The 108,740-nt window shown below is 29.4% G+C and overlaps 2 protein-coding genes and 1 pseudogene across 4 annotated transcripts; 2 read left to right on the plus strand and 1 right to left on the minus strand.

Annotated features, from left to right (window-relative positions):
• The first annotated feature begins 9,023 nt into the window (after positions 1 to 9,023).
• On the plus strand, positions 9,024 to 66,255 carry LOC107163689 (proton-coupled amino acid transporter-like protein pathetic). Of its 3 annotated transcripts, XM_089229112.1 has the most exons (9): positions 9,024 to 9,280; positions 44,820 to 44,976; positions 50,967 to 51,046; positions 56,507 to 56,608; positions 57,790 to 57,940; positions 59,935 to 60,417; positions 61,552 to 61,730; positions 62,455 to 62,621; positions 65,117 to 66,255. In XM_089229112.1, the coding sequence occupies exons 2-9, from the start codon at positions 44,971 to 44,973 to the stop codon at positions 65,398 to 65,400; spliced, it is 1,452 nt and encodes a 483-aa protein (XP_089085238.1). In that variant the 5' UTR covers positions 9,024 to 9,280; positions 44,820 to 44,970; the 3' UTR covers positions 65,401 to 66,255. The 3 variants fall into 3 exon arrangements, with proteins under 3 accessions (XP_089085238.1, XP_089085239.1, XP_089085240.1); XM_089229113.1 differs by lacking the exons at positions 9,024 to 9,280; positions 44,820 to 44,976 and adding an exon at positions 50,100 to 50,401; XM_089229114.1 differs by lacking the exons at positions 9,024 to 9,280; positions 44,820 to 44,976 and adding an exon at positions 50,867 to 50,889.
• LOC149054816 (uncharacterized) lies at positions 26,556 to 38,926 on the plus strand. Its single transcript, XM_089229115.1, has 3 exons — positions 26,556 to 26,658; positions 28,092 to 28,144; positions 38,205 to 38,926. Exons 1-3 carry the CDS (start codon positions 26,615 to 26,617, stop codon positions 38,507 to 38,509), a joined length of 402 nt encoding a protein of 133 aa, XP_089085241.1. The 5' UTR covers positions 26,556 to 26,614; the 3' UTR covers positions 38,510 to 38,926.
• A 2,207-nt stretch (positions 66,256 to 68,462) lies between the features above and the next one.
• On the minus strand, positions 68,463 to 106,796 carry LOC149054817 (uncharacterized; annotated as a pseudogene).
• Positions 106,797 to 108,740: the final 1,944 nt, after the last annotated feature.

The raw sequence follows: 108,740 nt of genomic DNA on the forward strand, positions 1-108,740 counted from the left end.
ACATATTTTGTATTATTATTATATACAATATACTGCAGCACACATGATTGGGGTGCTACCCTTTGTAGTCGTAACTCGTAATAGTCAAGTAGTACAATAAATCCGTAAAATGTTAAACAAATTTGTTCGTCATAATAACATGTATCTATATATATACTTGTAGTGTAACGTTAAAATAATAACGCATATGTCGTACATGTGTGTATAATAATGTGCATAGATTAAACTACCAAACTGCGTTACTGTACACAATTTCTAACACCAATCGACAGTCGTCGCGGAGAAAAAAGAAACAATTCGTAGTGTACAGTATGCATTCATTTATATTTAATGCAATTATTGCATAACAATAATTATTATTACATATTATGATGTATACATAATGCATGTTATAACATTTGAATTTTGAACTATTGATGCGGGCAAATAGATTTGAAAAATGTCCGATGGCGCGGCGTACTTATTACTATGCATTTCCTAATTGAATATTCAATTGATTAATGGAGAACGATTCCTCTATATAAATAGTAAACACCATTAGAGTGCACACTGACTAATATTTGAAATATATAGTATTATTCTTCCAGAAGCTAATCGACAGAATATGATGAGAGGATGAGACACAATATTGTGACATTCGTACCTATTATACGTATATAAGTATATCACAATAATAAACTGTATTGTAATTTTTATAGGCATACACGATGCAATGGAGGGGGCTTACTGCATGACATTGTTTTATCCTCATCGTTTGTAATACACCCACCAATGGGTAGGCCAGGATTTTATACCTGGCAGCGTCGACTTAAGTCGCGTGTAATTTTACTGAAAGGCCAATGAATAATAATACCTTTAAAAAAAAATCGAATTTCTATGGGTCCCCTCCCACACTGGCATAAGTGGCAACGAACTAGCTGATAAGGCAGCCAACGAAGCAATAACATCACCCAGCTCGGTACTAATAAATAAAATAACATTTCAAGACGCACTCTCAAACATAAATAATCTAACTAAAAGTCACTGGCAAGGCTCGTGGGAGAAGACTCCAAACACAAATAAATTAAAAGAAATTAAACCGTCAGTCGACCCATGGAAAACTCCCCCATCCTCATCCAGGCACGAAGAAGTAGTTACCACAAGAACCCGGATTGGACACTCTCGCCTAACACACCTACACCTCATAACAAAAGAAGACAGCCCGACCTGCGAACTCTGTGACAAAGCGCTGACAATTAAACACATCACGCTAGAATGCCCAAAGTTCACCAACTCCAGACAAATCCTCGGGAACCCATCAACTATGCAACAAGCACTTGGCGAAGATAACTCCAAAAACATATACGTTTTTTTCAAAAACATAGGATTAGAAAAATTAATTTAGAAAAATAATTGAATGTACATATACTCTACAAAATCCCTCTATTGTCAAACATAATGTGTCCCCATAGCTTTAAGATCATACTCTATAACTACTATTTTGTATTTACTGCAGGCTAATAACCTCAGGAGTTGAAGCCTTATTTAAATAAAAAAAAAAAAAAAAAAAAAAATAATACCTTTGATAAGGTGTGAAATCTTTGCTCCACACTTCTACACCAAGTTTATACAATAATAAACTATCCATGTAATAAAACAAAATAATATTGTGAATATTTTCTTCCATAAAATTTCAAGGAGGGCCTGCAGTGGACGGACCAGAGAGGTTAATAGTCTATTTGTGTCCACCCTCGGAAGGGTGTGTATACTTATGTACATATATATATATATATATAATATATATTATTTTACTTAATCAATAGCGATATGTTCAAATGTTTAATATGTGTGTGTGTGGGTCTGTGGCCTTTGGGTGTAATTTGCATTTGAATTTGCACTTGAAGATTTTTTTTTATAGTGTTTTCTTGTTTTTGTCGTTTATAATAATCTCAACTTTTTATCAAACAGTTCATATACCTATAATATATGTATATCATAATACCTATCATGCTTAATGTATTGCACACGGATGTGATGATAATCCTATACCGTCCAAACGATCTAAACAATGGTTCATTTACTTTTAGCAGTTCTTGACGTTGATACCCAGCAATTGACCCGAGTTATAGTTCAATCGAGTTTCATAAATATAATATTAATTATTATTATTCATTGTTATTGAAACTAAACCCATTATTATGTGTTGATCTTATTTTAAAATAAATACATTTTATTTACTCATGCAACTGGCTAGTAACGAATCATTTAGTCAGGTAGACTTAAAATATTTCCGAGATAGAGTTATTAACAATCGATTCTTTACATCGTCGCCCTTTAGTTGGTAGTACGTTTTATATTCTTATCGTTTGACAAATTCAACTAAACATCACCAGCAGGAAAATGTATTAACAATCCAATTACACAGTGACCAATACATTATTGTACCTTTATTTAACATATAATATTTAAATAATTTATTATATTATGTGCAATTCGTATATTTTTAATGTTATGCTTTAATGATTATTATAAACAATATGGCTTTGTGTTTAATTATAATAATAAATGACAGATATCTTACTGTATCTTTTGTTTTTGACGTTTACCGTTTGTTCCGAATCCCAACGTCGATCGATCAAACCGCAATAATCAGCAAATTATTTGTCGAATGTGACTAAACTGAAACCATTGAACAATAAAATTATCATAATATTGCGCACTTTTAGCGTCGCTGCAGAGTCAGGAATCTTGGACGGAAAAGTTGACACGTGCGACGGCCAATGTATAATTCACTATATTATATTATATTATACTACGTAATATATTCTATTGCATCACGACTGCCTTCACAAAACTATAAGCGTTTTATTATGTCTCAGTTAATAAATTAAAAAATAAATCGCCTCGCGAACAACGAAATAATAATATGGCGTAGTAATAGTACCTACTGCACGAGTTTTTAGTCTTTCGATGCATTTTTATTTTTAATCGCGCATCGTTCCCACGTAATTCTAGTTCGGTCTATTATTAATGCAAGCGCAGCGCAACTTGTGGATCAGACGGCGAACGTAGACAGTTTGTATTTTTGTAATACCGGTGATGCACTCACTCGTGTCTATCGGAGTGCATAATAATAATTCTGTGTAAAAATGATACTACCGTCGTAGAGATTTTCGCGCCACTCCATAATAGATAGCTACCAGCGGCTCTCAACCTTTTTATGTATGCGTACCACCCACCGCCTACACAGTTTGAAAATGTTCGTGTACCGCTTATAACGACCAAATAACGTATTTTATTTTTGCTCATTAAAATTTTAAACGTCATCTTCCATGTATATTATATAGGTATATACAGTGCTCGAATTGGGGAATTGAAAGAAAGGAAACTCAAGTAGAAATTTAAAAAACAGCGTTCCAACTGAACATTTATTGAGTACTAACCCGTGGGGGGCATTGCCCCCCACACCCCCTTAATTACTGCCACAATATCACTATATTTTTATTAGTTTATATATTTTATTTCTCTAAATGCCAATATTTAAAAAAAATAATAATGTATTGACTAAAATAAAATTCTCCAACACATACGGGTTTATTTTATTTTTACAATACCTATTTAATATTTTATAAGACTGAATAAATACAAAATAAAAATATTTACCTGTGAGTTCTTATAGGAAAATGTAGTAGATACTAGGGTTGGGAACGCTATTTAAAATCAAAAGGTAGTATAGGAGCTGAGTTCCCATGCGTCCCCCCCCCCCCCAATTCGAGCACTGCCATTATATATGTATATTTATGGAATATTATTATTTCTCTAGGAATTATAAAATTATGAATGTTTAAGTGTTTAATGGATGCACAATTAATGGAAAATGAAATAAGTATTCACAATGATTATTGATATCAAATGAAGCAAGTTGTATTTAATGCGGATAATTATGCGTATGCCACTTATTATGAGCTATCCGCGTACCACTATATAATGGTACGTGTACCGATGTACCATTGATTTAGAAACGCGGTTTTAATAGTGAATCGACGACAATATGTGATACACATAATATAATCACAACTAGGTACCTATTTTTATATTATTCTTATAACTATTATTCGTTTATGATATTATCATTATTATATTATCTACACAGTGTGGGTATACAATATTATATTACATATAGTTCATCACTACCCTACATAACATGTATATTGCAGTATTTGCACTGAAAATAATAATAAAAATAATTGTGCGCGAGATACCCAGTACGAAATATGACTCCGTCACGACTTGTATTAATATTTTTATTCAATTATATTGTATTGTACACCTAACTATATAGTATATATTAGGTGTACATTTTATATGCAATGGTTGCGATATTATGTTGACCGCATCGTCGTCGTCGTCACAATATGTCAAGTCTATCGTCGTCGCAGGACACTAATATAATAATATTATTATGTAGGTATACGCGGTAATGCGGTATTAACCATGTGCGGATCGAATTGCACACAGCAGGTGGTTGGCGACAGACTGTCGTCGGTGTATATATGGATTAGGTGCGTTTGCTGCATTTGCTGCGTTTGTGTAGTGCGTCGTAGAAAATTATATAAATACGAAGTAGCATAAACGTCGCGATTGACCCGCGCGGGCTTGTCTGAATAATATTAAAATATTGTGCCTGAATGTATATAACGTGTATTAATTTGTAGGTACGTGATTTGACGATGGATTTCACGAACATGTTTTTAAGTGACTACGCGTCATACGATATTTGAGCATTTTACCATAGGCAGGTATGCATATTATATATAAATATTAAAAAATTTCGCCTCCTAGCTAAATACCTACTTATTATTATTTTTTCATACACCTAATGCACTACCTAGCTAAAACGTTTACGTATAATGAATGTATTTCACAAATTTGACAATGGACAAATATTACGTACCTACCTATCTAACCTAACCTTTATATATATATAATAATGTTTTGTATTGTAATCATAATAATTTTAATGGATTTCGTGTTTAGCATGATGTTGATCGGTGCTGTATCATACATATATTAATATATTTAATATTATTATAATTTTAATCTATTCGTGAATAATTGTAATTAAGATTCATATTACTTGTTATTGTCAATAATTAATTAATAATTGGAATTACAATAATTTGAAAACATCAGCAGTTATGCCTATCGGATAAAAATCAAAAATCAAAAGTGCATATTATAATTTACTCAAAATATAGTAAATATAAATACAAATATATTGTGTATATTTAATAAAAATGTTGATAAACGTTTACTATAGTTTATTTTTAAAATTGTATTGAATTTACTTTTTATTTTAAAGTTAGTCGATGTGCTATGAAATAAAAATCTAGTCAACAATTTGACGGATAAGGATAACGACATTAAAGAAGACGTCAAACCGAAGTATTTTGTTGTCTCCGTACCTAGTCAGTACAAGTGAGTGATTTTGCGAGTATTACCAATAGGTATGTGAAAAGCTTAATTAAAATAAAAAATATTCTCATAAATTGCTTAAAAATGGAATTATTGTTAAAATAACGATATACGAGCACATTAATGTTCTTGCTATTAATAAGTTTCATATAATAGGTTAATTCATTCTAAGTTAACGAAGCTAAACGTGAATTGCTGGACTAGTTTCGTCGTGTTACTCACTTTTAACTTTTAAGATAGAGATAACAAAATATGTATGTGTTGAGGTGTGGTGTCCTCTTAATGAAATACAAATTAATAAAATTGACATTATTATCATTTTGAATCAATAATTTTTTTTAAAAATTTTATGAAATGATATTTAACTTAGGTAAATTATTTATAGTAGATATAATATAGACATAATATGCTATATAGGAACCTAATTATATCGAAACGATTTGTTATTTATAATTAATTATAAATACCCAATGTGTATAAAACTATCTAAGAATTTAAGATACTCTAATTAAATTTATTTACTGTCACATTGTAAAAATAGGTAACTTTAAATCAGATTCAAAGGTTGGATAAAATATTTTGATTAATGTCAATTATATCATATTTGATGAGAGACCCTCAGTACCATTTGATTAATAGTAAAATGAGGCCAATTTAAATCAATTTGTAAGCATATAAGTTACATTATCTAAATATAAATTAATCTAACCCTCTTAAAAATGTGACCAGATTTATAAGTACCTCCTAGTTATTATAAACTGTAATTTTATAGCGATTAAACAATTTCCTAAATGTATATTTCAAGCTGATTATAATATTATATAGTTAATTGATTAAATTATTCTATAAATAATTGTAATAGTTTAATCTATAAAAATTATAACAACGTAAATCTATATACATTTATTTAAACATTTACTGGGGCTAAAACTACTGTTCAAGTTGAAAATCATTAGATTCATTTTTTAGTCAATACCTAGTTAATAGGATTTTTTTTTCGACAATTTTATTATTATCAATTCGTATATGAAGTACAGTTTCATTATCGTCGCAATCCTCTTGTCTTTTCTTTATAGTAATTGGATAATCAAAAAAATACTTCCACGTCTCACACGTAGGTATTATTTTTGTACAGTACACGAATTGTTTAATATTGTAAATAATTGAATATGTGCAGGTACCCATAAATGAGGAAGGGGACTTAATATAATTACGTAGTTTATGTTCTTATTTGTACCGACTGTTGTGGGAAAAAAATGTATTATTTTAAGAATAAACTAAAAAAAAAAATACAGAAAACGTAAGTGACAAATCGAGATAAGAAAAAAATGAATTGTATCGTACAAAAGCAATAAAATTCCTGATACCTGTGTGCTTCATTTCAGAAATGACAAATTATCTAAATCGAAATATGCAAAGCTTCAGAGTTTTTGTGTTATGACTTTAAAACATTTTGTATTAAGGTATACCATAGTGAAAATTAATTTCACAAATAACGAAAAATAAGAACAAAGGCATAAAGGGTTACGAGTATAGGTATATGTATTATTTGGATTATAGAATACCTATGATTTCGACCTATGATTTCGAATATTTTGAAGTATTCATAGGCGTGCTTAGGGATTTTTCACAAGGTGTGCAGAATTATTTTCGTTGGTGGTTACTTGACCTATTAAAATTCAGTAAGATGAATATTGTCTTTATATATTATTACAAATAGTTTATAATAAATTTAAATTTGTTAGACACTGTTTTATTGATAATGAAAATAAAGAAAATTTCATATTATTATTGACTAATATATAAAATAAAAACAATTATTAATTTACATAATGTTAGATATACTCGTATTTTACTTTATAGACAATAGTATATACTATATAGCACAATGGTATTCTTCTCTGGAGTTGCGTACATTTGGTAGTGCAAGTTATATTTCACTCTACATTTTTATTTTAAAAATTCCATATTTTATTTATTGAACAAATATATCTATAAAGTTATAATTGTCAAACAACGATCTTTTTTTAAAATTTTTTATACTAATAATTATTAATTACTGGCTACTGCAACTAGGGAATTTCCGAATTTGAAGTATTTTGAGGGATCAAATTATAATATTTCTCTGCACCACCAAAAATTGAAGCCAATTAGCCCACCACTTCTCTGTATTGGAGTCAGTGTTTTGACTGTATTGACTCATCAATAATTTCCTCCATATCTAATGAGTAGAGGCCGGATGTATATTCTCTTAAAATCCTTAAAATACAATGTTTTTATGTTGCATAAATTAGGCAATATATTCTCTTAATATTCTTTTAAAATACCAGATATATGATGTTTTATGTCCTTAAATATGCAAAATATTCTTTTAATATTAAAAAAAAATTCAGTTTTAATTTATTTTAGGTAACGAAATAACCTACGTGCTATCGCAATCGATAAGGAATACCTGGAGATTAATTTTTGTTAAAACCCAGGAATTAATTATTTATAAACAGAATTATTTAGTGAACATTATAACTATCAAAGCGCTGATATACGTGAAATATATTCATTATTGCCGATATTACAAAAATTTAAAATATTCTCAAATATTCTCTAACGTGTATTTATTCTCTAACCCATAAAATATGCTTTTTTATGCAAAATACATTTATTCCTATTAATTCTGTGTTTCATGAATCGAAAAGATTTCTCACTCCCATCTAACTGCATAGACTAGAAACAAATATGTAAAATCATAAAAATCCGACCTCTACAAATGAGTAATAATGTAAGTGAGGCGTCTAACCTTATTTGAGCATTGTAGTATTGTACTGTGATATACGATATACTGGATCGTATCATCTCATAAGCGAATTTACTAATTATTCTAAAAACCGCCCCCAATTTGAACCCTGTTCAACATCATGTTCACGAAACGTTCGGCCAGCAAGTCCTAAGCATAAAAAGTGACATCAACGAATTTTATCTCTTCAACAATTTTAAGTAGGCTGTACAAATTTTCCTCGCCCCGTGCGCAGGCCTACGGAAATATTATGCAACATAATAAACGTATTGAATATACGTATCCAATGCGTTCGATGTATTTCTTTTGAATGTATTTGACGCTCGCGTGTTATGTGACAACGGCATCGTAATTACAATATTATTAGACATAGTATGTCCTGTGCGGCTGTGTAGGTAGTGTACCTATTTTAAATTGGCACCCGTGTCCAACAATAATAATTTTGGCGCAAATCATACACACCCATCATTACGTATTTTATGGTTTTATGTCGCACAGCCGAACAAGTGCACGTGCGAAGGTTCGGCGAACACGTGGCCGGCGATTTCCGTGGAAAATCGATGGGGGTTTTCGCGACGGTGGTAGAATTTTTATTTTGTGTCGAAAACGCCCGCGGGGAGCAGCACCGTTGCGCGCGCATCGTACGACGTACCCAACACGGTTACTCTACGGTATACCGATATACGTATACACACAAAACCAGGGTTCCAAAGTGCGTGAAACGGCCGGCGCCGCCGACGTCGCAGTTTCTATTTCCAGCGTTGGTTATGTTATATTATCGTGCGCGCATGTGAATCATTTCACATTCGAACGTGTGCCGGCGTGTCGTCACGGTCGGCCTGCGATCGCGTTCGCCCATGATATATAATAAAATATATATTGTATTATTTTTATTTTGCCATAATATCGATTTTCGTTTTGATATTATAGTCGTGTCATTATTGTGGCGGAGATAATACTATCGTAGTACAATATTGTTATTCAATCGGCTCGTCGATATCGCCCGCCGTTCGGATATCATCATTTCAACCTGCAGTGAGTATTGTTACATTTTATTTTTCGCTTATGATTTTTTCCATTCATTAAGCTCGTCGATTGTAATAATGCACCTACGTCGTATATTATATTATACATTATGATTAAATGTCATATTATACATTATACATAAAAAAAAAGTAGATAATATTTTCTATTGGGATTGAGGAAAAAAAAAACTACGAACAAACGAAAAAACGGCGTTCAGGTATAGATTTATTTTATATTATATATATTATACATATTATGGTTATGATTTTATTTTTTTACTAATCATTAAATCGCGGCAAAATGTTTTATCTGCGGTTGTCTGTACCATATTATTATTGTAATCCGAATGTTCCGGCGAATAGTAGGGTGTGTGTGTGTGTAAAACGTCCACGTGGGTCCCCATTCAACGCGTCAATACTCGGTCCCTACTATATAACACGATGGCATAACGCTGATTCCAATTTATTTTTCTTAATCTGGTGGGAAAACTATGTTTATTAGTGTGAATACGTCATCGTGGAATTCATTTTTATTTAAACTATCAAGTATTCCATGCACCTACTATTGTCGTATAATAAAAATTGTCATGTTTTGTACTTGGGTTGTTATACAATGGCGGTATATTATATATTTTATTTAAATTATTATAAAATCAATAACCTAACCTATTATGCTCATAGGATTTTCGTAATTTCTAAAAAGTAAATACTTTTTCGTGTTTATCATTTTTAAAACACAACATTATACTAGTAACTAGTTATATTTTCATATAAATGCTGTTCAAATTTTTGTTTAATCATCTCGTTTAAAATTTCAATTGTTAACATACATCACAAATGGTAGTACTAAGTACACTTACGTGTTGTAAATTATTTTAATTATTCGTAAGTATGTAAGTGGGCACAATCAAAATTTAGACAAATACATTTGCATCATGTGACAAGTTGAATTTAAATTAAATTAATTTTTGGCGCGTGTCTAATGGATACTTAACACGGAACTTAATACCTATAAATCGATAATACATCAATTTTGTGAAATACAATCGACTCGCCATCCGCCATCGTAAAATTCTTTACATAAATATTTCAAAGAAAATATACGCCTACGTTCCCCTGTCGGTTCCATTCATCAGTCTTTTTTACACCTGCCGATACATACCTATGACGTGTGGTTATGAATGTACAAAGATTGTGATTTTTTGCGTGGTTACTAATTTTCCTTACCTTTTATATATTTAATGTGAAGTTTGGATGTTTACATGTTAAATATATTATCATCATGTATTATTTTTCGTCCTAAAGGTAGATGAACATTTCAACGTACTTGAAACATTTATTTTTTGGTTATTTATGGTTTAGAAATTGAAATAATATATACCTATGAAAAGACTATAGGACAAAAGACTTATTTTATTATGTTATTGTACGATGTTCTATATTATATACAATATACATATTATTATTGTTATAGATATTCGGTATACTATTTCATACACTCACTGTTATTAATCAGTTTACACTAAATTACTTGTGTGATTTAAAAAAAATATGATGTGTATTGTTACGAATTACAGCACACAATCACGTGCTTAATTGTGTGTAGTTTGCGTCATCGATTTAATTATTTTGGTATCTATTAATTATTATATATTATATTTTTAAATAATCGATATTATATTTTAATGAATTAAAATTATTGTTTTTATTTGTACTTCGTTTCTTCTTCTTCTTTGGTTTCGGCCATTCAAGACCATACCTCTAGATAAACATACTGCCACCTATTTATTTATTTCGTTTAACCTATATTTATTAATAATGTAGATAGTATACACCACGGTAGATTATAGTCTATAATCTACCGTGGTATACACTATAAACTTATTTATACCTGTGTTTAGAAGTATCGGTCCACTGTAAAAGTGTGGTTTACGCGTGTACCCACACGAGGAATATTTATTCTCTTACGATATAAATCGCGTAGCAATATAATATTGTTAACTGCAGCTTGTAGAGGTAAAAACTCTTAAAGTGCCTTGCATTGGCAATAAACAGGTTTTATTTTTTATATGTACTTTTTTTCCTGTTGGCACCAAGCGCATAATTCACATGTGTGTAGAGTGTAGACAATAGACATATACTATTGTGCAGTGATAGTACATTGTGGACCGGTATGGCGGTATCCGAGTCGGTCAAATCCTAGGGGTTTAGTATCGTGTACTGAGGTGCATGAGCACAAGCGTACTCTTGTGTTAGGACTGAAAAAAATATAATGATGACGACGGCTGTGAACTCGGCTGCATCCGAGTTCCGTCCCGAGAACCTTTTTTTATACCAATTCCGTCCCTGTTAAAAAAAAGGTATATACCAATTCCGTCCCAGTTAGAAAAAGGTATATACTAATTCCGTCCTTAATAATTTTCATAATTTAGTCGTAATAATTAATATAAAAATTGTTATAAAATGCATACAAAAAATATAAGTATTCATATTATTAATACATTTTCATAATTTATTGGTCATAATGTTATATACATTTATAATAATAATTAAAAATTCAGTAAATACTAAATAGTCAAAGTATATATACGTCATATTTATAGTAAAAAAACATACATTTTTACAAATTTGTAATTGGATTGAATTTATAGGATATTTTTTTTACAAATTCCAATCGTGATATTTGACCTGAACTGTATTCATACATTTTTTCTTTAATAAAATCTTCTTTAGCTAATATGGGTTTTCTTCGTTTTATACTGCTTCTTAATTTGATGTAGGAATCTTGTTGAACATATTTTAAAGCTTCTATAAACTGATAAATATTTGGGTGGGCATGATAAAACATTCCATTGAATTTAGAATGGAATGATTCACAGTTATTTGTGGTACGTAAAGTACTATGTGAAAATTCAGCCCATATACGAGGTGGAAAAGTAGATTCAGGTGAAATATAATTATCAACTAAGTAATCCAAAAATAAATCTATTTTTTCATCAACTGGTTTGATTCCCATTAGATCAGAAGCAAAAAAATCACCTACTTCGTCTGGTGTTAAAAATGGCAATCCAAATATGTACTTTAAAAATCTACCAATCTCAGAATTATCATTTCTAAAAAAAGTGGACAATTTAAGATCTTGAATTTTACGCCACCATGATTGCCCTAAGTGAAATCGACATCCTCTTAAATTTATCTCTGGCCAAACTGCATAAACAGCAGTATGTATAGCACTTTCAAAATCTGCGTAAATGGTTTGTGGTGTAAATTGTAACTGGAGCTTATCACATTCTGCACATAAAAATTTAAACGCATGTTCATACGTGTTTTTTGCTTTGTTTGGCAGTAAAAAAAATACTAGTGGAATAAAACTGTTTGGTTCTTTTAATCCATGAATAGTAAAAAATTGTGTAAATTGTTTTGGGCAACATTTAAAGGTTCCATCAACATAAATAGTACTAATTTTGCTTAAATGAGATAAGTTTGTATTGCAAGTAAACATAATAATGTGTGTAATTGGATCATTCATAATTAAAAATTTTTCGTCATTATTAGTATGTATCGTAATTTGTTTCAATAGTTCATGAACGTCTTCAATGGTTGTGGGTAATTTTGATAATATGGATGACCTAGCACGATGTATATTTTTTCTAATTAAGTCTATATCATTAGAGGTAATAGTATTAATATCATGATTAGAAAGTTCTTTATGAATAAGTTTAGCTGGTTTTTCACAAATATCATCAACAGCTTTTCTTTTTAATTTATTATTAAGTTTTTGACGATTTAAATTAGTTTCTTCGGTTTTATCATGGCTGTGGTCTAAATTTTCAAAGACAATTTCTTTTTTTGAACCTGTTGAATGGTGTTTAACAATTATTAATTGTTTTTATTGAGGTATTTTAGAAAAAAATCATATATCTGCATATTTACAAGTTTAATGAATATTTGGTGAATATTTTAGTGATTTTAAGAAAATATTAGCATTATATTTTAAGCATTAAAGAACCTAAATATCCACTCTTTAATTATTATAAATTTAGTTATCTTACCAATTTTTATATATGCTTTGCATTGTTTTCGAATGCACTTCCATCGTTCAATATCGTTATTCAGCTCTTTGTGAAAACAAAATTTAAATTCATTTTTAATAATTAACATTTTACCTTTTTCACTGTACATATATTGTAGACTATCCATTTTTAATATATATTAACGAAGCACGGACACGCACAAATAACGACTGAAAAGTTTATTTAGTTCAATAACTGAAATCATATTATCTTTATTTCTTAATAATATGATATTATTAAATTCGATTATTTTGTGCGGTAACTGATATCATATTATCTTTATATCTAAATAATGTGATATTGTTAAATTCGATTTGACACGGGACGGAATTGGTATATCCGTCAAAAAAACCCTGGACGGAACTAGTATATCTAAAAATTCAATTTTTATAATTGGGACGGAACTCGGATGCAGCCGTGAACTCTAAATAAATCCTTCGCCAGCAGTCTTTCAACCCTCAGCACAACAACGACCCTAAATTCGGAGCTAACGTAATTTTTTCCTCAACGGCCGACTGCGGTAAAATAATAATAAAGATGACGCAACATCGATTTATATCACGTGATATGGTCTACCAAACTTATATTTTTACGTTTTAATGTTTTATTTTGTATTTTCCTATACACTCCTTGTTTACGGATAGGAATATGAAGTCATAATTCATAATACACGTGCATCACACATAAATATATTATGTGGTTAATATGGTTATCATCGGCATCGAGTGTTCGAACCCAAACATATATATAATATATACAACATATAACGATAATAATAAAAAGTAGGTAGCTATAATAATATTATATTTCCGGAAGTAGCCGGGAAAATAATGAAATATAAACGTTATCTAAGAAAAAGTTGCTATAATTAAAAATTAATTCAATTTATTATGGTATAGTACACACATCATAATATAAAATATAATATTGAATAGTATTATAATTCTTATCGATATGATGTAACGATTTCATCGATATCGGCGTGATTGAATACCGTTTTAACTTAATTTTAATTACTTAGAGTAGGTAATATAATGGTGTTTCATTAGTCATAAACGCATAACCTTAACTCATAGCGTCTGAAATCATCTTTAAGAAAGTTTACAATAGTCAATAAATTATTTGGTACTTCCTTAATAGATCATAGGTTTCGGCATTTCGCACACAGTACAGGACGTGATTATATAGGTACATAATTAATATTACATAATAATATGTATGTTGTAATATTGTATTAATTGCTTTTGCAACCACGTGTTACAATTAATACAAATTCTAAATAAATTTGAAATTTGTCTGGGAAATCAATTTTCATGTTACACATAATCAATTCCAAAAGTCAAGGCTATTAATCATCAGCATTATTTAAATATTAAAAATAATTTTTTCATATACTCGTATTTACTGAAAATAAATTTAAATAGTTTAATATTATCGATGCTAATTTTCATTGTATTACAATCTAAATCATTAAATTATAATAATCTTTAAAAATGCATTAAAAAAATAATTAATTTTTATATTGTTGGTTGTATTAAATAGATGTCATATTATATAACGTTATCAGGATATTATCTTTGCTTTTGCATCCAATTTAGTTATTACTTATTAGTTTTTAGTTATTTTTATTATACTTATCATTTTATTGATGCAGTCTTGTCGCGTCTCGTCTGGATTGACATGCTAGTCATTACTTATTATGTAAGATTGGTAGGTAGTTCTGAAATAATAATTATTATGCTTTTACATAAGTGATAATATAAGTTAAGTTGATCGTAAACTATAGTCATATCGTTTAGTTTATGATTATATTTACTACTTACCTATATATTTTTTCATAATTATTTTAACTGTCACTATAATTATTATGCTATAAATTAATGTAATAGTGTTAACATGTACATTATTTATAACTCAATACCTAACCGTAAAATGTTCTGCTGCAAAGTTTACATGGTAAATCAGTCTTTGTGTAACTGTTCAACATTTTTGCTTATATTATTTAATTGTAATTTTAAAATGTGATACAAACGTTGTAACTTTTAATCCAGATTTAATGTCTGAGAACTAGACAATTTTAATAGATAAATTTTATAAATTTTATAAATTTATATTTCTTGTCTGATTTATTCTTATAGTTTTAATATTATTCACATCATTCTCTATAACTTGGCGACTATGAGAAATTTTAAAACAATTTTTTGTTTAAAATCTTAAAATGTATATCCGCGTATAAATTTATTTAAGATTGCAATGTTGTATAATTATCGTAATTTATGTATTGGTACCTTAATAAAACAAATAATTTTATGATCTTAGTATATGATTAAAATGTAATATTTAGACACTATAAAAGTTGATTAAGAGGACGCTACACCCGCATATGTTGTCTCCGTCTTACAAGTGCGTAACATACCAAATTTTATGCTCAGCAGATCACGTTTAGCTCCGTTAGTTTAAAGTTTAGAGTAAATTGACCTCTTACAAAAATTAAAGGTAACATTATTATCGAGGGCATGACGTAGGCTTTTTATTATATTTTAATTTTAAAGTGAGTTATGTGTATTTTAAGATATACAAACAATTTTAAATTTTAAAATACACATAACTCACTTTAAGATTAAAATATAATAAAAAGCCTAAATTTTGAATTTAAAATTTGATTTTAATATTGACTACCTATTAATAATGTATTGTTTCTTGTTTCTTGTTTCTTGTATTTCATTTTTTTTTATTTATTTATTTTTCATTTATTTTTTTTTTTGGGGGGGGGGGGGGGGAATTGGTGAAATTTCCAACGAAATCGACTAATATTTTATTGTGTATACTAAGTTCTTGCATTCGTCATTGTATTTTTGCCTCAAATATGGATTATATTAATATTATGACGATGTTATGTATAATTTAATATTTCATGGACACATTGCAATTACGTCGTTGTTTGGGCTCTATAGTAAATTAGTAAATATTAATAATATAATGTTGCTTATTAATATAGTTATTACTTATTAGTTAGTACTTATTTAACCTTAAGTCTATATACAAATACGCGTTTCCGCATCTAACACTAAAATCATAAATCAATTAATAGTTTGCTTATACATTTCAGTATTCGGGTCCATGCCTAATGAGTTTACGCTTCGAGTAATTTTCAAAATGGTTCATTATATTCATCAATGATTTATATTATATCTTCATTCTGTACACAAGTCAATAATTCATAATTAGCTCAGTCCTCAAATTAATTATAATTTATGTCAAATAATGTAATATAATTTAAAATGTTATTGTTAGTTTTGAACTTACTGTTAGTAACAGTCTGTTAGCTAAATTAATTATTTAAAGACGATTTTTTCCACTATCATAATATGCTAAAATTATAGCTGGGAATAGAATTAATACTATGGGTAACATGATTATTATTATACCATTGTATAGATTGTAAATTCACTATTTTTAATAATAATAATAAAAAAAAAGGTAACATGAAAAAATTAGTTTCATAAATATATTTTTTTTAATAGTCGTGCAAAGTAAAAATTACAACCAAGTAGTAAAACCGACTACATTAAAAGTATTTTGTCAACATGTAAATGTTTTTATTTAAATATATGTCAATAAATTTATTCAGAGATTCTGAGATTGCCAAAAATACCTAATAATTAATTTTTAATAGTAATCATGATATTACTATATATTATCATGTTTAATTCATTTGATTTGTATTTTTTGTTTATCCATACGATGACATACTATGACATACAACTATATGTACAAGTTAATATGATATGATATGAGCTTTTAATTTAGAAAAGGTCGAAGATCAAAACTAAGGTTCAGATCTAGTTACGACGTTGTTTAAATTATATACATAATTTTAATTCTGTTACAATAAAACGTATAGCTATTAGTGTGAATGAGAACACATTTTATTGGTAAACAAATTGCCTTTTAAGTAGTTGAATGATGACAAATATATGCATAACTAATATATTGTTTTTAATTGTCAGATCCAACATCGAGGTAATATACATTTACGTTAAGATTTAATATAAAATATAAACTTTAGTGAAAGTGGGGTTTTCAAAGATTGATTTCTATGTTGTTTTATTGTTATAGTTGTGCGGATATTCTAGTTTTTATAGTAATGTGCGAAATGTATGTCAAAAGTGGGAACGGTTTTTTTCTTCAAAGTTTAAGTAAACACCATAAGTAGATACTAGAGTACATAAGTATTATGTTTCAATAATGATTGCTATGATTAACGTCGTAATTCGTAGGTATTTAATACTTTAATTCATTGTTTTAGATTCTGAACGAAGTGATGAATGTATTGATTTTACAATGATGTGTGTTGTTTTTTTTTTTTTTTTGTGTCTGTGTACAGCATTGGTGCATTATAGAGGTCAAAAGTAAACATTTTCCAACAGTTTTCAAAAAAATCGAGAAAAACAAAATAAAAATGACAGAAAAACGGAAATTTTACGCAAAACCAGTTTTCGACCAAATAGGTTTTCTTATATGGTTGTAATTCAAAAACTAATCACTGTAAATACTTGAAATTTTCACCAAATGTTTATGTTATCTATAAACAGTTTAATTTTCACAAATTTTTGACTTTTTTTGAGTTATTTATAGACCAGTGAAATTTTAAATTTTTTTGAGATTTTTTTTGAAGTGTCGGTAAAAAAATGTTGGAAGACCAAAAAAACTTGAAAATTTAATACAAGGTTCCTTATGAGTTGTTATTATTGTAGCTAAAAAAAAATTAAAAATCGTAAGTCACAATTTTTTTTAATAAGCGTTTATAGTTCAAAATTTTACGAAATCTGTCGAAAACGCGAAAATTTGCAAGTAATTTTGAAGTTGAAAAATCATAAAATTTTTTGAGTTTATAACTAAGGATTAAAAATACAACACTAAGTTTTCAATAAGTTTTCCTTCAAGTAGCTATAGAGAAAACTCGAAGCATCATTATAGGAAAAATTTTAAGTGCGTTTGAATTTTAAATTTTTACGAAATAGCGTAACGATAACGATTTATCCTGAAACGATTTTAAATATTTGTTATTATTCAAAAAGTATAAGTCGTAGATACTTGAAAATTTTATCAGTTATTTAGATTGGCATTTTCTTTACATGATTTAATTTTCAAAATATTTTGACTTTTTTGAGATATTTATAGACGACTGAAATTTTCAATTTGTCTGAAATTTTTTTTTTGAAGTGTCGATAAAATTTTTTTGGCCCTATCAAAATACTTGAAAATTTGATACAAAGTTCCTCATCAGTTATTCCTATAGTGATTAAAAAAATTATAAGAATACATTGGCACAATTTTTTTTTATTAGCATTTGAAGTTCAAATATTGACAAAAATTCGTCAAAACCATAAATTTTTTTTTGTGTTTGTCATTACGTTTTGGGGCAGTAAAAGTGCTTTGACTTTTAACTTCAGTACCTTGTTAAGTCAGAAAGTGAATCTAGTTGATACTTTGGGGGATCAAAAGTAAAAAATTCTTAATATTTTTCTATATAATCGGGATAAACAAACTAAAAATTAACGGAAAAACAGGAAATTTTACGTACAATCAGTTTTCGATATAATCAATTTTGATTTTTTATGTAACTTTAAAACGATGGACCATTGATACATGACATTTTCACCGAATGTTTATATAAGTATCTATGTTCTATCCACCATGAAATTTTTAAAAAAATATGACTTAAATTGAATATATAATTAGGTATATGTAATTTTCAATCATTATTAGTTTTTTTTTAAATTAAAATCGATAAAAATTTATTTTTTTGGTAGAAAATCTTGAAAATTTAATACAAGGCTCTTAACATATTATTACAATAGCAGTTGAAAAATAAAATAAATTCATTGTTACAATTTTTTTTTATAAGCATTCAAAATTTGAATTTTGACAAAATACGTAAAAATCACAAAAATTCACAAATTATTTTAAGCTAGAAATTAATAAAAAAATTTCTTTTTTAAACGAAGATTTAAAAATTTAATATAAGATTCCTTACAAGATTTTCAATCTTTATCACAAAAAACATGTCCGCCGGAAATGCAAATTAAATTTTTATTAGCATTTGAATTTCAAATATTGACAAAAATTCGTCAAAACCATGAATATTTGCGAATTATTTTGTAGTTCAAAATTCATAATATTATTTGTATTTTTATCTAAGATTATACAATTCAACACTAAGTTTTCCATAAGTTTTGCTTCAAATAGCTATAGAGAAAATTTGAATCGTCATTATATAGGAAAAATGTTTTGAGCGTTTGAGTTTTAAATTTTTATGAAATCGCGTAATGATAACGATTTATCCTCAAACCAGGTATTTGTATATCTATGATAATATAAGGTATTATGAATTATGATAACTACATGTTAACTACACTAATTGATTAATCATGCCTTATACAAAATGCATCTTAATTGAAAAATAAAATATTTGTTTCAAAATAGAATATATGACAATATTTAAATATAATATATCCTAGACTGACAAATTTAATCATCTCCGTTCCGAATCGTTTTTCGTATACAATGATACCTATCATTGCATTCAAATTTAATCCCATCCATTACAGTAACCTACTGTACAGCAGAGCGACATCCACGACTTACCCGCTTTTTTTTTTAATCTACTATTTCAATTATATGCATCAGGTATGAGGTAGGTATCTAAATATTATACAGTTTATGGGATGCAAATATTTAAAAACAAACCTTTATATACAATCACTTATAGGAACAAAATAGTAAATTTATAATGGAGTAGCTATAATTATTACCTATTGAGTAATAAATTAATACAGTGCAATTATACGCATTAAGATATACATACGACGTGTAACTTCCTGTTCTGTAAGTCTGTAAACCAAATATTTGTAAATATCTGCCCAATCGCGGACAAGTATAAAATTATCATTTCTTTTTATATCTTGCGTTCTACGCATGATTTAATCTAAACAAATTGGAATAAAAATAAAATACAACTAATGTACATGATATAATGATGATTATACAAACGAACATATAATATTACACACGACGTATGCACGCGTTATACTTTTACTCTCTTTGCTCCTCTGTAATTGACATTTGGCCAAATTAAGAACCGCCTAGGTTAGGTCCTACCTATTATATAGGTACCTACTGGCCACTATAGATGTTGGCGGACGTCATTTGACCTTACAGCTTTAAACTAGAGTCTCTATTCTCACACGCGGTCACAAATCATGTGCAGATCATTTTAACATACTTTAGGATTTTTTTTTGTGTGTCCTGTTCGTTTCTCAAAACAAACGCCATAAGCTTGGAAATGAATAATTATAACTTACGGAAACTGTCTAATATTATTGAATTATAATAATAGTATAGAGACACGCGGTGTATACTTACAATACCTTCGACTATAATATAGTATGAAGTATGTGGCCGGAGAAAACAAGTGTTGCGCAACATAATATTATACCTACGAATGTCAAGAAACTGATTATATGTATTATAGATTTTAACCAGAATTTTTGGATAGCAAAAGAGAGAAAGAAAGTGATGATTTTGATCCTGCCACTTAGTTTCGTTTTATAATTCATGGATCCTATACCTAACCTACAAGGAGATTTATAGCAACCGTGTATGTCAGTGCAATATTTTTTACGTTTAACCGACTACCGATGACTATATAATAATGCGATTAAGAATATTATTGGATTCGTAGAATATTGTCTCTATTGAATATTTTGAAATTGACTATTTATTTTGAAGAAAAAAATCTCAAGACAAATGATATAATACGCGTTTTTTGTTTTAAGAAAAAATTTAAAGTTATTTTTATTTTTTCATAAAATCTACTATAACTCATTGCTATTGTATATACATATTATTATGTTAAGTGTCGTGCATGTTCGGTTTTGTATCAAGTATACTTTGAGCAATTAGTCAAAATTGTTTCAATATTTTATCGACCCATGCACGTAATCCAGTTGTACTTTGTGTTTTCTAGTCTAGTACTATAAAATATAAAGTAGATATCTGAGTAAATATAACAATATATGTTAATATTATGCAATGAAGCAGGTTTAAAAAAAGTACAGTATACTTGCTATCTGCAGTGTCGACTGTCGAGTACGTTTTTTGTTTGTTTCTAAATTCTGTTCGATATAAATCATAGTTTAACATACAATCATATTTGATTTATATAAGTTAATGATATTTATTTCATTTATATAATTATTAATATGTTATTTGTTCGTAATCCGGGATATTAACGTTAGAAAAAAAACAACCCATTATTGTTGTTGATACGTAAGTATATGGTATTAAAATCATATCAGTATCATAACACTTAAAAAAGCTTACAATTAAATCGATTGAATTAAGAGAAGAAATCACATTAAGAGTTTTTTTTCATTTAATATTTAATATCATGGTTATTATGTGATGAATATTGGTGTATTACTGCACTTGATATTAGATGCCTTTTTTACATATATTTGTGAGTTTTATCTTTTGTTAGCGATGATACACATTATTATCACCTATTTACAAGTGCATCTAAATTGATGTAATAATACCAACTATTATGTATAACAAAATATTGAATAAAAACAAATATTTTTTTTTATCTATTAAGTGTTTTTCGTAAATGAAAATAAATTTACATAATATCATATATTAGTTTAAATGAATGAATACTTCAATATTATCATTGAAATTACCTTATAATAAGTAATAAACTAATAGGTAACTAATTCGTCACTATAATATGACGACTCTAGTCAGTGCGTAGAAGTGTAGTCAGTATTTTATTATTGATATATAGACTTACAAGGCGTGTTCATATACGAAATTAAATTTATTGTTCTTTTTTCAATTTTTGATATTACCTATGTGGAATAATAATTATTTTTAAATAGTTGTGTACACAATATATTATCATAGAGAATATAAAATTTAGTTTTAATATTCTTTCCATGAACTACAGAGTAGCAATGCCCAACCCGCTGCTGTTGATCGAAATATTGAACATGGCCAGCAAAATATTTTTTTTTAATTTTAAGTGTTAGAATTTTTTTAACATACTTAATATGTTGTATACAATTAAAATTTATTCATTTATTTAAATGTTAAGGAGATTTTTTTTTAATAATAAATAATAACATAAAATATAAATAAACCTAGAAAAAAAAAGAAAATATAATAAAAATGATATGACTTTTCAATTAGTAGGTAAATTAAAAATAATATTGTGACGACACAGTTTGATCTTCGGCTTTTTCTTAGCCACAATAGGTGTTACAATATATTTTTAACCTGTTTGTCCTATTTAAATCGCGAACCATCTGCATGTAAAAGTCTAAACTAATTTTTAATGTGTCCAGCCTGCATGTATCGAAAAATAAAGATAGTGCTCATCACAGAATCAGATATTTTTTAAATTCTTTTTTGAAATTAAAATATATGCAAGATTTGTTTTAAATGTTTCAGAATGTATATACTCGTAAAAATGTGTGTGAACCGTATTTTTTTTTTTGCTGATGAAAATGTAACGACTACAAATTTAGGTATTTTATTAAATTATTGTCAAAATTGTTTTGTTTTATAAAGTTGCAGCACAAAAATTTCGATTTGACATCATACGCTATTTATTTGGCGGAGTAAACATTTATTTGGATTTTAGATACAAATACCAATGCGTCAATGTTAAACCATAATTTTAAATGCCTAAAAAAACTTGAAAATATTGAATAATCCATACACCGCTAACTTCGTTTATTCTTATGATAATTTTGCACTAAGACTTATGTAAATTGTTATTGTGACTGTTTCATAACAAATAACTTTCGTTATTATAGACGAGCGCACTATTATGATTTAGGTATGTTTATTTTTAAATTGTTTACTGAAAAATAAATACAATTAAAACTATTTCTAAAATAATGTTCTAACAACTCTAATACGATCAAACGGATTTGTATTATTACTAACCTATATATTTACTGTATAGTAGATAACTACAACCTATTAATGGTACATTATAATTTTTTATTTAATATGTCTATTAAATTATAAACTAAAATGTATAGCTATTAAATTCTGTTTTCATTGATATTTAATTTATTAAAATTTTTTTAGTATTATAATTGAAATCGATGAACTGAAATATTTAAATAACACTTAACATTTTTTGATTTTATTTTTCACAAAATATCCTTTTATTCATTATTTTTTACAAAAAAATTAAATAATATAATGTCTGACTATATAATTTTTAATTATTATTTATGGGCTTTAGTTTTCATTAAGTCTATGAAAATTCTAGTATACCTTGCAACATATTTCTTTTAAACTATGATTATAATTAATAATCATACCTTTTTCATCATCGTAAAATAATGGTCCTTCTAAAACTGTTTTTTTTTTTTTTAAAGTTATTATGTATCGAACTGCAGAAATACAGCACTATTACAATTTTAATTTTGTCTAAACCTACATAACATAAACTAGACTTTAGCTAAAGACTAAAGTATATTGTTAAAAATAAATAAATACAATTTAACTGACCACAAATGGCAATGCTGTTATCTGTCAATTGCAGTTTCCGACATTGAATAATGATTTAGTTAATAAAGTTTATGAGCAAACATTTGCACTTGTTATACCTAAACTGTGTGAACAATAATAGTGTCGTACACATTTTGATTAGAGCATTAAAAAAGTGTAATTTTATTTTAGTGAGTTGTAAATGTGTAGATTATATCGTCATAAACAGTTTGAAATGTTTGGATTTTAGTTAAACTTGTACAGTAGGTAGCTATGAAAGTTTAGAAATGTTATGTGTTGAAATGATGTGAAACGGTAAGACTATATTGACTATAATAATTTAATATAGAGCTATACTTGTTGTGTATCATTAAAATTACAATTTTGGGTCACTAATTTTAATTTTCCTAACTCTTGATACTAATATATAAAATATTTAATTAAAAAAATATCAGCATGATTGAAAAATAATATTGTTTTTGTTTGTCGATATTTTTTAAAACAATTATGTTATTCTTCTTAATTTAGGCCAATATTATTGTACAATTTTTAATATATAAATTCCATGTATTCCTACTCACGCCTATACTCGAATTATCGGCTGCGGAAATTCCTCTCACGTTCAGAATTGCTGCTAAATGGTATAATATGGTTTGGAATTAAAAATAAGTTTGAAAATATGTTTATTGCAACTCAGTTTAATACGGCAAACGCGTAACATAAATAAGTTACCAAGTAACGACCAATTATACACCTTATACCATATCTTACTAGTGTAATTTATTTCTCGGAGGAATTTTTAAATGTATTTAGACGATTGCATTTATATAGGTACATATGTACTATGTAGATATAAAGGAAATCAGTTTTGGAAGCCCTCCAACTCCGTACAATGTCGCTGTTGCGTTTTTTTTTTTTTGATTTTTTTTATTGATTGTGCACCGACGCTATGATGTAGTGTTCAGTGGGAAAACTATGTGCAGGACACGTTTTACATATTATCATATTATTATAATATACCATAAATATATAATAAAATATTACAACCATAGTGTGTATAACCCACTCATCACAAATCGTACACACTATACTGTGTTGTGCAGTTATTATTGTATCGTGTGCGGCGGTTGTTGTGATGGACAAAATTAAAATATTTTTTTGACTTTGTCCATTGTCGTAATATAGGTAAAAGGAAAAAAATAAAATGTGCAGAAATAAATACGAAAATATTATAATATTATGATATTGATGTAATGTATCACAATAATATTATAGAAACAACGGACATGTTTATAATGTTTTAGACAACAACTGGCAACGACCGACTATACAGCGTTTAACAGAAATATACGACAAAATGTCATATCTTTTATGTGTTTCATTTGTCATACATTTCTGTTACACCCTGTATAGACAGTTATGGGCGTATATTAATATGTGTTGGAATATGCATCTACCTATGTTCTATACCTGTGTATAAGACCACGTGGCGTTTATATATGTAAATGAAAAAACAAAATCGCCGCGCACAAAATTCCGCCGTCGTCCCCTAAAGAGCTAGTATACGATTTATATTATTATTATAATATTAATTTATTATTATCATCTCTCGTAAACAGAATAATTCGCGTGGGTATGGGTTAGACGAACGTTTTCGTCTTCGTGATATCATATCGTGTAGTTATGCGTACAAATTAAAGACAAACCGTTAATTTTATAAAAATTTTATATATTCAAGTCTTTTGTTTTCATTGAGTAACTTATGTGTGAAAAATCAAATTTTCAACTAAAGATGAAATAATAGTCATTTTTATTTATAAATTAATGCCGTTCGATTTTCAACAATAGATTAGTGTGTAACATAAAACTTTAAAAATATTTACAAGGCAGAAAGATTATCATTGGTGGATGTTAGTCGGGGGCATCTTTCTTGCGATAGAGGTATTTTTTGCTAAGTCAAACCGACTCGTTATCCATTAGTGAGTTATTGTTTTATATCATGTTTACATTTTTACGTGTCTTACATATTATTTTATGTTACCATATGTTTTTGGGTTGTTTGGTTGAAATTCAAATATAATATAACCAAGTCATTAGTGGCATTTCATTAATTCAATTTTTTTTTTTTATTAAAAGTTAAAAATATTCGTTATGTAATATAACTTTTAAAAATTCGAAAATATTATCTCTTTTATACCATGTGTCATTTATTCACATTTCAATTCGCATGATAATAAAATATAATTATTATGCTGTTTAATTGAAAAATTGTAATATTTTAATTTGCTATTGTCGACACAAAATAATTTACAGCTATGATATATGTCATTGAACTTTTTAACGTACACTATGATGATGCACACCAGTTGTTATTTCATAAACAAATCCGATTAGCTTAGTAGATTTATATTAAACTATTATTTATCGTTCTAACGTGCATATAATAGACTATATTAATTATTAATATAATATAACGACATCACATTACATCGAATAAATTGGTTAAAAAGCGAGGAGAAGTAAATAGATATAAATCATTATTTTTATTTTTTTATGTGCCATACGCGCCTCATACTCCCGTACATAATTTATTATTTTTATTTTTACAAAATGTAATTTACATATTTTTCTACACTTAATGTTAAAACGGATAGGTAATATAACTACAGGTAGCAGTTGCAACATTTACGACAGCCATCATGGAAATATTACAATATCAATTATTACAACGTTTACTACATAGGTACCTATACCTATTTATATATATCATTATGTCTGTCTGTCTGTCTGTGAGTTATTGCCTTCAATTGAATGTTATAATTAATATATTCACGCTTATTATCATTTATTATAACACTACAACTATTACAAATACTATAGATTATACTGCTACTACCAATAATTATCCCGTTGTGGTAACGGTAATAATTGGAGACCACAACTTTTTAGTTTTTACGATGTGTTATATTATGATATTCATTGACGTACCTCCTATTGTTTCCGCACTCTCGCATAATATTGAATTATATACGTACGTACTATATTACGGCGTAAATTTGAATAATTTTATTTTATTATTTTTGCATATTATAATATGACAAATCACGTATTGATGTGAATAATAATTTAAATCATAATAACCCTTGCACGTCAATTGATTGCTATGCATATCCGATGTTATCGTGCGTGTAAATCGCCGGAAGTTCGACAGATTAATCGTCTATAGTTCCGCAGAGATTATCACTTTTTTTCTACATTGTTGTGCGGCTCGCAGCCCGCAGGTCACTAAATTGTATGATTTTCCATTTACACGCGAAATTATAAATGTTGCGTTTTTTTTTTCATTGTAGAGTATACACTTATGTCGTACATTAATTATACATTAATTTTATTATCGTAATACCGATCGACAGATGTGGAGTCTAGTATTATTAAAAATGTAAACCATGCTGCAGATACCCGCATTTTGATCACTTATTAATGTTATTATTATATATTCTGCAGATTAAAGCCAATTCTTGATGTACCTATATATAATATATAGATTATATACATGGTGATTCTTTTAAGTGGGTTCACTAATTATCTCGAAAAGTATTTACTTTTTTCAAAATATTTTTTTACATAGTTTCAAGTTGTTAAAAAACCAACGTAGCAGAATATGAAATTTAAACTCTATGTTGTCATTCGAAAAAGTAAAAAACTTAAAAAATGATAAGTATAAAAAATATTTTTTTAATAAAAACGTTGATTTTTTAACAACTTGAAACCATGCAAAAAAATTTATTTCGAAAAAAGTAAATTCTTTTCGAGATAATTAGTGTACCCACTTAAAAGAATCACCCTGTATAATATACAGTTTTTATATTCAATTAAAATTTCGCCATTTGTACGGAACATTATACATAATATTTTTAAAATGTATCGAATTAACTTTACGATTTTTACCAAAGTCTATAAATGCTCTATTTAAGCTATTATTCATTTAAACAGTTTTCGATACATTTTTATTTTTATCTAGTACACTCCTTTATTACCATATCTAAATCACTAGCTATGTTTCATGGTTATTATTTTGAAATTTATATTTTGATTATCTTTGTTATGTTTTGATAATTGTTGAGCTATCACTATAAGCAGTTAATAATAAAAAAAATCTATTTTTTTAATTTGCAGAGCGAACAAACTGAAAATAATGCTTGTGTTTCAATTTAGTAATAACTACTATAGTAAGTTTCATTCGGTAACGTAATTCGATTTATTTCCTTTTTTTTTATTACGATTCCGTTGCACGTTAACGTCATGTATAATATTATAATATCAATTATCAATACACTTAGGTTTTGAACATTCTCAGATCCTTTCGGTTACAGTGGCTTGTATGTGTCTAAGTTTTACTCTGAAAACAATTGTTTTAACTTAAGTTAAACACGGGTGGGTATTGATAGAAGAAAAATAAGTGTAGAGAAGAAATGAAATCAATAACGATAAAAAGTCGATCTCAATAAGTAAACATGACAAAAAATTTAAAGTCATTTTTAAAACTGTCACATATTCACAGTAGGTGTGTAGAAAGTACATTAACACTTCTAAATTCCTAAGTTGCGCTTGTAAAAAAAAAAATAAATTAAAAAATCCACCGTTTTTTGAATTTCCTTTAGGTACCAAAACCCCTAAATTGCACTATAATATATTTTTTAAATGGATCTGTTACTGTACTATTAAGATGATTAAAAATCCGAAATCGAATTTTCGAAACGATACATATACTGTTGCAGACTGTTTGAATCATACTTAATAAGTATTTACAGGAATTCAATAAAATTATCTATCTCTTGCAGTGAAACTTGTAACTTTTTGCGATACCATTTCCACACTGAAATCTACAATATTGCTATGAATTAATTATCTGGCCCAAGTTTTTTATTTTTTTGTCAAATTAGATAATAATATTTCGTTTAAAGTTTCTCATTAGTTAAAAAGGCTCTCATCAGTATAAGGACGCGTTGCATTTGTGTTCCTTTATATTTAATCCACTTTTATAGCACTTTAAATATACCTAGGTATAATAAACAACGAACCAACAAACCAACCGCATGTGCCTCGTGTCCCGCCCTACACACGTTATTAAAAATCCTAAATTTTATTTTATGAAAATAATAAAAGAGACATCAACGTTTTTCGTCGTGTAAACAAAACGACAATGTTTACAATCAACAGTGCCCGGATTATTAGTTATTACTTCCACGGCTGTAGGGCAGACCATCTGTGGCGATGCAGCAATTATTATGATTTTGGTCCATTCTCGTGCAGTTTCAAGGATTTTTATTCACACTCTCATTAACCGATGACTATATACTATATATATAAAAACATATACGTCGACATTTATGTGCTTTATGATGTTTACATCTGATAATCTATTGTTGCTTGAAATATTTTTGATTTATTATTTCCTTGTGCAGAGATTTGGTGAATTGGTATTCGTTTTCTACAAATTTGAAATCTCAAATCGGTCACAGATAGTTATAAATAATTTATACTGAATACTCGATTATAGGTACCTACAATACTTATGAAACCATAAATGTAAATAGGGGGGGAGGTGATTGGGTGGGCTAAGCTTTTTTTCGAAATCAAAATCGGAACACGTTCTTGTTGTATTATTGCTCGTACTATATATTGTGCATGCGGTACCAATATTATAACACTTTAACGTATTTGTTATGCATTTTTCACCACGCAATTTAAACATTTGTAAAACATTTAAATAACTATTCGCATATTATAATATATCACAATGTGTTAGGGTCTCTGTGTACATTAGGTTAGATGTTTTAGGTTTTGATGTAAGATCACGTGCTCTGTATAGTGTATATTATACACGTCCATTGAATTTTAATTTCTAATGAATTTGTTTAACACACGATGACTATAATAGTATGCAAATATTTATTATATAATTATACTGGCACACGGAGTCGTCACGTAGTTTATCAACTATAATTATAGGTACGTACCTATGTATGGAATAAAAAAAAAAAGACGGAGATATCGATAAATTGATTCAATATTTATGATAGTTGCCGATTGTACTTGCAGTGTACATATTGTATGTGTATTAATGCAGCGTGTAGGTCTCGTTGATCAGGTTAGGTTATTCGTTTAATAATATGCGTATTGTTGACCTCTTCCAGCCATCTTCTTTGCGATAACACACGAGTTAACTGGTTAATGGCAAAACTTAAATTTCTTATAACGGCGTTTGTCGATCTGGCAAACTTAAACGTAGGTGTTCTGCCAAAATTAACATCATTTATTGTCCGTTAGTAGTGGGTGTTGCTTGCAGGTGTGTGGAGCCAGGATTCTTTTTTTTTCTAGGAGGGTGATTTAATTTTATATTTAAATGCAACATGTGGGAGGGGGCTTAGCACACTCTCCATTCACTTTATCACAAATGACAAAACATATTTTTTAGAAATCTAAATCATATTATTATATTTTAATACCCTCTCTAATGTTTTTTGTAATTATTTTTGCTTACATTTTATTTATTAAGGCTTTGAATACATATGGCTGATGGGTGGGGGGGGGGTGTGTTGAAGTGCCTAAAATACCCTCATGAATATATATTATACGCCACTGGACTGCATGTCACCTATTAATCTATAAAACAACTTTACCAAACTTGATAATATCTTTGTAAAGCGGGTAAAACAAACAAAATAGTATGCGAATTAAGTGTCTTACAGTATAATATAATACAGATTACTATTGGTACGATGAAACCGGCCAATTGCTTGTGCTGCAGAGAATATGCAGGTATATAAATCACGGTAACAGGTATACCGATAAACTCTTGCAGTCTGCAGCATATACGAGAAACTGTCCATTGTGTATTGTTAACTGGTTTTTTATGTATATATTGGTAAACCGTTACTTTTGTTTTAACAAAACGTTTAAGACGACACAGGAAAAAAAACTGTGCCGAGCACAAAATCAAATACATTAAACATTAATAGATGATCGACCTGTAGCTAAATACAATATATAAAATGCCATTATTGTAAACGTATTTACGATAACAATGCTTTATTTTAAACTGAAAAATTTACCTAAATATATATATATATATATATATATATATAGGCGTCTGATCTGATAAAAATAAAATACATAATACATCGGTAATCGTCGTGCAAAATGGTTGAATGATCAATTTTAAATTTGTGTAGGTACATCTAAAATTTTTTTCCAAGTTGTCGCGATTTGCCAGACAGCTCAGCGTTGTACCTATTCAAAATGTGTTCAAGCGAAAAATTAAAAAAAAATTAGATTTTTACTAATCTAAAATATTATAAAAATGTTCATTTGACCGCTTTTTTCATCACGACGTGACGGCAACGATAATATTTGAACACACAAAGGGGAAATTTAAAAAAAAATAAATCATAAATTCTCAGTAAAAATAATCAGTTAATTTTTGTGATTTTGAAGAATAATGGTTCATAATAATCAAAAATTATTGGACCAAATATTTTCTTATTTAAGTGTTTATTAAATAAGGAAACGATGGGAGCAATATTTTTAAAAATCTTGTATACACCAGTTGCTTGACTTATAAACAATTTAAATTGGGTTCTTTATTATTATTAACTATTATAATAATGAAATAATTTCCAATTATAAAACATAAATGTGTGGTAAATAATGGTGTATGCATAAAAACTTTTTGTCAAAACTAAAACAAGTATGCCGAAATAAGATAATGTGTGCAGTAAAAAATCATTCTGTTTAAAGTTTATTCTACACGATCGACAGAAAACAATTACTATTCGTCGGATTAAAAAAAAAAAAAAATGTTGAAAATGTGTTACTTGAGTTTAAACATTTACGTTTCACAATATTTTTATTGGCTCAGTTTCTTTTATTTGGAAGCCAAAAATATTTGAGATTTTTTCCATTGCTGCTCTACTGACCGTAAATAATAATCAAAACAAAATAAATTAACAAAACGATTATTTTTAATTTTCCATACACTGCACTATTTTCTTTAGAGTGTATAAAAAAAACTGTTATTTTAATATTGTAAGTATATATTCATTATAATATGCGTTTAAATAAAATAATTTACAACGCTATTGTCGGTATCACATTCACTGATCGTTTTATAAAATATTACATAAATCTTTTAACCTTTGTTAAACTAACTGTCGTATTGATGACTGACAACAGAAGCTATTTTTCAGTAAAACTATTTTTGCTTAATATCTTTTTGAATATTTAGTAGAAAAATAAAAACAAACGTAAATTATTGAAGAAACACGTGTTAAATATTTTTACCTGGTTTTATAATAACGTCTGTATTCAGCAAATTTAAATAAATAGAAAATATACCTCAACAATTTATAATCTTTATGTTTGATTAATAATTAAATGATATTCAAATTTAATATTATTCAAGTACTTGGTATATTATTGTTATATGCTGGGCACAATGAATCTTTTATTAGTTTTTAAAAATAAAGTAGTTAATGTATTAGTCTGTTAAGAACGGCTACTTGAGATTACTATATAATAGAATATGTGTTTGGCTTGAATGGTGGAAATTTGCTCAAATGTTGTGTATACATATTTGTTCATTACATAATATTCTTGCTGCAACTGTAATAAAAATAATTTTGCTCAATTTTATATATTAAATTATGTTACTCGAGTAAATTTGTGTAATAATGAAGTATCGATAAATTTGATTATAATTTTTTTTCTCTATATTAAATTATCTACGGTACGTGCGTTGTCAACCGATTATCGCTATCTAACCAAATTATGTCGTAGCAATAGTGCGTAGTCATAGAGATTGCCAATAGTATATTATGTCACCCATCCAAATCACTCTTTTTTTTTCCCAAATATATAAGTGGAGATGTACATTATTTTTAAAGCTGTAATTAAAAAACTATTTCGTGTGAAATTTCAAAATCAATTGTTGAAATAATAAAATTATGATATTAAAATTTTAAAATGTGATAGTTTGAAATTTAAAATGTTTAGGACGCTTAGGTATTTAAAATTTAAAAAACGCTCTTATTGTAAATAAAAATATATTTCGCCAATTTCACTACCTACAGAAGTTCAGCTCACTCATATTGTGATACTGATTTCCACCATAAATATAATATATCTTATCGTGTACAATTATATTAGATTTTTATTAGAATTTTAGTTTTACATTTTTTAAATTCTTATGGACTTTTATGATATACGGTCGTCTAATTTTTTAGTATTTTTGGTGCATTTTATTCATTTTTCCACTTTTTCACATACTTTCTTTTTTTTGTTGAAAGTTACACATGCAGTTTCCATTAGCTTGTTGATTATCAACGTTCATTGGCCTTTTTTTGTTGTCACGTAAACTAGAAATATGACAAAAAAAAAAAAGAAATTTTACTAAAAGTAGTATTTTTAATATTAATATTAATATTTAGTTAAATAAAAATTTAATAATTTAAATGATAATAATAAATAATAATAATACAATATAATGGTTTTAATAATTTTTGTATCAAAACATTATTTATTAATTTTTACAGTAAAATAAACATTTTTAATTTCATTTTATGCATTTTTAAAATATATTTTTATATCATCGAGTTCTGGGACCTATTTATAATATATAAAAGCTGAACTTTATCAATATTATAGTTAATGATCTACAGAATGAACCCAAGTTTTAGGTATGTTAGGCCTAAAGTGCCCGTTGCATTTGGACGTAAAACGAATGTAGGCACTCATCTACAGGCAAAGCCAAAATGTTTGTAAACACGGTCGAGGTATAAAGGTACATTAGAATCAGAAATCAATATAAGGTTCTCAATATGAATACGATTTTTTTTTTGTGGTTCAATGTCATTCTTTTACTTTCAGAGCCAACGATGAGTAGTTTAGGCATTTTGAACTCTTTTAAAGTAGACATATTGTTGTACAATGACTTTAGTGTAGGTATATCTATTCCACTACAATTTGTATACTCGTTAATAGATTGTATAGGTTACCTGAGTCCTGAAGTACATAATTACAATATATATTTTGCTTAAATATAAATTATATAAATCTATGCGCACATTTTAGTATGATATAATATTTGAATACATTTTGGACTTTATATTATTACCATTGTTATAATAATATACTATTATTAATAAGACGAGTTATAAGGTATTTATATGAGCTATGGCCTAGTTCATGGATTAATAACAAACGCATTCTAGAGGACTCGATTATAAAATTGAACTTTTTTTTAAACGTTAAAATCAGAAACCAATAAGCTCTCGTTTAATAGTTACATAATATTGCGCTTTATATATACTTTTGAAAAATTACGCATCGAGATTATTATAAAAAATAATTTAATACTATTTTTCTTATTGTCTAACGTCATAAATATGGTCTAGAGATCTCCTAAAATAGGGGGAAAAAAATTTCTGAGGTTCCGTTAATGAACGGTCTCCTCTTCACGTTATTCATGTTTGTATATTTTCTATGTTATCCTTGTTACTTAATAAAAAACAATAGGTTACTTACCTATTGTTTTTTATTGTAAACAGATTGAATATATTTAAACAAATATAAAAAAAAACTGGTACCTATATTAAGTTTACTTTTATCCAAGATGATTGTGTTTAGAATATTATATTCATGTCGGATTATGGCTAACCTATATATAATCCGGAAACATGGCTTTGGTTGCTCCGATGGAAACCCTCGAAATGATCTAACCAGTATATTATATATACCTACTTTCTGCATGTCGGGTACTATATAATTATTGTACATATTTGTGTTATATATCAGCTCGGCGATCGATATTCGATATTATATATATTCATATACTTAACGGAGTCTAGAGTGCACATTGAAGCCCCAAAAACCGTATAGGTACGATTTAATATAATATAACGATGAAGGCGTAAAAGACATATACATAATACTATTAAGTCGAAACCTATATTTTACACAAATAATAATATAGTCGTGTAACACATTCCACTGCATATGAAGCTCGTTTTTCATCGAAGAAAATATGAACTTTTTTGTTACAAATATTTTTTACTTTAAGACCCGCAGCCTCAATTGCAGAGCTATAAGTACTTGATTAGAAGATTTACCTGTGTTTTATATCAGTGTAACGTGTACTTTGTTTTGAAAGTGTAGCGAAACAGCGAAATGTCGATTGTTTTCAAAATAAAGTAGTCAGTAGTCACCGCGCGTGTATATACATTTTCAATAATTTGACTTAATTATTATCTATATTATATTAAAATATAGTTATTTTTCATTTATTTTTTAACTCTGTCGATGCTCTAATAACTTGTGATAGTTTATAACGTATATTATTATAATAACCAGCAGAGCCGTATTTATGATTTTGGGCGCCTCTTCTACATTGTTTATTATTAATTGTATAACTACTTAGTAAGTATTATTAATCATAGGGATTTATGGTATCCAATTTAGTTTAAAAAAAAAACCAGCAAATGCAGTGACTGGTAAATAATATTAACATACTCATATTATAATAGGTATAACAAATAACAGAATATAGTTAATATACTAATATATTATGAATACATAAAATATATAGCATAATATGAAATATTTTATATAATTTTTATTCCAGTTTATTTTAATAATAATAATATATAATATATTTGAATTATTAATATGACTTATAATTTTTCAAAAAACTATTTTATAGTTTCCTTAAAAATATTGACAATCAGGGGAGGGGAATAATTGCCGCTCCGAACCACCCTTTAATACGGCCCTGATTACAACGTGAACGTTCGAATAACAATTTATCATTATAATATAAAATATTTTAATCGTCATAATTCAAAAGTGTACTTATCCGTCTTGTGTATGATGCATAATTAATTAATGAGTAAAGACAATAGATTATTCTTTGATAAACCGCAAAGAGGCCTTTTTATACCAACCATTTTTATATATAGAAAAAAACGGAACAAACAGTTTTAGATAGATACTAAATCCAATACTTTTTTAAATTAATATATTAAATTTACTCTAAAATTTAAATAATGTTGAATAAGCTTTATGTTTTTACATCACACGTCTTATTTGGATTGTAGTTTTTGTTGTAACTTTAGAAAAATGGTCAAGTATTCTTACTCTATTTGGATTGATGTTGATTACTCATCATTTTCTAAATTACAATTTATCAGTTCATCACAATTCACTATCAACATTCGTTTCACGAAAACTGCTATATTTAATATCTTTCAAACTTCAAATTTTAAACTGTAGTTCTATATTATATTGTTATTATATTTTATAGAATATGTTAAAATTGCACGCCATTTAATTGTTTGCTCATATAGTTAAAATCATATCTTTGTTTGTTTTAAATTTTAGTTCAATTTACCTCTACTGATCTAGGTTAAAGGTTTTTATTTTTTTAAATTTTGTTGTTGAGTTCGATGGTTATCGTGTATCGTACTTTCTATAATAAAAAAACGTGAACGCCACCGTCGTCGTCGATAAAATTATATTATAATCGTCGTTTTCAGTCTTTTGCAAACAGACTATAATTCGATTCAAGACTGTAGCCCTTAGGTCACCAGTTCACCACTCACCAAATGTCAACATATCATAATATATGCACATTGACACATTGTAGGTATATGTATATTGTATATATACATATGTATATGTATATTAAAATATTATTCATTTCAGACGACGTCGGTTAAACAACAAACGGTATGAATCAGAGTATTCATAATAATATGTGTGAGCTTTTGTATTTACGAGATTAATTAAAACCAAACGATACTAATAGGCGCCTATTATGGTGTGATGTATATAATTCACTAATATAGATAGCGATCGAAATGTATATTTTAATCATCTCTGTTATATTTTGATAATTGTTGAGCTATCATAGTTACACCAGAAGCTAATGATAATTAAAAAAAAGGAAAAAAATACAGACAGCGATCGCTCTCATTGCAGTGGCGAATGCTGATTTCGGTTATGCTCATTTATAATAATGTATTATAGTTATTTTTAATTTATAATTAATAAATGATACTTTAATAATTTTAATTAAGACTTGAATAAAACTCTTAACTAAAATAATTTACCTTCATATTTTTTCTATAATATATAAATGAAATCAATTCTTCTTTCTTTTTCAACACATTTTTTCGTCACTTTATTGTAAAAATCATGGCTCATTTTAAGTCTTTTAATATTTTTTTCTCAATCGATAATATTGCAAGAGAAGATAGTCCATATTGACCTTGTGTAAACCTACAAAATGTTATTATTCTTTTGAGGTAAGATTCGCTCTTGTTTGTGCTATTAATTTTTTTTTTTTTTTTTTATTATTTTTTATTAGCCTTCAGTCAACTACTATTATGGCTCAACAGTTACAATATTTATAATGATACAATAAGTTAAGTTAGCCTAAAAGGAATGATCAAAATGTAATAAAAAGATAAGATAACAAATTAAATATATATATATCTATAAACTAAGAAATATGGATAATTAAATTGTAGATAAGCTTTGATATAAAATGAAAAGATAAAAAGGAGAAAAAGCAAAACCCAATCGCTATGGGCAGAAACGTTTATTAATGATCTCCGTAAGGATATTGATTAGAGGGGTAATTAGAGAATTAAAATTAGAAATAAATTCAGATAAAAACTTTTGAATGGAATCCATGGGAGGAGTTCCCGTTTTGGTCGCTGCAGCATAGGGTGCTATTAATTAATCTCGTAAATTTACAATTTTATTAACATAAAACGTGAAATTAACGACATGTACTCGCACAGTCGAATGGCGTATTGGAAAACGAAACGGTTTATTGTTTTCCTTTGTATTTATGGGACGTGTGGGTAGTACTTGTTTATGTATATGTTACGGTGAATGATGTAAACGTGGTAAAAGACGTCATTCCCCGGTAAATGACATCATTTACCTAAAAATTGGTAAACGTTGTAAATTCAGACATTCTCCGGTTATTGTCGTCAATCACCAGTTTAATTGGAGAATGATGTTTAAAAAAAATTTCAAAGCTTGATGTCGGTACAACTGTTCGTGTCCCAATATTAGATGTTGATAGAGCACGTGGTTCTCCGCGTAATTTACTTGCTGTTATTATTTCATGCGAAGATGACATGTATAAATTATGTAAGGTAATTTTAATTTGATAATGTTTATTTAATTTAAATTAAATAAATACCCGAATGTTTGAACCAGGTACAGAATATGGGGTGTTGAAACACAAATATACACGAGCACAAATTTCTCCGTGTAAAGAAAAATTCCTAGAGCTAGATGAAGCCATGAAAAAAATTAAAGACAGGGAAATAACATTAAGAGAAGCTGCAGCAGGACATGGAATGCTGGTCATCAAGGATTTAATCGATGCAACTGCAAAACTGGTTGTGGTACTTAAAAAATTGATTGCAATGCAGCAGAAATGTTGTGCAATTCAAAATGTCATGTTAACCAAAATTGTACAAATAAAAATTGTATTAATAATAAATCATTATTATAAATAGTACCTACCTATAGTAAAAAATCAGTGTATTATTTGAGATTTATCATCATTTACCACTAGTTTTGGTAAATTACATCAATGACCGGTGAAAGATGTACATTTGAATTTAAAATTTGGTTTTTTACATCATTTACCTACTTAATCGAATCAATTTGGTAAAAGACGTCATTCACCGGAGAATGACGACATTCACCAATATTCATCTTTTACCGTAACATATATATATATATGTTCATAATAATGCGTTGACCTTTGCTGCGCAAACAATAAATATTTACATTCCTGTGTAGACCACGTGGTCGCCGCAAGACGTGTCACGCACGTGAGCCTTTGTCACATAAATAGTATTATTTTAGTCCACACTCGTAATTAATGTGATTGCTCGTGTTGATCAATTTTCAAGCAAACGCGGTTATATAATAACAGCCGTCCGATGAAATCGATAATATAATATAATTACATAATGTGTTCACAATATGGATTGTGACAATAATATACCATACAATTATTCATTATACATCATAAACTTCTATTCTTCGACAAAAATTAATAACATTAATTTATTCGTTGTGGTTCAATGTTATGCTTTATGTTTTATATTATTATTATAATTAATATATTGTTACTGATTTCAACGAAATTCGCACATTTTCGTATCAATATTTTTATTTTTATTTGGGATAGACGACATATGGCCATATGGGTACAAGTACTGCAGATACAAGAAAAGAACATTATAATATTACAATTTTTAATTTAAATATCACAATAAACACTAAATAATAATTAATGTATATACAATTATAGTAGATATGACAATATAAGTGGGTACACATTTTAATGAAAAATTGGTTTACCAGATAAATATTCTTTGAAAAGGGTTGTTTTGGCCGTAATTGGTTGAGTGTGTTCTGATATGAAAAGTGAAGCATGTTCTGATGAAGTTATATTGCGGTATTTGAAATATGCTCTAATGATGTCATAAAGCCATTTATCAACTTTGAGAGAGAAGAAAAATCTGCGTTTTTTCATCGTTAATAAAGTATTAAGATTGTCACTATTTTGTATAATATCGTTTATAGCTTTATTTCCTATGTGTTTGCAGTAGAATTACCTGCAAGACTACACAACTCATAGCGAAACAATTGATCTGTGTCGTAGCGTCGTTTATATCATACGTATTTTGGATAACTTTAATAAATACAATTAAAGTTATCAGTTTGAGAACATGTATTTTAGATTCTGAACGAAGTGATGAATGTATTGATTTTACAATGATGTTTTTTTTTTTTTTTTGTTTGTTTTTGAGTCTGTGTACAGCATAATACTAGTCGAAAGGTCGAAATAACGCTTCAATTTCAAACTTTGGGAGTGGTTCCGATGTAAAAGTGAATATCCTTGGTGTATTATAGAGGTCAAAAGTAAATATTTTCCAACAGTTTTCAAAAAAATCGAGAAAAACAAAAAAAAAAAAATGACAGAAAAACGGGAATTTTTACGCAAAACCCATTTTTGGACCAAATCGATTTTTTTATAAAGGTGTAATTCAAAAACTGTAAATACTTTAAATTTTCACCAAATGTTAATGTTAGTGATATCTATATACAGTTTAATTTTCAAAAAATTTTGACTTTTTTGAGTTATTTATAGACCACTGAAATATTCGATTTTTTTGAGAATTTTTTTTTTTGAGGTGTCTGTAAAAAATGTTGGACAACCAAAACACATGAAAATTTAATACAAGGTTCCTTATGAGTTGTTCTAATTGTAGCTAAAAAAAATTAAAAATCGTAAGTCACCATTTTTTTTAATAAGCGTTTACAGTTAAAATTTTTACGAAATCTGTCGAAAACGTGAAAATTTGCAAGTAATTTTGAAGTTGAAAAATCATAAAATTTGTTGTGTTTATAATTATTTAGGATTAAAAATACAACTCTAAGTTTTCTATTAGCTTTCCTTCAAGTAGCTATATAGAAAACTTGAAACATCATTATAGGAAAAATTTTAGGTGCGTTTGAATTTTAAATTTTTACGAAATAGCATAACGATTTATCCTCAAACGATTTTAAATATTTGTAATTATTCAAAAAATATAAGTCGTAGATACTTGAAAATTTCACAAGTTATTAAGATTGGCATTTTCTTTACATGATTTAATTTTCAAAATATTTTGAATTTTTGCGAGATATTTATAGACAACTGAAATTTTCAATTTTTCTGAAAATTTTCTTTTGAAGTGTCGATAAATTTTTTTGGCCCAATCAAAATACTTGAAAATTTAATACAAAGTTCCTCATAAGTTATTCTTATAGTGATTAAAAAATTATAAAAATACATAGGCACAATTTTTTTTTATTAGCATTTACAGCTAAAATTTTGACTAAATACATAAAAATTACGGCAATATTCAAATTATCTTAGTTAGAAATTCATAAAAGTTTTTCTTTTTAAATCTATGAATTTGAAAATTTAATACAAGGCTCCTATCATATTTTTACAATAGCAGTTGAAAAATAAAAGAAATATATATGCATAATTTTTTTTAAAAAGCGTTCAAAGTTTGAATTTTGACAAAATACGTAAAAATCATGATAATTCACAAATTATTTTTAACTAGAAATTTATAAAGTATTTTCCTTTTATATCTAAGATTTGAAAAAGTAATGCAAGGCTCCTAACATATTTTTACAGTAGCAGTTGAAAAATAAAATAAATATATAGTCACAAAAAGCATTTACAGTTCAAATTTTGACTAAATACATAAAAATTACGGCAATGTTCAAATTATCTTAGATAGAAATTCATAAAAGTTTTTTTTTTTTAATTCTAAGATTTGAGAATTTAATACAAGGTTCATAATATATTTTTACAATAGCAGTTGCAAAATAAAAGAAATACATAGCCACAATTTTTTTGTACAAGCATTTAAATTTAAATTTTGACAACATACTTAAAAATCACGAAAATTCGCAAATTATTTTAAGCCAGAAATTCATAAATTTTTTTTTTTAAATCTAAGATTTGAAAATTTTTAATAATCTATAATGTATCCTAGACAGATAAACCGTCTCCGTTCAGAATCGTTTTTCGTATACAATGGTACCTATCATTGCATTCAAATTTAACCTACCCTAGTCAGAGGTCCACCCCACCCCCTAATGTACAGCAGAGCGACATCCACTTACCCGCTTTTTTTTCATTTAATTGTTAAAAACAATTGGTTATAGTGCTATAAAAAATGTTAAAAGTCGCTACGACACTGGTAAAGTTCTTCGCACTATGATGTCGTGGCGGAATTTCGGTAATTTTGCTGTAAATATACAGAGCGACTAGAGCGAGCAAAGACGGTCCAGTTTTTGCTACATCGTACGCGTTTTTGTGGTGTCCTCTTGTGATGAATTCCGGTCGTTATTATTATTTAATATATTATTATTATTGTGACCAACGTGGCGTGAAAATCTTCTATGCACTCTTTACAGATATTATAATAAATTGTATGCATATCGAACGAAGCAGTCCGAACGATAAAAAAAATATAGTATGGAAAACGATATTTTTTTTCCTAGAAAATAATTTATCGCACCCCGGCGGAATTCGTGTGCACGAAATTGCCACGAATTATGTACTCGTGCGATTACACATTAATATCATAATGATATTCTTTAACAAAAAATTTCTTAACTAGATACCTTACCTATTTATATACATATGAATATATATGTATATGTAAAGTGCCGTATGAAAGTTGATACGATAAAAATTGAATGCAACGTCGTTGCTCGTGCAGATATTGTCCGGATTGAATATTGACGTTATCTCGGCGAGGAAAATGATGATTGCCTGCTGTATAATGTTCGAAATTTAGGCTCGAAAATAGCGTAGGTACGTGTGTTGATGTATCGCGCGCGTGTGGTTTATCGCGTAGAATTCGCCAACATAATTATTATAATATTATTTTATCTTACTGCGTTGTTAAAAAAAAAGAAAAAAGAACTTTAAATATAACCATTATATCACCACACACACACACACACACAAGAGACTCGCTTTGGGATCAGCGCAAAAAGTGTCGATTTGTGTAACGTAATATGAATCTTATATAATATGGGCTAAGTGGAACATAACAAAGCATGAAACCTGCAATACCTAAGAGTCAATGAAAAATGTTTGTTTTCTACCATCTTTAAAAAAAATTTTTTTACGAAATTTGTGTATTAATTGTATTATAACCGAAGTGGTCAGTCTTATAACCGAACTATTTGGAATTTGGATTCGCCCTGAGACCATTCCCTACGATTTTGAGTCATTTGAACGGCGTTCACTGTACATAATATATCAATGTGCGTAATAAATACACGAGACCACAACGACGTTCGTCAACATAACCATGCGAGTGCGGTATACCACCATATAATATATATATATATATATAATATATACCGCTGCATACCATAGTACATGGTGGTTTAGCTCTATACATACACCGTGGTTGTGATTATTATTATAATTATCACATTATATTTTTGTCTGATACACACGATGATATTGCTCGTGAAAACGTCCTTGGCGACGACCCACAATAATAAAACCGCGTACTCCGCGTGTCCTTCAACTTGTGTCCGGACCATCCGAAATAATAATAATAATAATATATTATGCCGCCTACGCCAGAGGAGGTATCTTCAGCTAAGCAGAATAATACGCATTGAAATATATTATACATAATAGCGGTCTTTGTACAGCGTGCGGCTCATTATAATATTATACAGGACGATTCTTTCAACACCGCGCCAACCATAGGTTATTACGCACCAAAGCATAATAATACTATGTATTATTATAATCTATACGGCTGATATTTATTTTTTTAACGCTATACACTGTGATTTTCACAGGACGATTCTTTCGACACCTGTAGCGGCCCATCGTGTTTCGATGTCTAATTTAACGAATTATTCGAATAGAGATAGATTTTTCTATATCGCTTCACAGTGATTTTTATTTTTTTAACACAGCTGCAGTCGTTGGCTGTCAAACATTAGGTAGGTATCACAATATTTTAGCAGCATTTGGTTTCTGTTTTTTAATATCGTGATTTTTCAAGCATATTCATTTCGATGTATCCATCGTGGTTGCACCGCGCTGCACCGCGACGGACGCGAAAATAGCAATAAAATATTTTAAAAATAAATTTAAAAAATTTACAAACTGTGTTCGGTGCACGAAACAACGAAATTTCTGGTCTTTTCTCTTGAACCCAAAACAAATACGATTCGTTGTCCGAATTATGGGCGGCGCCGTTTAACTGTTTATTTTATCGATTAAATTATATTGTAAATGCACAAACGTGGGCATTAACTAGTTAAAAAGTTTAAGTTAAATTAAAAAGTTATTTTTTTTTTTACTTTTTGACTTAATCAGTTAGTTTATTTTCTAATCAACTTATGAACTTGAATGGCTTAATCGACTTTTCTTTTTCTCATTCGGTTTAAAAATAATCCATCTCACATTTTAAACATTTTTCGTCTATACGTAAATATTAATATAAAATTAAAATAATCCAATACTATAATATAATAACCCAAACATGTGCAGTCTTTGTGTGATTTACATACTATATAATTGAAAGAAAATAGATTAAATTTGAATTAAATCAATATTTTTTTCCACATTAAATTTTCACTTGTCGAGTTGACTTTGTAATTTGTTAACTTTTAACTTAACGATCATGTGCGTCCTCATAACTTCACTTGACTAGAGTTAATATTATTTTCATTGACTTGGTGTCCATACCTTTGCAAATACGTAACATAAATAGGTAACACGTATACGCACAACACTGCAGCAGCTGCAGTAGATTTTATATAGCTAAAAGCGTGTAGTGTTTTTCAAGAATAGCGACGATAGGAATTTATTTTTTTCAATCGAAAACAAGATTGTGCGCATTAAATAATTAATTTAAAATGTCGTCGGGCGAGAGTCCCACGTATATATCATATCATCGTATATTATACCTACGTGATGTGTACCAGTGTCGCGTGCGTATTAAAATGTCTTCGCGGATAGCAATAATTGCATTACAGTTATTTTAATAGTAATATCATAACCGTCGTCGTCGTCGTCGTCGTCGTATACACACACATATTATATTGTTATCACGCGTACGACTCGTGTCAAAGGCCGTTTCATAATGCATTCGTAATCGGTGCGACAGCGACGACGGTCATGGGGTGATGTGTGCTCAGTCTCACGCGATTTGCCGATTTGTCGAGTCCGTTTAGATATTTACCGTATGCGTTTTTTTTTCACAGGTCGTGTCTTGAATATCGCCGCAGATACGCTGCACGGCTCCTCCAGATAAGTCGTGGTCGCACCGCGCAACAATAATATAATAATATTATATAACCACACTGAGTCGGATCGACACGTGAAAAGAAGCAGCAAACCGTCCGAACCGCAATCATGATGGTGAGTTATTTTATATTATGTTTATTATAATTTTTTATTAATTATTAATGTTGTCGTGGTCGTCGTCGTCGTAATATTGTACGAGCCGAGTTCTCTATATACATTTAATAATGTAATAATAACACGTTAATAGGTGCACCGTAGACGACATGATAAAATGTATTTGTAACTTCTATATATTATATATATGTATATATTATATATATGTATATATTATATATTGTTTATAAAATTCTTTCAAAGTGAACAAAAATTTAAAAATAAGATAACCCATCAAAGCAAGCTATTTTTCGAAATCCTTATTTTCGTAAAATATCCAACGTATTATTACTTTTTTTCGAAGCACTGCAATCAACTCATTTTTATTCGATGTTCTTGCGATGTGGATCTTTTTCGCGGGCTCTTAGACGTAACCATATCTACAGGTATTGAATATTGGACCAAAAGTGTTTTTAAATCTGTTAGATTATGTAAAACGTAAAAAGAAAATGCGTAAATAGACGGACGGCCCTACACAAATATGATGCATTATATACTCAAATCATATATACAAGGTTGGCAAACTTATCAAATTTTTAATCGGGCAATTGTTTGGATTCTATAGTCGATTGAGTACAATCAGATTATAGATGTATTTATCACTTTTCGAAATCCTAATTTTTGCAAAACGTCCAACGTGTTATTTTATTTTATCGACAACAGACTATCGAATTTACTCGATATTCTTTTGAAGTGACACTTTTTACCGGCCCTTAGACGTACCTGTATAAATAGATATTGAATATTGGACTGATTTTTTTTTTTCAATTCGGTAGATGAATAATTTTTTTAATTAAAATTTATTAGATAATATACAATCTGTAACAACAATATTAAGCATAATACGAGCGTAGAATAAATAAAATAAAATAACCTATGGCATGAGAGCTTGAGGAGCGATGAGTAGCTACCTATTAGTATAGGTATAGCACTCAGACACAATAGAAATAAGATTATTTCATAAAATATAAATAAAAAGTGTGTGAATATAGCTGCGTGTAGGCAATCCTACGCAATTTAGGCGCACTTTATACTCAACTCATCGACAATAAGTGAGGTTGGCACTTTTTAATCGGACAATAAAAATGTTTTTTTTTTATAATTGTACCTCTGTAAGCAACTATATACATAATTTTACGCTCACTACACTTTCGCAGGATATCCAAAACCAATGAACATCACTTCAAATCTCTTTTAATGATTAACTTCAATTACTGCAGATCGATTAAGTAAATGTTGTTCGGTTAGTTTTTGTTGACAAAAAATAAAAACATATTTATATTCAAATATAAAAAAACAGTTCAACAATAGGTATACCTCCGTCACTAATAAACATGCACGTATGTTTAATTAGTGGCCTAACCAAACTACAAACCGTACAGTACACCTGTATATATCAGGTATAATCAGCCTCAGGGATTTTTTTTATTGAATAATATAGTTTTCTAATTTGGACAGATTTTTTTTTTGTGTGAAGGATTAGGACTTCTTGATTAGGTACATCGTAATTATTATTATGAAATCAATTATTTTTTACACATCCTTTCTGAATAGGTTATCGCAAACGTTTTTTTTTTATTATTATTTATTCTTTAAACGATTAATTTTACTTTATAGATAATCAGTTTAATTTAATATAAATAGATTGTTTGTAATTATGTTGCAATTACTTATTTTTTTTTTTTTATCTCATGACCCTTGTTAATGAATTTTTTTCCATATCAAGTTATCATGCGTTTTTTCTAATTCTTAAAACGTAAGCAGTATACCTATACTATAAGAAAGTCTATATAATATATTACGTGCATTCTATTGCTGAATTTTTATTTGCCAAGTTTTTTTGTGACAAAAAAATGTGTAATTAGGAAACCTTAATACAAATTAATAGATTATAAAACGAAATTATTTAAAAATAACTTTTAGATTAGAAAAGAAAAATTCTGGGAAAAAAGAATCAATTTTTCAATTATTCAAATAATATTATCGGTTGTGATAATACAGTATAATATATGTATAATATTATGTGTTGAATTATAATTTTAGAAGTATGTTGATAATTGTATTATTGAGCCTAGTTTAAAGATTTTTTAAATTTTTTGGTTCTACAAGACTTGCAAATTTTTAACAAATTAATGTGTAATCTACAATGCTACTCATAAAGTTTTGGTTAGAGTTAAGGCCTTGAAATAGTTTAGGCCTATTCATTGACATTCACTATCGTGATTGTGATTGTGCACATCCAGAGGTCCTGATACCCAAGTTTTTATTTCACCAAACGTTCCATATCTCAATATCATTGTATAGTACTCCTATTACTATTATTCTTATTCTATAGGATGGAAAAAAGTTTAAATAGATTTCAATGATTATGAAACCAGCAGGTTAAAATAATATATTGGAATATTCCTGACTTCTTGCCACTCTCTTTAGGTTTTAATGTAACTTAGATAAATAAATCCAGGGCCATTGCTAGGGAAAGGTTTAGGGGCTCCCCCCACCCTCCCATTCAACCAAGTAGAAAATGTAAAAATGTCTAGTATATTCTAAAATTTAAAATGTTTATTTTTAAATCATTTTTTAATTTTTTAATTGAATAAATATTTAATATAATATTATAGTAAATTTATAGTATGGTGTCAAAGTTGTATTGATAGTACCGGTAGTGTATATTGTGATAAATGATAACTGATAAGAGTTTAAATTGGTAATAAAACAAAATAGAGATAAATTAATTCCAATCATTGAATGCATTTTACTATGACGTAGTTACCAGGAAATTCTTTTAAGTGACAATATGAAAGAGGTATGGGCCCTCCCCATAAAATATTCCTAGCTACGGCCCTGAATAAATGGGAGATGTTAAACTGCGGCAAAATTAATACCTTGCATGTAAACTGCGGCAAAAAAAAATTAAGATCATACAATTTGCGGCAAAGCCGATAATATACATTATACAAACTGCGACAAATTATTTTATATACCTTCTATGTATATACCTATGAATATACCTATGTATTTACCTACCATATACGTATATCGTTTAATTTGTCTTGCGTATAAATTGGTAAGGTAAATCCAAATGTATTTTTAAGATTTAACGAAACATATTGGTAATATCCTTTACATTTGATAATACTAGTGGTTTAGAAAATTACTAAATTTGGCTCTATCTAAACTTTACATTGAAGGAGACACAGATGAAGAAAAATTTTTAAATTATATTTTTGGTCTCCCGTTCCTTGACTCTGACGAAGTCGAAGATTTGTTTGTTTTTGATTTAATTGCAGATATGCCATCTAATAATAAAATATTACAATTTTGCGATTATTTAACAGAAACTTATATGCAAGACTTATTATCTCCTTCCTTGTGGGAAATGAAAAGAAGAAGTTATAACAAAATAAATAATGTATGTGGATCTTTCCATTCAAAATGTAATGCGTATTTTTATCATCATCATCCATCACTATATAAATGTATAGATGCTCTACAGGATATTCATGTTGACACATATATCTACTTGCGACAACGCAAAAATACAAATTTATTAACGAACAGCGAAAAATGAAAGAAGATGGACGAATTTCAAGATATGAATTTTTGAAAAATGTATGTTTTAAGAACAAACGACAAAATGTTAATTAGGTACCTATTGTATTATTATTTTATTTTTTAAATTTATTTATTTTTTGGTTATAAGAGCCCTATACAATCTTTTAAATATTTTTTAATAATATTAATAATATTTTTCAATTTTTTTTTTTTTGATTATACGATCATTAAGATCTCTTAAAATAATTTTTAATAATAATAATAATATTTTTCAATTTTGAAAATTGGGTTTTCTTTATTTTTACGTCTAATACTCTTAATAGTCTCTAGATAAATAGATGTCATAACTCATATTATACACAATATACACGATATGTATATAATTTAGTACATATAGAAGGTATATAAAATTAATTGTCGCAGCTTATATAATGTATCTTATCGGTTTTGCCGCAGATTGTATAATCTTAATTTTTTTTTTGCTGCAGTTTACATATCGACTTTTAGAAAAAGGTTAATTTTGCCGCAGTTTACATACAGCCGAATAAATCGATCTATTCAAACTGTCAATAACCCGTAAAAATAGGTACATAATATGATTATTTCTTATATTCATAAATCTAAAAAAATAGTATTACTTATGTTAATGAAAATTTATTTCATTTTAATAACCGGCCGTGTCTATATCGCGATAGTCTTCGTTGTTATAAAATTGAACTTAAGACCTGAAGCTCTCTGCAGTTGAAATAAAAATAAATATTATATTTTACAGCGTACGTAATAATATTAAAGCTATAATATGATGAGGTCGCTTAAATATTATATTATTTAAAATTTTATAAATTATCAATGTGGTGATTGTTATTGTTTTTTAGAAGCAAAATTTTAAACTATTAAATATTATAATATTAATTGCTATCTACAAAATAGGTCTTCTAAGGGGGCCAAAAAAAAAGAGAAGATTTTGAAGACTGCTCTGATATAGATGTTATATTGTTATAGACGTTTTTTAACTTTTTATATTTTTAGTAGTTATACATGTCGTCGGCGTGTTCCGCAGATACAGCGCAGGTCATATTTAACGATAGGTACACATAATTCCGATATGTCTACTAATTAGGGTATCTATTTTTAGACTGCGAATACAGTGCTGTAGTCGTTCGTTTGCGTTGGTGTCGCACCACGTACCTAACCGTTTTTTTTTTTATTATTAATCATATCTATATATACATATATATCTATATATTTATATTATAATATACTTACCTATGTTGACTATACATCTTATGATAATACTATATACGCATACCTATCTATATTATATAAATAATAATACGTCAGTTAAAAAAAAATATCTCTCATTATCGGCCTGCGCGCACATTCATCGTTTTTTTTTTTTTTTTGTCTTAAATATTCTGCAATACATACATAGATAAGACACGTCTCGGTAAAATATCTCACGTTGCCTACGAACACACACTTCTTGTCGTGGGGCTTAAAAATTATGACGGACGAAGATCTGCGTACAATGGCAGTCGATTCGCAGACGCCTTCATCGTGGCTAATAAAGCACCGAAAGCGACGTCGCGGAAAAAAATTAAAAAAAAAAACAAAACAAAACATTCGTAAACAATAATTTTTCTGGGCCGCCTTAGACATCACGCGGTCGTGTAGTTCATAATACTCGCGAAACCTGCCACAGTAGAACTCTTTCGACGGGCAAACGGTATAGTAGGTATAGTATAGAGGTACTATTTTTGTGCGTTCTTCTACGAAATCCTCGGTCACCGTGCGACGAGTTGGCCGTCGTTGAATACTCATACACCGTAATCCAGTAAGTATATAATTACACGCAATATATAGGTCAAAATTCCATTTAGGGAATAATAAATGTTATTTTTTTCCGTTCGTTTCTCTCGCATCCGCCCCAAGATCGTCGCCGTCGTCATCTACTATTCATATATATGTATATAAATATAATGCATCTTATAATAACAATATGAAATATATTTTAGTGTCCGTCTGGCCGCGCACAAGTGCAGTGTGATCACTAATATAATATACGCCTATAGAGTTTATTTTTAAAAAAGACGCATATTAATTTCTCGTCGGCCAAATAACTTGTCAACGATCCACCTTTTCTTCCTCGCTCTCTCTCCGTCACTTCCTTAGTCAGGTCCCGTCGTCCTCCGAGCGAATGTCGCGCGGCGCACGGTGTCTGTACGTGTAAAATATATAGGTAATGCAAAACATTATATTGAATAGTAATAATAATAACAAAAAACTGTGCCGAAGACACATAATATCAACATTATACTCAGTGTAAAATATTATTATTATTATGATACCTTCTCGAAGAATAAATAATAAATAATATAAATACCGTGGTCGCATTTCAGGGTTCGCAAAACGCAGAGCCGGAACTCCAGTCGTTCCTGTTGGATGACAAGTCCAAGATGAAAGAAGTACCGCAAACTAAGTAAGTTTTGTCATAATACAAATTTATTTATTTATTCAAAAGTTCTCCTTTTTTTTATCTCATCGAAACATGCGATTCAAAATGTCGCCGATGTTAGTTTACATGGTATATACCACGTATACCTAGAAAATAATGTTATTCGGTGGTCAGTGTAAACGATTTTACGCGATGAGAATAAAATAGTTAAGGTTCCTTATACCAATTTAAGTTTAACTGTATATTTACATCTCAGTAACTCGTCCAATCTACTCTTTCGACGATAATCGATTATATTAGCGACGTTTTAATGTTTAATGTTAATGACCGATTTTTTTTTCAATTTTGACGAACACATTTTATTAATTAAAAAAATTAAGACATTTTTATTAGTTGACATTTTGTTACTGCTGGCGAGTTATAATTATTATAATTATTATCTACATACAGTGTGAACACCAATCATATTCATTAATTTTATTATAAAGATCACATTTCTTAATGCTGTGATTTTTTCGTTTAAGAAATTTAAGAAGAGTTCTGATGTGTTACAATTTTGTCTTTAAAATCCTAATTAATTTTATTTTGTGTACATCGTCAATTTGATGACTTTTTTTTTGAAAACTACTTAAATGTATCAAAGTTTAAATTCGAACGATAAGTTTTCGAGTTATTAAAGTTTATCCATAATGAAAATAATAGTTCATGATTAGAAGGTATGACTATCCCGTATGAGGATCACGATAATTTGGTATAGTTTTTGATATTATTAATTCCTAAACATTTTGTTATAATTAGAAAAATTTACCGAGTTAAATAAGTAACAAAAAATATAAGTCATGTATAGGTATAATAATATGTTTTATTAGATAATTTAATAAATATTACATAATAATTATATATTATATATATTTTATGTAAAACCATTATTAAAGACTATCATCCTAAAGCCTGATAATATATATTATAAAGTCTAATGACTCATAATTTTATATATTGATTGAGTTTTGATTTATATACGTCAACATTAAAAAAAATCATGTGAATATCAGATGTTTGTGTCGCGTCGCCCTGCTTAGCTAAATAAGTCTAATAAGTTTTTCTTAATTGAAAAAAAGATGGTCCTTGAGATTAAACTCAAAAATGTCATAAATCAGAGTCAGAACGATTAAATGATACAAAATTTGGTGAGCGCATGCTTAGTGAATCGTTCTGTATAATATACAGTATATTCCTTTTTTTTTTTTTATCCAGAAATGTGGCGCCCGACTAGAGACTACGCCGTCGTCGTTAATTATTAGTTTTAAAAAGCGTGCGCACCGAACTCTGAACCGATATAAATATATAATAATTATTGCTTATACGATCTCGGCGCCGGCGGTGTGCTGCATAGTTATTGATAATCATCATTTAGGGTCCACCACGTATTGTAAAAAAAAATATATAATATGTAGCAATTCCTAAGTATGATCGTCGATGTCGAAGTGATGTGTAGCCGTGGTATATGGTTCGATTGACGTTTGAAATTTTGCAGTCAGATGTAGTTCAAATGGTATGGTGCAGATAGATTATTACCCTGGTACTGGTCAGCCCAGGCAGGTTAGCAAGTAATGCAACCACACGTGTTCTCGAGGGGGGTGGGTGTATATTACTGCAGGTTTCACTGGGAAGTTTATAAATTTACAACATAAACTATTGATCATAATAATTAATTTCCTTGAACTGGTACAGTGAATAATAAATGAAAATATTTTTAAAAAAATAAAAAATTGGGTGGGTGTCGGGTGGGTGGCTTACTTTTTTTTAAATACATGTGCTCTTATAATATTAACATTATTGCGTACGATTTCGGCGCCGGCGGTGTGCTGCATAGTTATTGATTATCACTTCGGGTCCACCACGATTAAAAAATAAAAAATTGTAATAATATCGATGTCTTTCCTAATTATATATCCGTTGATGTCGATGTGATTGTGATGTGTAGTTGTGATAAATGATTCGATTGACGTCTGCAATTTGCAGTCGGATATGGTTCGCATGGTATCGCGTGGATTACCCTGGTACTGGTTCCTTATATTTTGGCGTACAGGCTGCTGGTTTACTGCCGTCGACTGATTTTGTGACTTTGGCATTCGCGACGTCTGTTGCACACCAAGGCCGCCGCGTACATTCTTTTGCAATGTTATTTCTACGTACCATGGACAGAAGACAGAACAGATTATTTTAGCACCGTTGAGTCTCGATAAGACTCGAACCTCGATAACTCGAATTTCGAACTTCTCACCTATTGAAGTGCGTAACACGAAAAATTCAAAAGTCGAATTTATAGTTGTCCCAATTATTATTATTATTATTTTTTTTTATTAACAAAACAACGTCCGCGGCTTCTATGGACATTGGACGAACATTATGTTATACAGTATAATACATGATTAGATATTTTTACACATAAATACAATAAAGAAAAAAGAGAAAAGGAAAAGACTGTGTGTTAATATAGATTACATTTTGTCGTGTAGTCCTGTGTTGTGGAGAAATTCCAGGGTCGTTGTGAGATTGCTCTGCTCGGGGCTGAGTGATTCAAAGACATGGTCCAGAAGGTTCAGTTCTCCCTTTCTTTTTCGTAGCATCGGAATTCCGTGAGGATGTGTTTGACGGTAAGTGGGGAACCGCAGTAGTTATTACAGTTGAGGGGTTCTTCTCTCTTCATCAGGTGTTGGTGAGGGGTGATATATGTGTGTCCTATCCTAATCCGAGCAATATGGCTGTTTCCTGTTTCCTGGAGATGTTTCCTAGCAGGGAACGACCAAGGGTATGTGGTTCTTTTGATCTCGTGTAATTTGGTCGTCTCTTCTTCCCATTTGTTTTTTCATTGGTCGTGTGTTTCTATAGCAATGATTCTCTCAACGTCCTGGTATGTAAAATCCTGGGACGTAAGAGGGTTATTGGCTAGGTGAGCAAGTTTGGCGGCCTTGTTAGCGAGTTCATTGCCTTCTATATCACAGTGGCCGGGAATCCACATGTAGGATATTTGTTTATCGACAAGGGTAGCGGTAGTATGAGCATTGTGATTTTTCTAGCGAAGTCGGTTGGTTTCCACTGGTTCTGGATGCTCATGAGGGTGGAAAGTGAGTTGCTAAAGATAATGATCTGGTCAGTCTAAACTTTGTGTGTAACAAACTCAATGGGTTTGAAGATGGTTAGTTAAAAATTATTGTTCCCATTCAGGGTCGATGTATACCTCATACAGAACACGTCTTTAAGAAGTGATAAAAAATTCGTTTTCTCGAAGTTTTTGAGTTCTCTAGAATCGACTGTATTCAGCGTAGTTTGGTATCTAATCAAGTTTTGTCGTCGCATGTTCGAATTGGCTGTGAGTGATTGTAATACGTAAGGCCATTCGACGGAAACCGTATCTGTTTGTTATGATGATGATGAACATTATTTTAGACGCTCTATAAACATTTACGCTTTATTAACAACGCCATATTGGTATTATTGTTATCGTTTGTTGTTATTACTTATACTTTCGACCTGACGACATTGTTTGATAATATTAATATGACGTCGGTTCTAAAACACGCCATTATAAGACAACAGACTATACGCTTTATTGTTATTGATTTAATTCATTAAATAAACAACACGGCTGGAAAATGGAAAAACAAAACGGCCCATCTTGTGTGTATTATTTAATATATTTTATGTTCTGCGATTATTTTATAATAATGATAATAATAATATGACATTATCATTATCATCAGGCCTTGAACACAATTGATATCATTATCTTACACTGTATAAGTCCGAACAACCGAGTGTGATGTGGCTTCAACTACCCATTACCACAGATCAAATGAACATGCATTTTAGAGATGTTACGAACTATAATATTTAACGTCAAACCGAACCAGAACCGAACTTATCTTTAAATAAACGAACTCAAACAGATTCGAACCTAAACTATTTAAATTGAACCTGAACCGAATCGAACTCTAATGGAACCTTAAAAAAGTCAAACTTGGATATTGTTTTATTTAAAATTTAATTATTAATTTTTTATTTTTCTGGTTGGATTATTGAATCGAACTATTAAGTATTTGGCTCAGTTCGATTATTTGGAATTTCCAGTTCAATAATCGAACAGTTCGAAACATCTCTAATTAATTTAAATTTAAAATTATTTCATCTGTGGTAGTACTACTGGATGAGTAGCGTGATTTTTTTTTTATAAGCATTTAAAGTTCAAATTTTGGCTAATTACCTAAGAATCACGAAAATTTGCAAATTATTTTAAGTTAGAAATTCATAAAAAAATTTCTTTTTAAATCTAAGATTGGAAAATTTAATACAAGATTCCTTATAAGTTATAAGTTAGTCAATATTTATCACAAAAAAAAAAAAAAATGATCACCAGAAATGCAAACTAAATTTTTATGAGCGTTTGATATTAATTAAACGACAAAAAAAAAATTCCATCGGAAAGTCAAATATTTTAATAAATATTAATAATAACTAATAAGTAATAATAATCTATAATATATCCTTAACGGATAAACCGTCTTCGCTCAGAATCGTTTTTCGTATACAATGATATAATATCATTAGATTCAAATTTAATTCCATCCATTACAGTAACCCACTTGTACCTACAGTACAGCAGAGCGACATCCACGATTTACCCGCTTTTTTATATGTGCTAATTTAAAAAAAAAAAATTACGAATATAAATTGTTAAAATATATTTAAAAGATAGTATAGTTCGCGTCGCAAACGTTCTTTTGAGAAAACAAAATTGTTATTATACCAAAACAACAATTTTGTTTTCTAGGTGATATTTTATGGTAAAATAATACATTTTTTTCTAATCGGCTTAACTCAAACATTTATTTCATATTCCGATGAATAATTTAAGTACCGCAATCGTCTACCGTCATAAAAGTGTTCTTGTTTTCCGTTTTAAAAATAAACGCTCGTCATATATTCGATAGGTATAATATTATGTTTCGGTTCGACTACTTTGAAGATAATATAACAATATAACCACAAAATAATATACATAAATTATAGATAGGTACTCTCATTTTTATTCATTGACTGTTGATTCGTAGGTATAATATTTTATGAATGTTTTACTATACAAAATGTGTTATTGGTAACCTATACCTAGTACCTACAACTACTTTACAAAGAATCACAAGTAATAATATTATCTAATTGAATATTTTGGTTTTGATTCGGCATAACAGTGTTTTACGAAGTTATTCAAGCAAACTTTTTGTTTGATTATTCTAATAATTAATCGTTTTCAATTCGATTATTTTTAAATCAACTTTTTTGCGGTTATAATTCGTAACCAATTAAATCAATAAATGAGAATGATAATGACCACGTGCACGGGCAGTGTTTATAAAAACGACTATTATTTCATTTAAAATCATAACATATTATGTTTATTAATAATACCGTACATGTTCATTTCAGACGAAAATCTAGCAAAAACCAAGAGAAAAGTGAAGTCTTGCACCTCAATGGCAACGACTACTTCGATCCATTCCTCGAGAGAAACTTGGAACATCCGACCACGTGAGTGTAGCACCTATATTTACATACAATATCTGACACTGAAATTGTGTAGTCGAATACAAAATATACAATATCACATTTTTATATAATAATTATAAATATTATCATTGACTTGATTGACTTGACCAATATAATCAGTTTGTACCGATTTGATGCAATCATAACAATAACTCACATAAATAATTATTTGAAATTATATAGGGTGATATTTTATGCAAGTTCATCCAATTTTTATGCTCAAATCACGCATATTTACAAATTTAGATTTTTCGAATTTTTTAATACCTACACTTTTAAATCATATTTTCGAATATTTGAGATTTTTTTTACTACATACTATAAGGATGATCTTGTGACAATACAAACTTTTGTTCTTCAAATATTATAACCTCTTTTTTTCACTTTTAGTTATTATTCAGCAGATATTCTTCTTGAAAATGTCGATTTATCTATAAGACTATATAAATAAAAATTCTAGCAAGTACTTTTTGAGTTATGTAACTTTGTGTTCTAAGGTCAATATGTCTATATGGTAATGGGCTGAGTTAGATACGGAGGCTTAGATAATTTGAAAATGTTGGTAATAACTATTAATTTATATTTATCAATATAAAAAATTTGTAAAAATGGTCTAAGTATAATACATTTTGCGTTTAATATTACATTTAAGTTACATACATTTAAAAGAACAAAAATCATTTTGTAGGATTATTATTCCTTAGTAATAACATTTAATAATTCAGAAACTACTCATTAGAATTTTACAATTTAATACACTCGAATCCAAACTTACAAATTTTCAAGAAAATCATCGGTTATATAATTTTCAGTAAAAAAGAGAGGTTGTCCTCGTTTGAAAAAATAGAAGTTTGTATCGTCACAGGAAAGTCCTCAAGTAATTTTAAAAAATTTGGAAATTTGAAAATGTGGTCTGTGGGTGTAGATAAAAATTCGAAAAATCAGAATTCGAAAACATGTACTATTAGAGGGATGGGGGTAAGTATCATGCTTATAAAATCACCATGTTCACATGTTATACTCTAATTATTTTACTACGAATTGCATAATTGCTATATTTGCAGATTCTTAATCGTTTTTTCGGGCTTGTACCCTGCCATTTATACAAATAGATATACATATGTAAGTAAATAATATCATGAAAATTATTTCGATTTTTACAGCAACGGAGAGACCTTAACTCATTTACTCAAAGCGTCTTTGGGAACCGGAATCTTGGCCATGCCACAAGCTTTCCAGTGCTCGGGACTTATAACCGGAATTTTCGCAACGGTGTTTGTGTCGTTTGTGTGCACATTTTGTTCGTACTCACTGGTTAGTGCACGCACGTGTTAAATATTATATAATATATATACATTATATTGTTATGTACCTTGTAGATTCTTTTTTAAATTGAAATCAGTCTAAGGTAGCAGCTAGGTATCGTTTAAAACAGTGGGTTTCCAAACTATAGCCCCGCCAAGATTTTCGAACCGGCCATGTATTGATAGAATTTTGAGAGGGGGGGGGGTTAAGTGACTTAGCCCCTTTAAAAACGTTGTATTTTAATAATTGAAGTATTAAATTCTATTCATTATAATTACGTAATTAATCTACAAGTTACACTAAACGTTGTTTGAGGAAATTATTTTGTTGAGTTTAAACAACGATTCATTGTTCGTGTGTTGTTATCGTATTACTTGTACATAACATAATATAATATATTAATATCGATAGTTTACACGGTAAAACAACCTTGTAAGTCGATTTTACCCAATTGTACAGAAGCTTAAAACTGTATTAAATCGATATTTATCTTCTATATTTATCAGTTTTTGCTTTTGTGCAGTATATTATCTTACAAATATATCTGGAAAAAAATTGTGATATCAAAATGCACTGTGTATTCAAGAAAAAAAAATTATTTATTTTTTGTTGACAATTTCGATTAATTAGGTTTAGTCGTGTAAGCGAGAGGTCATCTTCAGAAACGAAGAAGAATTTGCTTAGAACTTTTTCGAGTAAAGATAAATTTACCAATTTATCAATAATTTATATTCAACGGGATTCGTCGAACGAACTAATTTTGAATAAATTTCCAATTTCAAATCGTTGGTTACAAATTATAATGTAATAGATTATAAATATGTAAATCCATACCAACATTTTGTTATTTGTTTTAGTCAAATATTTTTCATTTTAGTAAAACATAATATATAGAAAATTACTAGAAAAGTTGGTGACAAAAATATGATATTGGTATTTGCTCGGGGGGTGAGGGGGCAGAGCATCTCCACGGGTCTCTGTTTCATTTAAATATGTAAAGCCCCTCCAAGTTAAAAACTGAAATTGTACTTGTGACTGTTAATAAGCTAATTAATGTTCTAAAATATAATATATTTACCTAGTATAATTTTACTCATTGAAATAATTTTTAAATCTTCAATTTCATTACCTCATCTCTATTCTCTACCACTAGCTAAAAAATGTTTTGCCGTTATGCCGAAGCGTATCACTACTGCAGATTTTGTCTGCCGTAAAAAAAAAAAAATTAGGTTTCATTTTAATCATTTGTAACGTCACAATAAATATAAACCAATCGAAAAACTTTAATTGGACATAAAATACATCCATGCCCTACGAGACTTGAATATGTCTCCATTTTAATGTTCGCGATTATCTAGCTCAGAATATAATATATTAATATTACTACAAGGCACAAAAGCAAACATCGATTTACAAACTTCCGACCTGGTCAGAGATAATATTGTTGCTCTATTTTTATGCGACTACGTAATTCGTTAAAAACTATAAACATTTATACCATGTAGCAGTGCAATGGTGCTTAGAGCTCTAAAATTTCATGAAATTTATTTTCTTGAAATATTTCATTCATGTAGAAAATAAAAAAACAAAATGTATGTAATACAATAGGTATATATATATATATATTATTATGTCTATAGGTTAGTATCAAGTCATACTACTTTGTTTGAGAATTGCTATATTATTTTGTAATGAGTTAATTGAATTGCGACTTGTAAACTAAGTGGGCAAACTGCTTTTTGAGATATATAGTTCGACATCAACGATATACCTATTTATGTGTAGTCATTTAGGAAAGTTAAGTAGTGATTACGATCCACTGTTGCGGCACTGCGCACACATATTTATTTAAAAGTTTTTAAAAATTTTTTTTTTTCTTTACATCGTCGTTCCTATATATAGATTTGTTTAGTTAAAACACATTTTTACTTACGTACCTATATCGCGCGCACTGCAAAAAGCCAAAAACAATAATATTACATTATTCTCCGGTCGTTTCGCAGGTTAAATGTGCCCACACGCTGTACAGGCGTACCAAAGTGACGGCCATGGGCTACGCGGACGTGGCCGAAGTGGCGTTCGCCAACGGACCCGCATGGTCCCAAAAGTTCTCGTCGCTCACCCGGCAGTCGGTGCTCTGGCTGCTGTTCGTCACGTACTTCGGTACGTGCAGCGTGTACACGGTGATCATCGCCTCTAACTTCGAACAGCTGTTCGCCCACCACATGGGTTTCTCGCCGAACATCCGGTACTTCATCGCCGTGTTGCTCTTGCCGCTCGTACTGCTCAGCTACGTGCCCAACCTCAAGTACCTGGCGCCCGTGTCCATGGTCGCCAACCTGCTGATGGCCGTCGGTCTGGGCATCACTTTCTATTACACGCTCAACGGCATACCCAGCATTTCTGAAAGGCCTGTCGTGGGGTCTTTGGAAACGTTTCCGACGTTCTTCTGCCTCACCGTGTTCGCCATGGAAGCCATCGGAGTGGTGCGTAAATGATAATAATTAATGTGGCTTGATGAGTCGCGGTCGTACGCTCAATCTGCGGAAACGCACTGAGCGTACGTGCCGGCCACAGTTGCTAGCTCTCGGATGGGTGACCACCCAAGATTTTTAGCAAAATATCCTTGCCACACATACACAAACACGTGTTACAACCCTATCCACTTAAAAACCTACAAACAAATACTCAAAACTAACCCCTACCGTACCACCCCACACCCAATGGTCTATGTTGCCGAAGGTTCCCCTTAAAAAAAAAAAAATAAACTGCAGTTGAAGTTAGTTGGGTTGCTGTTCAATCATTATATTTCACGTTTTAAATCGATTATTTCAATTGATTGGAAATTAAAATTTAAACTGAAAATCGATTGTTTAACGGATTAATCGATTTTTTGGTGTGTGGTCTAAACATATGAACACAAAACTGGAATAGAATGCAAAATGCTTAAAGTGCTAAAAATAGAATTTAATTCGAACCGTAAAAAACAAAAAACGGTTAATCGCTTTGATTGAAAAATTCAATTACTTGGTTAATCGAATTTTATAAAAACTGTAAAATAATCGATTAATCGAAATAACCAATTACCGATACACACATTTTTTCTTCCGAACATAATTTCGTCGACTGTTATACTTCCGATAATATTACTTATTGTAATCAATAGTCTTATAAGTTAGTGCATATATAGTGTGTTACCTTGAAAGCTCTTTTTGAGTGTTTATTTATTACTTTTGCTGTTTTACTTTACCTATATTATAACTGTGTATAGTTTTACCAAAAAATTTGTTTTTTTTTTTTAAACATAAAATCACCCAAGTCGTTATAAATCGTCTTCGCTGCGTTGAAGTCACTTTTTCATGCGTTCGAGTCGACGAAGTCGCATTAATATCTCTGCGTTTTTACTGCAGATGCCATATATATATAACATTGCGGTCTTGTCGATTTTCCTGTTCGTCTATATTATCGTGTTGTGTTTATTATTTTATATTTTAAAATAACGCCAAGCCGAAGCGGCGGCTTTAGTCTTGTATAATGTATACATATAATTACCTATAGGTAACATGTGTTTTATATTATAACATTTAAAAAAAAGTGTACTTTATATTTTATCGCTGCAGGTGATGCCGTTGGAAAACAACATGAAAACGCCCAGACAATTTTTGGGGGTTTTCGGCGTGCTGAACGTCGGCATGGGCGGCGTGACCGTCGTATACATTTTGTTGGGTTTCCTCGGTTTCTTGAAGTACGGTGATGAAACGAAATCGAGCATAACGCTCAACCTACCCACCGAAGACGTGTGAGTATTAGAGTATAACTGCATATCATTCTATGTAACTTTTCATCCAAATGTCTTAGAATTTTTACCGTATATCGTTCGCGACTACCGCCAAAATCCAAGATGTATCACTCTCATATACTTGCAGCATACCCGTACTTAGTATATTTTATTATAAATATATTATATATATATATATATAGCTTCAATAAGTAACAACGAATATGGCAACGATTCGGAACGATAACGTAGTGTGCTGATGACACTCGCAGACAATGGCGCGGGCGTAGCCAGGAATTTCGTTTGGTTGGGGGAGGGGAGAGGTTAAGTCCCATAAAAAAGTCTCCGCTAAACTGTCCTTATTCATTCGCAAATTTTGTAAAATCATTTATTCATTTGTCCAATACAATATTATGATTTAGAGTAAAATAATAAACTCAGTCAATATTATAGGCGGGCCACTGAATCCAGAATGTGCGAAGAGTATCGCGTTACACGATTATTTATTAAAAAACAAACATTTTTTTATATATTTTTGGTGGCCTCCATTATCAAAACGAGATTTGTCGAGACCTGGAACTCCTCATTGGCTCACACATCATTCAGGTCACCTGATGCATTACTGCAGGATGCACTATCGTTCATATAGTGTGCTTTGCGACGATCGCGTAAAAAATTTAAGCGATTTTCAATTATTGCAATCTATTAATATTTGTTTGTTTATTTTTGTGTTTGTTTGTTGCAGTGCCGCTCAAGTAGCCAAGGTATGCATAAGCTTGGCGGTGTTCTGCACGTACGGTCTACAGTTTTTCGTATGTTTGGAAATCGCGTGGACCAAAATCCAAGAAAATTTTGAAAAAGCTACAATCTACCATAATTACGTATTAAGAACGGTTTTGGTGACCATGTCTGGTAAGTAACGAATAACGATACCTAATTATACCGCGAACGCGCAAATTTCAAATCGGTATTGATCTATTTTTATTTTATTATTATTTTACTGGTTTTCCATCGAAAGAAAAAATGCGATTTTATATATTATTAATAAACTCAAAAAATTAAATTTCTCTGTTTCTCGTCGTTGTTCATTTTTTCAAGACGTTGATACGTAGAAAGTAATTTGTTTTTCAAATACAAATTGGTTCGGTTTTTGTCAAAAAGAGTAGTAGACAACTTTTAAGAACGTTATTTATAATGATGAGTAGGGTTAGAATCACTTTAAATAGAGTCAAATGTCCAATTTTTTTTTTCGTTCAGTTGACCTACTTCATGTATTTAATTTAATTTTTCTTAACGTCTACGTACGCGATGTCTGTGATGTGTACGTTAAAACGTGCACACTATGCGTACAATTTTAGCCTTTAGAACATTTTAGAATACCATAACAGCTGCATACCAAATCCTCCTCTAACGAAGACTTGCGCGAATCAAAAATTAATGATTTAAAAAAAAAAAATTTAGTATTTAAAACTTAATATAATATAATCGTTTGATATCGTTAAATTATTAGGATACGCGTTTAGTTATACGTAACATATACTCGTACATTTAGTATAAATACTGAAATTTGAAATGTTTCACTTAAAATTTTTAATTTTGCTTTCCCTTAAGTTTTGCAATTAATGTTTAAAGAAATAAAATTTTGTTCACTTCAGAATCATTTGTCAGTATAGGTTATCGCATATCGATTTTTTCTGTATGGAAATTAGAAATTGGCTGGGTTATTATTTATTTAAATACCTGCGTGACAAAAACTTTTTTTGGAGAGAGAGAGATGTAAAGGAACTATATGATATTAATATAAAATATTAAAAATTTTAAGGAACATACCAAATTCAAAGATAAATAATACTATCTAATAAGTTTTTATTGATATATATTCTAATTTTAATGTAAATTATTTAAACAGTGTAGAATTATATACAGGGTGATTCTTTTATCAATAAACAACACTCATTATTTAATAAATATTTTTAAATATTTTTTATCCTTATCATTTTTTAAGTTTTTTACTTTTTTGAATAGAGTTTTAATTTCATATTCCAAAGCAGAATATTTTTCTAAGTATTTTGATTCATAAAAATCGAATTTAGGACGAGTAGTTTATGAGTTATAAATATTTTAAGTTTAGACAAGCGGAGTAGTGGACAAACATTTTGCGGGGTAACCCCGTACCACTCCACTCTGCCAATCTAAACTCTTTAAATACTTATAACTCATAAACTACAAGCGCTAAATTCGAAATTTTAACGTAATAATTAATAAAAAAAATAGCTTTATTAATTTATGAAATTTTAAGTCTATATAGGTTACCATTTGAAAATCAAAAGTTGATAGTGGTTTACCTAATAAATATAAGGGTGATAAATATACAATTCAAGAAGAGTGTAAATCTACAATTTTGAAAAAAAAAAAATTTGAAAAAAGTCAATACTTTTTGAAAAAATGAGTGTTGTTTGATAAATCAATCACACCCTATATATTACATTTTTAAAATGTTAATAAATTGCTTGAAATTAAAATATCAATCAATAAAAACACATGAGTAGCTCTGTATAATATAATTGTATCATTATTTGTTTCTTGCTTTTGGATTTTCTATCGGGGACTACTCTAATATGCTAATTAGGGTAGTAGGTATCTGGTATATGATAACATTATTATATCTGGACGGTTTGCGGACGCATGCTAGTCCTAGCCCCCTCCCCCCCCCCCCCCTAACACCTTACATACATATTTTGTACTGAAATATCAGTGGTGTCTTTCTAATGGGTGGAGAGGGGGGGGGGTGGAGAACCTATGCCTTGTTAAGTGCGGTCAGTTAGGGTAACCAAATATTTCTATTTTGGATTTAATTTTTGATTTTCATTTGAAGCATGTCCTCCGCCAATACCTAAAGGTCTATGTACGCCCTTCCCCTCCACCGCTAACGACTGCAACAATGTGCTGCGGTACCAGTGGCGTAACTTGGAATTGGTTCTGGGGTGGGCAATCCCCTCGACCAATGCATTTATCAAATTGGTATTGATAATTATCAAATTCGCTAAATAGAAAATTTAGCCTTACAATTTTCTTGTCATGTATAATAATTATTGAGGTATCGTAGTTTTAAACTAGTGAAACAAAAAAAATCTCAACTATGATATAATGTCCATGAAATTCTTATTTTTGATTTTAAAATCTTAAATTTTTTTTAAAGCCAAATGTTTACTACCTAATTTAATTATGGTTAATTAAAAAAAAAAAAAGATCTTGGGAGGTATTATAAGTTATAACCTCATATATACCCCCCCCCCCCCATAATTATGGAACTGTTTACGGTACTATGCCCATGTTGCACTTGATGTCTTATAATTTTTTACAACAATAACAACAACGCGTGTGTGCACTTTTGTTTTGTTTCGTAGTGGCGATAGCGGTGGCCGTACCGACAATCGGCCCGTTCATCGGACTCATCGGCGCCTTCTGTTTCTCGCTGCTCGGCATCATCGTACCGGTAATCATCGAGTTCGCCACGTACTGGGACAAGGTGACCGTCTGGATGACCATCCGGAACGCGGTGCTGATCGCCGTCGGCATCCTGGCGCTGGTCTTCGGCACGTCCAGCAGCGTGGCCGACATTATCACCGCGTACGTGCCCGTCCCCGAACTGGCCATCAACGCCACGGGCACGCACACGGCTGCTCAATGACCGGATGTCTGGCCACACCGTCGACCACTGCAACCGCCCCACTTCCCCTCCCCAAATCACCCTCACCCTACACACACACACACTCAAAACTCGAGACTTCCGGTCGTGCCGACGCGCATCGTCGTACACCGTTACGATAATAATTACGAGTATAATATTTTATACTCACCCACCTACACACACACACACACACATTTTGTACATATATATATATATAACGATATGATGTTATATATGTATGTTTATTAACGAGTGTATACGTATTGAAAATATATAAATCTCACTTTGGCCGTGACGGGGTCGGGCGACGACTCGCAAGGATCGCCGACAACTGATAACTGATCAATTGTGTCGTATGTGTAGTCATCGTTTCCTCCGACGTGCGCCCGCCGACCACTGAGCGTAGTACTCGTGCGCATGCGATTTCGGCGGGCACATGATAATAATATGATGTATAGGCGACAGACATACTATGTAACATTATGATATATTATTTTTTAGGGCACACTCGCACATCGAAAAAAAAATGTTTAAGTATTATATTTATATTATTATATTTTAATTTTAATTTATTTTCTAAACATAATAATTATATGTCAGAGACTTAAGATTAATCATTTATTTTATTGTACGATCGGTTTTTTTTTCATTCGATCTAGACATGCGCTTCGCAATATATTATATGATATTATAAACAAACAAATGTTTTTCATTTTTTTTTTTTTATATATATTTATATATTGTATTTTAATCGCATGTTGGATTTAAGTATAAATAAGGTATTACAATGTTGTATGTTATTCTTTTGATACATAATGATAATTAATATAATATAATTAAAAATTATTTCAAAAATATTTATTTGATATCCTACGGTATAAGGCTAATATAGACACGCTAAGATCGAACTGAGTTACAATATCTTTCAGGTGTGAGAAACGAATAAGTAATAAATAATAATCAAATTTGGTCATCATGCAGTTGGCAACGCTTTATGATATTTCAATTTTTATGTAAGACTTGCGACGATTATATAAAATTTTAAAATATTTGAGCGTTTAAACGCGTAAGTTTAAAATTACAATACGAGACTTACAGAGACTTTAACGCCAAAGTCCTAACGTATATTATGATGTTAGTAATAACAGTTGCGTCGAGTGCACGCACTTGAGGTGGTGTAATTTATTTAAATTTCAATGGTTTGCGTTTGTCTCGATAATTATATCAATTTGATTAGTATTCGATTTCAAAATGTGAAAACCATGCAATTTTACAATATATAATTATGCTGTAATTTTGAAAACCTAAGTAGTTTTTAGCTTTCATTCATCCAAAATTTAACCGATTACAAATTGATTTTTTTTCTCCACAACTATTAAAATTGAATTATAACTCTAGGAAATGGCTATTTTTGAATTTCTAAAAATAATTTGAATTTAAAATTAAGTATATGGGTTAAAAGTTATTTGATGGTCGTTAATTGTATTATAAGTCAAAACAAACTGCACTATAGAATATATGCATTTGTTGTTAGTGGATTAGAGCTGTTAATTTTCCAATTAATTAACTATATCTGTAGTACTATAAGTTGGTACCATGAACAGTATATGTACCGCATAATCTGGTATAATGGATTATAGTGAGGTGACCAAATTATGGGTTGTTGATGGCTATTTCTATTAACATGTAGTACTTATTTGATTATTAAATATATAATTAATGGTTAGGTTAGATATTAAACATTGAAAAAAAAAGGTCACGAGGGGGGATATATCCTGTCCACCCTCAGGTTTGACAAACCACTGAAAACGAACACACGGATACGAAACGTCGGTTCAATTTAAATGAACCGCGGTTAATGTTGAACTGCATGTTGCTGGCGTTTCCATCGGCCAACGTAGTTGACCCATAGACTTATGACTCAATGAGTTAATTAACAATTGTGAATATACATTGGTTTGAAACTTTGAATAAGTAAGATAAACTGACAAAGCTATCTCCAGAAGCCAAAAACCTGAGTGTTATCGCCGATCGTTCTTGAGCAGGAATAGCTTTTCTCGTTTTAGTATCTAGTTTTGTGATATCTGATCCAATTTTACATAAAATATATTCAAAATCGCTTGACGACCTACGGCAGAAGTTTTCAAACATACCAGATGGTTCAATATTTAAGTCATGAAGCATATTTGAAGTACTGTAACTGTAAAAGTACCTAATTAAAAATACGTATTTGTAGTTTATTAGTTATTAAAATGTTTTTACTATATGAATACTAGGATAATATTCCTTAAAAATGTTTTTACAAACATGTAAACTAAACGTAATATTGGAACTAGTATTAACCTATTATAATCTGGCCATTTTTACTAATTATTAATGTTTATAAATATCGAAACTTATCTACTGTAACTTTTATTTAAAGAATCCATCCACCATCTACTCTTTGTTTTTTTTCTTTTTCAATAATTTTAAATATGCACAACGCATAGCTACATATGCTGCAGAAACTATAATCTTTTCATCAGCACTATCCGTTTTGAACTGATTAAAAATTAGAAAAATCTAATATTGGATATAACTATACAAGTGGTGTAGGAGATATGACCAATATTTGCCAAATGCTATCATTTATAAACATTGGCTATGTACACCAGTTGTATGGGAGATATGACCTACGACCGGCCCAATACTTAACAAATGCAAGTTACAACCATTTACCAACATTGGCCAAGTACGCCAGTCATGTGAGACCACCTTTAGCCATTTCAAAGTCAGGTCGCAACACCGCAAAACCTATCATTTTAACCATAATTGTATTTTTTTATAAAGCAAAATAGCAACATTTCATTTAAATACAAAAAGTGTTCATTCCTACGTTGATATATGAATTGACGTTAGTATTGGGACGCTACAATATATATATATATATATATACACCTTTTTCTGTCTTTCATTTAAATAGATTTAAGTCCACTAATGTAGTAATAATTAAAAAAATTGTTATTGGGTCCATCCCGTTTGAATTAATAAAATTAAAAAATAATTAAAAAAAACATCAAACATATTTCCATATTGTTTATTGTGGTACGTAAAAATTTTCAAATTGTGTAGGTAGTACGTGACTATAAAAAGGTTAAGAACCGCTGGTTTAGAAGTATTATAAAATTAATATAAACATAGTTTAATACCAGAACATACATTTTAGTTATTGGGTAAAACAAAATATAATAATAAAAGAAAGAAAGAAGTTTTTATTCCTCCCCTAACATAAAAGCATTTTTTTTTTAAATTCATGTTGCATGAAAAAACGCATTGTCGTATTCATGGTAATATATCTTTTCAATTCAAAATAGTAATGGTCCTGTAAAATAGTGAGTTCTTGTTAGCCGAAATGTTTCAATGCCTCTATATTAGGAGATAACAAAAACCTAACAATATGATAAGAATCAAGTTTTTATACATCATAATTATAAATCAATTTAATGTCGATATTTTCGATCCAATTATTCTTGTTTACAGTATTAATTGCTTTACATAATTATTAAGGAATCTAAAAATGTTTGGTAATTACTTGAGTCAATTTCATTATAACAGAACTGTGGATACGAATTCGCCGCGAGAGTCACTGAAAAATAAATCGGTATTAGAATTTTTGATTGTGTGTATTAGATTGCCCCACCGCAAACTTGTACATATATGATATATAACGTGTATAAAAAGAATATCTACAGATAACCAGGTAAAATTGAATTAAAAACTAAGTGATTGTAGGTAATTAATCCTATAATGAAAATATTGGATGTTTCTATTATTGAAAGATAAATGATAACGGTATAGCACGATTGAGCATAGAATATTTCATGCGATGTTGCCACATTCACCGTTGCCAACATTTTGTAATTTATTTTTATTAACCCGCGGCAACATAGGCCATTGTGGGTGGGTGTGGTACTGTAGGTTTTTTTTAACGGTGGTGGAGGGAACACGTGAGCGTTTTTGGCAGAATTTCGAATGGGCACCCGTAGGTTTCTGTCATGCCCCGGTGGGGGGCAAAAAAGGGGGAGAATGTAAACTGAGTCCCAAATAATTGGGTGGATATTAGGGCTAGGTAAATTGAGTCCGGAATACTTTAACATGCTAGGTAAATTGAGTCCCGAGTGATAATATTTTAAAATAAAAAGTCTCTACATTCAATGAGTACTGTATAGTGACTAGACTTTATAGTCACCAATTAGTGATTATCGATTACCGATTCGCCGATAGTGTTTGGAAAGACCTTTTACGAGCACTAAAATTATCACACTATATTATCCGTTTATCGGAGATCAAAAAATCTTATCGTCAAATAATACGTCAATTATACCGAAGACTATGACAACTAGTCACATTATATATAAATATATAATTAATTATTGTGATTTGTATGTACCTACAACGATGTGAATTATATTAGATATTAAAAAGAAAAAAGCGCATTTTTAACTACGCCAGTTATGTTAACATAACAGACAATCCTAAGCCTGTAACTGTGCTTTTTGAAAACTAATTCGGGACTAGGTTTACCTATACCTCTTTTAGACTCGAGACTCAGTTTACCTATATCCTTTTCAGACCCGGGACTCAGTTTACCACAAAAATGGTATTTCGGACTCAATTTGCATAACACCCAAAAAAGGTACATGTAAATTCCGCCCGAAAAAATGTACAGGTACAAAAATGGATTTGTAAATTCCGTCTGGAAAATAAATATTCTTAAACTTGGCGTCCAGTGAGTGTACGACGCGTTGACGCGACCGTACTGTTCGCTGCGCGGCGTGTTATACATAGCATTTGGAACTTTGGAACTTCTAAGTTTACGTACACTGAACAATCGTATCAGACGACAATCGTCAATCATGTCATATCTTATCAGTTTTGAATACAATATTGTGGATATATTTATATGTACATGACATGTTGACTGTTGTAATTATTGATAATATGATTATATTTCGACTCTTTTTTTATTATCGTAAATATTATCATTCTTACTATTTTATTTTTATTTTTCGGGCGGAATTTACATGCGCCCCATGAGCCTAGCCCCTCAGCTTTATTGACAATGTTATCGATTAATAAATTAGTTTCGGAACAAAACAACGTTTTAAAAATTTAGCATCGGGTGAAAATATAAGATAATTAAGATACAATTCCAAAATTATAAATAGTATCAGTGTTCGATCACCTTTAGTCGTGTACCTAGCTATATAGTGCGTTTCGTAGAATTGCGTTTATAGTTTCTATTTTTTTAAATATGGATTTATAAGTGATATAATAATTTTTTATGAGAAAGAGGCAAAGAATTGGCCTGAGTGAATTTATACAAATATAAATTTATTGGAGAGCGGAAAAATGATAATCTTTTGAGATGGAGGTGTACGAATAATAAATGTTCAGCGATAATGTTCTCAGGTTTAGATAAACGTAAAGTGATTGAAACTGCTGTATAACATAAACGTGATCAAAATTCTATTGAGAATATATAGAAACAGTGAACAAAACAAGTTTTGAGAGAAAATTCCAAGAGAAAAGCTGAAGAATTAATTTTCACACGTCCACTTAAAATTATTTGCACCGAACTTTTAAATTCATCTTCAACATCAAATTTAAACAATCAAAATGTAAGAAATGTACGGAAAGCAATATATTATGATGTGCGGAAACAGACTTATCCTAAATAAACAACTTATTTGGATGAAGTAATTTATCAATTAAGTGACTTACAAAATGAAGAATGTTTTAAATACATGCAGACTGATGATAATTTTGTATATTTAACTACCTACGGAACAAAATATATAATTTATGACAAATAATTGTACCGAGTATTTTGGCGATGGCTCATTAATCATGCTCCAAAATATTTTATTCAATTGTACACAATACCTACATGGGTCATGGATATAAAAATGGATACTACTTATGACTTGTTTACTTAAAAAAAAAAAAATAAAACTAGGTCTACTTATTTTATAATGTGGCAATTTTTAAATAATTTATGTTTGGAATTATGCGAAAACAATTTACAAATTAACACATTTCATGTTGATTTTGAAATTGGAGCTCATCAGGCAATTACAGACGTGTTTGGAAATATTAAAATAATTGTATGTAGTTTTAATTTAGGACAATCATTGCGGAGAAAAGTAAGAAATAATTATATAATATACTGTAGCGTCTCAGCATACAGGAGGACGAACGACTTGTGTTGAGGTAGATGGGTTGAGTGAAAAAAGTATAACAACTTGACTTGTGATTAATTATTATATATTTATTTGCTTGCGATGTAAATAAAACACTATTGCTGTTACAAGAATGATTTAATTGAAAATATTCCAAGTCCAAATGATTAATTTGGAATGGTGTCTGGCGTGAATGTGCTTGCACTGACTCTGGTGGCTCACGTCTGATTTTGGTATATTCGGGGCTCTCCTATATAGTCCTACTCTCTGCGTTTCCTCTCCTATCGATAAGATAAGTATGTGTCCATGGTCGAATCGCGCAAATGCGTACGCGCGTATCATTAGGATACCGCAGCACCCCACGCTCGTGCGGTCGTTCGGTTCACATCCTGTTATTCGCGAGTTCGCGACACACGCAATCTCCATGAACCGATGTCCATATTATAGGTTATATGATAATCAATGATATCCATATGTGTTCCTATCAATACTACAATTTCGTACTCAACCAATGTCCCTATTATAATAAATTAATCTCCATTGTTACGATAATTAGCAAAAGTCTCTTAGTTTGGCCTTCTACTCAGCTATTGAGGTCCTACACAACGTAATCGGTTGGCGAAATCATATGCCCCAGGGACATTTAAGTACATCTACGTGTATATGCGTATTTAGGTGTCTTAGCGGGACGTCAGTACATAGCAATAGTACTTTTTTACAAAAATATAATAATTTGTTTGTAGATTGTTGGCGAACCTTCATTCAGAATAGTATACATGGACAATAGTAATGAAATAGGGAAATGGCTTAAAATGTTTTTTGGTTTGATATTTATTACCCTAGAAGAAGTAGTTGATGCATTTCACGAGTTCATATCAATTTGTCCAAATGATTACGGTTTTATATTTTATGATTACATTCTACACAACTATATTGAAGATGACTGCGAGTTTCCGACAAATATTTGGGCTGAAATTCCTTCACTAAAATCAAGGATTTTACAATATTTTTTACTAATTTGTATTGTTTTATTTAATTTTTTAGAACGATCAATACAGCTGAAAGCTTTCATCGCACGTACAATTCACGGTTTTATTCACCACACCTTCATGTCCATGCTGTCGTTAGAGTATTTATCAAATCACAAAAAGAAACGTTGACTATGATCAATTCAATTCGACATAAACCCGGAAAATTACAATCCGCTAAAGAAATAAAAAAAATTTAATTTAATATTCAAGCCTACAACCAGTATATAAATCGTAAAAATACGGAATCTTTATTAATACATTTAAGCCAACTTGGGAACAGATACCAAGGTATATTAATTTAATTTATTATTATTTTATTATTATCAAAGAGATCTATATACTATGTTCTAATGTGACTACTATTGAGACTATTATTGACTTATAAATATTTTGATTTTATTATTTTCTTAAGTATTTCCATGTATATTACATATTGACTATGAAAACATGATATTTTTTTGCCATGTTATATTTTTAATTATTATAATTATTTAAATAAATATTTTTGTATAATACAGTTCAAAATTGAAAAAGCGCAACGTTGCCGAGATTTTTATGCTCAATCGTGATGGTTTTCTTTTGTATTTGAATTTCCTCTGATACGCCAACAATTTATGCTAAATCGTGTCGCAAAAAAAGTGTTTTATGCTCAATCGTATCTCAGCCAACTACAATATTTAAATTTTCCAATTTTGATGTATTTTTTTCAAGACCATACATTTTTATTAAGACGAATTTAAAAATACATAAATATACGATTTCACACAATAAAATATTCCGGAATAGCTTATATATTGCAAGGATAACTTGTTCTTATTACATCATTTACTCGAGTTGGAAAAACTATATAACGTTAATCTCACCTAATGAAACTTAGAACGCAAGAGTTGCGTACCGTAAAAAAGTTATGTACGAAATACGTTCCAAAAAATTTCGGACGTAATTCGTGTATTTTAATCAGGGCTACTTAAACAACTAACAACGAGATGAATAGGTAAGTCAATCAAACATTTTTTTTGTTTGATCGAATGTAACACATTATATAGATTGTGGATTGTGTCACTGACGTTAATGGAAATATCATCATAGTCCTTGACTTTTAAATATTCGTTACACTTTTTCATGGTATATTAATTCACACGTTTAGTATTATTATCCGAACATTTTCGAAAACGGAACGTATAATTGCGTATTATTTCCAAATGCTTTTATTTTAAATTTATAATATTTTGCACTTCCATTCCAAACAAATAAAAACAAAACAGTTGTCACAGCTAATCAAGTATACGAAAAACTGTGTAAGAATTTAAGCTGAACAACAGAAAAAGATATACAAAACTCAAAAATAATTAGCAGTAGATGCCTATGTAATTCTAGAATATTGCCAAACTAATTTATATTATCCACATATAGGTATAATGGAATTATATATTATAATACAAAGGTTTATCGATAGCACAGGTATAACATATGTCATATTTGTATTTTTTGTCATGACGGTAACAGGAATTTGTGAAAAAATCAATCCATTGTTGTAATCCTACTATTACGAGTAGAATAATAATTATACTAGACAGTTCAAAAAATTATGATAAAAACATTATTTAAAATCCAATCATTAGATGGCTAACTAATATTGAAGAGTAATTAAACTTGAATTTCATTTATATAATATTATAACAATTTTATCTTATTAATAGTTTTTTCTATGACAGAAATATAATTAAAAAAATTGCCAAAAGAAAACTAAAAAATACAATACCCAACACATGACATTTCGGCATTGCCAATTAAGAAATTATCTTCATGGATAACTTGTTTTTGTAAAGCCTTTTTTTTTTATTTGGAAAAATTATGAAGTTATTCTGACAGGGAGGTGCCTTAAGTAATAACTACCAAAAAATGTTACAATACAATGAACATTTTCACAATGTTCTTCTACCTATCACAAAAATCCAAAAGCTTAATTTAACATTACAAAAATATAATCTTCCCGATACATTTTTGGAATTAAGAATATTCCATAATATGTCTTCAGAAATTTCTAAAAATATTCTAGCTCTTCTTTAATTTTTTATTTATTCTCGCAAATGTTTCTCATAATTAAAAATATTGTCAGAATAGGTACAAATCATTAAGTCAAAATATTTACAAAATAAAATGATTACGTACCTGCATCAATTGTCTCTAAAAAATAAAATATTAATTGTAATTATTAATTATGAAGTACTTTAAGATTTTCTGATTTCGAAAAATCTTACTTACCTATATATTTTTTTGGGGGGTGTGTGGATGGGGGGGGGGTTAGACATTTATTATACAGGGTGATTCTTTCAATTGGATTCACTAATTACCTCGAAAAGTATTTACTTTTTTCAAAATATTTTTTTACATGGTTTCAAGTTGTTAAAAACCAACGTTTTTAAAAAAATTATATTTTTAAATATTTTTTATCCTTATCATTTTTTAAGTTTTTACTTTTTTGAATAGAGTTTTAATTTCATATTCCAAAGCAGAATATTTTTCAAATTATTTTGATTCATAAAAATCGAATTTAGGACGAGTAGCTTATGAGTTATACGTATTTAAAGTTTAGATTGGCAGAGTGGAGTGAAACGGTGTTACCCCTCAAAATGTTTGTCCACTACTCCGCTTGTCTAAACTTTAAATACGTATAACTCATAAGCTACTCGTCCTAAATTCGATTTTTATGAATCAAAATAATTTGAAAAATATTCTGCTTTGGAATATGAAATTAAAACTCTATGTTGTCATTCAAAAAAGTAAAAAACTTAAAAAATGATAAGGATAAAAAATATAATTTTTTAACAACTAGAAACCATGTAAAAAAATATTTTGTAGAAAATAAATACTTTTCGAAATAATAAGTGTACCCACTTAAAAGAAAAACCCTGTATATAACAGGCATACAGCTAGGCATCCATTAGTTAATTACTCAAAAGTGAAATCCTGAAGTCATTATCATATCATAATATGATATGACTATGACTTATTATTATCGTAATTATCGCAAGCTTGTTATTGTTACAAAATTGGAATGAACATTAGTCATTACCACGATTTAAGATATACAGGTTGCACGACGAAGACAAATATTGTGACTCAAGAACTGGCACTTCAAAAAAATTAACTCTCAACGCTCCTTGCGGGGGTAATTGTATTTCAGTGTCGCCACATGTAGGGAAAATTTTAATTATTATCTAAGGAAATTAGTTTTATTTTAAATTATTATATAAGATTGTCTTTTACTTATTGTTATACATAAAATAAAGTATTCAAGTCCAAGTTCAAGTATAATAATAGAATAAATAGTATAAAATCAAAAGCTGAAACAAATGACAAAAAAAGCGAGGCAAAATTCTGAAATAGATAATAATATAAGATCTTTAATTATAGGCGTTTTGCTTATTTCGACACCGGGAGCGCTAATGCTCTATTTTTGACAGCTGTTTTATAGTGTCATTTTTGGATCCGGTGCAGATGCGTACGTCTCATTTGCGTACAGTCTATTTTTAGTTACAAATGTTCTCACTTGCGTACAATGTAATTACCCAGAATGACATTAATTGTATCTGCGTACACACTCATTTCCTTTCACACTTGGTCAGTCTTAGGACTGGCAGAATATTTTGCAATACTGTAGATAATGATTTTGCAACTTCAGTCTATGCCACATCGGGAATGCACTCGTGATCGGTGACGGAAAGCACATTGTCGCCTCGTGACTTTAACGTTCCTCTGCAGTTTTTTTTTTCGTTTATACACAACCAGCTAATGGTTCCATCTTTATTTTTGCGATGTTGTCGGTATTGAAACCCGCTACCGCCAATTAAAGATGGCTTCTTTTTTGTTGTTTCAATAATTTCCATTTAAATATTAATAATAAATTAAAATAAACAAAGAAAAAAATTGCAGTGAGCAGCAACACTGTTGTTTGTATGTTAAAACTGTTCACACACTGACATATAAACGTATTAATCGTACGCTCGTAGATCAAGTCGTATCAAGTAAAACGGTGGGTGTTAATCTTTGATTCGATATTTCGATAAGATAATAAATATCTTATAACATATTTAGGCGGAAAAAGTATACATAGGGATTAGGGAATGCCAACATTTTAATCTGTGTACGGAAATGCGACTATAACTCGTTCGTAGTTTGACCTTCGATAATTGTGTACGCAACTGAGAAGAAAATCACCGTGTACGCATGTGAGACGTACGCATCTGCACCAACACCGTCATTTTTAAAGTCACTGCGGGACGCTATCAAACATAGGTCGTTGTGCAACCTGTATATCTTAAATCATGGTCATTACTGTCCCACTAAAAATAGTAGAAAATAAAATAATATATATTTCTATAAAATATTTTGTATATAAATACATATTAACAAGTTCAAAAGCAATTTCTAGGACGGATTGGATGTTAAAAAAGTATTCCGAATACTACTAAAAATATTCAAAATACCAAATTGAATACTCAAAAAAAAAAAAAAAAAATATTTTAAAAGTATTTCGAATACTGTATTCGGTCGGAATACTACCCAAGGAATGTACCCAGTGTGTACATTTCTGTAGTACACACGGGAAAAATAGGCGTAATCAAAAAGCGCTAATTTGTTCCGTCACCTCACCTAATAACACTCGTTCAAAAACCCCCAACCTACACCACCTCACCGCCGATCACACTCACCTCACCGGTGACACGTGTGTTTAACAACAACCGGTTCATGGGGCAGCCACAGGTGTAGGGACAAAGGCAACAGAGACACGGCTGTTCACCTACACGGGTAACAGGGACGTAAGCACACACACCGTGCCTATCCCCGCATTAGGTCAAACTGCGCGCGTAGAGCATCGGATAGGCACAGTGGCTACCGATAGGGACAGTATGGTTATGGTGGTTAACACCGACTGCTAAACAGTCTCTGTCGCGGTTCAGAACCAGTTGTCCCGCGTTACCGATTGAAATACGACTAATAACGGCACGCGAACACGCCCGGACAAAATTGCGACCCCCGCGGTCGAACTCGAATTTCCGTCAGGCTTCGTAACAGCCCTATTAGATTCACAAGCACAGAAATGTACGTAAATCCGACAGTAACCCGTAAATACGGCAAATCACGTCCTGCCCGCGGACCACCAAACAACGTCCGAATGGCGGACGGTCACACTGCGACAACCAGTGGAACCACCACGTTCGAAGCTAGGATAGGCATCGGACTTCAGTACCTCGTTCGATCAGAAAGTGAATCTAGTTGGTACTTTGGGGGGTCAAAAGTGAAAAATACATGATACCAGAAAATTTCACCGAATGTTTGTATAAGTATATTCTATCCAGTATGCAATTTTCAAAAATTTTCGACTTAAGTTGAACTATTCATAGGCATTTGAAATTTTCGATCATTATTAGTTTTTTTAATTAATATCGATAAAAATTTATTTGTTTGGCAGAAAAGCTTGAAAATTTAATAAAAGACTCTTAACATATTGTTACAATAGCAGTTGAAAAATAAAAGAAATTCATAGTCACAATTTTTTTTTATAATCATTCAAAGTTTTAATTTTGACAAAATACGTAAAAATCACAAAAATTCACAAAATATCTTAAGCTAGAAATTCATAAAAAATTTTCTTTTTAAACCTAAGATTTGAAAATTTAATACAAGATTCCTTAAAAGTTTTCCAATCTTTAAAAAGTCCACCGGAAATTCAAATTAATTTTTTATGAGCATTTGAAATTTAAATTTTTATAACATTGGATTTTCACTTTTAGCGATTTCTTTATCTTGGTGTAACTCTAAAACAAATGATTGCAGATACTTGAAATTTTAACTGAATGTTTATATAGGCATTTTATATATTTGATAAAATTTTCAAAATATTTAAATTTATTTTGAGCTGTTTACTGACATTTTCATTTTTCAACTTTTTTAGTTTTTTTTTCTATAAATATCGATAAAAAATGTACGTGTTCGGTAGAAAACCTTGAAAATTTAATACAAGGCTTCTAACACATTGTAACAATAGCAGTTAAAAAATAAAAGAAATACATTGTCACAATTTTTTTTTATAAGCATTCAATGTTTGAGTTTTGACAACATATTATGTAAGAATCATGAAAATTCACAAATTATTCATAAACATTTTCCTTTTGTATCTTAGAATTTAAAATTTTATATAAGACTCCTAGCATATTTTTACAATAGCAGTTGAAAAATAAAAGAAATAAATAGTCACGATTTTTTTTTTATAAGCATTTAAAGTTCAAATTTTGACTAAATACGTAAAAATTACGGCAATGTTCAAATTATCTTTGATAGAAATTCATAAAAGTTTTTCTTTTTAATTCTAAGATTTGAAAATTTAATACAAGGCTCCTAACATATTTTTACAATAGCAGTTGCAAAATAAAAGAAATACATAGTCACAATTTTTTTTTTATAAGCATTCAATGTTTGAGTTTTGACAACATATTATGTAAGAATCATGAAAATTCACAAATTATTCATAAACATTTTCCTTTTGTATCTTAGAATTTAAAATTTTATATAAGACTCCTAACATATTTTTACAATAGCAGGTGAAAAACACAAGAAATATATTAGCACAATTTTTTTTACAAGCATTCAAAGTTTGAATTTTGACAACATATGTAAAAATCACGAAAATCACGAAAATTTGCAAATTATTTTAAACTAGAAATTCTTAAAAAATGTTCTCTTTTTAAATCTAAGATTTGAAAATTTTTAATAATTTATAATATATTCTAGATAGATAAACCGTCTCCGCTCAGAATCGTTTTTCGTATACAATGATATAATATCATTGGATTTAAATTTAATTGCATCCATTACAGTAACCCACTTGTAACCTACTGAACAGCAGAGAGACATCCACGACTTCCCCGCCTTTTTCTTTTTAAATCTAAGATTTGAAAATTTATCACAAGACTCCTATCATATTTTTACAATAGAAGTTGAAAAATAAAATAAATATATATGCACAATTTTTTTTTAAAAGCATTCAAAATTAGAATTTTGACAAAATACGTAAAATTCACGAAAATTCGCAAATTATTTTAAACTAGAAATTCATAAAATATTTATATTGTGCTAGATTAAAGGGATGAAACTTATTTGCACATTATCCATAATTTTTACCTGCAAAATCGGAACTCATTTGCGAACACGGTTATATTAAATGTATACAACTGGTTTGCGCACACGAAAATAATAACATTATTTTATCTCAAGTTGCGATTTGCTTGCTGAACGAGCAACACGTATGTTTCCGCTCCCGGGTGTCGTACACGCCTGTTTAATTTTCAGCATTACAAACATCATCAAAAATGCTTACCACGCAGACAGGACCATTGGTAAGTGTTTAAATAATATATAATAAAGTAGGTCACACGCGCTACGGTGAACCGGTGGTTCCCACCGCCCGCCATGGACAATACACAGGATATACAGCCGACGTATGCACAAATGCACAAATTTTATCTCGGTGACAGATGGGCATTGATAATCATCGATAAAGAGTACGGAAATGTAGACCAAATTAAATACATATACAAATAATGGGAAACTGTTATTACGGAAAATAATAGATACGTATAATATTATCCTACACGTATATAACCAATCGTATTATATTAAAATTAAAATTAACATGCATTTTTAACTTTAATAAGTATTAAATATTTATTATTAACAATATTATTAATAAACAAGTATTAAGATGCTTTTTTAATCACACCTATGAATACATTCGTAGACAGTCCTAAGTCTGTTAAGGGGGAAGGAAAATGTATGCTAGTGCTTTAATAATTTACTTATTAATAAACTAATATTAATATTTAATATGCAATAAGGTATTAAACTATTAAAGACTATAAGATAACTGTGCGCAAATCATGTGTATGGTTACGGCTCAACTGCTCCCAAACGATTGGTAGTTTTGTACCTAAACAAGTTGTCTTTTTGGTATTTGTGTGCTAACCAGTACCGCCAGATTAAAGTTCCCCGCACACATTGTAGTTAAATACGTTAACTCATCCATACATTTTCATTTATGTTTGCATATGTTTCTCACAGTTAAAATTATTATAAGAATAAAAATCACGAGGTAAACATATTTTACAAAATAAAAATAATTACGTACGATTCCCGGATACACCTGAAAAAAAATTATAATTGTAATTATTATTTATGAATTATTTTTAAATTTCACGATTTCGAAAAATCTTTCCAAAATTTTTTCCGAGACAGAAAAATATAATTGAAAACAATTTGAAAAAATGTCAAAAGAATATTAAAAATACAATGCCTATAACACATGAATTTCCGGCCATGCCATTAAATAAATTATGTGCTCTGGGATAAACTGTGTTAAGCCTTTTACTTGTGTTGAAAAAATTATAACGTTTTTTTTTGACAGGGAGGTATCGTAATAATCTCAAAAGAATGTTACCGGGAACATGAACATTTTCACAATATTCCTCTACTTCTCACAAAAAGCACATATAAAAACAAAAAATAAATCAAGTTTCCTGAATTTATAAAATCTTACCAATACTTTTTACCGAAATAGAATAGTCTTGATAAAAATCATTTAGAAAAGAAAAAACCAAAAAATATATAAGTTGGCATAAAACATGACACTGAACTTGCTAATCAATGCATTATGTCATCTGGGATTAACTGTTTTTTTACGCTGTATACTTGAGATAGAAAATGTTAAGGTTCAATCACGATTTCAACCAATGCATTAATGTGCGTATATATGAAAATAACCAAACGGTATTCAATCAACGCTATTATAAACCGATCGCAGCACAATATTTACCAGATCGCTGACTTAATCAGTTATTCATTGGCTTATTCAGCTCAGTCGAGTCATTCGTAGGGTGCGTGTGCGTGTTCATTGTATTAATTGACAAATATTGTTTACACTAACGTGTTGAAATATGACGGTGTGCCCTAAGTATCAAATATCAATCTCGCGTAACGAAGGCAGTGTTCAACATGTTACATGTTATATTGTAACATATTTGAAATGTTAAAAAATGGACAAAGATAGTCTTGAATTTCTTAAAACTGTTGGAAAAAAATGCAATTGCGAAAAGTGTACCAATAGAATTAAAATTGGACGACATGATGATATACCCCAATGGCCCAATTAAAGATACTCACAAGACAAAAGAAATATAGACAAAAATTATTATCGTTAGATTCGATCAGGTGCTAAAAAACCAGGTGACTACAAATAACTCACTAGTGTTATTGAACTAGAAAAATCATTGCTTGAAAAAGATAAAGACGTAGTTCTTAGCAAAATGAAAAATATTGTTTTGTCGAAATAATTGGTGTCCAAAAGGAAAAAGAATAAAATGTTGAAAATGTAGTTCATGACATTGCCAATGCCTTTGATATTGATCTTAATATGTTTGATATTGAAAATTATTATCATAAGCCTTCGAATTATAATCCAGATAAACCTTTAATAATTATCAAATTGGCATCAATGAGAAAACGTGACGAATTTATTAAGGAGCGAGGTAAAATTGAATACAAAAGTCATCGAATCTATAATATAAACGAAAGTCTTAAATTCTACTATTCTGGGAATCGAGAATGAAAGGTAAGGAATTGGGCTATCGTTTCATATGGGTAAGTTATGGCAAGAAATTTTACAAAAAAGATACTAGTAAAATGTTTCGAAAATCTTAATTTTTTATTATATACTTTAATGACATCATAATATTCTTTATCTTAAATTTAAATACTTTCTTATTTAAAATATCTTCAACCGGGATTTTTCTAAACTTATATAAATTAACTTACATAGGCACCTAATTTTGTCTAATATTTATATAAATGGGTCTTTTTTAATTATACGTACCTAATACGTAAAAGTCGGTTTACTTCTTATCAGCAATTATTTAATATTTCTCTCGTGTCAAATGATAAATTGCTATTACAAAGCTTATAGAAATAAATTAAGAAGACTCATTTGGAATGCTAAAGAACAATTTTATAACAATAAAATAGAAACATGTAAAGGTAATGGACAGGAAATCTGGAAAGTGATTAATGAATTATCGGGGAGAAAAATTAATTCTACCGGGCTTCCAATCAATCAAATAATAAAGGACATAATATATCTGTTATGAACCATTTAATTTATAAGTAGTGAATAAGCATTTATTATTATTATTATTATTATTTTTATTATTATTATTATTATTATTATTATTATATATTATGTATCCGAGTACCCGTGGGAACGAGCGTGGCGACAGCATATTATGGCATTCCGCTGCGTGGACAGTTTTGGTAGCCACAGCGCGAGCGGCCCGGTCGTTCGCGCTCGTCCCCAAGGGGAGTCAGTCGTATTCCAACAGAATATCTGACCGAACTTCTCGAACTCCTGTTAATGAAATTATTTTACATTGCTTAATAAAAGATATAGTCGGTTATTTCGTCAAGCGTATTTTATTTAATTTGTCATGTAGACGTAGGTACACAACATATTATCCAACATCCACGCCCTAAAGACTATTTTAACATGGTAAATTCATACATCGCAATAACCGGAAATAATTTTCATGATAGTACGAATAATATACATTCTAATCTCGGAATAAATACTAATAATAAATCAAGCAAAAGCTCCAACTTCAAGTTAAATACCATTGGCAGTTACGAAGTAAAAAATGTATTAAATAATATAAACAACAAATCTGCAACTGGACTTGATGGTTATACAGCACTATTTCTTAAACAAATAGGAGACAATGTGATATTACCTATTGTACACATAATAAACTGTAGCATAACTTAAAGTAGCTAGAATCGTACCGATTCATAAGAAAGGAGATATAACTGATTTCAATAATTATAGACTAATGTCAATAGTAAGAATTTTTGCTAAGATCCATTAAAAAATAATTAAAAATCAATTATTAAAATACTTTGAGGGAAATAAAATAATATTAACTGGACAATACAGGCTTAGAAAAAATTTAGGAACAGAAGACGCTTTAATTGACATTAATAACTATTTACATAGCAAAAGGGATGATGACTATGGTTTACCAGTTATCTAAATAACAGACAGCAACTAACCACTATCGAATCTCATTACAGCAATCATTGTTATGTTAAAGATTATGGAGTCACTCGAGGTACATTATTAGGCCCTATATTTTGTTTGTAATATATATTAACTCTATATCGGGATCTTTATTAAAAGGTAAATTATTCATGTTCACGGATAAGCTAGCACTAGTTAATTTCGAACATAATTGGGAATAATTGAAACAAACTGTCGAAATTGATTTATTATTTATCTATGACTGGAAGGAAAAAAATATGTTATCTCTTAACATAAACAAATAGGTTTGCATGTAAATAGTTACTATACGTTCACAGCTTCTTGTTGGATATAAGTTATATTATATCATATAACTTTATAATTATAATACATAAATGTAGAACTGCAGGTATGATAAATTGTAGTTGCAAATCCATTAAAATTGTATTATCATTCAAATATTTAGGAGTGACAATAGGTTTAAATCTAAAATGATCAATGAAAAATAAAATTAGGAACTTAACTGTATTATTTTACAAAATTCGATTTCTTAAAAATCAATTAGGCATAAGACAAAATATGTACATGGCACTATTGGCACTGTGTAATTCGATTCTATTTTACGGCAAAACATGTTGGGGAAGCTCTAACAGAACAGATATCAATACATTGCATATTATTACACAAAACATTATTATAAAAGTAGCATACTCGCCCTACCACTAAAATACCCATCAGAGGAATTATTCAACTATATACTAAATTAAATATATATTAGGTATATGTTTATAAATTATACATTAGGCAAATTTTAGTCAAATCTATACAAAACCATACACTCAAAGCTACAGAAATAATAGATTGAACAGGAAAAAATACATTAAACACTCATATACTTTATTGACTAATTTTAGAAACTTTCCCAATTACATGGTCATAACTATTTCAACAATTTAAATAATGAAGTAAAGAGTCTAATAAAAAGTTTATGTGAAAGTCAATCCAATAATACCAATTATATAATTAATAAAAATCAAATAACAAAGGCCATAAATAAAATAGTTATCTTGATGAGAATGTGTGTATCAATAAAATCATAAGAAGTCCTTAAGTATATACATAAATATTAAATATTGGGCTATATGTAATGTTGATTGTTGATGTTAATTTTTTTTTTTTATATTTTATATATTTTTTTTATTTGTGCAAGTAATTTACTTTAAACGAATTGTAATATTGTTGAACTCCGTATACTAGATACGAACTTATAGCTCAGTTTGTATTCGTATCAGCTATTATTATTAATGTATTTCATTGTAATTGTTTTGGGTGAATGAATAAATAAATCTGTCGATAACTTAAGGTTAGGCTAACACCACTTACTTAAAATATTTTGGTATTTAATATAAATACTAAAAAATTCTAACCAAATTCTAAAACCATATTCATATTTTACCAACAGTCGTTATAATATTATGTTTGATATTGAAAATGTAGACACTACATTATTACTTTTATAGTATATTTTAAAATTAATTTTAATTTTTAATACACACAAATTATACATACGTGCTACATAAGTCGTATATTTCTGTCTAAGATCTGTAAAAATAAACTACATTGTGACAAATTCTAATTTTTTTTTGGTTTTTCTTAAAATCTATACATTTTACATCATATACGTTAGTAACTATTTACGTTTTTTACAACTCTTTATTCATCAGATGAAACATTTTTATTGAATTTCCATATTTTTTCAAAACCTTCAAAACTTATCATACTCATGTCACTGGTACGTGTAGTTTCGGGTATTACGGAATTGGTTCCCGATCAGGGCCGGATTTAAGGGAGGGCTGAGTGGGCTGCAGCCCAGGGGCCCCCACAATGCATTCCGCCCAGGGGCCACAACATACCTAAATCCGCCGCTGTAGCCCGATTAAAATTATTTATCATCATACAAATGTTCAAATACAATCCATATGTAGATACCGATTTTCATATTTCATTTTATTGGTTTTACAATGTCTGGGTAAAAATAAATATTATACTATATCTAATATAGATTGGTGAAAATGGATAGTTTATTGGTGAAAATATTAAATAATTGAACGAAAGCCAAATTTCAACTTAATTTGTAAAAAATGTGTGTTGTAAATTTATACTACATTAAAAAATAAAATATATTCTCTATTGCAAACATACAATCTATTATATGATACTATTTATTGTTGATATCATTATTTTATTATTATTAGCATTAATAAATACGTAGGTAGGTATATAGCATATAATGTATATAAACTAACTATTCCAATACTTTTAACCATATTTATTGATTTAAATTATTAACGTGCATTAAGCCCAATTACAGCATATTCCTGAGTATAGTCACTGCACTAAGTCAGTATAAGACAGGAAGTAAATTGTTTATTGAATATATCATGGTAATTTGTAAAGTTAATTTGATATGCCTAGTTAAATTGTCATTATTAATGTTTATTAGAATCAATGGTGCATTTACCCAGAAATCAATTTCGATATTTGGGAATCAACTCGAATTCGTTCGTATTTTTAGTATTTATGTGTAAATAAAATTGAATTCAAAAATATACAAAATAGGTGTTTCGGTATTTCGTCAACAAACTAAACATTTTTTTGTTTTTTATCGTTGACAGTTAACTCTTTTTAATGGAATTGTGTTGTATTTAACTTTCTGTAACTATCTACCATCTCAAAATTTAACACATCATTAGAATCCATTTAAATGAAATTATTTAATGCACAGAATCTGATTATGTTTTTACTGCTACATTATTCAAGACACAGAGTGATAGAAGAAAAATAGAAAGCAATGAAAGCAGGTACCGGTCTTACAATGAGTTGTTTTTCCATCACCTTTTAGAATCACTATAAATGGTTCAACCTTTGAAATGATATCCCAGCCAATTTTTGAGAAGGAGGTAATGGACTGGCGGGTCGGTAAGAAGAAGGAAAGTTGGGTGGCTTATCAGGATTACGAATCAAGATAATAATAGAGTGTTTTCACATATTGTGAGGAATATAAGAAAGACGAAGGATTGGGTTATAAATGAAAGTTAGTAGTAAGATGGCTTTCTTGGGTAGATGTTTAGTAATTTGATTGGCTTTCCAAAGCGAGTTGTCTGAGTTTGTTAATGAGTTTATATAATTTTGGTAATTTTCTGTGTTGTACTTGCGAAGAAGAGTTTTTAAGGAACAGGTAATGTCGTTATAGTAACTTTTGTCACTGGGGAGATGTGTACGTTTCCAATGATTTCTAGCACAACGTTTTAAGGTTAGTAGATTGGATAGGTATTTGGGGAGTCTTTTGTTGGTACTTGGTAGAAGGGGTAGACGAGGGTGTCAAATAATAGGTTAGGTTTAGGTAGTGAGATCAATTAATTATTTAATGTTAAAATAGCAGGTGTATTATCAGACGAGAGGTCATATTGATCACAGTGGTATGTTGAAAAGGCTGTATGACATAAGCACCAAAGGTACAAAAATGATCTTTCATTTGCGCCAAAATCTGTAGAACATAAGCGCCAATCTAATATTGTATACCTGCTATACCCAACATATGACATAAGCACCAAAGGTACAAAAATGACCTATCATTTGCGCCAAAATTAATATTTTATATAAGTATTAAGTAGGTAGTTATTTAAAAATTTCTATATCTTATAAAAATTATATTATATTAATATTATTATGTTGATAGTAAATTATAATATAGGTATAGGTACATGCACATCAATATTTAATAGATTTAATAAATTGGTTGATTTTTTATAAAAATAAAATGTCGATAATAAATTATAATATACATGCACATCAATATTTTATACATTTAATAAATTGGTTGATTTTTTATAAAAATAAAATGACGAAATTACGAAATAGGTACTAACAATATGTTATAACACAAACTGCTCACCCAATGTCTATTTGACAATCTATCGTAATCAGATAATACATATTTTGTCGATTAAGGATTAAGCGTTTGGAGTTTTTTTAATTTAATTCTGTTATTTAATTTCTGACGCTTTTGTACGATACGACTTTTTTTTTCTTATCTTATTTTGGCACTTATGTCTGAGGGGCTATAATTTAGCCGAAAATATTCCATCCGAACTATATTTCGTCCAACCGTATTTTAGCCGACAGTATTTAAGCCAACAAATATTTAATCCGACACATATTTTAGCCGAACCGTATTCTAGCCGACACATATTTTAGCCGAACCGTATATTAGAAGAGACATATTTCGTCCGAACTGTATTGTAGCCGATACATATTCCATCCGAACCGTTTTTGAACCGACAAATTTTTATATCCGAACCATATTTTAGCAGACAAAGTATTCTATCCGACAGTAATTTAGCCGACATTATTTTATAACTTAATGATAAAAGTTAGTTTTGGTATCAAACGGTTGGTAACACCTTACCAACCGTTTGATATGACTACAAAAAACTGATAAGAATGAAAAAAATAAATAATACATTAAATATTAATATACAAAATTGTCCAAATTACCATTCAAAAAAAAAGTTTTGACACAAAAAGGATAAAACATATAGATTTTATCTATTTCATAATCTGTGGTTCGGGCTATTACCCGGACGCTGGGTTACACTGACCGTTTATTAATTAAATGGTTCAATAAAGTGTTATGGACTAATCATAGTTGATGGGCTATCAAATCATGTTTAAATGATCATTACCTTACTAGCTATTAATTCGTTTAATGTTTAGTGATTGTTCATGAAACCTAGCACTAAGGTCTAACTGATCTAGAAAGAACTAATCTGTATTCTGTACCGCGGCTAATCATGACAAAATTACAAACAGTTATAATTTAAATATATAGATTTATTTTATCATGGCCTATCTAATACCTAAGTACTGCCTTATGGCTACATTAATATATTATATTTTACTTTATTTGTATATATTGAATTATCTATTACAAAAATCATCATTTTTATAAAATACTTAGGATTGACTAATTAACAAAGTGTACACTAGTACCAACACGAGTTATAATATTATTTTTGTTGTTTACCTACCATCACAACTCATAGTTTAATAATTAACTCATTAGTCATTATTAAATATTTATTAATACTGCCCATGTGTTTGCTGTACAAGTCTGTTAACTGGTGCCTGGGGCTGCCCCTACAATTTTAGACAGGCGCAGGTCAACCGAGTTTTAACTGTTTTAAGTCAGATATGGGTTACAACTTTTATTTAAAAAAAAAAAAATTCTTTTACCTATGCATTATTATAATTACTATTTACTTATTAAGATACGTTCGTCAAAATAAAACCTATCTTTATTTTGTTAATAACATGTATTGTCGAAGTGATTTCCTGACTTCAGATAACCTAATAAATACTTTAAAGACTTAAGACAGAGGACGGCACAGTTCGCATCTGTTATTGTAAATTATTGTTGTTGTAATTTGTAGCTAGGTGGTGTAATTCTGGGCTCTATAGATCAATAATATATCTAGAGTTAAATTTAAACTTTAAAGGTACTGAAAATACTGTAGAGTATTAATTTAAAATAGATATTAGTACAGACTTTTTTTTTAGATTACATAAATATTTGATTGAGAGGGGGATTTAAAAAAATACGGCCTTTGGTGTATAGGGATTTTTTTGGTTCATTATGGTAGCGCCATTCATTACTCATGCCTATGAGTATATTCCGAGTTCTTAGGTGTAATTATTGGTTTATAATTTTAATAAAAGTACCTAAATAGGTAATAAGGTAATTAATATATTATTATACATTTATAAAATAATGCATAGAGTCTAGTTTGAAGAATAGTTGAAATGATAATTTTTTTTAATTTTTTAATTTTTAGTTAGTTAATTTTCTAATTAACTTAATAACCAATAATTCATATGTTATAAATTAAAATATTAATAACTCATATCTATTTAAAAATTATAAACTATAAATTAATAAATATCTTTCATATCTTTGTATTATAAAATGAAATGTGTTTATGGGGGTGTGGATACGTGGAGTACAACAAGGTATAGGTAGGTATCAGAATTGAATCTACTCAATAATATAGTTAAGTATACAAAATTGCGTATATACCATAGACATAGAGTAAGGATAAACATAACCATTATTTTTGTTTTTAGATATTTTAAATGCAATAAGTATAAGACACAGTCACATTTTTATCTATGAGCGGTAAAATGATAATTAGATGTAACTATTGTGTTTGTGATAGTAAAATCACGTAATAGAATAAAATCCAAACAACTATAATGGATAATATCCACAATGCATTAAATCAATGGGTCGCAGCGAAAATACAATTTTGAAAAATAGTAATAGGAAAAAAAGTCCAAGGAAAGAAGAACAAGGAAAAAAAGAACACGGAAAAAAGAAAATTTTTTTTAAAATTGGGATGTATAAAAAGAATAAATATATTAATTGATTATGAAGCTTAAAAATGATTATTTATACACATTTACACTAAAAATATATCAAATTATTATTATTAATCATTTATCAATTAATGATAATATCATTATAATTTTACAGGAGTCAGAATAAATGAATATTCGAGTAAATAGTATAGAAATATATTATACATAAATATATCAATATAATATTTAAAAATATACATTTTTTATTGGCATTTTTAAATACCATATTATTAAATTTATTATGCACCTAGGTAAATTTATATTTTTTGAAATGTATACCAAAATATAGCGCAAATGTCTATGCATTATATAAAAAAATATTTTTTTTTTTATATTGATTAGAACTAAAATTATTTTCAGAGTGTCAAATCTTCGTGGGACACCTGTATTTAAAATTTTTAAAAATTGTTCTTTTTTTCCGTGTTTTTTTCCCTTGTTCTTTTTTTCCGTGTTCTTTTTTACTTGTTCTTTTTTTCCGAGATATATAACAACTAATGGATATACCTACAATAGATCATTTATAGATATCCAATTAATATATACTTAATGAATATCCGTAAAATGTTCACTGAAATTAATATATTTATTAGATTATTATGTTATTATTATTAGAATATAAATTGGAAAATTGTGTATACCTATCTAAATAAATCTTTATTTGACAATGAACAAAATTATAGTAAAAAATATGCAGTTTAGAAAATATAAATACAGGTCACAGGTACCTACATATATAATCAGATTCATTTCATAAACTTAACAATTAAACTATAATAATAGTAATATACCAATATGCAATAGAATATGAATTTAAACTCGGCTTTTCGGTTTCATTATGAAAGTATAAACTGTGGGAGTGCGTTTTTAAGTGAGATTAATCATACCTAGTACCTATAGTACATTAGAGAATAATAGGCGGCGGAATAGGTTATCGATAGGGAATTTCATGTAGATTTCATTTAAATGGTTAGTTTAATGAATATTCAAGTAGTTATCCATTATTCGTTCGAAAAATTGTAAAAATTAAAATAATTATTTTAATTATTAATTATAATTAAATATAATTGTATAAATTATCAATATTATCATAAATGCTTATCACAGTGTCGAACTGACCCCACCCGGCAGCTGAATTACTGTCGGCTTAAATACGGTTCGTACAAAATATGTGTCGGCTCAAATACGGTTCGTACAAAAATACTTGTCGGCTAAAATATTGTCGGCTGAAATAGTTGTCGGCTTAAATAATGTCGGTTACATTAATATCGGCTAAAATAATGTCGCCAAAATTACTGTCGGCTTAAATACGGTTCGTACAAAATATGTGTCGGCTCAAATACGGTTCGTGCAAAATACTTGTCGGCTAAAATACGGTTCGTACAAAATATGTGTCGGCTCAAATACGGTTCATACAAAATACTTGTCGGCTAAAATACGGTTCGTACAAAATATGTGTCGGCTCAAATACAGTTCGTACAAAATACTTGTCGCCTAAAATACGGTCGGATGAAATATTTATCGGCTAAAATACGGTTCTGCTAATATACTTGTCCAATCCATTATTTTTCGGCTTAAATATTTTTCGGCTAAAATACGGATCGGCTGAAATATTTTCGGCTATTTTACGCGCTCCCTTATGTCTTACACCGGTTGAAAACCGGGAATACGGAAAGTTGTGTGTGGAGTGAGGTAGGCTTCGATTATTAAGATTATATCTATATTTTGTTCGTTAAGAAGAGCTTTTAATTAATTTGTCTGTTGCAATATGCCGTTAGAATTCCAAAGAAAGATGCATTTCGAATCATGAATAACTTAATGACTATTTATCACCTTTGGATAATAGTTTATTGATAACGGTAGTTAGTAGGTAGATCAGAGAGCAAATCAGATTTTTAGTTCCACAATAAAATATGACAATCCAAAAGATATGCTTGAAATGGAGGAAGAGGTCTGTTTAGAGTGGGTGTTTGCATTTTCGGTGGTAGCTTGGGCATACGTCTTATGGGGATATGAAGTTGGGTTTAAAGTAGAGTTTACAATAATTTGGTTTACAAAGGTTGATAAAGAGGTAGGGGGTTTTTTTATTGTATTAGTGGATTGGAATTCCTCGTGGGCTAGAATAACTCTTTACAGTGGTAAATTCAATTTAATCAATAAAAATACATTTTTGATAAAATTAAAACCTCATATATTATAGATAATACGTACCACTAAATTTACCAACTAAAAACAAAACAAAAAAAATGCATTATTTATGTGATATTGTTAATGGATATACCGTGAACCTACCATGTAATCATAGATACAGAACGATAGAAATATACGTTTTAAAATATTCAGTTAGATAGAATAGTGTGAAATCGATCGAGATATAAACATATAAAAAATTTGCAAATTTTGGTTTATTTTATAGTTTTTGAACAAATATAAAACATAGTAGAGAAAAGAAAATAGGTAATAATTAATAGTTTATACTTAGTATTGTGGTAAAAAAAATTAACTAAACTGATTTATAGATATAACGATACTCGATGAGTAAGTAACAATTTAAGGACGGTAATCATTACAAATGCTATGAGAGATACAAACCCAATGAATTTAATTTTTAAAATTAAACACATCATTGAAAAAAAAATATATATATATACAAAATGAACATACCCCAATGTTCTAGAAATAAATTAACAAACAAAATATTTAGTAAATTATATTATATAGTTAATGATTGACATAATCTAAAAAATACACTATATTATGTATACACTTATTCTACAAAATATTTCATTACGTAGTACATTACAATGATCTATCGATGAGAGTCGATCGCTTGCGAGATTTAACATTTTCAAGATGGCAGAAGATTTAATATGAGCTTATTCACAAATTATTACAGCAATTTAAAAAAATATATGGTTGAAATATCTAGTGCATGATATTATATTTCTTCTAAAACACTAAATAGATTAGAAGACTATAATAAATTATGAGTTAAATGTATGGAAAATACATTGCAATGAACTAAAGTGTATTACATTTTTATCAAACATGAATATCTGTTAGACTAAACATTTATTTTCATTTATAATACCATGATATAATTCTTATATATTTTAAGTTTTTTTTATGCTAATAGATTCTAAGTGGATCGACGAATGTAATGATTTTATAATGATGTGTGTTTCTTATTTTTTTGTTTTGGTATCATTATTTTTATTTTTTTGTGTCTGTGTACACGATAAGTTGTCAAAATAATGCTTCGATTTTCAGCTTCAGTAGCTTTTTCGATTGGAAAGTGAATCTAGTTAGCGCATTGGGGGAGGTAAAATTTTGAAATTCACAGTAGTTTTCAAAACCACCGCGTAGGGTAAAAAAAATCAAGGAACACACTTGAAATTTTCAATGAATTTTTAAACTGGCATTTTCTGTATTTTATATAATTTAGACATTTGAATTTGTCAATCTTTTTAGATTTTCGTTTTTATAAATGACAATAAAATTATAATCATTGGGTAAAATAGCTTTAAAATGTAATACAACGCTCCTAAAATATTTTCACAATGATAGTTAAATAATATTATATTATTAATAAGCGTTGACATTTTGATAAAATACGTAAAAAACACAAAAATTTGTAATACATTTTGAGTTAGAAACTCATAAAAATTTTTCTTTTTAAATCTAAGGCTTGAAAATTTAACACAATATTCTTCATAAGTTTGTCTACTTTTATCAAATAAAAAATATCTACCGGAAAGTCAAACTAAATATTTATGAGCATTTGAATTAAAAAATTGGATATTCACTAAATTTCCCTTGTACCGATATTCTTATTTTGTTGTTATTCAAAACGGTTTATTTTAGAAATTTTAAATCTATACCATGTGTTTATTTTATCATTTCCTTTGATAACATTTTCAACAATTTTCAACAATTTTTAAGTTATTTTTAGACATTTGAAATTTTCCGTTTTTATTTTATAAATGTGAATAAAATTTTATTAATTTGATCAAAAACTTGAAAATTGAATACAAGGTACTGCATAAGTTGATATAACAGTAGTTGGAAAATATTAATAATACACAAGCACATTTTATTTTTATAACCATTTAAAGTTGAAATTTATAGACATTTGAAATTTCAGTTTTTTTAGTTTTTATTAAAATATAAAACTTTATTCATTGGGTTTCAAATCCTAAAAATTGAATATAAGGTTCCCTATAAGTTTATATAATAGCAGTTGGAAACTATTAAAAATTCATAGACACGTTTTTTATAACTGTTTAAGTTCAATTTTTGAAAAAATGTATTTAATTGAAAATTTACAAATAATTGAGTTGTTAAAAATCTATAAATCATTTAACTTTAATAGCTAACGATTGAAAATGTTCAACGAATTTCCACGTAGTTAATTCTATAACAGAAAAATCTCTAAAAAAACACAATTTTTTTATAGTTGTTATAATAGTTAAAGTTTGGATGAAATCACATATTAAATAACCAAAAATAAGAATTTTAGCTATATTGTTGTAATTTAAAATTATTATTTGAGGGTACTTGAAATTTATAAAGATACTTAATATTCTAATTTTAATAGTTAATGTAATTAAGGACTTAAATTAATACTTTATAGTATTCACAACATATATACAATAATGAATATTAAATTGAATAATCGATATATGTCAAAACAGCTTTTGGCAGTATTAATTATTGAATATTTAAATATTAATCACTAAAATGCTTTTTTGGATAACTAAATAAATACAAATTTTAATATTATATAGCGTCATTCATAAATCATAATAGAAGATACGAAAATACCCAATATTAGGAACGGCAAGAAATGGCTACAAAAATAGTTTATTGATTTATTCTTAATTCTTGTTTATTTGAAATAAACAATTAATTGATATTCGATTAATAAACGAATAATCAAAATTACGATTAACCGTTTTTTTTAATACCTAAAATTATCGATGAAATCGATTAATTGGAGAAAATTTCATTTAATCAAAATCGTATAATATAATCGTATAAAATCGTATATAATCGTACAGCCCAAGTATAAAATATCCTAGACTGACAACCCGTTTCCACTCATGAATCCACTAACCAATTGTACAGCAAAAATAAATTTTACATAAAATTAAAATTGAATATCGATTTAATTATTTAATTTAATTTAATATACGTACTATACACTACTGTTGCTAAAAAAAAGAAAATAATAAAAATTCATTATTCGTGTGATATATTCAATTGATCTAATGTATCTATTATCTTAGATACAAAAATATATAAATATACGTTTTTAAAATATTCAGTTAAATAGAAGAATTTGAAATCGATCGAGATATTGATAAATAATAAATTTAAAAATATTGGTTTATTTTTGTAGTTTATTATGAACCATTATTAAACATAGTATAGAAAGGATAATAGGTGCTTAACGCATTAATACATTAACGGTACTCGATGTGTAGGCAAGTAAAAATTTGAGGGTGATGATCATCAAATTTATGAGTAACGAATCACAGACGAAATTTATAATAAAAGTTAATTAATTCGATTGATTTATATAAAAAATATAAATTAATAATTTTGAAGTAAACTGTAATTTATTAAAATCTTATAACCACAGTCCATTCCATAAAAACAATATATTTTTTGTTTTGTTTTTTCTATAGGACCGATTTTAAAAATAACTGATCATTCGTATGCTTTAGGCATATGAAAGTGGTAACAGTGAAAGTAGAATTTTAGTTTTTACAACTCAATCCAATTTTAATAAGATTCAATTTGCGGATAACTCGTTTGGTGACAGAACTTTTAAATATGTCCTCTAAATATTTTCCCAGATATAATATACAACCAATCGTTTTATATTAAGCTTAGTAATTCCATTTATGCATATAACAATGGCTAGTCATACACAATAGAAACCTACGATGAAGCATTATGACAATTACTAACCTAAAAATCATATCTGAATCAAAAAGTTATTAAAATAGAATTTTTTCGTTATTCAAACAAATTTTTCCTAATGCTCACACAAGTGGATATTTATTCCATAACCCATTATGTGTGTATGGCGAAAGATTTGCTAGACTACAAATTAATTGTGCAGAAGACTCAACGTTTGCCCTCAAATTTAAACAATTAGGCATGTGTTTTGGCATTTATAAGTTCCTTTCAATTTTTTTTTTTTAAATCTCAAAAGGTTTGTCATAGATTAGAAAATTCAATACAAGATTCTTCATAAGTTTGTCTAGTTTCATCAGCTTTAAGTTCAAATTTTAAAAAAAATTAACAAATCATTTAGTTGTTAAAAATGTATAAAAAGTTATAATTTTTATGGTAAGGATTGAAAATTTAAAACGAGATTTCAATTATGTAGTTAATTTCGTTAATGCCTTATATTAATACTTTATAGTGCAGTGAAAACTGTCTAAAGCGGATCCTGAATAAAACGAAAAACTATCCAATGCGAAATTTTTCTATGGTCCCAGCACGTTTCTATAGTTTTATATAGATGCCTATCCTCAATAAAACGAAACCTTATAACGCGGAAACGGAACGATTTTGTAAGTCCCATGCAAGTAAAAACCTTGCATAAACCGGAAAATTTACACGCGCGTGTGTACTATAAACGTAAAATAAGTTATAAAATATAGATATGCGAATGTACATCGTTTAATAGTGATAATAATCTTAATGAGTTTTTGATGATTGATATAAATTTGGTAACGGAGAGCCAAGAAATGCATTCACAAAATGATTGTGAAAGTAATTCATCCGACGACGAAGAAGAAGTAATGCATGAAGAAGTCACAACGATTAATACATATTAAGAAACATTAATTGAAATTAAAAATCTATAGCGGTTTACTATTGATCAACAAGATGATAATCTTTTTCAATTGGTTTCATCGATTAAACAATACTCAGAAGAAAAAATAACAGCAACCGTAACAAATTTATTTGTTTATTTATTTAAAACAATAAATTGAAAAATATTCTTTGATATTTCTGATTTATTTGAATTGAATAATCCGGAATTTGTCCGTATACGTATTTGTACGAATTTGTTACTGTATACGTATTGTATATACTACGAATGACCAAGTTTTCGGGTACATTATAATGAATCTGATTTGGTTAATTATAAATTAATTTTATAGATTGCTACATTATTTTTGGAATAATAAATAAAGCATAAAACTATAAAATATCCTAGGCTGACAAACTGTTTCTGCTCAGAATTGTGTTTCGGCTATTTCGCATTCAATGATATTATATCATTGAATTCCAATTTAATACCATCCTGTTACGGTGTGAACACCGCAATACATACTTTTTTTTTTTTTTTTTTTTATTGGTTAAGCATCAACTACATAGGTTATTAGCTTACATGTGTTAATTTCTACATTAAATGATTATATGCTATTGTACAATTCTATTTTTTTAAAGTATAAAATTATGCTATGAAAGTTTGAAAATGGACCAATTGCTTCGTACAGGTTGTCTGGGATGTTGAAATCTTTTCTAGCTTCGTTGAAGTTTGGGCAGTGGATGATGATATGTTTGATGGAGTAGTTTGTATTGCATGTTGGGCAAAGGGGTGGATCTGTCTTTGCCATAAGATGTCCGTGTGTCAGTTTCGTGTGACCGATTCTGAGTCGATTAAGAATCACTTCATTTTTTCTGTTTATGTCAGTGTATTTCGGCCAGAGTACGACAGAGTGTTTTATTTCTCTTAGTTTATTTTCCGTGGTCGTGTGCCACTGTGAGTTCCACAATTCAATACAGTATTTGTTTAACAATACATACTTATATATAGTATAAGTCGCGGTCTGCACGTCGCTAGTCGCACACGTTTAATTACGCTCCGTTAAATTTTCGTGATCCCGCCAAATTTTCGCGTCCAAAATTGTCGTACCTAGTACGAAAAAAATCGCAATTGTCTTCCCTATTTATTTATACAAATTATAAAAACTGGAAGTGCGCCTAAGTGCGCTTTTTCATTCTAAATGTAAACGAACTACGTTTACGTTTAATAAAGTTCTTACCGTCTACTAAATCCGTCGCGCTATCGCTGCAACGCGCATCGATACCCGACCTTTGCCCACAGATAACATGCCGCGATCTCTCAACGTACCCACATCGCCGAAAGTGATTAATAAACATGCAGATAAAAACAAAAACAGCAACACTATACAGGCAGCTCGCCTAATCAAAAATTCTACAAATAATCCTATGCTGAACTCTATAGATCCAACTTCACTCCAGGTTGATAACACGGATGCCGGTTGGACACAAAAGACAAGTAAATGAAACCATTCTGATTCATCTGAACCAAAATCTCCGGATCCTACCTCAAATAAAAAAAAAAATAATAAATAATTTATAACGACAAATCGTTATGAAGTGCTTACTCAAACCGAACCTGCTGCTACAATAATCGAAGCTGACACTGTCTCCGAAGGATCTATCATTACTGATCATATAAAACCCCCACCTCCAATCTTCATGAAAGGAGTTTTAGACTTCCCTGGCTTTTTCTCAGTTCTAATTGAGCTGATCGGAGTAGACAATTTTTACTGCAAATCTTCCACCGATCGATTAAAAATACAGACTGCTAACCCCGAATCATATAGAACACTAATTCGTTATTTGAAAGACCAAAAAGCAGAATACCACACCTTCCAACTAAAAGAGGACAAACCACTGAGAGTGGTTATTCGAAATTTGCACCCCTCCACACCTACGGAGCTGATTAAAGCTGAACTTGAAACACGTCTCTACGAGGTTAGGCAGGTCACAAAAGTGCTGCACAAGATAAATAAACGCCCACTTCCACTTTTCTTCATTGACTTGGAGCCCACTGACCACTCCAATGAAATATATCACTTATCCTCCCTTCTTCATACGAAGGTTAAAATCGAAGAGCCATACAAACCAAAGATGGTCAGTCAATGCCTCAATTGTCAAGACTATGGTCACACGCGATCCTACTGTGGCTACTCAGCTCGTTGTGTCCGCTGTGGAGACTCACATTCTTCTTCAGATTGCACAAAACCAAGAGACTCTCCTCCCAGATGTGCCCTATGTGCAGACAACCACCCAGCCAACTACCGAGGATGCAGCGTCTATAGGGAACTTCAACGTCGAAACAAGCCTAACAATAAAAGTAAATTTTTACATGATAATGTTAATTTTAAGTCAACTAATAATAATTCTACTGTAAAAGCAAGCCACCCACCTGTGGAAACCAACCCTATAACCCTCCCTCCCTCTTCATCCCAGAGAACTTATGCCCAAGCTACTTCAAATCAGTCAAGAGATACCAACCATTCTCCCCCTGAACTAGATTTTGATAAAAAAATGTCAAGTTTTCTTGATGAATTTAAATCAGTAATTAACCCCTTAATTACACTCTTAACACAAGTTATCTCATCCCTCTTAAATAACAAAAATGACAAATAACTCACCCACCTCAAAATCAATCATTGCCTTAATTACTGAGACTCACTTTACCAAATATTCCAATGTTTTTATCCCAGGTTATACCCTGCTTAAATCCAATCATCCAGACAACAAAGCTCATGGTGGTGTTGCAGTCATAATTAAATCTACTTTGTCCTTTTCTCCACTACCAAACTTCTCACAAGATTATCTTCAATACTGTGCTGTATCTATTAAGCTGAATCATATACCTATCACCATCGCTGCAGTTTACTGCCCCCCGAGACACAACTTATCTTCAACTCTTTTTCTCGACTATTTCTCATCATTTACTTCAAATTTCATAGTCGGTGGAGATTTTAATGCAAAGCATCAATCTTGGGGCTGTCGAGCTGGCAACCCACGTGGCAATGTTCTGCACAATTTCGTCAATGCAAAAAAATACTCAATTCTAGCACCTCCAGGTCCAACGTATTGGCCAACTTCTTTACGTAAAAAACCTGACATTCTTGATATTTTCATTGCCAAAGTACCAAGCAATTTAGTCTGCACTCCGGAAAACATCCTGGATCTAAACTCTGACCACTCATCTGTACTTCTGACAATCAATGCATCCCCAACATTACGTATGACAGCTCCAAAATTATTTTATCCTTCAACAGATCGTATTAAGTTCCATAACTTAGTAGATCAAGAGATCACACTGAACGTTAAATTAAAAACTCACGAGGATATTGATAACGCCGTTGATAAATTTACCTCAATCATTCAATCAGCTGCATGGGCATCCCAATCTAAGTCTACCCCAACTTCCAATAGCATTCCATCATTACCGATACATATACGTTCATTAATTACGGATAAAAGAAGAGCTAGGGCACGTTATCAAACTTCTCGTTTACCCTCCCAAAGAGCACTTTACAACAAACTTTCTAATTCGCTTAAGAAACAACTTCTTAAATACAAATCAGACATATTCGAACAAAAGCTATCCAACTTATCCTCTTCTGACGGCAGCCTCTGGAGGGAAACAAATAAACTCCTACAATACAAATCTAGTTTACCACCTTTAACCAAAATTGACAATTCTATTGCTATAACTGACGAGGACAAGGCGGAGACGTTTCGTCAACATCTAGCGGAGATATTTAAGCCACATCCCGACGTAAATAATCCAAATCTCACCTCTAAGATTATCCAGTACTTAGATTGTCCCATGCCTCTTCATCTCCCTGAAAAGTGTTTTACACCAAATGAAATAAAAACAGCAATACAAAAATATTCCACCAAAAAAACACCAGGCTTTGATCTTATTACTGCAGAAGTTGCTAGATGTCTTCCGAAAAAAGCTATCCTATTCTTTACCTATTTATTTAATGCAACCTTACGGCTTTCATACTTCCCACTCTTATGGAAATTTTCAAACATAATCATGATTCCAAAACCAGACAAACCACCTGATCTGCCTTCCTCGTACCGACCAATAAGTCTATTACCTTTTCTAGGTAAGATACTAGAAAGACTGATACTTAAAAGGCTATTACCTTACATTTCTACGAACAAGATTTTACCTGACTCGCAATTTGGTTTTCGCTCAGCTCATAACACAATACATCAGGTACATAGACTAGTTGACGCAATCTCGTGCTCCCTAGAAAACAAGCATTATTGCACTTGTGCCTTTCTCGACATTAGCCAAGCGTTTGATAGAGTTTGGTACGAAGGTTTACTTTTTAAACTAAAAAAATTTCTGTCTCCCTGTTTATATTTATTAATTAAGTCTTATATAAGCGAGTCCGGTTTGGCTACTCAGTATCCAAAATCGAGAAAATCTTAGCTGGAGTTCCCCAGGGCGGAATCCTCTCTCCCTTTCTTTTTAATATTTACACTTCTGATCAGCCTATCTCCCAGAACACTACTGTAGCTGATTACGCGGATGACAAAGCCATCATATCAATTGACAAAAACCCTATTACGGCCTCGGCAAATATTCAAACTCATCTCAACCTAATGTCTGAATGGTACACCGATTGGCGCATTAAACCTAATCCCATTAAGTCAGTACACACAACATTCACTTTATGTCACTCCATTTGTCCAAATGTCTATTTAAATAACATACTTATTCCCACTGCAGACTCAGTTAGATATCTTGGACTTAACTTGGATAAGCGCCTCACCTGGAATAGCCATATCCGTATAAAACGACTTGCCTTAAATGCCCGTCTTCGCAGACTACGAACGCTACTCACAAATAATAAACACTCCAGCTTAAAAATTAAAGTTCTTATGTATAAAACTTTACTCAAACCTCTATGGACATATGGTCTCCAACTATGGGGTACAGCAAAGGCGTCCAATACAAACAAAATTCAGCAATTTCAGAATATTGCTCTTCGAAAAATTACTAATGCTCCACCCTTTGTTTCGAATTACACTATTCATAATGACCTGTCAATAAAAACTGTGACAGAAGAAGCTAAACGTTTCTACAAAATCTTTCATGCCCGGCTGCAAACACACCGTAACCCACTCATTAAAAACCTATCCGTCCAAACATTACCTGGCAACCCCAGGCGTCGATTAAAAAGGAGATGGTGCCGTGATTTGCTAGGGAACTAATATCAATTAAAAAAAATTATAAAAAAAAAAAAAAAATCACAAATCAAAAAAAAAAATCAGTATATATAAATATAGCTAGTTTCATACAACCTCCAGTTAAGTGCCATTAGTGGGTGGCTTCTTACTCAAGTACTCATGTATTATATTTTTAACCCTTATCAAATATGCTAATTGTGCAAAATTGTACAGATTGTATATATATTGTGTAAAATAAAAAAAAAAAAATATATAGTATCGCTGTAATATTATATAAAATTGTTATCTATAAAATTATCATTGTATGCTTGTGCCGTAATATGTCCCCACGGATTAGTTAGTTGTCGTCGGACCAGCCAATTGGTACGACACTCACAAAATATACAGTCCACTTATTATTTATTAAAAGTTTCTAGTATTTTATTTTGTTCAATAAAATTAGTCTATATAGAAATAAACACATCCATTACAGTAACCCACTAGTACCCTACTACTGTACAGCAGACTGACATCCACATAGATACCAGCTTTTTTGTTTTTATTTGATTATATAGTTTACATTAACTTTCAAAAAATTTATAATATTAAATAAACGATACTCTTAAGATTTTTAAAACGTTTAAAGCCTTTTTTATGTTACTATATTCAACTCAATCAAAATAGAAAAATTTTACATACATTTTAATTAAATATATTATACGTACCAATGTACAATGGATCTAAACAATAATAATTCGTTATTTATGTGATATTTTTAATAGACCTAATGTATTTATAATCTTAGATACAAAAATATGGAAATATACGTTTTTTTTTAAGTATTCAGTTAAATAGAAGAATTTCAAATCGATCGAGATAATGATAATAAATAAATTATAAATAAATAATTTGGAATTATTAGTTTATTTTAATTGTTCACTAACCAAGCTATATTAAACATAGTATAAAAAAGGTAATAGAGGTAGCTTAGCGTATTAAAACATGAATATGCGTCATTTCGACGCGGCAATCTTGACGCACGTCAAATGGACGCGGCCATTTGGACGAACGACAATTGGACGCATACGTCATTTCGACGCATGCAATTTTGGTGCCACTAATTTTAGGTGCAAGTCAATTTTGACGCAAAACAAAATATAATTTTATACTTATTATAATATTAAGTAAAATAAAGTAAAATTATACAAAATAGTTTATAGTTTATAAAAAATGTACTATTTATAAAATTTTAAATTGTGCGCAATCCCTTGAAGCACTTCGTCGGTTGTAAAGTCACTTACATTTGTACATATTTGAATTAATCTTTTGGATGAGTCTTTGTATTTCTTTTTTTTATTTGGTGCATACCCAGCAATTAATTGTTATTTTATTAATTTTGTCAAACTTTCATCTCTTTGCAATGCACTTATAAACTTCCATATGACTGGTTTTTTACAATTTATTAATGCCGAAAATGCATTATGCCAGCCTTCAATACTATTATTGGTTCTCGGCAGATCAGATTGAAGACGTTCTGAACAGTTCCATACTTCGATAGGATATTGCGGTTGTCGACGTCGACCTCTCCTGTCCAAAATTCCAATCCACGTAGTTTCGAAATAGGTGATTAGTGGAGTTAACATATTTTCATTTTCCATATAAAAATCGCTCTCCAATAAAACTTCAAAATAATTAACTACTTTGTCAATAGGTATAAAAGCAAGCGCTATTAATTTTCTAACTTGTAATGCAAAAGTTACATCTTCAATATATTTTGTTGTCAATCCGTAGTTTTGAATTTTTTGCCAAACTGCTTGACTAAAATGAAAAAAACAGCCATGTATCTCTGTACTTGGAAATTCATTTTTGATAGAGTTCATTGCTGCTTTTTCAAAATCTGTTGTAAATGATTTCGGACATAAATCAAACTTAAGGAATTTTAATGCTTGAAACATTTTATTATACGTTACTTCTTTTTTATCGGGCAACAAAACATGCACTAACGGTATTATTGCACCAGAGTAAACTGCATGAATCGTATATAATTGACCAAATAAATTTGGGCAAGATGAAAACGTTCCATCCGAAAACCAATGATCCGAATTTCTTAATACGTTTAAACTTTTTTCTGTTGAAAATAATAGAATCCGATCGTCATAATTACCATTATCGCCACTGTCAAATAATAAAAATTGTTCACTGTCTAACGTAATTTGGAATTTCAAAATTGTATGATTGAGGGTTTGCAGGACTGGCTTCCACCGTTTTTCTAGACCGGTTTATTGTTTTCTTCAAGCATTTAATATTCGGTAGCTGTCCTACCACTGCACATGGTAACTAAAACAATATTAAACGACGTACATAAATACTTAGGTACGTTCAAAGTTTACCCATAGGCAAGTAATTGCAAGTCATTTTGTAGTTGAAAACTTCACCAGTATTTTTAATTTAATACAAAGTTCCTCAAACGTTAGTTTTATTGTGATTTAAAACTTCAAAAATTCCTCAAAATCATGAATATTTACAAATTATTTTGTAGTTAAAATTTATAAAAATTATAAATATCAAATATTTAAACATACATTTTTTTTATTTTTGATGTCTGGTGTGATTTGATTACGTGCTGGGGGGGGGCTTAATATTTATATAAATATAAATAATATTTTATTACCTGTGCTGACGTTTCTCCCAGTATAGCTCTTGTAGTTGTTACTGTTGTTGTTGCATATTCCTTTATTAGATTTATAGCTTTCTTAGCTTCAATTTTTGCGACGTCTGGTACATGATTATGATCTATGGATTTTATTATATCTCCTACAAGTACAATTGAGTGTTAAAAAAATAGTCACTAATAGTCTACAATATGTAGGTTCTTATAAAAAAAACGTAATCAATTATTAATAATAATTTTGTGTCTGACATTATCAAAATATGAAAAATAAAAATAAATACATAAATAAATAATATATAAGTACCTTGCATTGTATGCGCTCGTCCTGGACAATTTTTAATTTCGTTGCATATCCATATCATTTTTTCTTTACCTTCTCTATCTTTTTTATAAATAAATCCACCATGAACAAGGAGATCTTTTCCCCGATGACTTTTTACAAACTCCAATGGCATGTTATAATTTTTTTTTTTAATTTACAAGTAAAAATATTTAAAGCACACTAACAGATGTAGATATAGGTAGGTAGTTGATAATTTTTAAAAATGTACGACTCACTGCGCGATATAAAGCACACTGACGCAGCCATGTCTTAATTTTCAGGTATAATTGAACGGCAAACCGTAATATTAAGATAATGATAAAATGTGTACCATTTATGTGACCATAAAGATTAACAAATTACTAAAGATTACAGGGTAATCGATCAAAAAGTCTTTTCGTCCGGGATTCAGATTACGATATATATTTTAACCTATACTTATGTGGCCCAATATTATGAAGCAAATTCAAACTTATATTTATTGTTAAATAAGATTGTTAAGAATGACTATCGAGCATTAAACAAAATGTCGTATTATTTTACAATATTATACGTATTGTTACGTAGGTACCCTATCAATATTCAAAACATAGTGTACATTTCTACTATGAGTGATGACATAACTAAGTAGGCAATTAATATAAAATAACATACTGAGGTCATCATAAAAAACGTAAATAATTAAACTATAAAAGCATTGTCGCACGTATCTTCTCGGAAAAAGTCTCTGTTACTAAGAAAGGATGTGAATCGACTAGAATAACCAATTACACCAGGAGACTCAAATTCTGGCTTGTGCCAGATTTCACCACCACGTACGACCACCTACTCCTACGGACACGAGCATATATAAGGAAGACCACGACAAGAGCTCATCAGACGGTTAGGGACATTTAAGACACTTAGAGGCAGGTCGTAAAACCACTCATTGTCATTTAAAACAATATTTCAGAGTAAGGTCGTAACACCGCTCACCAACACCTTTATAGCATATAAACTGTATTTTTGTATCAATTATTAATAACTTGTGAAAATAAAGACATTATTACATTGTAAACATCAGTATTTCATCTCTACGTTGATGTATGAATCGACGTTCAGTCGGGATGTAACAGTATTATAATAAGTATAAAATTATATTTTTGTTTTGCGTCAAAATTGACTTGCGCCTAAAAGTGATGGAGTCAAAATTCCATGCGTCAAAATGACGTATGCGTCCAATTGTCGTTCGTCCAAATGGCCGCGTCCATTTGACATGCGTCAAGATTGCCGCGTCGAAATGACGGGACACCTTAAAACATATAACGGTATTCGACGAGAAGGTAAGTAAAACTCTGAGGATGACGATCATGACAAAAGTTATGAGACACAAATCATATAGAACTTCGTTAACAGCAATAAACGTCCCATGTGAAAAAAATGCAGTTTTCAGAAAACAACAAAAATGTTTTAAATAAAAAAAATCACATGAGAGTTTTTTTTATATACGATTTATAGTTGGTAACACATTGTAAAATTGTTCTATGATGTAGATAACATATAGGATTTTATCATAACTGATTTTTTGTAGGTTACACTAAGTAACACATTCAATCCACAATATTTTTAATGAGTGGTAAAAAAAAAATTATCATAAAGGTAAATTAAATAAGAAAACAAAAAACATGATTCATACCCCAGTCTGAAAAAAAAACATTAATAATAATCATAACATTTGCCTAAAAATTTTAAATAATAGACCAGGAAGAAAAAGTACAGTACATTTGTTAAATTGTTGTAATAGATTTATTTTAAAGTTAATTACTTATTATTATTATTATTATTTATTTATTACGGGCTGTGAGCCCAATATAATGTACAAAAATATATAAGTTTAACCTAAGCGGGTGTTACAGTTACCCAACAGTTGGGTAACTGTAAATAAAATAAATTATATTATAGTCGTGCCTTTTATTGTTGTATCGTATTTGATTGGTCATTTCTATCATGGACAATGGTCCATGGTATCAGTCAGTAATATACAATTTTATACCTTAAATCCTTAAAAACAACATAAATACGACTGTACGAGCCATAGTCGATGGTTATGTAAATATGTAATATACTTTATAGTATACGAGTACCTACCTATATGCATATATAAAGCAAAATGCATAGTAAAATATTTTGATTGAATCTGATATTTCACTATGGGCCCGGGCATAGGGGGCCCCCTTCTATATACGCCACTGACCCAACTTTACAAATAGAAATTTAAAAATACAAAATAGGGATAACTTTTCACGAAATAGATACGGATTTTTAGTAGTACGGAATTTGTTAGTAGGATTTTCCATCAACGGGAAGCTGAAAATTTTTTATTTTCAACTTCACGGAGGCAACTAACCCAAGAGTCACGGTTGGAGGACTGATTACCTTCCAGCAACTCCTGAGAAAAACAGAATCTACGTAGCAAGCAGCCAGAGCAGTTAGGACGGCAAGCAGAGCAACGATGGAAGCAACACAATAGCAGTGACTGTCTGTCACGTCTTCTTTGGATCTATTAAGACCATTGTATAACATTTTTGTGAAGGTGTATAATATATATATATATATATATATATATTATCTACTTAAAGAACTACTGGAGCTACGAATGTAATCGTTTTACAATGATGTGTGTTTCTATTATTCTTTTTGTTTTGTATCATTATTTTTATTTTTTGTGTCTGTGTACACGATAAGTTGTCAAAATAATGCTTCGATTTTCAGCTTCAGTAGCTTTTTCGATCGGAAGTGAATCTAGTTGGTGCATTGGACGGTAAAAGTTAGATATTCCCAGTAGTTTTCAAAACCACCACACCGGAAAAAAAAATAAAGGAGAAAAAGGCAAAATCGTAAAAATTTACGATTTTAGATATATATTTAACTGTAAAACAAAATTATCGAACACGCATGCAATTTTTAATGAATCTTTAAACTGGTACTTTCTGTACTTGACATAAGTTTCAAATCTTTTTAAAATATTTATTGACATTTGAAATTGTCAATTTTTTTAGGTATCCTTTTTATAAATGACAATAAAATTATATTCGTGCGGTAAAAAAGCTTCAAAATGTATTTAAAACTTATTTTAAAGTTAATGTTTTGTAGTATATCATATTTATCATATCATGGTACTCGTAATGAACAAAAAAAATAACAATAATATCATAGTATATTGACATGAAATTTTAAGTCATCCGACTACCTATATAGCTTTAATGAGCTTGCAACCAATACATAGGTACTATCTAAAAACATCAAATCCTTCAAGAGAGCAATTTAAAACTTTTATGCATTTTTTTTTAATAAGTGGTAAAATAAATTTTACCACGTAGTTAAAACTTATGGTCTTATGGGTTGTAAGTTGTAAAACTATTGTTGGTATTGTTGGTAAACATTTTGAGAAGGAAAAATATTTTTTATGTACCTA

The sequence above is a fragment of the Diuraphis noxia genome, unplaced genomic scaffold (genome assembly GCF_037042655.1).
Source record: "Diuraphis noxia isolate RWA-SAM2 unplaced genomic scaffold, SU_Dnox_SAM2 contig0005, whole genome shotgun sequence".
In the NCBI taxonomy this organism is placed as follows: domain Eukaryota; kingdom Metazoa; phylum Arthropoda; class Insecta; order Hemiptera; family Aphididae; genus Diuraphis; species Diuraphis noxia.

Coding starts and splice junctions, on each gene's coding strand:
- LOC107163689 (XM_089229112.1), top strand. Junction 61,731..62,454: donor AACCTACCCACCGAAGACGT/GTGAGTATTAGA, acceptor TGTTTGTTGCAG/TGCCGCTCAAGTAGCCAAGG. Junction 62,622..65,116: donor GGTTTTGGTGACCATGTCTG/GTAAGTAACGAA, acceptor TTTGTTTCGTAG/TGGCGATAGCGGTGGCCGTA.
- LOC149054816 (XM_089229115.1), top strand. CDS start 26,615: ATGGAAATATTACAATATCAATTATTACAACGTTTACTACATAG. Junction 26,659..28,091: donor TTACAACGTTTACTACATAG/GTACCTATACCT, acceptor TTTAATTTGCAG/AGCGAACAAACTGAAAATAA. Junction 28,145..38,204: donor ATTTAGTAATAACTACTATA/GTAAGTTTCATT, acceptor TGTTTGAACCAG/GTACAGAATATGGGGTGTTG.